This window comes from Tiliqua scincoides, chromosome 3 (genome assembly GCF_035046505.1).
Source record: "Tiliqua scincoides isolate rTilSci1 chromosome 3, rTilSci1.hap2, whole genome shotgun sequence".
In the NCBI taxonomy this organism is placed as follows: domain Eukaryota; kingdom Metazoa; phylum Chordata; class Lepidosauria; order Squamata; family Scincidae; genus Tiliqua; species Tiliqua scincoides.
In genome coordinates, this window is record NC_089823.1 from 128627359 (window position 1) to 128754911 (window position 127553).

Consider the following 127553-nt stretch of genomic DNA (forward strand, 5'->3'; position numbering starts at 1 on the left):
TTCTGTCCACAGTTCATTGTGCTTGCTTGGGCAGGAGGTCTGGTCTAGCGGGTAGAGCCTCCATTTGCCTTAAGATAACATCCGCAGGTCGCCAGTTCGAGGCCACCGGCACCGTGCGACCTTGAAGCAGCTGACAAGCTGAGCTAAGTTATTCCATCTGCTCTGAGCGTGGGAGGATGGAGGCCAGAATGTGAAACCAGATCAGAAAGAAACACCTGAAATGTTGTGGTTCTTGAAAGATAGAACCTTCTTTCAATTGTAAAAAATCCCTATGGGGATTTAAATAGCCTGCCTATGTAAACCGCCTTGAATAAAGTCTGAGGAGAAATATGACCAAGAAAGGCGGTATATAAATACCTGTATTATTATTATTATTGCTTGTCACAAAGCTTCACGCTGGGCAGCCACTTCCGCTGCATGTCATCCCAGAAGGCTCTGAGCCCAGATTTCCCAGGGGAAGTGGCTGCCCAGCATGAGGCCCTACAAAGATTGGGCATGACAAAAGGTGGCTGTGGGGCGGAATAAGACTGTGCCACTGCTACAGCCAGAACAATAATCTCAATGTGCCAGATTCAGCCCACTGCCACAGTCTTGTTTTAGAGCAAAGAAAGACATCTCTATTATCTATTTCTATCTTTATTCTTTTATAATAAGACTGGTCTCTTAGTAAAATCGTATCTGTCTCTTGTGTGAGGGGGATTTTCTGCAATACAGGTCCAACCTTGTTATACACAAATTTTTTATACACGGATTCAACTCGGCACAAATGGCCACTGCAAATGAGAAGGAATGTGCTGATCCCCAGAGAAGGGGAAAAATGCATCCCTTTAAAATCACAGTTTAAAAAAACTGCTTTTGTTACTGTTGTAGACAGAGAATTATGCAAGTGATCATTCCATTCTTCAGCTGAGTCAGGCAAAGGCAAGGGGCCCTTTGCATTTCCAACTGCTGACTGCTTCTCTACAACAGTAAGAGAAGCTATTTTTAAACCACAATTGTAAAGGGACACACTCTTTAATTTTTTAAAAATTGTTTTTATTTAACACATTTTATGGTATCAGCAGTGAGTCCCAGAATCAAACTCCTGTGAATGGTGAGATATGACCTTATTAGGAGCAAGAAACCTGGAAGTGAGTCTTTAGATTTATTAATCAATTAATTATTAATAGATTTATTTTTCCACTGTTTTTTATCCACTGATTTTTTTATCTGGAATGGAACCCCAGCGCATAACGAGACACAAGCTGTACATGGGTTTGTTATCCAATTGGGTAGCCCAATCCTGAAGCCAGCATTCCGCCGTGTGCAGCAGCCCCAAAATGGCTACCACTGCAGCCAGTAGCACCACCGAGGCCCCCAAAAGTCTCCTGGGGTAAGGGGACTTTTGCCCCCTCCCCCCGAGTAACGGCCCAGGGACCGCAATGGGTCTCCTCCATTATGTTATTATGCTGGCGCAGTCTGGAGGTGGGGCTGTATTAACCCATGGCTGAGCCCTAAGCTTTCACGTATTTTAGGCCTCCTCCTATACAATCTTTTACCCCACTACAGCTGACAGCTGTCCCTGGCACCAGAGTGCAGTATGTAACCCTATATCCATTTTGAATATTTTTGTTCTATTAGGTCATGTAGAAGTTCTACATCAATTATACAAAATGAAGTTTATAAATCAATGAATATTGAGCTACAAGTATATATACATGTACACATATTGCTACAGTGCAAAGTGCTTTAAAACAATTTCTGCCCAATGTTGCAAATTCACAACAGAGACCAAATGTGTATAACTGTGGCCTTGGCAGAAATGGGTTTAGGTACACAGGAACAATATTTAGAAATGACATCCATCTACATTACCATTTTACTGATCCTTTCCCAGCCCAAACATGTTTTAAACAAACTGGATTTGTTAGGCTGGAACAACTGGTCTAAGGTATGAAAACCAGACTGTCATAAGAACAGACTACGGGGGAGTGACCAAATTAATCACAAGATATCCCCAGATTCCTTGTGCTGCACTAGAAATGGTTTTCTTGACAAAGGAACTTCCTAACAAGCCAGGACCAACCAACATCACAACTTCTATTGGATTAATTGGTAGCAATAGTGCAATTCTGTTATCAGTGGAGCTGGTTTTAAAGGAATTTATGAATTGTGTGACTCTATTGGAACAGGGATCTAAGGGCCCAGTCCTATGCCCTCCCAGCATCAGTGCTGAGTCCTGTAAAGCATTAAAGTATGTTTGCAACACTGGGAAAGCAAGGAGAGCCAGCGCTGGGCCCACACCAGTAGGCACTGCACCCGACACGGAGGCCAATGCCAAAGAAGCGCTTGCTGTAAGGTACACCACTGGGCAGCAGTGTGGGGTTGGTGGGTGGGAAGGGAGTCAATGGAGTGCGGGGGAGTGGTAGGACCAGCGGAGGACCTGCTCTGCTAGATCCCATGCTCCTTGTCAGGCTGAGAAGTCTGACATGGAGCTCCTCCAGTCAGGGCCATATTATAAATAAGCCTGGCTAGGCTGAAGCCTAGGGGCCCTGCAGGGACTAAAGGCCCCTCTTTTATTTTGATTTTTTTTGCTGAGGCACAGTTGCCTTGTGGCTTAAGGCTCCAATGGTTAATAGATTGCATTGTTTGCACAATAATGAGTAACCAAACATTAGTTCCAAAAAGCTTTTTGCTTGACAGGAGTTAACACATTGTATTTGAAGGACTTCAGGTCTAAAATGTTCTTAATGTTTTCAATCCATCCCATGTGTTTGCATCAATAGCCAGTTCCATTTTTTTGCTTTTTCAAGTGTGTTTATGAGAAGTCTCTAGTAACATGTTTCCTGCTTGACCTACTCAAGAAATAAGAATTTCAAAGTTAGGTAGAATCTATTCTAGCAGCATTCCTATTTTTGTGTCTCTCTGGAACAGCGCTTCCCAAACGTTTTAGCAGTGTCACCCACTTTTCAAAACAACAATTTATTGCAACCTATTAGGCAAAAGAGATCTAGAAAAAAATATTGTATTTGTAAATAATAATAAATTATTAATTAATGAGAGTCCTGTGCTCCTAAACCTACTAGAGACTTTTCAGGTGCAGATGTTTACTAGACTCTCCCTAGAAATGGAGTTCAAGGACTGTTCCCCTAACCTTTACAGTCATTCCAGGGTACCCAGAAAGCTGAACTGGACAGCAAGATGTGCACTTAGGGACTTCCAGGCCCCACAAAAGACTGAAATAGGGCTCACGTATTATCTATGGCACACCAGTTAATAGAGGAAATAGGAAAATGTGCCATTTTAATCAGGGGATATGAAGATTATGAGACAGCATTCCAGGTAACAATTTTCTTCTGCAAACTTCTGCAATACTTGCAAAGTTTTTTTTTTTTGTTTCAAAACTTTTTTTTGTGACCCAATGGTGGGTTCTGACCCACATCTGGGGAAACACTGATCTCTACAACTAGGTCAAAAACTGTTTCTTTATAGTGGAAACGCCAGGTAGCGATGCAGATGCCAAGGAGGCGACTTTTACTGCCACTTCTGCCCCAGTCGCTGCTCTCACTCAGCAGGTTCCCCATCCAGAAAGGGGGGACGTCGCTCCTTTAACGTTTCTGCTCAGCGTTGCATATGCGCAAAAGGGATCAAATGTGTACAGCTGTGGGCTGGGCAAACATGAGTTAAGGCAAAACTTAACCTTGCCCTAGCATGACGTATAAGTGATGTCATTCCAGGTGTATAGAGATAGGAAAAACCTAGAGTGATAATTCCATTATCTGCCTAATTTTTTTTGGATGCTCCCCCCTCCCCAAGAGCTGCCCTTAGTAAAGCCAATGAAGACACCAAGAGTTTGAGCAGCATGTACTGTATGCCCCCCCCCCCACAAAAGGTAGCAGAAACCACGGGAGTTGAATTCACATAACATAAAGACTACTACAAACATACTAATAACTATCAGTTATTAATAGTTATTAGTTATAAATAGTGTGACATTAATGTGTAATTATGTTATTCAGTGTAAAAACTGTGATGGTGTTTTTAGGGTTTTAAAATACAATATTTTAAAGATTGACCTGCTAATGCCGACACAGTCCATCAACTGTGCCATAGAACGGGCAGTAGTAGTGATAGCTGCGATCCAGAAAGGTTCACGACACCCCTGCTGTGTAGTCCACGATTCATGTTGCAACTCAGAGGCAGCTGGACTGTGGTTTGATTGTGTGTGTGCGCGTGCGTGCGTAACACTTCATAAAATGAATTCACTCTGAATACGACTTAAGTAACCCAACAATCGTCCTGTGCCCACCTGGTCAGAAGCAAGCCCCCTTGGGTTCAATGGGGCTTACTCCCAGGTAAGTATGGATAGGATTGCAGCCTGACAGCCCAATCTTATGCATGTCTGGTCAGGAGTCATCCCATTACAGTCAATGGGGCTTCCTCCCAGGGAAGTGTGCATAGGGCTGTAGCCTCAGAGCCCATGGCTATGCATGTCTACTCAGGAGTGAGTCCCATTCTAGTCAATGGGGCTTCCTCCCAGGAGCCCATGGCTATGCCTGTCTACTCAGGAGTCGGTGCCATCACAGTCAATGGGGCTTCCTCCCAGGGAAGTGTGGACAGGGCTGCAGCCAGAGCCCACGAGCTGCTGTCTCTGTGCAGCGACGCTTCATCTCCCGGGGAGGGCGGGGCGACGTCCTGGACGTCTCGTGGTTCTCCACAGGCGGCCTCCCTTCTGAGCACGGAACGGCTCCCGGAATGTGTCGCCCCCGCAGCCGCTCAGTGCATCTGCGCGCCGAGTCTGTGCGCGGAGGAGGAGCCTCCTCCCCTCCTCCCCTCACGGGCGCGGCAGCTGCTTCGCCGCCGCTCTGCTTCCCCCGAAGCGAGTGGGTCAGCAGGGCTCGCTGAGGGGGCTGCGCTGTGTGCCGCTGGAGTTCTGAAGCGCCCCGTCTCCGCTGGACACGCGTTTCCCCTTCTGACGTGCAGCTCGTTCTCCGGGGGACAGGCTGCAGTCCAGTCCACGCTTACTTGGGAGTAAGCCCCAGTGACTGCAATGGGGCTCGAAGCAGGCACGCATAGGGTTGGGCTCTGAGGCTCCTGGCTTCGCCGCCGCCCATTATCTATGCGTGTCGCTGGAGCGCGTGGATGGCTCCTGCCTCCGCGTGTCTTCCTCTGTTCCCGATTGTGCGGACGTCTCTTCCTCTTCCTCGGCAAGCAGGCTCTCTCCAAGCAAGGAGTTGCTGTGGACCCCTAAGAATTGCAGCCACCACCTTTCCTGGCCGGCCTCACTTGGTTCCCAAGCTGGACAAAGGACTTCCCGTGGACACTGTCATGTGTGAAGTGGATCTCGTGTGCCTTCCTCAGGCGAGTCCACCTACTGTCACAGAGGAGAGATCTGAAGAACCACTTACTCCAGCTCTGTGTCCTCCCTAGGAAATGCTGATTCATCCTCACCAAAAGTGATCCACAGCAGCCTACCTGGACAGTCCTGTGGCTTCTGTGTCACCCCCACCAAAAGTGATCCACAGCAGCCTACCTGAACAGTCCTGTGTCTTCTCTGTCACCCCCACCAAAAGTGATCCACAGCAGCCTACCTGGGCAGTCCTGTGTCTTCTGTGTCACCCCCACCAAAAGTGATCCACAGCAGCCTACCTGAACAGTCCTGTGTCTTCTCTGTCACCCCCACCAAAAGTGATCCACAGCAGCCTACTTGGACAGTCCTGTGTCACCCCCACAAAAAGCGATCCAGAACAACCTACCTGGACAGGTTGGACTGCCTTCCAAAATGGGTAGGTGTAAATTAAAAGCCATTTCTGCCCAAGGTTGCATATACACAAGAATCAAATGTGTACACCTGAGGGCTGGGCAGAAATGGGTTAAATAAAACAAATAGTGTCATATAGGACAATATGCAGTGGAGCTTTCTGAGGTCTACAATCTGTAAAATGAGGCTTTGCCCGGCTTGTGACCCAGCAAGTCACACGCACCCCACCAACAAGACATGGGTAGAAGTCCAACAGGGACTTGATTAACATTCACAATCAAAACAAGGAGGCTGTGGGCTGGGCCAAAAAAGGTTTTAAAAAATTAGTTTTCCACCACTCAAATGGTTTGGCTCCCATAAAAGATATTACTCACTCTTCTGCTTTGACTTAATGTGCCAGAACTTCTTTCTACATAGGACTAATTTTGATAGACAATTCTCTTTTTGTGTCTGTTGGTTTTCAGAGGTGGACCAGAAACTGTCTCAGCTGGTGGAGGACCTGACAACTTCAGGAGAACCACAGCTGGACCCCAAGAAGATCAAAGAACTAAAGAAGATTTGCAAGTATTAAATATCTCCATTTTATTTTATTCTTTAAAATAGTAGTTCTGGTATAATAAAACTTGAGTTTCAAGTTTTCGAAACCATATTTCCGATGTAACTGTTACCTTGAAAGTCAGGAAACTGAACAGTACTCAAAAGTGAAAAGACTTTACAGCTAGAATAATACTGTCAGTACAAGCTCTTGCAGGTCTACTCAGAAATAAGGCCCATTATGTTAAGTTGGGCTTACTCCCAGGAAAGTATGCATAGGATTGCAGCCTGTATTGTGTTATGTCTTGCCAATTGATGCTGTTTGCTTTTGTACTCATTATACCCATGACTTTTCTAAAGGTCTTCAAACGAGCATATTAGTCACGTTTATCACTTGCTGATGACACAGCTAAATCAAGAGCATGCTGAGATACGTCTTTCAGCCTTTCAAGTGGTGGATGAGCTGTTCACCCGGTCACATCAGTTTAGGACTTTAATTATTTCAAACTTCCAAGAATTCCTGGAGCTCACGGTAGAAACAGACTACGAGCAGCCTCTTCCCCCACCAAGCGAAGTGGCACAAAAACTGAAAAAAGCCGCCATTAAATCTATACAAGAGTGGCATGAGAAATACGGCGAGGCTTACAAGAAGCTTTCACTAGGATATTATTACTTGAAGCAGAACAAGAAGGTACTTGAATATTTACTTCCGTTATTTGATGTCTTGTAACTTCATTTATTAATCTTGCCCTGCTTTTTAAAATAAGTACAAAGCAGCTTACAACAAATTATGAAATAAAAATATACCACAAATAAAAATAACAGCAATAAGAAACAGAAAGAATAAAAACAATTGGATAAAAACTCTGGAGATTTGGGGAAGATTACAAACCACCTTAAATAAAAATGTGTCTAAGTGGCAGCTTAAAAGGTACACATAGGGGGTACATATAGACAGACCTTCCCAAGTAGGGAGTTGTACAGTCTGGGTACTGTTATGGAAAAGGCTCCCTTCCTTGGTAGAAAATATTTCTGGAAACACTGACTGCATTCTGAGCAGGGACAGGTGTATTGGACTGCAAATGAAATGAATGTGTAACTCTTCATGAACAGGAAGACCAAAAATACATGTTTATCCATTAAACTGGTGTGCATAACTGAGAGTAATGCTGGTTTTCAAGTTCAGTATAGGCAGCCTGCACAATGAAAGATTTCTTTTTTTTATGCTGGATATTGTTTTCTGTAAGCCTGTATCTCTTTTCAGTTAAAATTTCAAAGGAGTTTTGGTTGACATGTTCAGTGTGCTCTTGCATTCTCTTAACAATCTACTATAGCATCCTTTTTCATCTCATAATTATCAAACCACCCCATCAGTTTTTTGTGTTTTTTTTGCAATTGACAAGGCACACTGCACTGTCGGTGGGGAGCTTACCTCCCTGAATGGCCCTACTAATGAATGATCCTCCCCCCCACACTCCTGCGGCACACCTGTGGATCATTCTCGGCAGAGCAATGTGCTGTGGCATACTGGTAGAAAATTACGGATCTAATATATTCCGCTATTCTTCTCTTAGGTTGATTTTCAAGATGTAAGTGCCAGAACTCTAGCGGAAAGAAAAAGAGATGAGGAGAAACAAAAACGATTGGATAGTATTTATAAAGATCGCGCCAAAAAGGCTGAGAAAGAAATGGAAGGTAAGTAGGGTCTTGTATGGTGAAATGACATCCTGAAATTGAAATAGGCCTAGTATATTGCCCCCTGAATTTCAATCTGTTGAAAAATGAGTGGGATTTATTAATAAAAAATATTTATCTAGTGCCATCAGTGTAAATCAGAGTTTCTCAATGTTTATCCCCCATTGTACCACTTCGCATGGTCTACCTTTTGGAAATATCACCATTCGCATTGGTCTACCTTTTGGAAATATCACTGGAAGTAACTGGTGAAGATGTCATCACCAGTTACTTTTGGGTTGAGAGACCAGATGCAACATGACAAACACCGGTAAGAGGCTCAGGGTGGACAGGACGGCTTTTTAGAGCACATGAAAAGCATGCTTTGGAATTCTGCTTACCAAGCCAAGCACCCTACCGTTGTTTGCCGCATCATGTTGCTGGTCTCGCTGTTGGGTGGCAAATGTCCGGTTATCCCACAAGTACCAACAGAACCCACCTCAAGTACCACCCATGGTACCCATACCACTAGTTGAGAAACATTGGTGTAGATTGTGTCTTAGAGACTTTTTTTTGGTAGAAATAGACTAGTCCCTTTCACTAAAGCTATAGTAGACTTGGGACCCAATCCTATCCAACTTTCTAACGCCAATGCAGCTATGCCAACAGCATTCTGTAGTGGGGGCAATCATGGATGCCTTTTCCAGTGCAACTTTGGAGCTACATTGCAGCTGCATCAGCATTTGAAAGTTGAATAGTATTGGACCTGTCCATTTTTACAGTATAAAAACAACAGTGGGCAAAAGAGAGAGAGAGGGGTGAGAAGGAATGATTAATATTTGAAAATGCAGTTATAAAATTTTGGGGAACTTTAAGAACAAGTTCTGCAGTATCAGAACAGTTTCTGGGTGTGTTTCTGAGAATTGCAACCTCATTCCTTCTCCCTGTGTCTGATAAAGGACCAAACATTTCAAAGAGTAAATGGATTTTCACTCCTTCAACTCAACAAGAGTTTACAGATTCTCCCTTAATGCAAGTAGATGGGCCACAATTTCAGCCAGGATATTTCTCTCTGCCTGGCTGACCTCCTATTGGAATCTCTCTTGTACCATAAGGTGCCATGTTAACTTCATGGCGCCCTACTCTGGACTATGTTGATGTGGCCGTTCTCTTCACCTCACCTAGCTTAATTGTCCTTCAAGTTCTTGGAATCACTTTCTGTTGGGATAGAAAAGGAATAACTTTTGGAATAATTGTGGTGATGGGTATGTGGGTTTTTTTGAGGAAACTGGATAATACACTCCAATATTAATAATATACCCAAATTAATTGGTGCTGTTGCAGTGGAGGTGTGGTTTCTCACCACAGGTGAAATTGCCTTGGTGTGTGTGGGTTTTGCGCATTATTCTAAAACAACTGCCATTTGACAGACATGTCCCGAGAAATCCAAGCTGTGCTGACTGAGATGGAGAACGGTTTTCGGCTTCTGATGCCAGATCCATTTGACTTCATGGTGAATGATTCTGAGGCTGTGGCTTTAAGGACAGCTGAAGCGGACAAATCTGTTTCCTGTTCATCTGTGCAGATGACAGATCAGCAGACACCTTTCCTTGAGCAGATGGACGATGAGCAACCATGTTGCAGCAAGGATCTTCCTTCCATCTCCCTCACTGCTCATACGGATAGAAGAGACTTGGATAATGAAAAAGTGGAGAAAATTGGCAGTGAAGATTGCTTAGAGTCTGAGTTAACTTCTGGTGGTGATGAGGATTATGCAAACTTTGTTCAGAGCCATGGTCTTGGCTCTCGTAAATACACGCTCAGCCTTGAAATATCCACAGGTATCATGCAAACATTAACTCTGAAGCACTACTTTAGCTGCAGATTGTATTAGAAGCAGTGAATAGACAGTTGTCACTAACGAGCTGATAAGTTTAGGATTTAGAATGTCACCAGCAAATTATAGTGTTTCAAAGAAAAACAGGTTTCCCATCTGACCACTAATTTGCAGGACAGGATATATGTCTTTGGAAAAAGTTATCTGTTGTTTTCAACCAAATGTGTACTGAGAGATAACCACGAGCATTCTTTATGCATTTTAACATCTACTCTTTCTCCCGTGCTCTCCTTCCTTTCCCCAGATTTGAGGTGTCTTGTGACAATTATGATTGCAGCCCCGGAATAACTGAATCAGAGAGAGAAAGAGTTCTTATGGAGTGGCATCTTATCTCTAAATGGATTTTAGATCAATCTTATCTAAGTAGGAGGTTACCAAATACTGCACAGGAACATTTTGTCAGTTGATGTATTTTTAGCCATATAATGAAAATTGGTTTCTTATCCTTCTTTTTCCTGATAGATGTAAGCGTACGTGAGAATGAAGACAATGCAGCCATAATAAACAATGTTATGGATGCGTATAAGCTCATAAGAAACAAATTCTTGCCATCTGTACAGTCTTGGATTCAGGTGAGGAAAAACCCTTTTTATCAAGAATAAAATCCATCTTTGCTTGTAGTCCTTGCATACCTGACTACTGATATGCTTGTGTGAGATAACTTTGCTTCCTTGGGTTGTGCCATAATTTTGGAATTCCTGAACTGGAAATTCAGGCCTCTTGTGTTTCTATGGCTGCAATCCTAACCACACTTTCTTGAGAGTAAGCCCCATTGAACAAAATAGGACTTACTTCTCAGTAGACCTGATTAGGATTGTGTCCTATATTGTACATATGATTGAATTCAAGCATACTTGTATTGATATTTTATTTGTCCTCTGAGCTTAACACTGAAAGGGATCTTCTCTGCCCTTCATTTTCATCTGTCCTAACTTTTGACCAAGTTAATCTTATTCCGGTGTTATCAGAAACTTTGCAAATCTATGTGAAGGAAGAGTCATCTGTGTGACCTAGTAAAGGTCTCCAGTCGTAGAAGTAACAGAATGACATCATCGCCTGAATTCTGGGAGCTGTGTGCTGTGTTTGTAGTGCACAGGAATGTTGCAGGATGCTGAAGATTGAGAAGCACTGCCCAGGAGTATAACAGCATATAATGAAGGGAGCAGTAGCTATGCCTAGAATGAATGCACTTCTCTGGGAAGTGATCTTTCTGAAGATCAAAATCATCTTGCCTTTCAGCCTCTGTTTTTCCTATGGCATATGAAAGGCACAGGTTGTGATGGCATGCGTTCAGATGAAATAACTAATTTTCAGTTTACATTTGTAGTTGTTTACAAGGGCTGGAATAAACGATAATCGTCTAAGACAAGCCATTGATCTGAAAAACAAATTGGAAACTGCTCTGGAGAAACATAAAGAAATGAATATTGACTATAAAGAGAAGAGAAGGAAAGTGGTGAGTTGTAATTTTCTGAAGGACATTATTGGGGAACGTTTGTTTGCATACAGGAAGTAATGTCACAGTGTTTCTCTCAGTATATCATTTCCTGGTATTGATTACATGGGAAGTGTGGTGTTCTGGAAATAAGTGGGATCGCTAAAGTATTATGCTTTCCATATCTACAGGTTTGGCACCTGCAGATTTGACTCGGTACGGGTGCAGACCTCACATCTAGAGGACTTGAAGGGTCTCCCAGACATATCCGGGAGGTGTCCTGAGGCACGGGGTGGGGGCATACTCAGCCACCCTGGGCCTTGTAAAGCCTCCTGGAGGCAGCTGGAAGGCGCTTTCCATTTTCACCAAAAACCGGAAGTGCCTTCTGGAGGCCTCCTGAGGCCTCGGGCAGCCTCTCCATATCTTGGAACACCTCCCGGGCATGACCAGAAGATGTTTCTGATTGTGTCTGGGAGGTTCTGGAGGCCCTCTCCATGGGTTTGATTATCCACGGAAATCATTGTCTGTTGGATGAGGCTGGGAATGGATCCCCCGCTGATACTGAGGGCCCATTGTAATATGATCATTGTTCCAGGCATTACTCAAGCTTAGTAGGAAAGAGAAAACAGAGGGCATGCACTATCTGCAAGGGAAATTAGAAGAGGCTTATTGACCAACCCTGCATACATACAAAGTTTGATTCTCCCTATAATCCCCCAGTTAGCATGGGTCCCAACGGGCTCTAGAGCAGGCAGGAGAGAATTTCTTAAAATAGGACTGCAAAAACTGGCAGATTCAACTGAGACATGGAAATATGATGGTGGCTTGGCTTGCAATCATAAAGGAGCAGATTTAGAAATTTGGAAAGCTAATGAGCTAATCAGCAATTCACTCCTTGCACTGGACTGACCTCACTGTACGGTAATCTTGATGTATGTTCCAATTCCTCCAAAGTCAGAGTTACTCAAAGAAAACATCCAAAGTGTTTATATATTTTTGAGGGGCTTGGTGGGTGAAATAAGGGGAACCATGCCCAGGGGAATCTGGACAGAAGAGCACTGGGTTTGTGCAGATGCAGGTTGCAACTTCCAGGTTGGGAGGCCAGACATGGCACTACATACAGTGGTGAAAGTCTCAGGGTGGCCAGGTTGGCGTTTTCATGTGCATGAAAACTGTGCGCTGGAACTCTGTGTTCTCCTCAGAACTGAGAACTGCTCCCTCGTTGCTAACGTTTCGGCGTGGACTGAAGACCTTTTTATTTCAAAAAGCTTTTAGTTGTTGATAGGCTGGCTGGCGTTCTTGCTTTTTATATGAAAATCCATGGGGTTTGTTTTGTTTTTAGCTTTTTAATCATTGTAAACTGTTTTTAACTGTTTTTCATGTTGTATTTTTAAATTGTTTGTTAGCCGCCTTGAGTGCCCGTTGGGCAAAAAGGCGGGATACTAATTAATATAATAATAATAATAATAATAATAATAATAACTGCCTGTCAAGCCTCTTACCACCATTTTTAACATAATGTTGCAATCTCACAGCTGGGCAGTGGGCATCCATGCCTCCCCTGCATGTTCCCTATGCTGCCCTTGGGAGCTGCACCATACAGATTGGGGAACACGCATGTGAAGAAAGGATGGAGACGGGGGTTATAAGCCAGATATATCTTTCCTGATTTTGCTGAGTTGGAGGATGAGGTTCAGAGCAGGATGCCTCAAGGTTAAAATTCAGTTACTTGGATGTGCTTGACCCAAAAAGGGGGAGAGGGAATTCAAAAATGGAAAGAGCTTCTGAATAGTGTTCCAAAGAACCTTGAGGAGAATGGCAGACAGGCATGGAGGGAAAACCTAGTGCAAAATCAGGAGTCTTTAGTAAATAAATTATATCCTCTAAGACAAAATAAAACAAAAGGATCCTGGGGCTGAATGGTGCAGGATGACTGTGCATCTTGTGCAAAGACAAAGACTTCATCAGGGCAGAAAAGCAAGCTATTTGCATTGGAGATGAGGATTCCTCTTTCCATCCAGAGTTCCTGGTGGAGGCAGTCCTGGTTTCCAGACTTGACCAAACTCTGGTCAAGTGGAACAGGCCCAAACCTAAAGGTCAATTCACATGCCAGCAAGGAGATTTCAGTTTACAAGTGGTTACACAGGAAGCTGCCCTATACCAAATCAGACCATTGTTCCATCAAAGCATTGTCTGCATTTCCACTCTCCAGATTTTAGATTGGTGATTCCTTGTCCTTTGTGAGGATGCTAGACCAGGGATTGAGCCTGTGACCTTTGACATGCAAAGCAGGTGCTCTGTCATTGAGCTGTGACCCTCCACTCAATAGGCAAGGTGGTCAGTTCTGACTGGAGAGCAAAACTGTGGCTCATGTTCAGTGGCAAAGGTAAAGTGTGCTCATGCCACTACCTGCAAATGTATTTAAAGTTAACAATTGAGTAAATAAAATGTTTAACAAACCAAAATGTTTTAAAGATGGAAATACGCTTTCCGTCTTAAGATATTAGCCGCATAGATTTTAGCAGAATTAAGTAAACCCACCATTTCCACAGTTCTGTGTTTCTCATGGTTGTAGCCCAGGTGTTCCCTCACTTCTTTAGAGGCTTTACTTTCTTTTGCGACCTAATGTTGTAGTACAGAGCTAAGGCAACTTTCTGGCTAATATGGACTGGTTTTTCTTGTTTTCATTGACATTTAAATTTCTCAGTTTCATTTGGTATGTGTTGAGTTTTGCATTGGCAAAAATTCTGGAATAAGAACATAAGAACAGCCCGGCTGGATCGGGCAGTAGGCCCATCTAGTCTAGCTTCCTGTATCTCACATCAGCCCATCAAATGCCCCAGAGAGCACACCAGATAACAAGAGACCTGCATCCTGGTGCCCTCCCTTGCACCTGGCATTCCGACATAGCCCATTTCTAAAATCAGGAGGGTGCACATACAAATCACGGCTTGTAACACGTAATGGATTTTTTATCCAGAAATTGGTCTAATCCCCTTTTAAAGGCATATAGGCCTGATGCCATCACCACATCCTGTGGTGAGGAGTTCCACAGACCATGCCACATGCCCACACTTAATCCAGACAACATGGTAGACGGAATGGCAAATACAGAAATTTTTTTCAGTCTCTCCCAAGCAGTTTCATTCCAAAACCCCCACCCCTTACTGCCAAGTGGGGCGGATGGTGTGGTGGTGGTAGCAGCACTGCCTTCATTGAAAAATCGTCACAGAAGGCAGTGATTCACTTCCCCCCCCACCTTTCTCAGGAATGAATCAGGATGTGTGGAGCATGCTGGGAGCAATTACAGCACATCCTGCACTTTGCTTTAACCAGTGGGACCACATGAGGAATGACTGAAGTAAGGGGCTAAGGAGTTGGATCGCTACATCCTGAGCCACTTTCATTCAGCTCTGTCTGTAGTGGGCAGAGGGGAGAGGAGGTGATGGCAGCAGACTCAAGGATAGTCAGACATCCCAAATTTGTTTGCCTCTCTCCACCATCCCCTGCTCAGCATGAGCGGCATCATTTGCATAATCTGTAGGCTGGTTACCAATTATTAGGCACATTTAAATGCTCTATATCAGTGGATATAATTATTAGGCACATTTAAATGCTCTATATCAGTATATAAGCCCCATCTTATAAAGCTTATCCTAGAGCTAGAAAACGTTCAGAAAAGGGCAAATAATGGGATCAGGGACTGCAATATTTTCCCTATAAAGAAAGGCTTAAGTGATTGGGCCACTTGGGAGGGTTAGATGTTCATAAAATGATGTATGGTGTGGAGAAAGTGGCTCTATAGGTTATCTCCCTTTCATTAACTTATACTTCATGGTTATCCACTGAAATTGGCAATTAGTCATGATGGCTATGTGGAACCTTTGTGTTCAGCAACAGTATAACTTAGGGCAGTGTTTCTCAAACTGGGTCAGAACCCACTAGGTGGGTCGCAAGCTAATTTCAGGTGGGTCCCTGTTCATTTCAATATTTTATTTTTAATATGTTAGACTTGTTGCTTCCATGGTATGTGACTGCCTTTGGGGAAATGTTACTAACCTGTACTTTTAACAAGCTACTATGTATATTCTTTTAACCATGATAGTAAATGGGACTTACTCCTGGGTAAGTGGGGTAGGATTGCAGCCTAGGATTGTCAAAAAATTTCCTGCTTGATGATGTCACTTCTGGTCATGACATCACTTCCGGTGGATCCTGACAGATTCTCATTCTAAAAAGTGAGTCCTGGTGCTAAATGTGTGAGAGTTGCCAGGTTTTTTGTTTTTTGTGTGTGTGTGGTTTTTTTTTTTGGGGCGGGGGGGGGAACAGCAGCAATGTAATATTGGTTTAGGTTATGAGATTGCTGCCATTCTGATCCAGGGTACCCCAATACAGGTTTTCAGACTTTCATCTGGGAAAATCATTGTATTTAAATTCAGGTACTCTTAACTTGAGAATAAGTATTAACACCTGTCAATTGCTGTGTTTTGAAAGTAGTTTAAAGGAGACTTTAATACTTTTTCTTCAAATCTACACTGTAGAACCACTTTTAGGAACTGGTAAAATTCTCTCATTTCCAAAACTGTAAGTTCTACTGAAATCTGATTGCCTTGTAAAATATCTTGCAGTTTCTGGTGTAAAATTTATCCAAAATGATTTCATTGGCCAGTAGAGGGAGCACATCTTGCATGTTGAGTGTTTCATTTTCCCCCAGCAGTTGAAAATATTTCTGGTTTAGCTGCTGTTTGAAGTTGAACAGACTGCACACCCTCCTGAGCTTCTCTGATAGGTCCATTTTCAGTCCAAATTGTGGCATTGATGCCTTTACAGTCAATGTTGGAAATCAGTTGCTCTGGCTTAACTGATGTAGTCTATATTTTTATGTTTTAAAAGATTTGCTTAAAGCTAAAATATGAAATACAAATGTCCTGTGGCTATCCATTCTAATGTTGAAATGATCATTCTTACCACTCAGAAGTCTATTAGTTATGCTTATCTATAATTTGTTTGTATTGCTAAAAGCACAAAAATCTGCATATGCCCTTCTTTTAAAAAGCCAAAACTCCAGGTTTTCCTTAATCTTTTGAAGGATGGTGAGGATAATCTTAGTCGCAAAATCCTTTTGGGGGAGTCCGGCAAATCAATCAATTCTCTGTATATGAACTGAGCAATAGTTCATATTCCAATTGAGGAAGGCAGATCAGTGGTATTTCAAAAAATACCAACAAAAATAGCCTTGAAGTATTTTAGCCTTTTTCCTTAAGTTTGACAAAATTGGGTCAGGCTCTCATTTCCAGGTTCTACTCCAAGTAAATATGAAGCACTGCTATCAAGGTGAGAGCTTCAGATTGTTTACCGGAGGTGGAACGTGCTCAGGTTATATAATTGACCATTCGCTGTACTATATCCAAATAAACTTTTTCTAAATATGTATAGTATCATCAGGGCCTAACCAGAAGCTGGACCCAGGACAAACCAGCCTGTATGGGCCCCCCTTAACATTCTTTTAATCAGTTCTGGCTGAACCAGACAGGTGCTGAAGTGGTGCTCAGTTTTGCATCACCACCCCTTTCTTAAAAAATGCACATGCTGCCCAGCTCCTGTATTTAAGGTTTTGAGATCTGATACAATTTCAGGGCTTTGTAGATCAGCATCTTGCACTGCACCTGGAATCGAGCAAAGTTTGCATAACATATGTCTAGTGCTGTGCTTTTCATCTACTGGGCCATGGCACATTGGTGATCCGCAAATGGTCCACAGGTGTGCCACAGGAATTTGGGGGAAGGTTATTTATTAGTAAGGCTATTTGGGAAGGTGAAACTCCCCCCCCCCCGGTGCAGTGTCAATTGTGCCTAGTCAATTGTCAAGGCACACCATCAGGTTTGTTTGTTTGTTTTTTGGTCAATTTTAGCACTTTGTCAGTGTGCTGTGGGATGAAAAAGGTTGAAAATCACTGGTCTAGTATGTTCATTGTAGCCTATATATACATATAGCTGATCAACCATGTTCTTCAGAGGGTACTTCACATACAGGCTTTTATAACAGCAACAGCAATGTAGTTGAGACTAGCTCTGTATGGGTGCTTAGTCAGTTATTTCATAAAGTTCGTAAATGAGATTTGCTAGCTCAAAGGTGATGTGCACTATAAGGTGAATAGGGAGCAATTAGACAAAACAACTTGGTATGCAAAACAGATTATCTGGGTGTAGTGTTAAGCTGTAGTGTTAAGTTCCTGTTTGCCTCCACATGTGGATCAGGATAGGGAGCTCAGGTCCTGTTCCCATGACTGAATGTGTGAAACTCTGGTAATCACTCTAGTACAGAGTGATTGTACAAAGTACAATTCTGGTCTGATAAAGTTGGGTGCAAAGCTATAAACATGAATCTTACCATAAAGAGGGAGCACATAGCAAGATTTGCAAAAAAAAAGGAACAACAAAGACCAAGATGGCAGGCTTTCATTATCTACATTTTCTGTATGGAGAGCAGTGGTGTAGTGGTAAATTTTGAGATGCAGGAGCTTGTCATGATATCTTTCCAAAGCATATCCCTAGAAAAGCCATTTTCAACCCCTGTACCATGGCACACTGGTGTGCCGTGAATGGTCTGCAGGTGTGCCGCAGGAGATTGAGAGAAGGTCATTTGTTACTTGGACCTTTTGGGGGATGTGAGCCCCCGACCAACAGCATGGTGTGCCTTGTCAATTGTCAAAAAACCAATGGTGTGCCTTGACAATTTTTAGTACCTTGTCAGTGTGCCTTGAGACAAAAAGGTTGAAAATCACTGCCCTAGAACCATGTGTTCACTAGAATTTAATCATAGGTAAATTTGTTGATGAATGTAACCTTAGTGTAAAATGTACTATGTGTTATTTCTCAGGCAACCCTCGGGAAAAACAATGGCCAAGACATTAACTTATGTCAGCCGTTTTCAAACTCTCTTGGAGAGTTTGAGCCTCTCTAAGTCATTGCGGGGGCGGACGGGAGGCAGCAGGGTTGGGGGTTAGCGACAAGCGACAGTCACTCGGGGGCTGCAGGGGCTTGGCTGTACTTACCAGAGCCTCCTGCAGCCTCCCGGGGGTGCGGGGAGCCCTGTGCATCCTTCTGCAGGGCTCCCCAAAGCTTTGAAAGCAAAAGCAGAGCGATCGCACCCTGCCTCTGCTAAACCAGAAGTGGAGCACGATCGCTCCACTTTCACTTTTGAAGCTTTGGGGACACCTCCTTGCTGCCTCCTTGCTGCCCCTGCCCCCTAAGGGGAAAGAGGCCGGGGTCCTCAGGCTGGGGCATTGCAACGTCCCAGTTTGAAAACCCCTGACTTATGTCCTTAGGCAAATTTATCACTTTGCCTTCTCTTGAACCTGGTACAACTTCTCAGCTCAGGTTCTTTGAAAAAAGTTTCAAAGGCAGCATCTGATCACTCTTGCTTATGACATTGCCATTTCTGCTATAGAAGTCTTGGAACTCTGCTCTCCCTTGACTACACCCCTGCCAGAGAGGGTACTTGCTTGCATTACACATTTTGCAGTAAAATGGCCCCAATTATGTCTTTCTAGGTTAATTTGAGATATTTGTATGTGTTAAATGCAAGAGAATGGTGCAATTCAGTTGTGTATTGGAACTGTGAAGGAAAAAGGGTTGGTTGTCAGACTCTAATATCTTAATAAGACGCTATAACCCTCAGATATCATACAATCATTTGTGAAGGTTCTGCCACTCACCCTACCCTCTTACAATGGTAGTATATTGGACAATTTCTGTAAAATGTGTGAGAGCACCCTCGGAGTTTCTTAGTAGAACAACAGGGTACAAATGACTAATAATCTGGATTTATATCTGCTCTCAGAATATAGAGGTTTTCAGTTCCCACAATAGTGTTCACTTTAGAAAATGTATATAAAATGTTTTCTAGATGGTACATGACACTAGTAAAACTAGTAAAAATGAATCAGAACATATCAAAAGATGGTTGGAAGTGTAAATGTGAAGAAGGGACTTTTTATCATATGTGGTGGACATGTAAAAAAATGCAAGTATATTGGAAAATGGTAAGGAATCTAATACAAGAGATTGTTGGATTTAAGATACTGCTGAAACCAGAGTTATTTTTGCTTAGTATTACCTTAGATATTATAGATAAAGAAAATGATGTGTATTTAATTATTATGATATTGTTGTAGATGTCTAAGATAGGGCATTTAGATGAATATATTCTGTACATGATATATTATATAGGATATATGATAGATAAATGATATTAAGAGGCTAACTAGAAGAGGAACAAGATTAGAAGATATGTATTGATTGATTAGATATATTGACATATGATTGCCTGCACCCTCCAACGGTGTGTTTTTGTGTTGTGTATTGAGTTTGTATTTGTTATGTGTTTGTTTATATTTGTTTGTTTTTATTTTGGAAAATAATTTAAAAAATAGTGTTCACTTTAGTTCAAAGAGAGAGAAAATCTAACTGTTTACAGATTTGTTAATTCATAAATGTAAATGACATAAAAGGCAGAAAATAGACAAAGTTGTAAAAATTGCTGTTCCAGTAAGGTACTTTTGTTTTGCTTCATATTGTCAGTCATTTTAAAAGTGTGTTTATACTTGATTAATGAAGTGCATGCTTTGGTTACACAAATTATTCCTTACCTTCATTTAAGATGACTTGACTATATTTTACGTCATGGCTGAATTCAAAATGCATTCACATAAAGTTGCCCATATAAATTGGTTCCACTGTGGTAAGAATTAATTCCTTGGCCAAAAATCCTCTCTCCTCTAGGAAAAAATATTTAGCTGGCTGTGAGTAGATGCACATGAAATATTGGTATGGTGGAATAATTTGCAAGATCTTCCAGTGAGGGTATTAGCATATAAATAGCAGATGCAATGACGACCATCACAGCTGAGTACATTTAATTTTTAGTTTATAAGATAGAATGGGTTTTTAAATGCATAGTCATCAAGCCTGCTGAAAGACAAATGAAGTTTAGAGTTCACTTGTCTGAGGATGCCTTACATCATGTTAAAGGAAGAGAAACCAAGCCTGCCACACAAACACACCTGAAGGAAAAGGGTTTCTTGGCAAGAGAGAAGAGGATGAAAACTAACTGGGAACAAGGAATTTGGCTGCAAATTTTAATTACTCCAGATTCATTTGAGGTGTGGGTTTTCGATGTTCTCTCTCTGCTCCTCTACAGCCTTACAATATAAGCAGGCTGATCCAATGTTGTTGCTATGCTTTGTCAGCGTGCTTCTAGCACAGCATAGTTGGGTTCCAATATGCCCTCTTGAACCAAGTCAAAAGTGCAGTCACAGTAGTAGGAAGTAAAACTACACTGATCGAAATGTTGCTTATTACAAGTGCATCCATATTGTCTGTTGTGAAGAATTTTATATAGTGCTTTTCAACAACAAAAAAAAAGTTCACCAAAATGGTTTGTAGAGAAAATCAAATAACTAAATGGTTCCTTGTCCTGAAAGGCTCAGTCAAAGATGCAAAAGAAACACCAGCAAACAGCCAGTAGAAAGACACTGTACTGGGGTGGAAAGGGGCAGTTACTTTCCCCCTGATAAATAGAAGAGGAGCACCATTTGAAAAAGTGCTTATTTTCCCAGTTAGCAGGGACAAATTTCATGGGAAGTACTGATCAACATGTGGGCAGTGGTAGGAATGCCATGATGGTATCATGGAACCCAGTTCACACCCTCTTCCACACAGAACACACTAGCAGGCTGCTGGCAGAGTCCATAACACTTCCCCTGTAACTGGTATCCATAAACCAATGGTTTGGAGACTTGCACAGTGAGCCCATGGGCTGCAGCTACCCTAGAAAAGAGATCAATTCCTGCTAGAGGAGTTCAATCCCACCCCTACTATTGGTGGTATTTTTAAAATTGAAAGACAAGTGAAGCTAGTGTTGGTGTTTCTACAAGGAGAGCTATTTTTTGAGAGAGAAACCACAAAGATGAAAGAGAATAGACACTACAGCACAAAATCATTGGAAGTTGTCCTGTGAACTCCCTGGGAGCTCAGTATGGCAGAGAAATACAGGGGACATGTAAGATGTGACATATTGACATCTTGGGAATTTTGGAGGATTCACCCATTTCTTCCCAGTCCACAGGTATACACATTTGATCCCTGTTGTGTATATGCAAAGTTGAGCAGAAATGATTTAAGAAAACAGGTTTGTGGCCTAAAAAAGAACCAGAGATGGGTTGACAGAAATCAGTAGGAAGAGTGGTTGTCTTTAGATTGTGCCTACTTGAAAAGTGCTGCTGCTTTTTTTACTATTTAAATGTCTTTGTATATTAAGTGTGGGCCCACTGTAAAAATGATTAAGCAGTGTGCCATAATTTTGTTCACAGAATAACATGGTGAGTGAAGCTAGTGCAATCCCTGCATTAGTCTCTTGAATCATCTTCATTTTGGCTAGGAGTTTTAGCTCGCTTTCTTTCCTCGTTCAGACCTGAGTAGTCAGATTGTAAACAGAAATAGGAGCCCTTTAGGCTCATCCTGTGATGTGTGTCTTAACCAGCTGTTTACCAGATTGGAGTCCCACTGTGGTCTGTGTGTTCCAGCTGACATGTGGACTGGAGCAGGACCATGCCTCCTGCCCCAGCCTCACCTCCGCATTTTTGGAAGAATGTAAGAAAGAGCCCTGCATATATATACTGTACATATGATTGAGAATCCTGGCCAGGTTTCATGGTAGCACATGAGATGTTATGAATGCATGGCTTTCTTATGACCTGCTGGGTGTACGGGCTTAGAGCCAGTTGGTGCAAGAGTCAAGAGGGCTGTATTCTTTTCCAAGTCTCTTTTGCCCACTCCCCCCATTTTATGAGAGAGGGGATGAAATATATGCCAGCAATTTGAAGTAGTTTTGGTGTGGTTGTTTCAGAGAAAAGAACTTCAGGATAAACATGAAGCTACATGCTGGTATTCCCTTGGCTGCCGAAGAGGAGAAGTTTTGCTCCTTAATCTGGAAATTTTATTAACCCAGGACGTTTCCATAGTTGGTTTTGTTAAAACAAAGGAGAGAGAAATGTGTTTGTTTTAGTAAAGTACTATCTAGAGATCCTGTAGCTAGAGCAGTAATTTTTACTACTTAATGTATTTGCTTTGGCCTCCAGGTAGTTCAGGAGTCTATATCTAGGGTGCCCAAACCCCAGCCCTGGGGCCACTTGCCGCCCTTGAGGCCCCTCAATGCGGCCCTCAGGGAGCCTCCAGTCTCCAGTGAGCCTCTGGCCCCCCGGAGATTTGTTGGAGCCCGCACTGGCCCGATGCAACCGCTTTCAGTGTGAGGGCAACTGTTTGACCTTTCGCATGGGCTGTGGGATGAGGGCTTCCTCCACTGCTTGCTGTTTCACATCTGTGATGCAGTAGCAGCAACAAAGGAAATGCCAGCCTTGCTTTGTGCAAGGCCTTTTATAGGCCTTGAGCTATTTCAAGACCTACATTCATTCATATAAGTTCATCTTTAATATATTCATTTATGTAAATTTATTCAAATTTAAATGTAAATTAATTCTTTTTTTCCCCAGCCCCCCGACACAGTGTCAGAGAGGTGATGTGGCCCTCCTGCTAAAAACTTTGGACACCCCTGGTCTCTATCATTTAAGGCTAAAGATATTGTTTCCGTAAACTGAAGTTCTTGTTTCTGGGATGGTACAAAGACCAGGATTTTAAGTAGCATGCCCAAGAATTAGAATGCCTTATCCTGACTCTGGCAGTTAGGGCATACTGATTTATTTGCAGATTTTTTTTTTTTTTTGTAGAAACTTAGAAATGCAAGTGACTAAATTTAGTAGTAGATGAGCTTCATCTGAATGATCATTTATGTTGGTTTATGTTTTATACATCTGCAAACAGATAATTCAAAGTGACTCATTTGCCTGGCTCCGGTCATGGTTAAAAAGGTTGTATACAAGCTGGGAATGCACATTTGGATGCACCTCCTGTTGAAAACAATGCTGTGCAGATCAGTGGCACTGAGAATCAGAAGCACATTTTGGTGTGCTGTTGCATGCACATCAGACCCATGGCCATGTTTCCTGGTTCAGCAGGTGATACACACCTGAGGCTTGATTATGCATGTGGATCTCCTTAGCTGGATGGACCATGTGTTAAATGACACGTGTTTCTGCAAATGGACTTTGTAGCATTTGAAGCAGCCGTTGCTGAGGATTTAATCACATTCAACGCTGATTGGATTTCAAATTGTGCACTGAACCCAGATGCTGCAGGAGTGCAAAAACTTAGCTGAGTGAAATAGCAACTTATAAGAGTTATAAGAAAGACCATGTTATCAGAATATGTAGGTTTTAATGGGAAAGGGACCTAATACTACAAAGGAGAATAAGTATGTTTTTTTCAACTCAGTTTCAATAAGTAGCTGTTCAGTGGTACTTCCCACTGCATGCCCTTTATAAGCAATTATCTTTGCTTACAAATGAAGAAAAATATGTCTTGTTTAAATGATAGAGAAACAAGCCTTTTTATATCTGGGACCTGAGGGCTTAATTCCTCATTATTAGCTAAGCAGTTAAATATTTTTACAGGAAATAGGAATTTAATAATAAAAAAAATCCTCCATGAATCCAAGGGTGCAGGCAATAAGCATAATATTTTATGAAAATGACCCCCATATTTAAAATCTGGCATTATATGTTATGCATTGTAGCACCAAGTCCACATCTACCTTTTAGAAAATTAAAACACATAAATTCAGTTTAGTGTTTGATATGCACTGCACTAGCTGAAAGCTATAATGGCCCTAAAACCTTGGGTTGCTTTTCACCTTTCATAAATTCCTGGGTAGATTCTATACAAAAAATAATTTTCAGCTCCGTGGCTCATTGTTATTCAAACGTGATTGATTGTCGTCATTTACTCAGTGAGAAAGTTAAGTGCTCCTGTCATTTCCAAAGAGTATAATTGGGACGTTTCACAGGTCAGTGCTAGTGACAGGTTTCCCTTTTGATTAGTGTTGGACTGATAACAAAAATTACAGTTTCATATGATTAATGCTTCCTATAGCGCCTAAATGCACAGCTCATGGATTGTGCCTAAACAAAGTGAATTTGCATCTTATTATTTCTCTTCTCAACACCGCTTTGTAAGAATCTTAAAGTTTGAGACCCTGCAAGTGTACAGGAATGTTGGCACTCAGCTTTTTTTCTATACCAGGAACATGGCTTTGAGGCCTCTTAAACATATTGCCTTCTAAACTCTAGTTGTGTATCCATTCATAGCCAATATAAAATAAAATCTAGTAAACTTAAGACCCTTTAAAATGACATTTAACTTGTTCAGGTTTGCTTTCAGATTGCCGCCTATGGCTTCTGCCATATTCCGTCTACGGATTATAGTGAATGCAAATAAAATTTAGAGTGTGTTGAAATTTTTTACCATATGTCCTACATTTTGCCTCACATAACTTCCTTGTTAGTGATCACTAGTAAGACAATATTTCAATATTGTATTTTTGATTGGAAAAGAATTTTCTGAATTTATGCAAATACTAGCTTTTGCTTTTCCTATAACAGAATTAATTAATTCTGTCTTGTTCAGAATCTATCACCACTCAACTAAAATGCTTCATGAATACTTAGAACTGAGGGTTTTGACACCTGCCCTTTATGTAATTGGGCAAATAAGGAAAAACTCTGTCATGTATGGTAAGGTGTCATTGTCAGATAAAATTGAATGCTTTTATATAACCCCCCCTCGTTTGTATAGACTTCTGAATCCAAGTTCCATCCCCATCCAGTAATATATTTTCAATTTTAAAAGTCACTTCTGTGTTGTTGAAAGAAGTTGTGTGAAAAAAGGCAGTGGCTTCTGGATAAGAGAATTTGTTCTTGCGAGTGGAGCTAAAGTTTTGTTACTTAGAACAACCAAGAAAGGCATAGGATTCAAGGGGGATTTTCCATGTTGATCACTTTCTTGATCATCATTTCCTTACTATGCTTATTCCATCTTGATGGTTGCAGTACTATGCATTTGTAACCTTTGGGGAGCATGTTTAAAATACGCTTCAAGTTTTAGTATATCTTGGATGTAGAATCTCCATTCAGGCATATGGTTAGATTCATGAATTTAATGGCAAGGATTCTGCTGCAGTGGAAAATGGCATCTCACTCCCATAATTCTGTACAGTTATTGCAAATGTTTGCCTGAGCATTTAGAAGCATGCTATTGTACTTAGAGAAGTGTACTTCTCTAACTGCAAAAAAGGGGTTCTTGCCTATTACTTTTTTTTAAGGTTCTTGCCAGCTTCAGTGAGTAGTGGGCATGTGCAGTAAAATGGCTTAAAAAAAGTCTGCCTTATTAATTTTTAGAAACATTAATTCTAGAGACATAGAGACATTAGTATTTTAGAAAATGCCAGAATTGGGCATCTGCACTAAACGATACTATGAGGTCGTTGCAGAATTGTTTACTTGTAGGGGGTTTGAATTTAGCAATGCTGAAAGACTTTGCAGTTCACAGAGTGAAAATTAATGGATATAAAGTACACTGGTTCCCCAAATTATGGATGGCTGTTTCACCACTTTCACAGAGGTGCAGTACGTCCTTTGGTGGTGCTTTGTCACAGTCGCTATAGTACTGGGCTGGCAAGAACTGCATGTTTTGACTTAAGTAGAGACCTGTGGAACCAACGTTGGGCTGAAATGGCTTAAGCAGGGGACTTGGTGTCTAGCAATCTGTTAACCTTTTAATGTGCAGTTTTTCAATCCTCTTTATCCATTAAGAGTGTACTGCTTCTCCCTGTTGTTCATGCCCTGATAATTTTCAGTGATTTTTGTCATTAAAAGGTATAATCAGGAACACTGAAGGGAAAGATTACTTGCAATTCTTTTTCCCAGACTGCTGTTATATGATAAATTACAGTAAAATCCCAAAATGTCAAATAGGCATTTCAGGATTGTTCATGCCATGCCATTCATTGCAGAAACCCTGGGAATTTTACCATGTACTTGACAAAATCTGAACTGGAAGTAAAGGTGTCGTGTAAGTGGGAGGAAGGATTTCACTCTGTTTCAGATACTGAGGAAGGTGGTGCAGTTAATACGTAATTGAAAATATTGTTTTAACCAAGTTTTCGTTTAAATGTATTTTCTTTAAATATGGTGTCAGAGCTAAAGTTAAAGAAAAAATATAGTGGTAGATTTTCAGTGACTTAGGGCCGAGTCCTATCCAACTTTCCAGTGCCAATGCAGTTGTGTCAATGGGGCATCCTGCAGTGGGGGGCCAGTCACAGAAGTTTTCTCAAAGTAAGAGAACATTTGTTCCTTTACCTTAGGGCTGCACTGTGGCTGCATCAGTGCTGGAAAATTGGATAGGATTGGACCCTAAGGCTGCAATCCTATGCACACATACATGGGAATAAATTTCATTTAATATTGTGGAACTTACTTCTGAATACAGGATTGCACTGTAAATATAATAATAGAGCATTTTATAATAGGAGCGCTTCTTTAAGGGGGGGGTTCACTTACATACTATCTGCTGGATTATTTCACATTTCATCAAAAAGTTCACAAAACAGTTCACAGAAGATGATTCCCTGCCCCAAATAGCTCACAGTCTAAGTAGAAATGCAGGGAAGTTTATCAGCAATTAGCCACTGGAGGATGCTGTACTGGAGTCGCTGAATAGGAATAGTTGCTCTTCTGCTGTGAAATATAAGGCAGCTACCACTTTACAGTTAGTCGGGGCTATTTTTAATGTGTCTCTCATTTGACTTTTCTTTATAGGTGAAAGCTTTAGATGATGATGACGACGACGACGACGATGATGAGTTTGTAGAAGTGCCTGACAAGGAGGGCTATGAACCCTACATTCCAGACCACCTTCGTAAGGAGTACGGTGAGTTTGCCCAGCTGTGAAAAGCTTCATCCCCGCATGTTACTGCTGCAGTAAAGCAAACAAACAGCGATTATGAGGTAATAAAGTGATCAGTGGGGTGGGTAATCTTTCTGACTGCTGGGAGGAAATCATTACATAGGTAGAGGAGCAAGACTGGCTTTAGAAAAACAAATATTCTTTCAGAGGCAGCCTGAGTCAGGGGGTCCCTTTATTCGCTCATATTCCACGTTAGCTTTGATTCAAGAGCAAGCTCTGCGCATGAGAGCGTATCCGTTCTCTGGGTGTGTGCATGCACACTAGAAAGAAAAATAAATGATTATTAAGGTGCATTGTACAGGATTGATCTCAGTGGTTTCCTGCTGCCAATGATCACCTGATCTGAAAGGATAGAATTTGTATTTGTTACAAATGGTGTGCTTTACTACAAAGGGCTGATAAACCACACTCTGTGCTCAGAACATCTGCCCAAATCAAAGGGAATCATAACAAAGGTTGAGCAGCTCCTATTTGAGAAGAGAAATATTCCCATGGCTTTCATTCAAACATATTACTCTGCATTTTTAAATCCAAATGGTGTGGGGAGCATTTTGTTGAGTTTACCCCCAGTTCTTGTTAAGTGTCTTGCTTAATGATCCAGTCAAAAACATTTAAAAACATTCCGCCACAAGGGTTTGTTTGCTTCACACTTCAGAACACCATGGGACTTGCTGAAACGGTGTCCTGTGAAACCAAATATTTTTGTTCAAGTAGCTGGTTTTTCAGAGGTGTAACATTACTGCAGAAAAACCTGACTGTAGAATTTCATGTAAGTGACAGTGCTTGTTGCACAGAAACTTCTACTGTTCGTCAATGAGAGAGATGTCCAGAGAGAGAGATGACCAGAAGAAACCTTCGTTTTTAACTACTTCATCCTGCATACACCATCTGTCTTTTCTGAATGTGCATGGAGGAGTGCACTAACATTGGCATCATGTCTGGCCAGGGTTATGTGATTTAAGAAGATCTCTGTATATTTCAGTTCTCCAAAGCCACGGAGTTATCTTAAACATCCACCACCACCCCAACCATGAAACATGAGTCAAAATAAATTCTTGGCCCTCATGCATTTCTCCAAATCCCAACTGGAATGGCATTTTTGTAAAGATGTTCACATTCATTAATGAGCTTTAAAATTCTATACAGTCTGTTCTTTAGCTATCTAAAATTAACTACTGTTTACCTAAACCAAATAACCTGTTTTCGTTCTGTATACCTACACTTCTGTGAAAAGCAATTTAGTGAGATGAGTGGTAGTTTACTTTTTGTTACTGTTGCTAAAAAAAAAAAAAGCTCCAACACAGGTTAAATGTACCCCTTGATGGGCTGTGTTTTATCCAAGTATTATCTAGAGAGTGTGTGTACTGCTGTTCCCCATAGCATCTTGATCTTTAGGTTCTCCCAGAACAGCTTTAGGACGCAATCCTAAGTGTGCCTTGGGCCGCTGCTGCAGCCTCCTGGAGGTGTGGGGAGCCCTGTGTGACCGTCCGCAGTGCTTCCCAGCCTTTAGAAAGTGAAAGCAGAGCGATTGCACCCTGCCTCCGCAAAACTGGAAGTGGAGCACGATTGCTCCACTTTCACTTTTTCAAGGCTGGGGAGTCCTGCGGAGGGTCGTGCAGGGCTCCCCATACCCCCAGGAGGCTGCTGCAGGGACTGATAAGTAAATGCCAGTCCCTGCAGCCCCCTTAGCAACGCGATTCTGTGGATTGCGTTGCCGCCTTCCCCCGCCCCTTAAGGGGAAAGAGTCCAGGGCCCTCTGGCTGATACCCTAATTTGAGAAGCCTTGCTTTAGGGGGGTGATCTTTGGCTTCAGGATAGCGCAAAGGAAGAGAAAACTTTCCCCACTTTCCCCTCTTCTTGTGTCATGGTCCTAACTGGGTCTGTGCTCCTGTCACCCCCCCTCGCAGAACTTTTTAGCAGATCAGAGATGCTTCCACTAGGGAGCATACCTCTGTTGCCTGTATTTGCATGCACATCTGGTTTGGCCTCTCAAACTCTGCAGATATCTCTCTCTGTTACTTTAAAAATATTTTTTGTACTTCATATTTAAAATTTCATTAACTACATAAAGTTTTAAAACATCATCTGTATATCTGTATTTAAAATATCTGCCGGGGGGGGGGGTTTGTATACAAACATGAGAGGTTCACACCCTCTTCCACCTTGGGGTCATTCTGCCATTTGGGCAGGATGCCCTGTTTGGGAACAGCCTAGCCTTAGAGCTTAAGGCAGGGGCTAAAGAGGGGGTTTCATCACCCATACTCCTCTTCTGCCCAATCAGGGAAGGTCACAACCCCCAGGAGGGGAGACAAATTACTTTGTCTTTTTCCTTCAGCTGCTAGCCCCTGACTACCTCATCATGACCACCTCCTTTTGATATGCTTCTCTCTGCTTGCAGGGCCTTATCTTTTCCTGTTCCTTCCTTTCTCCCTGTCTTCCCCCAACTCTCCTACTTCCTCATTCATTCTCTCTGCATCCCCAGCCCCCTCATGTTTATGTTGTGAGAGGGAAAGAGCACTTCCACCTTCTCAAGGTAGGGACAGGTTGGCTTGGCTCACCTTAAGCAGCTACTGGGGGCTAGCAGGGAAGATCTCTCGAGTAGAAGCTCCATTCGCATTCCTGGCCCAGCTGTCCTACTGAGCACAAGCAGTTGGTGGAGAGAGCTGGATGTTGGGCGAGTAGCTCAGTTGCATGGAGCCCGCATGTGATTGCTTTTGTTCATGCAGAGCTCAGAGGGCAAACCGCACCAGTGAGTCCAATATTAGACCTCTTCCATTGGTTTGGCTTTTAACCAATTGATTTGGTTAATTGCTTTCACAGAAATAAGTGTTTACATTGTGAGAGGTCATTCCTTTATTTGAGAAGATTCTGAAGAAAAGGGGAATATTTCTCTTACTTGGGAGAAATTACAGTATAGTGTGCACAAGTTCATTTGAGCAGTGAGTGGCTGTCTGTTATCTCTAAAACTGAGAATATAGAACATGCAGTAACACAGCAGAGCCCAAAATGAACATGTTCAAAATCCTTTAGTGTTGTGGAAGGTGGAGATTTAAAACTTGTGTTGAGACTGATTTTAACTGATCACTGTCTGATTTAGTCCTTGTTCAGAGAAAAACACCTGTATTTTGTGTTGAAAGGAAAACTGTGCTTGTTTTGGATTCAACTAAAATGAAAGATTGACCTTATTTTCCCCTATCAAATTTGATACAGGTAAGAGAGCCAACATTGCAGTGCATTATAGCAGACCCTTGGAGAGTCCAAAATCATTATCCTCAGCCCCACTTATTAATCGAGAGAAATTCTAAGATGTGATTAAAGCTTTCATTGATTGATGACACCAATTAATCAATTAAAACTTGCAGTCCTAATTTAACAATGATGTTTGGAGCTTTCCACTCTGTGTCATCTTCACTTTCATGCTCATAAGAATGAGCTTTGTTCAAGATTCTGACTTACTCCTAACAGGGAATACAGTGAAGCTGGACAGCCTTATTTTTAATTAATTTTTGTACTACTGTTGCTTTTGAATGGAACCAAACCTCTTCATAAATCAGTAGAATGAATTTTTCCACAGTGATATTTTTTCTCTCCTATGCTTCGTTTGTGGCAATTAGTATTTAAGAGAGGTGGAATTAGAGACATCACAGTCCATATTTAGTAGAGTTATGAAATATAGATTTCTTTTTTAAAAAAATTAGCACATTCTGAGGTATTTCACATTGAATGTATCCTGTGATGTAAAGCAAAGTGTATTTAAAGAAGTTTTTTGAAATATTAGGATAACTTCTGCTCTTAGTTTGCAGGATTGTGAGTTAGGAAGAAATATGGAGCCTTCATCAGACATAGTCCTGATTTATAGCAATATAGAATCCATTTCCCGACTAATTTGTGTGTACCTTCTTAGGAACCAAAATTATTTTAAAATAGAAGTATTCCTAGCATTTTTAAAAAATAACACCTTTTATATTGTGGATCATCTGGTTTTATAATTATAATTAGATCAGCTTGGAAGTCTAATGAAAACTACAGCCCACAAATCATTGGCCACTAGAGCAGTGGTTCTCACACATTTAGCACCGGGACCCACCTTTATAGAATGAGAATCTGTCAGCACCCACCAGAAGTGATGTCATGGCTGGAAGTGACATCATCAAGCAGGAAAATTTTTAACAATCGTAGGCTGCAGTCCTACCCACGTTTACCCAGGAATCAGTACCATTTACTATCATTGTTAAAAGAATATACACAATAGCTTGTTAAAAGTATAGTTCTGTAGCATTTCCCCAGATGCAGTCACATACAATGGTAGCATCAAGTCTAGTATATTAAAAATAAAATATTGAAATGAATGGGGACCCACCTGAAATTGGCTCGTGACCCACCTAGTGGGTCCCGACCCACAGTTTGAGAAACACTGCATTATGCAATACGTATTGAATGAAGTGTGTATCATTTTAGGGTTCCTTCTGAGTCTATCAAGTCCCCACAGGTGCTAGGATCCAGAAGATCCCATTCTATATCTCTCTTGGTGGTTTTGTACTCCTTTATGTAGAACAACCAGAATTCTACAAAGTATTCTGTTACAAAGTTATGAACATTTATGGCTCTATTGACCAAACAACACAAACATTTGCTTTGCCTCTCACAGAGAAGCACTATTGTTACCAGTCCTAACTTTTGGAACTTCCAGATACCTGCAGCCCAATCCATATACCTATTTACCTGAATGTTGTCTCACTTCATTCAATAGGACTTTCAAATAATTCAGTATAGGATAGGAGTATCCTTGCATGTCTACAGAGAGAGCCAAGCAGATACCTTTTGCACTACAGAGTTACCATATACAGTATAAGGGCTGTAAGATCAAAGATTTTGGATTATGCTTCTAGGTTTGTATGAAAAATCTACATAGTTGCAAATGAAAGCTGGGTAGCCCAATCCTGAGCTGTCGGCACTGGAACTGCAGCTGTGCCAAAATGGTTGCCATGGCATCTTGCACACAACAGGACAGCTGCAGGTGGCTCCTTGGGAGAAGAGGACTTTTGTCCCCACCCCCCAGGTAAGGCAAGCAGCGCCGCAATGGAGCGCCGCAATGCAGCCCTTGTGGTGGCCCAGAATTGAGAGCCTCCGTGTTGGACCAGCGGCCCAACATGGAGGCTCTGGATGCGTTCCTCCAGTCCTGCCTCCCTCCCGCCCCACTCCTTCGCCCAGCACGTCTCCTCCCCACCCTCTCCCTATCCTGGAATACCTCCTCCCCCTGTGACAATCAAGACCCTCCCTTAAGGGCCATGTAATCCATTTATTGCCTTTAGGGTAATCAAGTGGCCATAAACCCATATAACCACCTAGCACCCCTCAGGTCTTTCCAATTCCAGTTATCAGTTGCTCTATAACCATAGAGCTTCCAATCTTGGTAGCCAGGCCAAATTTGGGGAACCCTCCCCTTGACCTCAGACCAGGCTCCTAGTACTGGGTCTCCAGATTCCACCCAGTCACACTGGATTAACTCCCACAACCAGTCCCCTTTGCTTCACCAGTCCCAATAATCCAGTCAGTTGTAATAAATAGGATTTATTGAATATAGATTTAAAGAATAGTTATACAGACAGCACTGCATCAGTCAAAGGTTTTAGAATTTAGGATAGAGCATACCAATATAATACAACACTCAGCACTAATAAAACAATAAAGAGATAAAGGGCAGGAGGTCTGGTCTAGAGGGTAGAGCCTTCGTTTGCCTGAAGATAACATCCGCAGGTCACCAGTTCAAGGCCACCGGCACCATGAATGGTGAGACCTTGAAGCAGCTGACAAGCTGAGCCGAGTTATTCCACCTGCTCTTCGGTGTGAGTGAAGAAGCGTCTTGGCTGCCCTCCATGTGAGAGATGAAGGAGCTGCTTGTCAGCTTGCGTGGGAGGAAACTGGAGGCCAGAATGTGATACCAGATCAGAAAGATCCATCTGAAATGTTGTGGTTCTTGAAAGATAGAACCTTTCTTTGATTGTAAAAATCCCTATGGGGATTTAGAACAACCTGCCTTTGTAAACTGCCTTGAATAAAGTCTGAGGAGAAATCTGACGACCAAGAAAGGCAGTATATAAATACTTGTATTATTATGATTATGATTATGATTACTCCTAGCTATCACTCACCAAAGCCTTAGATTTCCAAAGTCCAGTCTGACCCATCCTTGCTGCAGTCAAGTTGGGTCCCTCTTGCCAGAATGGTCAAAGCTCAGGCCCCCTTAACCAGAGGCAAAGCTAGAACAAAGAAAAGCTCTTTTCCCTCACCTTTATAAGTCTCCTGACCCATCACCAATCAGAACACAGGCCTTCTTACTCATGGTGGAATCCCCCCTCCCAGCCTGAGAAGTTCACAGCTGTACCTTGTTGTTAATCAAGTTGGCCTTGAAGCCCACTTGGTAGTTGGTACGGTATGGGAAGGCCCTATGAAGCGGCCACCTCCACAGTTTTCTCAGACCTAGTATGCACTAATTAGAAGTTGGTTAAAGCTGGGGACTTGCACTCAGGCCTAGCAGCATGGCTACAAGCAGAAATTTTCCTTGTTCAGATGTTACCTGGTCCTCAATATTCATTTTCCTGTCACACCCCCCACACCCCATCTACCACTCCACCACCCTGCAGTTCGGGCAACTGTGGAGCAGTGGCAGTCCACCAGCACTGGACCGGTGTCTGGGGCTGCAGGTGTGCCTTATGGCACATTTGTGACACTCAGCACAGGCGGTGGACTGGTGCTAAGAGCTCAGGATTGAGCTCTTAATTGGTTATAGCAACAGTTTAATGGGCAGGAGGTCTGGTCTAGAGGGTAGAGCCTCCATCTGCCTGAAGATAACATCCACAAGGTCGCCAGTTCGAGGCCACCGGCACTGTGCGACCTTGGAGCAGCTGACAAGCTGAAGCCGAGCAATTCCATCTGCTCTGAGCGTGGGAGGATGGAGGCCAGAATGTGAAGCCAGATCGGAATGAAACACCTTGAATGTAGTGGTTCTTGAAAGAAAGAACCTTCTTTGAAATTGTAAAAATCCCTATTTAATAAGGGATTTAATAAAGCCTGCCTATGTAAACCGCCTTGAATAAAGTCTTGAATAAAGACCAAGAAAGGCGGTATATAAATACCTGTTGTTGTTGTTGTTGTTGTTGTTGTTATTATTATTAATGGACAAACGTATTCAGGAAAATATATGGATTTCAAAATGAGAAATTTGATCTAAATCAATGACTTAAATTGGTCATCTTTCCATGTTGATTCAGTTCCACCCAAACTGTCTAGATGGCTCCTGTCTAGATGGCTGATCTGTTCATTTATCTTTATTTTTCTGTTAATGGCTTTTAATTTGTGTTGTAATCAACCCTGTATCAAATGAAAACTCAATATGATGTATCCTGTATGCTAACAAGTTTTGTAATCTAGGAAGAGGGGCACTTGCTTTATTTGCCTAACAGTTGTATGAGTGCTAGAAATATGACAAGCAAGACGAACTGCCATTTTAGGATCACATGTGCTCATTATGTAACTGATACATTTTACCTGGTATATATACATTCCAAAGCAGAGATGTAATATTAAAGTATGTAATATTTTTCATTACAATTTGGGGGGGGCCCTATGAGGCAAACTGGATGTCCTTTCTATGTTGCTTTCATTAAAATATAGGTCCACAAGATGAAGAGGTCAGAAAAAGATAACTAGTTTTAATCTGAACATAAAGATGAGACTGAGATAAGGAATAATGGTAGCAGTAAAGTAACTGGCTAAAATTGAGTGCTGCTGAGGAGACAAATTGGCTAGTCCTTTCATGCTGTTTTTCTGGCGGTTTGCCTTGTCCTATCTGATCTGTTCAGGACATCCCTCTTCCAATATACATTCTGATTAAAAGCAATTAAACATTTGTTTTTTTGGCTTCAAAATTAATATGGTATTTAATTATAACACTAGATTATGAAGCTTTCTATTAGTGTTTTTATAAAACACGTGAATAGTTTTCAGTTGGTCCCAACCGTTCTGCAGCTGAACAAACACTAAAACTCAACCACTGTTGGAATGGCTTTTATTTTGATTGGTAAAATATCTACTATGTAATCACTGAAATGTACAACTTCAGGAACTCTTCCATTTTTAAGAAACTGTTTTTGTTCTGAATTATACCTTTGGGTTGCAAGTATTTGTCTGAGGTTAAAAGTTGCATAAACAGTTTTTAATGTCTTAATTACAAAAGTACATTCCAACTGCAAATTAAAGCAAGAAATTAGTTTTAGGATAGCTGTATTGGGAGGGAAATAAAGTCAATTTGAGTTTCCACTGCAAGATGAAATGTAAATTTGTAAAAGAATTTAGGTGATTAGGCAACTGAAGTGTGAAGACATAACCCATTAAGGGTGTCATGCCAAATTAACATTACCAGGCTTTTTAATGACCTCTCATTTGTATAATCCTTATTTACACTTGCACCTGATCTCTATAGAACTGCTGCCATTTTGCAGTATCATGTTGTCAGTCTAAGTGCTGTCTGCTTTTGAAGAGAGAATATCTGTTCTCTTTTCATAACAGAAGATATTCTGTCTTTTTCTAGAAAAGGGCCACAAAAATAGATATGATGAGTAATTTCACCAGTGAAGTTGTGCTTTCAGCCCCTGCATTGTGAAAGTAAAGCTTGCTGCCTGTGTTACCGTTAGATTCAGAAAGCTCTGGAATGGAACTGGAGGCAGAAAATCCCTCTGTCACTGTGTCACTAACACAATGGACACTTTGTCCCAGTCTCTCCCTCTGTGCAAAATCTAATTAATATTGAAGATGATAGCCCCCTCCTCTTCTGCCCCCCCCCCAATAAGTATGAACTTGGATTCCTCTCCCTCCCCCATCCTGGATAATTATTATTAATTTTAAAAATTTATATCCCGCCTTTCCTGTGCTGAAGCAAATGCCTAAGGTAGCTTACAAAGTTCCATAATAAAATGTCTGTTTGTTAATATGTTTTTACCTTGTTTTAAATTGTCTTTAATGTGTGTTTTTAATTATTGTTGTAAGCAGCCTTGGGTCCCTTTGAGGAGAAAGGGATAAATTACTTGATAAATAAAGTAAATAATAATAATAAATTATTATAACCCCTGCTAATTGGGCAAGAGGCACTTTTTCAAATGGCTGCTCCTTTTTTTAGCAGGGGGAGAGTAACTGGCCCATCTCACCCCAGCAGTGTCTGTTCTAGTGGCTGTCTGCTGGTATTCCTTGGCATCTTTTTAGATTGTGAGCCCTTTTGGGACAGGGAGCCATTTAGTTATTTGATTTTTCTCTGTAAACCGCTTTGTGAACTTTTAGTTAAAAAGCGGTATATAAATACTGTTGATGATGATGATGATGATGATGATAATAATAATAATAAAAAATACAGTGTATTACAACAGTAAGTAAAATAATGTACACATGCACACACAGAGTAGAGCCATGAGGAGGAGTAACTATCTGGTTCAGAAAGAAGCAACCGAGCACAGCGTTATTACAGAGGGTCGTCAACCCATCACCCAAACACAAAACAAAACGGACTTGTTTTGAGTCTTTGCCAAAAAGCCACAAGGGAGGGGATAGTCCTTAATTCCCCTGGAAGGGAATTCCATAGTTGTGGCACCACTACAGAGAAGTCTCCATACCACCACACCACCATCCTTCTAACTTGGGGCAGAGGCAGCACTTGAAGGCGAGCTCCCTCAGGTGACTTTAAGGGGGCTGGCTGGGATGTATTATTAAGACTATTTATATACCACTTTTCAACAAAAGTAGTTCACAAAGTGATTTACATAGTAAAATAAATCAATAAATGGTTAATTCATTTTATGATTCAATTATAATGACAGGATGGGTAGAACATTGTGTGAAAGGGAAGCAGTCTAGTGCCTAAGGCATGGCAGGCAAAGCAGAGGGGAAGAGTTGGGTGGAAGCACTAGCAGAAGCAGAGCTCATGTAAATGATCATGTAAATGTAAGTTATTGCTGCCTGATTTTTATGTATTTTACATATTTTCTTTCCTTATTTTCTCTCTTTTACATATTTTCTTTACATATTTGCAAGCCCCTGATGCTACATCCCACATTGCTTCTGGTTAGTTCCCCAGCCCCCAGGAGTGTCTTTTTGGAGATGCAGGGGGAAGGGGGTCAGGAAAGCTCCTTTGTGCAAACCTCATTGGGCTCTTGCAAGTTAGGTTGTAGTTCATATTTATAATAATATCTTAGGACTGTCGAACTCTAGTCATGCCACTAGTGCCACATGGCCACTGAGGCTTTGGTTTCTTGATGAGCAGCTGCCTGTGCAATATTGCAGACTGCTATTACTTTGAAGGAAGTGTAGACAGCGGTTTGTGAAGAGGAATGGCAGTTGAGTTGGGTTTATTTGAAGAAGGAAAAGTGGTGGGAGTTCACTCTACTGCGGAGCAGCTTCTTGAAACTGTTAAAAAAACATTTAACATATACATTTTGGATTAGCAAAGGCTTGTGCAACAGGCTATGTGCATCATTCTTCCAAAGTTTTTGTTCATATTATTTATAGTCTAGTTCTCTCTCTCTCTCTCTCTCTCTCTCTCTCTCTGTGACTTTTTTTCCCCTTTTCAATTAAATGTATACAAATGCTGACTGCTTTTGATTCTCTTAAATCCAAATGGCTGATGAAACCTGTTCTGCTTCTTTCTCTGAATTTTCATTGAGGAGCTTTTATCTCCCCCTAATCCCACCATTTCTGTCAGGACATAATCTCTTTCTCAAATTTACATTTTAATTACAAGGCCAGCTGAACTAGCTAAAATCAATAATGTCAGCATTCAGCAGCCTAACTTTCAGCTGAAACCCCAGCCTCTCTATTTCCTACTATTGATTTATCTCTTTAACGCTGTCTACTTTATTGCTTCAGGCAAATAGGTGCCATTTGGTCAATTTAAACAAAAAAACATGGGATTTGGGCACTTTAAAAAAATTTTCTTTCTAAAAGCCAAGTATTGAAACAAATCTGAACGAAGATATTGCAGCGATTATCCTGGTGGGGAAAGTCAGCCAATAATCTAGAGTCATAGTTTAGATTGCCCAAGAGAAACAATGATATGAAGGAGAAATAAGTAAAATTGAAATTTTGGATGGCTAAAACTAGTATTTTCTGCAAACTGGGCCAGAACTTGGCCTCAGTTGATCATTCCATTTCTAAAGTGTGCTCTACGAATTGCCAACTCTTATCCTTCAGAGACTTCAGGTTGACAAACTTACCACATAAGGACTAATCATGGCTTGTCATGATGGAGACAAAGACAACTGAGTGATTGGCTCACGTACTCTCTCCTATTTTGTATGTGTGAGAGGAGGTAATTGAAAGTGACTGCTTTCATATTTTAATTCACCATAGTTCCCCATTTGGTCTAAGCTTAGAGAATTTTGGTGGTTAACAGATCAGTATTGGAAACCATAGTTTGATGATTTATGATGAGTATATGCAACCGTGATATGAGAGCAAATGTATGTTTACCTTTGCTGTTCTTTTTGCAGGTCTGGAGCCTGCATCACCTCCAGAAACTTTAGCAGTAGGAAGAACAGGAAAGACAGCAGTTGTGAGCTCTCGGAACCAAAATAAAAGAAATGAAGAAGAACTTGATCCAACCTGTGCAGCTGCAACATGGAAAATTATTCAAGACAAACTACCCCGGTTGAAATCTCCAGATACCAGGTTATGATTTATATAGGTTTTATAAAAAATAACATATATTTGCGTATTAGATTCTGAGCACTTCATTGAAGCAATAATGGGATAAAAATGGGTTGTAATAATTGTGGAGCAATCACAGTCTTGTTTCTGTCCTTGAAAGAAAAGAACTTTTAAAAAATGTAAGTATTTGGAAGTTTTGGATAGGAATAGAAACAGCAATTTTTTGAAAACCAAAGTTACTGTTCAGTGGTAACCCCTGGGGGCTGGGGGATAAGAATAGGCCCTCAGTTTGGCTGTACTCAGTTTGTTGTAAGAAGCAACTAAACAGCCACCGGGTAGATGGGACTCGTCAGCCTGGGAAGGCAGCTCATCTGAGAGAAGGAAAACTCTGATCCCAAACCTCTACTGCCTTATGGCTATATCCAGTTATGGAAAAAGCTTCAGGAGTCAACCTCGAGGCAAAATCTGGAGCCGGAGTCCCTGAGGCAGTTCATGGCTGAACACAGTCACGCTCTGGCAACTCCTGCAACGCCGCTGGAACCAACCGTATTGGCTTCTGCCTTTCCATTGGACCATTTCAGCAACGTGGAGAGGGGGGATTTGCTGCATGGGTAACAGTCTATCCTCAATATCTACTCTACCCAGGCTTCGCGCACTGGAGAGGACACTCTGTTCCAGAATCACCATTCAGAGCGCAATACCATAGTCTTCCAAGACTGAAGGATGCCAACAAGGTGTTCAGTGTTGCTAAGCGCGTTTGTGAATTCTGATGAAAACACATAATTTTCCCAAAGCTTTACGTATTCAACAATTTGGAATTTTTGAAATTGAAAGTCTTCAGATGTAAAGTTTAATGAACATTTTTTGAACAGTAATGTTCTATAAGGATTCCGTGGTTTTGGATTCTCTGAACAGCCTGTTACTCTGAATTCTGGTGCCTTCTCTTCTTGGGGAGATTATCTGAATTCAGACTCTTTTTTTCTTGTGTAGATCAGCTGCTATTTGTATGAAAATAGCAAACTTTTCAATCTGTAAATATAACTGACAGTGCAGACTATAGCTAAAATATTTTTTTACTGGTACTACTACAATATATGTGATTGCGCACAGTTGTATATTCACACACACCTGTGCAAATGTGAAAGCTGAGGATACAAAAATATATACATAGATGTATAAATCTCAAAGACTGCATTGTTTGTAATATGTGATGTGAGCACTCTTAATTAGTTTCAACAGAGAATGGTTAGAAAGAGGAGGAAGTATTACAGTGAAAGGGGTTGAATGAGTCCATTTCACCTAGCACAACCCAACATCGTAAGCCATGTCAGACAAGAGAGAGATACTGACATTGTATCCTAAGTATGTCCCAGAAGTGTGTGTACATCTCTGCCTATATCATCCTGTGCAGCAAGTCTACTTCTCTTTTTCTTTTTTACTCCTGTTTAAGTAATTGAGTCTTTCCTGTGAAAGCTGAATTCAGACTCCTTGAGTTTCACTGCCACCATACCTGGAACCATTTATTCACTTCAAGCCTTTGAAAGCCTGTGAGATCACAAAGCAAGATTAATTGCTGCTGTTGTGGAGATCTATGCAAGTTTATCCTAGACTTTCCAATTCCTTTTCAGTTTTACACCAGCAAGCTCAAATCTCTTTTACCAGTAGCGCAAAGAGCCGAAAACAACTAGAAAACTGCGGGTAGGCTTGAGTGTTTTGATGATAGATCTAAAATATTAACTTTTGAAAGCTTGGAATGTTTTGGGAGTTAAAAGGAAACAATAATTGGCTTTTAGGAAATAGAAGAATACAATTTTAATTGCCTACTTGGGCATTACAGGTGTGCGCGACTTTGTGACCTTATGCCGGGATCACATAATCCACGACCATGCGACCAGGGGGCACACACCTCCACCCTCCCCTCCAGAGGGTTGTCTGAACCTCCCAGAGGCAGCACACATCAGTGCGCTGCCTATGCAAGGCTCAGACTGAGGGAAATCTTGTCTCTCTCGCAATTTCTGGTTTTCTCCATTAAACCGGAAGTTGTGTGAGAGACGCGATTTCCCTCAGTCTGAGCATGGTGCCTCTGGGAAGCTCAGACTACCCTCCAGAAGGGAGGGGAGCAGAGCATCCCTTTGGAGGGACCGGATTGCCTCAAGCCCCGCTTGATGACAGGGATCACGGTCCTGATCCCTGTCGTTAAGTGGCACACGACTGTACTGTTATTTGAGATTCAGATTACCTAACTGTTGGTTAGGGGTAGAAAGATGATTACTGTACTTAGGGTTGCATAGTCCATGTATGATTCATTTTTTTCTCCAGCTTATCTGCAGTGCCACTCAAAACAGTTGGCTTTCACTCTGCCACTCAGAGTGATTGGTAAACTTGTAAAGACAAATTTTAAGACTGCTTCCTCTGTACTTTTCTGCAGTCTCTTCAGTTGTTCTTTGCCATACCTGCATGTGGCAGCTTTTCTGTAGCAAGCCCTTTAAGCTCACAGCCATGTATAGTGGGCCTGAGAACCCCTGCAGATAAGGAAAACTGCAGGCATTTAAATCTGCAGTTTTTACCCTCCCACCCCGAACCTGGGAGGACCTGCAGTTTTTACCCTCCCACCCCGAACCTGGAGCTGAGCTCTGGTGGGGTCCAGAGGGTCTTCTGAGGCCCACAGAGGCAGCACCAACCACCTGCTGCCTCTGCTGGTCTCAGAATAGTGGTTTTGGTAAAAAAAAAACCTGCTACTTCTGGTTTCCCTTGGGAAACCAGAAGTGATGTTTTTATGCCTTATAAGGCATTCTGAGGCCAAGGGAGGGCTTCTGTGCATAACAGGGGTAGACCTGTCTGGAGCTATGAAGTTGAGGCTTCTTCTGGGATTCTTTTGGGGCAGAGCAAAGGACGAACAAAGGCTGCGCTCCCAGATCACTTCTGACCTTTTGGCCAGCCAGTCAATGACAAATTTATATCTACATTGTGGTTCTCGTTGTATTGCATCCTGTCCTTGAGCATTCTTTCCAAAGGAACCAGGAAGGTTGCTGAAAAATGTATACTGTATGTGACTTTGCCGTTCCTTGTTTGTAGTACACAATTTATCTTAAAATGATGAAGCTGACATGGTAAAAGTTACAGAAATACCTCTGATAATGTAACCCTCGTCATTCTGGGTTGATTGGCAGCTAGTGTAGCAAATGAGAGCAGTGAGTTCTAGTCAGTTCAGTTTTATAGTCAATGTCCTATAGTCAATGTCCTATAGCCCTGTTTCATACCACACTCTGCTTTCTAGAAATGGGTACTCTGTGTTATTGGAAGTATTACTGTACAATAAGTCTATGATATTATGATATTGGCAACCTTTAGTCTCGAAAGACTATGGTATCGCGTTCTGAAAGGTGGTTCTGGCACAGCGTCTAGTGTGGCTGAAAAGGCCAATCTGGGAGTGACAATCCCTTCCACACCAGGAGCAAGTGCAGTCTGTCCCTGGTCTGTCTCCCTGGCTATGGGCCTTCCTTCTTTGCCTCTTTGCCTCAGACTGTTGGCCAAGTGTCTCTTCAAACTGGGAAAGGCCATGCTGCACAGCCTGCCTCCAAGCAGGCCACTCAGAGGCCAGGGTTTTCCACTTGTTGAGGTCCATTCCTAAGGCCTTCAGATCCTTCTTGCAGATGTATCGCAGCTGTGGTCTACCTGTAGGGCGCTTTCCTTGCACGAGTTCTCCATAGAGGAGATCCTTTGGGATCCGGCCATCATCCATTCTCACGACATGACCAAGCCAATGCAGGCATCTCTGTTTCAGCAGTGCATACATGCTAGGGATTCCAGCACGTTCCAGGACTGTGTTGTTAGGAACTTTGTCCTGCCAGGTGATGCCGAGAATGCGCCGGAGGCAGCGCATGTGGAAAGCGTTCAGTTTCCTCTCCTGTTGTGAGCGGAGAGTCCATGACTCGCTGCAGTACAGAAGTGTACTCAGGACGCAAGCTCTGTAGACCTGGATCTTGGTATGTTCCGTCAGCTTCTTGTTGGACCAGACTCTCTTTGTGAGTCTGGAAAACGTGGTAGCTGCTTTACCGACGCGTTTGTTTAGCTCGGTATCGAAAGAAAGAGTGTCGGAGATCGTTGAGCCAAGGTACACAAAGTCATGGACAACCTAATCCCAATGGCATCCCAATGGCAATCGTCCATTAGGCCCACCCCTGCTCCCTCTCTCTCTGCAATCCTCCATTAGCCCCATCCCTGCTTCCACAATCTTCCTTTCTGCCCCTCCACAATAAGTCTGGTGTAATGCAAATAGCTATTGAAAGTTTGTTGCTTTTCCTGATAGTGCAGTTGGCACATACTGTTCTTTAAATTATGTTTATCTTGGACATTTAGGAATGCTGAACCAGAAACTTCAGGAGAATCCAACAGTAAACAGGAAGAGAAAGCTAAAGCTCCTGTGGTACCTTTTGGGTTAGACCTTTTCTACTGGGGACAAGAGCAACCAACTTCTGGCAAGATTCTTAAGTAAATATATCTCAATTTGTCTTCTAAAATATTGATTTTTTTCTTTGTTTTCAGTTTTGTGAAAGTTCTCAGAAATGCTAGCATGTATGTATATTACACTAAGAAGCAAATAATTTTGCTTTTCAAAATGAAGTAGGAAACAAATGACATGTTGGTGAGATGAAAGGTGACTACCATTTTATATACACTGAACTGAATATTATGGAACAGACTTATTTCTGCATAAGTGGAGAGGATGTGTGTACAGGGGGCCTGGTTCCTTTTCAGAGTGATTGCTTGTTGATTGTGATGAAATATATCTGTGATTTTAATTTTAAAGGACAACGTCACCTAGGATCAGAGCACATTCAGGTAAAGCAAAAACTAGAGATCTGTTGCCACATCATGATTTTTTTGATAGATGCTTTGTGACTGACCGTGTTCTACAACCCGTGTACTGTGCTCACATGGGGGAAATTGGTTATGTGTGCAGAGAGCAACTGCATTGGCTCATGGCATGACTCAAACAAATATAGGTGCAGCAATGTACAGGTGGACCCTTTTTCATCTGTAGACCAACTGAGGAAAACTACCATTGTATGAGTCCATCACAGGAAAAGGAACTGCATCTGAAGAGTGCTTAGCACCTTTTAACAAACACCTCTTAGCATCCATCAAACAAATGTAGGAAACTGTCTGCCAGGTGACAGATAGCTACATGAAACAAGTGCAATAAGCAACTGGCCATTTAGAATGTAGTTTGGGGCTCATAATGGAACTTATGTTGACCAGACTTGCAACAAGATAACTCTTTGTTGCAAAGTGTACCACCAAAAGTAGAATGTAACAGAATCATCTTCATCTGTCTCTGATAACTCATGAAGGAAATCAGCAAACAACTCCTAAAAGGAATTACAATTGAACAAATGTTTCTTCTTGTAGAGGCCAGTTTTGCTTCTAATTGAGTTGAAACTTGAGGCAGGGCCTTGAGGCATTTTGACTGCCATATTGACCAAATTTGGCAGCTTGCTGCAGCACAACATTAACAGCCATGATGGTTAATGGCTGAGAGTTCAAGTTATGGCCTGAATCGCTCCATGTATCTGGTCTATGTTCTCAAAGCAACTGAAACCCATTACAGTAATAACAAATGATTAGTTTTCCAAGCAGTAATGATTCACAGAGTAAATGTAAGAGGGGGTTCATCTCTGGCAAGCTAGCAAGGGAACTTGTGGAATCTATACTTTCATCTTTGGCCTATTACAACATAAACTACCTGATGCATGTAGCTTTGTGCAAGAATAAGAACCAGTAAACAGTGAGGGTGGGGTGTGGGACTATATTCTGAGGTGATAGTTGTTCCATCTGTTTTCAGGCTTGCCTATAAAACAGTGAATGCTATTCTAAAACTTTAGGACAGAAGTTAGAAGAACTTTAGGCTATGTTACAAGAATTAATGGATTCTGAAATGCTGGTTGCCACACATTTCATAAATATATTGTACACCAGTAAAATTGGAGCTGTATCCATGACAGGAACAGAGAGCTTAAAATTAGTTCCATACTTTTTGTGAGGTTTTGTCCTTTGCTTCCTGCCATGAATACCATTACACAGAAAATAAACTGATTAAGTGTGATGAGCCATTAAAATGTTCCTGGAGTATTATGAGCTAGCAAAGCAGGATATATCACAAATAAGCGAACAAAACAAGCATATTTTGAGGACTGATTCACTGACCACTTCAAGGGGCTTGGGCCTACTGACACCAGGGGTCACAAAGCATTGAATTTCCTATGCATGTGCCTTCTTAGCTTGATTCATTGTAAAGCTATGTATCCTGTACCGAGGTAGAAGGGGAACAAGTGTACACCAGCTAGCTCTGCTCCCTTGTCAGTCTGCTCCTTCACCTGCACCTTCTGTTCTTCTCCAGCTTGAGCACTTGTTTGAAGAGGGGCAGTATTGAACGTGGGAGCAATTACCCCACGCAAGTGTTCTGTGTTCCCAGGTTCAACACAGCACATCTCAGAGCTGGGGAGATCAGGTGCTGTGACTAAGAGGCATCTTGGAATACACAAGAAGCTTGCTAGCACACTCATATTCCTCCTCTGCCTGGCTAAAGTATACCCAGTTTTAGAGTGACTGAGGACCCAGTCATTTCCAGTTTTCCAGTGCCAGTGCAGCCATGCCAGTGGGTCACACACTTCATCCTGTGGTAGAGAGACAGTCACAGAGGGCTCCTCAAGGAAAGCCCTTACATTTGTTCCCTTACCTTGAGGCTGCATTACGGCAGCACCAGTGCTGGAATGTTGGATAGGTTTGTGCCCTGAACAGGACCACAGTTGAATTAGCTGTATTGTGTTCTTTCCCTTTTGCAGTACAGGTGTGCATTGCTTGGCAAAGTTCCAACCAACAATGGACCGCATATGTGACAGTTTATTGTTGGTTTATTGTACAGTAGCTGTCCAGTAATTGAAACTTTCTGTTGGTAGTGTTGTCATTAGGAGGCTCCAGAAGCCTCTTCCAGGTCATGCTGGGCCTCTACGCTACAGGCCTCAGAATAGCCTGCATAAGCCTCTGGAAGCTACTTCCAGTTTTTGGAAAACTACTTCCAGTTTGCTTCTGAAAATTGGATAAAGCTTCCGGATACTTCTGGGGCCTGTGGAGATCCAGCACAACCCAGAAGAGGCCTCTGGGACCTTCAAATGACAACACCACCAACATGAACATATGTTTTTCGCATAACAATGAAATTGCTTAATGACCAGGTTTGGAGAATGTATCTATTTCATTAAGCTATGCATACCTGTATTTCTAAAACTGTTTAGAGCATAGTGGTAAGCTGTCACAGTGGATGTATGGGTTATGCTGTTAATAACCCATTTTAGAAAGAGCTGTTGGGGCAAGCTGCCTTGTATCTGATTTTACCAAAGAAAGAGAAAACTAAAAAAAGAATAATTTAAATAAAATAAACTGGGTTGACTAAAATAAAGGTGTAGCCTGGGATTATCAAGGTTTGTTAACTTTTTCAGGAAAAATAGTCTTAAACCACCAGGGGGCATAAGAACTTGGCAGCCCGGTTATTCAAGACTGCCTCAGTCGCAAACATTTAAATCAACTGTATGCTCTCCTTTGCTGTTCTCTTATTTAAGAAACAAACAAATGCACCTCAATGTGTGCATACTGTGAATCAGTTTCAGTAAATAACAGCTTTCCTTGTAATTTTGAAAAATTCACTTTCATCCATAGGAACTACTTGCTTTAGACATGGGCTGCATTTCTGTTTGGAGGCACCAAAGAGCTTGTTTATACAATTCAGAGGTTGTCATCTCATGTTTGCTATCCCAGGGCCGTTTATTCTGAGATAACAACCTCTGTCAGCAAGAACAAGGAATTCCAATGTGTTTCAGCTTGCAGCCTCTTACCAGCTGTGAGCTGATCAGGGCATGCAGCAGAACTGTGGGGCGTAGCTTTTTTGAAGTCTGCCAGATCAGTGTATGTGGGGGATCTCAGAATGATCTCATTCCCCATGTGAAAATACTGTTTTTATGCACAGAGAAAAATGGGTGCTAGCATTCAGTCTTCCTCCCTTGTATGCTAGTTTTCTTTGTTCAGGAAGTGTATGTTTGGAGAACATTAAAATATGGGATCTTTAACGTGTAAAGCAGTGGTTATCCTGTAGGTAGAATTTATGTGTATTGACACTCAGATGACAGAATACAGCGTATAGCTAATGGAATGTATTCTGTTTTTCTAGATTTTCTTCTCAGCATCGCTTCTGGGCACCTAATGAAATGGAGGAAGAAGTGGAAAACAAAGAAATTGCGGGCATGTTGAAAAGCAGATACATCACATTTGCTGGAAAGTTTGAACCGGTGACACACAAATGTCGGGCGCCAATGCCTAATGGTGGACTGTGTGAGCGGCAGGATAGATATAAGGTATATAGATATAGATATAAGGTATAAGATATAAGGAAGATACTTAATGACATGTCCAATTTGTAAGTTAAGATCTCAGTCTTAAATGACTTAATAGTATGACCTCGGTGGATCAGCGGAACCTGAGTTAAAATTGCCACTAGCTTTGAAGTTTACTGGGTGGCCGAGGTCAAGCATAATCTGCTCAGCAGAGCTATTGCCATCTAGGTAAAATACAATAATCCAGTATGTGCTGTCCTGAGCTCCTTGGAGAAAGAGCAGGATGCAAATATGAGAAATAAGGGAGAAACCTTTCCTATTCAGGGCATTGTTGGAGCCACTTTGATTACCACTTTTTCAGCAACAACAAAAAAGTTCACAAACCTGTTTATGTAGCTAAATAAAGTAGTTCCTTGGGATTGGGCCCCCCCCCTTCCCGCAGATATTGAAATCCACAGATGCTGAAGCCTAGCACTGCAATCACTTACCTGAAGGTTGTTCTGGGTCCTCCAGAGGTTGCACTGGCCCATGGCCCCACTCCATGGGCCTCAGAACGTTTTGTGGATGTGACTTCTGGCTCATGCCTGCAGCTTCTGGTTCACATCTGGGAGGTGTTCTGAGGCCCAAGGAGGCCTGTGAAGTGGATTGTGGGCTTCCTTGGACCACAGAACACCTGCTGGATGTGAACTGGAAGTCGTATCCCGGAGCTGTTCTGAGGCCCAAGGAGGCATGGGCAAGCATCCACAGATAAGGAAGGTCCACTGTCAATGGTTCTTTGTCTCAAAAGGCTTCATAGTCTAAATATGGAAAATATGCTATGCTAGACAAACAGGGGCAGTTGTTCTCTCTTGCTAGATATAAGAAGAGCACCACTTTAAAAATTGCCTCTTTATCCAGCTAGCAACCATCTAGCTGAGTCTTCTGTCTACCTCTTGAAAGCTTCCCAAGACACCTGTTAAGCTGTTATGGGAGATAAGCCTCTGCTATACAGGGGTACACTGCCTCTAAATATGGAGGTTTTATCTTTACCAGTCATAGCTATATAGCCATTAATAACCTATCCTTGTTCAGAAGCAATGTATCTTTGATAGCCACCATATGACAGAAGCAAATAGCAGGAAATGGCCATTATCAGCTTCCTAGAAGCCAAAAATATTTTGTGTCATGTCAATGTATCTTGAGGTGATGTGGAAGACCATTTTGGAAGACCATTTTGTTTCTCTTTGAAAGAACTGAACTGCAATTGCCCATGAAGAGGAATTTTAATACTCAAAATGTTTTGGGCAGTAAAATATCTTTCTGATGTCTCTTCCCTTTGTTGCTTTCTGACACCAAGAAAATGCCCAAATGATGTTTGTCAGTTTTGCCCACGGCCACCCAGTGAACCCGCAAACATTCAGGGATTTGAATTCAAATCTCTCAAGGGAACTCTCCACTTTTCAAAGATGCCGGATCTCCAGAAAACCTTTTCATTGCAGCTATCATTTCTTTTGAGGTGTTCTATGTATGGGAAACTGAAGGAGGGTGAAAAAGCTGAAAACACAATAATAATATTTGGGATATGTGGAATTTGAACTATACTTTGTTACAGTAAACCTTTTACGGAATAAGATTTTCAAATCTGAAAATGTGGCTCAGATGATAGCAGAATAACAGCCCAATCCTACGCATGTCTACTCAGAAGTAAGTCCCAGTAGAGTCAATGGGGCTTATTCCCAGGAAAGTGTGGATAGGATTGGGCTGTAAGGTTCTCTGCACTGAATAGCTGATTGTGAACACCTTACTAGTTAGTCAAATCTCACAAACCGATATGGATCAATCAGCACAGCATATATCCTAAATAAATGTACTTATGACTTTTCAGGTCTACTTGCAAGTCATAAAAGATATTCCCAGTGAGGCCTAGGTTATTGATAAAAATGTTTAAAAGGATAATTTGGATAATTTTCTTTTAAAAAATGCAAATGTCATTGTTCCATCCTGCAGTGCCCATTTCATGGAAAAATAATCCCTCGGGATGAATCTGGGAATCCTGTAAATCAAGAGGACAGAGACAGGGAAGCGAAGAAGCAGTTTGAGAAAATGGAAGAGCAGCCAGGTTTGTATGTTGTGTTAACTAGAAGTATGTTCTTAACCAGGGGTGTCAAACATTTTATACCGAGGGCCGAGTGGCATTCATGATGCCTGCTGAGGGCCGGAATGATGTCATTAGGCAGGAAGTGATGTCTTTAAACAACTCATAACCAAAAATAAGCACTTTTTCTCACTTAGGAATTCATTAACTACAAATGACAGAAGAGAAAACATGCAAATCTTTATCATATTTCAAGATATGGGAGAGCCCAATTTTTGTGGGGCTGCCCTTTTAGCAGTAACACTTCAGCCCTGCTTAGCAGCTGAGAGCCTGAGGACCGGGTAAAAAGCTTCCGCGGGCCGCATCCAGCCCCCAGGCCTTATGTTTGACACCCCTGTTCTTAACTGTGTCTGAGATGCTGATGAAGTAACCTTTTGAAGGTGGCTATAACTACTGAAAGACAAATTCAATAAATGGATATAGTTAAAAAGTATTAGTTTATAAATTGAAACATGATTTATTTTAGCTGGAAACTTGGAAGAAAATGTTCACAGTGAAAGAGAAGACAAACTATCCTTTCTAATACTTTGCGGCAAGTTCCTGTTTTGAAAGAACTGACAAAAAATGCTTTCTGCAAATGAAGAGCAGTGTTTTGTGTGTTGCAGTGAACCATTGTTAAGGGATTTGTTTGCTTAAAGTTAATATTGTGTGTGTGTGTATACACACACATATATATATGATTCACCCACTCCTAACCAAGCAACCAAAGTCCTACCTTTATGATCTTATACATACTGCACATAACCTGTTGGATCAACAAATAAGCTGCAGGATATATTGTAGTTCTAGGAACCACTGAGAAATATAGGTATAGCCTTCTAGTTTTGATAACTGCAAAATATCTTTGCTTTGAATGTTGTATTGTTTTTAAAATATCCCCAGTTTCAGAAAGTGAAAGTGTCCCTTTCCTGGACATTGGGTACCCTGAAATTTTAGTGCAGTATGTTCTGATCATTACCAAATTTATATCATTTGATTGTCCAAAGGAACTAAGGGCACAATACAAAGAGTGCCCTAGGCCGGTGCAAGTTCCCTGCGCCAACCTTCCGGATTCGCAAAAGTGCCAGGCAAGTTGGGAGGCTGGCACAGGGGACTTGCGCCAACCTCTGGAGGTCAAATGTGGCCCCAGCAGGGCCAGCGGAGGGTAAGTATGTGAGAGTGGTGGGCCACCAGTATGGAGGGTTTGGGGAGGGTGGGAGGTGTTGTGGGGTGTTCTGGAGTGGGGGAAGGGAAGGCAGCAAGTGGGTGCATGGGTGGATAGGGCCCAGGAGGGGGGTGAACCAGGATCCTGCACTTAGGCTGGATCCTCCCAGGCAGCCTGGCCTAGTGCTGGTCTGCTCAGCTCTGCGCCACCTCTTTAGGTGGCACAGATCCGAGTAGCCCCATTCAAGCTGCTGCCATGTTACCCAGGGGAAGGTGAGTTGATCCCCTTGTCCCGGGTTGCGCCACAGCCAGCTTCAATTCTGCACTGCATAGTAACTGTTGATTGTAACTGTAACATAGTAACTGTCTCCATTGGCTTACACCAAAGTAATGTTTTAATTGAGGAGGTCAATGTTATTTAGAGTGTGATGTCTTCTCTGGAAGAGACACCATGCTGAGGTGAAGCCAGCTACTTTCCCCTACTATAAACATAAGAGGACACTCTTTGCCCAGTTTGCCCTGAAGTTTGCACTTCAGGTGTATTGAAGTGTGTTTTGCATGTTTTGCCTTTTTACAAATAGCATGTCAGAACTTTCATGGAGACTGAAAATTGAGGGGGTGGGGCCCCTTGGGGAAAAAAAATGTTGGGAGCCCAACTCATACAGCCTATAGGAAGTATATATGTACTTTTTGCAGGCCAAGTTGGGGAGTACTTGCTTGTTAAACTTTGATCTGCAGTATGGTTGGATAGCCTCCAGTTAGTTGCATAATTGTTTTGGGGAACTTGGGTGAAATCAGACCTTGAATCCATAATGTGAGTTTTCCTCTAACACTGTTCCATGCAAACTTCTCAATGAAATCTTAGGAAGGCGCTGCAGGTAGCTCGGTCACAGCACACATTACAATCAACAGTGAATATCAAGGGATGAACCTGAGAAGAAGAGCCAAAATAATTTCCTCCAGGCTTATTATTACTATTTAAAAGATGATGATGATGGTTATGATGATTTATATACCATCTTTTACCCCTTGGGGAGTGAGTAGGTCAAAGACAGGCATAGTCTTTCATTCTCCCCTTTGATATGATCTGGGACCTCACTTGTACCTTTAAGTTTTCATACAAAAGTGACTGAATGGAAAAGCAATTGAGCACCAGAGCATAATGATGATGATGAAGTCTGGCTTTTTGTTTGTTGGCACTTTGCTAGGATGTAATATTTTTAAATGGAGTGTCCACAGAGTAGAGCTCCAGGCTCTCCTGAAATGACGAATCATGAGGGATTAGGATGACCTGCTAATCTGCAGTGTTCATCCGTTTACAATAGTTCACACAGAGGAGCAAATTAAGTGCCTATTTTTTGTGTCAGCCCTGAAGAATATCTGGTTTTCCAACCCTTGGTGACTTGTTAACAAACAGGTATCAGGACAAGGTAGTGAAGGCAGCCGCTGGCCAGTCAGATGTGAAATAGTATCTCTTTACTAACTACAGTATTGATTCCACCCTACCCTTGCAAACTGTGTAATTTTCTTTTCCCTGCTGCTAAACCAGTAACAATGTATGAAGAGCTTTAGGGGCCCATCAGTGCTCAAAAAGGCTGCTCTTCCCTGGCATGCTATCGATTTTTCTCAAAGGCTTTTAAATTGCTCCTTCATTTTACTCAAATGCTCATTTCATCTCTACTGAACACCAGCATTTTTTCGTTGTGTTTAAACAATTGCTCCATTCACTGGGCTCCTAAACTGTGACGCCTTCTTATTTACTGCGAGATAAACTGTTTAGACAGTTTTTGTTAATCTTGGATTAATCGTTCCTGTATCTGAATTGTTCTGCTCTGTATTCCTTTACTTACAAAAAAAAAGTCTGAAGCCCTCTGATCCATCTAGTGCGTGTCTGTTTTATTTTGCCCTTCTATGCCTCTTCCCTTGAATTCCTTCAAATCTCTATTTTCCTCCCACTTGTTGTCTCTGCAGAATTTTAATCTTGCTCTTATTGCCATAAATGAAACTAATAGGCTGGTTCTATACTGCCTTTTAGAGGTTCATTAATACCCGACTGTCTCTTCAGTGTGGAATAGCTTGAATCTGCACTCCTGTAAAAGCTGAGGCTATTTTTCCATTATAGTCTATGACTGTTAAAGGAATATCCACAGCATATGCATAAATATTAATTCTAATTGCATCATTGTTTGATATCAACATGCACATTTTGCACAAAATATAGATTTTAAGAAGCTGTCTAGCAGAGTCATTTTGTGAGGTTTTTGTCTGACCCCTTAGATGCATTAGCTTTCAGTACTTTGTGAAGCTACTGAACCATACTGTCTTCTAAGGCAGGAGTGCCCAAACCCCGGCCCTGGGGCCACATGCGGCCCTCAAGCCCTCTCAATACGGCCCTCAGGGAGCCCCCAGTCTCCAATGAGCCTCTGGCCCTCCGGAGATTTGTTGGAGCCTGCACTGGCCTGACGCAACTGCTCTCAGCGTAAGGGTGACTGTTTGACCTCTTGCGTGAGCTTTGGGATGAGGGCTTCCTCCACTGCTTGCTATTTCATGTCTGTGATGCAGTAGCAGAAGCAAAAGAAAGACTGGCCTTGCTTTGTGCAAGGCCTTTTATAGGCCTTGAGTTATTGCAAGACCTTCATGCATTCATATAAGTTCATCTTTAATATATTTATTTATGTAAAGTTTACATAAATAAATATATTAAATGTGGCCCTCCTGCCAAAAACTTTGGACACCCTTGATCTAGGTAATGGATTGTGAGCTTTACCTCAAAGGTGGTGAGCTCCCCTTGAAAGAACAGGTTCACAACTTGGATGTGCATCTCAACCTGGCCTTGTGCCTGGCTGCCCAGTTGTTGACTCTGGCCCAGAGTACTTTCAACTAGCTTAGACTGGTCCTTTCCTGGGTCAAACAGACTTAACCATGACTTGGTTACATCCCAACTAGACTACTATAAAGCTCTATGTGGGGGTGCCCTTGAAGACCATTCAGAAACTTCGGCTTATGCAGAGTGCTGCTCCACAACTGCTAACTGACACCAAGTGGATAGAAAATATCACACTTGTGGTTTCACCTTCTCTGGTATGTTTCTGAGTGCAATTCAAGGGTTTCGTTTTAACCTGGAAAGCTCTAAATAGCTTGGGACCAGAATGCTTGAAGGACTACTTCCTCTCATTTGAAAACTGCATATCCTCTAAGATCTTAAAGGAGGGTCCTTTTACTTGTGCTGCTGCCAACAAAAGTTAATCTGGTGGCAAAATGTGAAAGAGATTTCTCTGTTATGGTGCCCAGGAGTGTGGATTGGCACCCACACTACTTCTGTTTCAACACTGGCTGAAAACCCTTTTGTTTCATTTGGCCTGCCCCTCTTAACTTCGGTGCTTGTTTGTATTTCTGTTTTCTTCTGTCTGATCTGTTCTGGTAAAACAGATTTTTTACAATTGTATTTTTGATGATTTTATTATTTTCAACTTTTGTTAGCAACCTGCTTTGGGCACTTAATGGGAGGGAAAAGCATGAGATAAAAAATATATTAACAGCAGACTTGGGTGGATGCATTTTGCATTAGAAACAAAACAGAACAACCCAAAAATGAGATAGTGATTTCTATAAAGTCGAAGGATTCCCTTGGTGTCCAGAAGTACATATGACTGTAAGCTGAGAAAAAGCAAAAGAACATCCCCCCCCCCACAAAAGGCATAACTAGTGTAGACTGGACATACTCATTGTCCCCCAGGAACCATGGAATGTTAAAGATTTCCTTTGGATAAAACAGCAGTACAGTTCATACACAGTTCATAGTGTGGTAGACGGGAGAGGGAATTGGCCTGTATAATAATCCTAATAATAAGATTATTAACAGCTCCTAATCGTAGGGTTGGGTAGGTGCAGTGTTTTGTTGCAGATCCCACATCTAGATTTCAACTATAGTGTACAATAGATGTACATTCACTTGTTGTTCTGAGTACCTTTTTGAGATTCACTTCCACTTTCTGAGACTCACAACACCAACCAATGCTTTTGGCAGTGTTGAACTAATTTATTATGAGTATTCTTTGTATAGAAATAAAAATTAAACCTTTTTATAAAATACTGGGCAGCGACAAAAGAAGCAATTAGACCCTCTTATTAAACTGGCTCTTAACTGAACTTCACATTTTGAACCAGAATCACAGTGCAAACCCATACATGTTTACTCAGAAGTAAGTTCCACTATGGTCTCTGGATAGAAGTGTGAATTTTCTGTGATAACGCAATAAAAACACATAACTCTGCACTTCTAAATTTGTAAAGGAAAATAAAAACCACAAAACCGTGAAAAAATAATGGGCTAGACTGGGGGGGGTGCATGGGTAATGACTGTGGCTGCATCTGCTGACACTACCATCTATATCACCTTCCTACTATGCTTTTAAAGCAATTATAATTAATAATAATTATTTATTAAAATGCACCCTTGGAATAAAAAACACACAACACCTTTCTGCACTTTTCCTCCTTGGGCAAAATACGAAATCTGTGAAAAAATGAAAACATTTAAGAACACCTCTATCTATGGGTCATTATTCCAGGTAGGTGTGTGTAGGATTGCAGCCTCAGGGCCCAATCCTATCCAGCTTTTCAGCACTGGTGCAGCTGTGCCAACAGTGCATGTGCTGCATTCTGTGCTGGGAGGGCAGTTACAGAGGTCTCCTCAAGGTAAGGGAACATTTGGTCCGTTACTTTGGGGCTGTATTGTGGTTGCACTGGTGCTGGAAAGGTGGATAAGATTGGACCCTCAGTCATCCTTTTTCTAATGTGATTTGTTGCAATGCTGAAAACTCAGATTGTTCAAACATGCTGAAACAAACCTTGTTATGGTCTGGTCTTCATTTTTTAATTTAGCGCTGACATTCTGAAAATGTGAAGTTGTCAGGAATTGGCTATAAAGCAGTTGCTGGATTTTAACTCTTGGTTGGAATTGTCTCTTTGTCAGAGTGGCAAGATCCAGATTTCATGAGAGAAATTGAAGCAGCCACTGGGGTTGACCTTGGCTCTGCTCGGTACAGTGGAAAAGGGAAAGGAGGAAAAGGCAAGCGGAAGAATAAGAAATTTCCCAATCTGACAGACCTGAAGCAGCAGACAAACACTTCTCGCTCCCGGCTTGAAAAGAAAATTTTTGATAAGTAAGCGTCTTCTTTGCTATGCCTGCACTATATCACTCTTATTAATTTAGTTTGGCTGCATTCCCTCATGATTGTTGTTTGTTTTTTTTTAACATAAACATAAAATGCCAAATTATGTGCCCTTTTTTCCTTTGGTAGAACGAATTCTCTATACAAGCCTGAACTCTGCACCGGTTTAAGTGTAAAGCTGTAGTGAAATTTTGCACAAGTTGGAGTTTCATGTACAATTGTGGAATTTGTTTGCGACTTGCGACTTGTGAGTCAGGGCCATTGACTTGAAAATGAGTCATGACTAAAATAGACTCGAGTCCCAACTTGTTTTTGTATGTGCTTGTGACTGTTTTGTGCTCGCTTACTTTTTTTTTTGCCGTGCCTAACTTGTGCCACAATTCATTTCTCATAATAGCTCACTCAAGCCAAAAAGGACTTTACAATTGACTCAGGACGAGCCACAATAGCTGCCCGTTACGACTTGTGAGTCGACTCAAGTCAGGGGTCAGAGACTTGCAACTTGGCTAGCAACTCAGCAGTGATGCATAACAAAACATAATGAAAGCAAAAAACCCTTTGCAAAAAAATCCCTGCAAAAAGCTAATGAGTGTCCCTTGACAATTTTATCAGCTTTGTCAGTGTGCTGTGAATGAAACTCACTTGTGTTTTTATTCATGAATCATATTTTGATAATACCATGCTAAAAATGGGCTCGGGGGGGGGCAATCAACCTTGCCTGCCAGCTTTCTGGTTTGCCAAGTTACCTTTCTCTCCCTCTCAGTTTTGTTTCCTTTTTAGGGATCTCTGATTTTCTGTCTTTTCCGTCTTTCTCTGTTAATACTGTGTTTCTCATCACTTCTGCACCCCTTTTCTCTTTCTTAATCTTGTGCTTCATGCCACAATCTCTCCTCTTTCACCTTCCGTTTATCTAAGGTTGCCTTCAGGTATTTGCTGCTAGTTCAGGCTTCCCCCCCATATAGATGTTTCTTGTAGTCACTTTTGGCTCTCCTCTCCTACCCCCCTGAAAATAGTTTTTTAACCTGTGAAACAGCTCCAACAGTCCTTTCAGCAACCCTAGCAGATGGTTAAACTGGAAAACATACCTTTCTCGTTTTAGAAGTTGATGGGGAAAATGGAGCTGAAGGTTTTATTTTGTAATTTGGGGAGTTGAGGGAAGAATGCCTCTAGTTTTTCAGTCATTGTTATGGTTACGTTGGTGCTCTAAGCTGTCTTTACTCAGAAGATGGCAAAGGACAGTATTTTGCTAAGTGCAGTCACGTAAATGTAGTCGTGAGCTCACAAACAGGAATTTTAGAACATTCTCAAAAATGGCTTCTCTTCCCTAATTTGCCCATATACCTGTCACAGACTTATATTATGAGCATTTAAATAGGCTATGCTGGGTAGTTAAGTATTAATGTCAAACACACTGTATTCATAGTCTAACATTATCCCTCTAACCCCAAAGTCACCATAATCTTTAGTACTATTCAGCAGTATCCCCTTATGCCCTGCCTAGATTTCTGCACTATTCTAACAATATGTTACAGGTGAACTGGATCATGTTGGGGTGGTTATTATTATGAATATGTATGTACAGTTTTTCAGCAACAACAAAAACTCACTGGATGCCAGTAACAGTGTTGCACACATCTGATATGCACTGATGATGCAATTTTTGAAATTACATCACATCAGGTGTATTATGTGAAGCATGAGATTCACACTTATCAATAACAGCTTTAATTTAGAAGATATTGGCAGTACCTAAGAACAGAAACTTGTTGGTGATGTTCATATTGCATGCATTAATTATATTCCTCCTCCTCGTCCTCACTTGTGATTAGATGTTATCATTCTCTGTGCTGCTGTTACATATTTCACAGTGTTGCAGGGTGATAGTAAAGAAATGAGATGGTGAACATTTGTTTTTAATTCTAGAGAAATGCAGGTATGTCCACACCTGATCAGCATTGTCCCTTTTGGGAAGCATTATTTCTACCAGAAAAAGTTGTTGCAAGGGGTGGGCTGCCAGTGATATGGCAGAGGGTAACGTTTAACATACTTGCTGGGTTGCTGAGACTAGAAGAGAGAGGTAACCTTTTATGCCATTCTGAACTCCTTGGAGAGAAAAGTTTCTGTTAATAATAGTTTGTGTACATTTTTCTCACTGTGTAAAGCAGATCATGCAGTGGAACACATTGACTGCATAAAACACTTTTGTGTAAGTACTTTGTTTAAAGCACAGAGAGAATGGAATATCAAACTATAAGGATATTCAGAATAATTTGACAGGTTCACCTTTTTAATTAGCTTTTATACAACACTTCTATCAGGCTAACAGATTCTATCCACTATTATTCTCTGGCTTGTCAGCTAATAGCTTTGCTGCTGTTTGATTGCTTATATTGTGTGAAAGACCTGTTGCTCTAGATTGCAGGAATTTATGTTTATCAAAGAGCTTTTGCTGTGGGGGGATGGGACAGGACTCTGATCCAGGCAGGTATTGAACCACTGTGAAAAACGGACCATACATAGGGAGCGACTGCATCCTCAGCTCTTGAGTGCTAAGCAGTTAGAAATTTAATATAAGAATAGGCAGAAAGCCAGTCTGAGGGCCCAATCCTATCCAACTTTCTAGCTCTGGTTCAGCTGTGGTAACAGGGCGTGCACTGCATCCTGCGCTGGGGGGGCAGTCAGGGAGACCTCCTGAAGGTAAGAGAATGTTTGTTCCCTTACCTTGGGGCTGCACTGCAACTGCCCAGTGCCAGAAAGTTAGATAGGATTGGGCCCTGTGAGTGTAACATTCTTGTGCAGACAACTCATATTTCATAGCTGTCACTTATTATGTAAGCTAGTTGCAGGTTTCTTTCTCATCTCCGCCTAGCTCTCTGTTTAGGTTTGAGAATATACATGTTGAAATCTAGAACCTTTTGTGGCATGCTCACAGGAGCTGCAGACACTTTTGAGTTACCTTCAGCAAAGATGTGCTCTATACCTATGCCAATGCTGAGGGGTAGAGTAAACCTAATAAATATGTTTATTTAACATAAGTAAACATAAGATAAACATAAATTCCAACTGCCACTCAATGGCTATGTCAAGCCAGTCGCCTTGTGGCACCCATAATGAGTAGACCAGTGTTTAACCCATTTCTGCCCAGCCCACAAGTGTAGACATTTGATCCCTGTGGCGTCTGTTCAACATTGGACAGAAACGGCTTAATGTGATCTTAGCACTATTAAATTGAAGCAAAACATCTTCTGTTTCTAACAAAAATGTTAGTGCTGGAATATTATATAACCTCAAAGGCCTGAATGAGCTACTCTGAGGGATGTTCGTTGTTTAAAAATTGTGTTCCACTCCTTGTCTTGATGTAATGGTGGTTATAAGTAATGAAAACTCACATTGGTTTTCTTCTCCTGGCAGAACAGCACATTGTCCATGACAATCTTGTATTATCTGGTCTTATTTTGAGGAGTCAATAAGCCATAAAGTTCTAATAAGCAGAATTTCACATCAGCTTTAGAAAATAAATTTTAAAAGTTGTTTTTAGTTTACTGTGCTTCGTGCTAATGATTTTGAATGTGTGTTAGTGCCAGGCGTGGGAATCCAATCTGTCATATTTTAATAGGTTTCAGAGTTTGCAGTACTAAACAAGATGATAACCTTGGCTTTATATAACAGCCCCAAATTACTTGAAATGTACAGGTGATAAACCCAGGCCCTAGTCTGCCAATAAAGTTAAGTGAAATTGCACACAGATCATCAGAGTGGGATCTCATTTCATTTACAGTATCTCACAAGCCAGTGGTGCTAATGTAAAACCTACATGACATGAAAGTGCCAAGGCCATTGTGCAGTGCTAAAGACTCACTTTTCTCCTGCCAATTAAATAACATTCCCGCTCCAAAACCATGACCACATAGTAGCTTTTTTTTTTATAGTAGTGCTCCTGTAGACTCTGCAGCTAGAGTTTTGCTTAAAGGGGCACTCTTCTTAATCTGTTAATAAGATTATCTGTTGTAAATGCTTCATTTAAAAGTAGCATTTAAGAAGTCTTCTCTCTGGCTTCAAACATAAAATGGCTTAGAGAATAAAATCACTGGAGTTAGGAAAATAAAATGTGCCTATAGCCATCATCCTCGTGGCATTTGGGGGATATGACAAAGGCCGACTAGATACGCGTAGAATATGTCTCTGAATAACTTTTTGCAGAGGAACAGTTGTGAGAGAAGGGCATTGTCGTCATCTCCTGCTTGCAGGCTTTCTGGAGATATCCGATTGGTCACTATTGGATATCGTGGGACTTACTTCTGAGTCAGCATGCATAGGATTGTGTTGTATACTGTATTACTGTGGTGTCTTTGACATTTAAAAGTATAAATACCATGTTTAAATTCATCCTGTATCTGAAATGAAACCCAAAGATGCTGAAACTTAAGGTACCTGAATATATGTTAGGTTTTGCTAGTGGGGAAAATGCTAGTTGGGGGAGGGGGAGGAATGAAATAAAGTTGAAAGCAGAAGCTTATCGACATTGTAGTAAATAAGATGTTATGATCTGAGATTAGAAACTGAGCTGTACATTTTCATATCATGTAGAAATAGGAAACTCATTTTTAGGAAATGCTTAGAAAACGAAATCCCTATAATGCACTGGTTCCCAAACTGCGCCATACAGTCTCTTCTTCCTGACTTGCTGGGCCAAGATTGCACAAGACATCAAGGTCATACAGCACCCCTGTGAGTGTGAAGGGCGCTGTGGCCGCTGTGAGTTTGGGAACCATTGCTATAATGTATTAAAGGGGTAGCAAAAATGTGGATATTCTGTTATCATAGCTGCTAATATTGATTATCTGGTATCTTCAGTGTTGTTGTTCATATGTAGTTATTAACATAGTAACTTGTAGGTAAACAAAATTAGCCATCCTTAGCATCCCGCTCTGTGCCAGTAAAGAATACATCCTTGCAAATGCTCAACTCAGATGTAATTCTCTAATTAGAATCAGTGTCTGAAAGGTTCAGTTTGATTTTGAACTTTCACTTTTAGCTTCATGGACTTCCAGTCATGGCAGGTTTGCATGAACTGAAACAAGTTGCTTAATAGTGTTCATATGTACCTTAGTTCCTTGGTTGCATGTGTATTTTTAGACATGGACAGTACAATTCTAACTTGCACTGAAACAGGCTGGCCAGCACAGGTGAGGAGGTGACTGTGGCACAACTCAGAGTAAAGGAATGTTTATCCCCTTTATTTATTTATTTAGAATGTTTATCTGCACACCAGCCACCCCACGAAATCACTGGCACAAATCCAAGCAGCCCAGTGTGACACCAGCCTGGCTGGAAGGGGGGTTAGGATCCAGCCTAAGTTGCAGAGGGCGGTCCCACCCCGGTCCACCCACCAACCTGGCATATTAAATATTTTACTCAACGTACTTGAAGAAAATATTTCAGAGGTTTTGCAACATTTGCATTTCAAACCTTAATAGAATTGTTTTCCACTAAATTTGTCTAGGGCAATGGTTCCCAAGCTTTTAGTATCGGGACCCACCTTAAAAAAAAAAAAAAAGTTTCACTTTACCAGCCATTCAAGCCTCTGTGGCTATAATGGTAATGGACAGCAGTGCTCCTCCCAAATAGCAGGTTATTTAACCCTTGGTGCAGATCGTCTAATCTACTCTGTCAATTTCACAAACCACCAGAAATTGGGTAGTGATCCCACTAGTGAGCCACAAATCGGGAAAAACTGGTCTGGGGTGTTTTTCTAGGTCTCTTTTGTGCTAACACAGAAGCAGCCATACGGGAGGATGTATACTTCTCATTTTCTTTGCATGGGGATCAGGTTTGTGTGGGGAAAGTAGTCTAGCCTCTTATTTAAGCAGCTCTTGGCAGTTGTCGTTTTTGTGGTAGTTTTTTCTCCGAAAAGTTGTTTCTGAAATAGATGCGTAATATATGCTTACAGATATGTAAGAGGCGATAAATGCCAGGGCAGATGTGCCGAAAGCACCACGGCAGCCATTGACAGGCTTTTTGTATACATCAAGGTTCCTAGTTCACCTGGTTTTAAAAAAATGTTTTGAAATTCATGATTTTTCAGCTGTAGTTTGTTTTAAATTGCTGTGGCTAACTCTGTTTTAATGTTCAAACACTTTTCAGGTTGCAAAGTTCAGAGCAATAACTGACTACAAAAGACCATATAAACATTGCCCTCTAGAGTTCGTGTTCCTTATTTGTCAGGCAATGTTTAAAATTTCACCTAAGTAATTGTCTACAATGGATGTGGCTATAAAGGGTGGGGAGTGCATGATCATGATGCTGAAAGACTTCCATTTGTTTGTTTCTGCTAATGAGCCAACTGCTGGATTAAAACTGTTTATTGCTGTATCTAATTTAGTTAACATACCAAATTTGTTCTGCTTCATCATCAGTGCAGCATTTGAGGCTTGATTAGCAATTAATCATGCCCCACTTCATTATTTTTGTTAATGTATTCATAAATGTTGCCCACATTTGCATGAAATCAGTTTAGCTCTCTTCCTGCTTTCATCCTGCTTTCATTTTGCTTTTTCTTACAGAACAGCAGTGAAACGGGTGGTGAAAGAAATGAATCGAATGGACCAAAGGAAACATGAGAAGTTTGCAAACCAGTTTAACTATGCATTGAATTGATCATAATAAATGACTAGATAAGGAACATTTAACAAGGCTGCAACTTATAGACTAAATTATATTGAAATACTTTAGATCGATTATTTAATAATGAACAGATTTTTAGAAATGAATTGTGTTCAAAACTGTATGTAACAAATCAATTATTTGGACTTTTATATTACACAAGTTTTGTATGTATTCTGATGACAACACTTCGGAATTCCTACTTTTCAAATGCATTGTATGTCTTCTGTCTAATGAATTTTGTAAGTAAAAATGTGCTTTGATTTGAGAGTGGTGTTAACTTGTTTTGTCATCTCATCAACAGTACATGCTAGAGAAAGCTGCAAAACACAGCACTGTAAATTTAGAACTTTGCTATGTCAAATGGCTTCTGTTCTGACCATTGGAACTGTTATACATGAATTGTTTGAAACAGTTGTTTCATGACCAAGTTTTATGTTGGAAGAGATACTAGCAGGTATCAGCATCTGTCAAAAACTGTGCCAATTAATTATATTCACTTTACTATAAGAAAAAAGGAAATATTGAGAGCTATTTTTCTTTCTTAAAGTAAAATACCAAAAGAAATCAACTAGTGAAAATGCAGGTTCGGAAGAAAGATAAGAATAATGTAAAGCAGCATTGGTGATGCTCAGTGAGGTGGAGAGGCCCAAGGTTACTCAGGAAGCTTCATGGCTAAGAGGAGATTTAAACCTGGATTTTCCAGGTCTTAAGTCCAACACCAGAACCATCATTCTGGTCTCAGACTCAAATGGGCAGAGTGCAAAAACCAGGGTTTGGTCTGTACCTTTAAATGCCTCCTAGCAAATCACTGGGAATTCTCCAATAGCTTGTTGGAGAACTTCAAACCCAGTGGAGGTATTACATAGTTGCATTCATTGAACAAAAGTAGTTCTCAGATGGTAGAGCAGAAATAACTTTTTGATCACACTGCCCCTGTTCACCTGATGTCTGTAACAGCCGCACACTGTTCAAAGCAGCTGAATTCGGGGTCCCTTCAGGAAGAAAGGCAGGATATAAATAAATGCATACATAAATTCATGCCCCAGGTATCTGAGCTGAAGCTGCTGAAGTTACTGCTTTGTCAGGTTGAAATAATTGGGCAGACACTATGTTTCTTGGCTGTGCAAATTGTGACCTGCTATACTACAGGTGAACTGAAATATTAGCTTCATATTTAATTGTCTGATCAATCCCTGCCTTTTGACTGTGTCACTTAAACAAGAACAGGATTAAAGTGTGTCTGAGACTTCACTAAACAGCTATCAGCTGGTAATGACTTCAAGTCCCAGCTGAACCAAGTAATGTTCACACCAGTGAAAACACAGCTGAAAGTCTCTGGATCTCATTACTAATCCCTTTGAGCTCATCGGTCCTTCAGTCATCATCAGCCCTTCACCTGTTATTGCTACAAAAGCTCAAGGGGGGGGGGGCAGAGTATCTTGCTTCACAAGCATGTGCAGGTAAGGAAATGGGCTTCTTTTCTAAACTCTTTGACTGTGTTTAAACACAGAGCTGCTGTTCCATATAGCAAATGTTTTACCCAAAGTACACTTGTGTAAGGCTTTTCAGTGTTGTTATTCCACCTGTTTTTAATTAACTTTTAATCTTACACAAATTCACATAATTACTCCTTCTCCAACAAGCCTTTCAACCCATATGTGAATTGTGGAGGAGAGCTCTTGTAAGCATTCATGTTCACTTTGTGCCTTGGCTTAATAGAATGCATACATTGAAACCAATCTGTGTCAAACATTTGCTCTTTAAGATTTGTACTCTGTCCACTTTGTCATCGGTTTTCCCAAAAAGCTATTCTCCATAGTTCTCTATTCTCTTATAATTCTCCATAGTTCTCTATTCTTTTTTATAACCACTCCTTTAAAACTTGCTACCGCTGGATCTCACCCGTGCATGCCCACTTGCATCTCAGCAGCTGTCACTAAGTTTCATAGCAACTCCTGATGTTCAGTGTAAATAACCTGACAAAATCACAATCACTGGTAATGGGATCATAAATCCTAACACCAAACTGATTGAATATGTAACTTCCTTCTGAAAGAGCTTGACCTCTGAGCACTGCCACCAGGCATGTTTGAAGTCTGCCTGAACATCGGCACATCAACATTATCACTTTTATTTCCATTGAATTTTCTTACTTCAGGTGCTGTCATTGGGACTGTTGTATGTCTCAGGGGTAGCCAGACTTGCCACATATGATAAATTTCAGATGTTTGAGAGCTGCCAGAGAAATGTTTGAGAGCTGCAATATTTAAGAAGTATTTGAATTCTTAAATGTATCTACTCAGCGTGAACATTAAACTTATGATTTAATCCAGTGCACTCTCAGTTTATACCTGGTAAACTATTATAATGCTTGAAAATTTTGTATTTACCTTTTATATTGCTGTGCAAAAAGAAGCTCAGCCAACATATTTCTGAGAGCCGCACATCACATGTCAAAAAGCCACATGTGACTTGCAAGCTGCAGTTTGGCCACCTCGATATAGCTTATAGTAGTTTTCTCCAACATTCATACATTATCAACAGGTTAATTTGTTCACTTTTTAAAAAATTAGTTTACTGAATTTGTCAGCTCAGGGCCCAATCCTATCCAACTTTCCAGCACCGATGCACCCTGAATGCAGCCCCGAGGTAAGGGAACAAATGTTCCCATACCTTGAGGAGGCCTCTGGGACTGCCTCCCCATCACAGGAAGTAGTGCATACTCCATTCACACAGCAGCACCAGCACTGGAAAATTGGATAGGATTGGGCCCTCATTTGTCTTCATAATTCCCATTTGCTTTGGTTTCCATATGTTTTCAATGGGAGAGTCAGCTGCTCTTCTGCCAAGTCTTATCTAGAGTATTTTCTTCCAGTTGACATGAAATATTTAGGTATTCTAATACCTATTGAAGGAATCAGAACTGCCAAATCTCAGACATGCTTGTCTCTGAATATAGTATGAGTAAAAGGTTCCTTTTTAGAGGCAATGAATGAAAAAAGGCACTCAGATACAACCTAAAGACCATTTGAAACTAATTGTATAAGGAAATAAAGAGTGGCAAAAGTGGGTTGATGCAGCCCTGTGCGACAGGCTTTGACAGCAAACTTGAAATGGCAGTGGAATAAGTAGCTGGTGGAGTGTGCCTATTTGGTATGGTGAAGTGAGCAGGGTGCAGGAATGGCCAGCAAATAAACCATGGAGAGAAAGGCACGTTGGCTGACATTTGGCCCCTTGCCCCATAGATGCAGAGGCTGAGAGAAAGGTGGCAGATTTTGATGATAAGGCAAGGCTACTGAAGCTAGCCTAGCAAAGGAGGGCAAGGAAGACTTTGGGAGGAGAGGAAGGTATCTGGCAGGCATTTTCCTGGGTGAGATGGTCCTTTGAGACCAATAGTGTGGGCAGCACTCACTCAAATGCAGTGTGGGGGGATTCCAAAAGTGGCAGGTGCATGTTAAGGAAAGTGCCTTTCAAGCCACAGGTGGAGGTGTCAGCCTTGAAATGGTGTCATGCTGTTCCTCACCATTAAATGCACCAGTTGATTGAGCATACTGGTTAGTGGGAGGGAGAGTAGCTCCTGGGCTACAAGATCAAGCTCAGCCAGTGGGGAAAATCTTCACAGGGTCAGCTGGATGATTCATCACTACATCCTCCATGCTAGTCTCTCCATATCTGACAGCAATTCACTGATTACCAATCTGATGGTAGGTGCTTCTATAGGCTGCCCTTTGGTGGTTTAGCTGGGCATGAGTCTTGTGGGAATGGTGCTGCTGTCTGGTCTTCCCTCACTAGCTTCTTCCAGTCAGCAAGGGGCTTGGTCTGAAGTGCCACATTCCCCTTCAGCATTGGGTCTCACACACAGTGGCTGGCAAGATACTCCCCCTGTCTGTGTGAGAAATTGCACCCATGGCTGTATTTGCTTTTGCAGCCTCCAGTCCAGGGGTCACCTCAGCACCCTTGTTGAAAGCCTTCTGCTGCTGGCTAAGATAGTGCTGCATGTTCATTAAGAAATTAATGAGGGGGTGTGCGAACTGTCCAAGGCCTGTGGTGGTATTAGTGATGTCCTTAAAAGGCTGCTGAACCACCATCAGCTACAAGTGAGTGAGCTGCTATTCCCTGCTCAATGTGTTGGCCACTCTAACTTCACCTGTCACTGTTGCCTCTTAAAGGGCCCCATTCCACCCCACCAGTCTCAAGGGTACAGTTCCATCTGGGTCTCCATGTTTCAGATGTTTTTCCAGCACCTCCACATTTGCCTGCTGCTCCTACAGCAGCTGACCTCTGCAGTGTCCACCTCAATCAGTTCACTACCACTGCTGTCAAAGGCCTGCTGTCACAGGCCTTTTGTTGCCTCCCAAAAGGCCTCAGGCCTCATTCACTAGCTGGTGAAGGTGATGAGCAATGCAGAGGATGCCCACCAAGCCACCATTCTCTACATCTTTTTTCCATATTGCTGCCACTCACTGTCACTATGTTGTCTCTGGTACCACCTCATTTCCCACCTAGCCCCTCCTCCGCCACCTATTGGATGCCCTTCAATATGTTTTCCGATGTGTGAGTCTCATTCTGAGCAACTGCAGTATCCTCAGTCCAAGAAGAAATGGCACTGAAAACAGCATTTATAACTTTTGCTTTTAGGCAGGGGCAGCAACTGCTCCTGAGCTTGCTTGGAGGAAAAGTTTTACTGGGCACCAGGGACTCCATACGCCTGAGAAAGCGACACTCATGTCCGGGGGTCTTTCACTAAATTAGAAGTGCCTTTCAGAAGGCTCCAGCAGGCCTTGAGGCACGGGGAGGCTGAAAGCAACCTCCCTGTGACCACCCCCCCTGCATGCCCCCCCTGTGACTTCTGGTCACACCTGGGAGATCCTCTGAGGGTCAATCTTCGCTGAGACAAATCTGCAGATCACAAACCCATGGATGACAAGGACCAACCTGTATTTTATTCTTGATAATATGATGCAAAGACTTTATAGTGCAGCTGAGCCGAGGGAAAGCCTGCTATGGGTGAACACCAGCTATTAACTGAGAGTAAGCTATTTGCAATGTATCTGTACTATCTACTAAAAGAGGAACAGTCACATGTCTATCAGTACTATAGAACATATGGCATCTTATTTTTTTAATAAGACAAATATCTTACAGTGAGCACTTGTTCACTTGTCTTGAAAGAATTTATTTTAGATTTGACTTAATAATGAAATTTTGGGCAAAATCCTAACCAGGTCTTCAAATATCTTACAGTGAGCACTTCTCCAGCTTGTCTTGAAAGAAATTATTTTAGATTTGACTTAATAATGAAATTTTGGGCAAAATCCTAACCAGGTCTACTCAGACGTAAGTCCTATTTTGTTCAATGTACTCTCAGAAAAGTTCGGTTAGGATTGCAGCCTTTGTCTTTTTTGTAAATATGCTTATCCGTTATTTTTCTTGTAACTTTTACAATGGAACACACCTCGTATGTCTCTAACTGTTCCTCACTTCTTGTCAGATTTCATGTAGGTAATAAATAAATAAATAAAATTCCATGAAGTAAATTATTTCAGTATAAAACATTTTTTCTTTACGTTCTCTGTCTTACGTTCTTCATAATGTCATTTTTAATAACTTTAGATATTTTCTTCCATTTTAACAAGAGCTTCTTCTCAAGTAAATACGGTGTATTCGTTCTGAATAAGTTTAAATGATGGTAGCAAATACTCAGACTGCTCATCCTTGCCAAATTCCCTCCTTTGTGCAGCTCTTGGAAGCTGCTCTCAATGGGCATTACTCATTCCTCAGAATATCTATGCACATAGACCAGTAACATTTTTAGTTAGTGGGCCTGAGGAAGGGAGAGGAGAGCTGAGTCTTGATTTTTAAAATGCAAGATTTCTGCAATTCCGTCTATAGGGAGTGCTGTCTTCTCCCTTCTTCCCGCTTTTTGTGCCAAGTTCATTTACATGCTGGCTACTTTCTTTACTTCTTGGAGGGACTGATTACTGTAATATACAGTTACTGTTTTCATGAGTGCCTGAACTTTGGTTTTACGAATGGATCCTTGAAGAATTGCCTTGAAGAATTCTGGCAATTTGCAGTGCCATTATAATTTTAAGTATGTTTGTCCAGAACGAGATTAAAGTGGTTAGTAGTTTTCTATATTACAAAGTTTAAATGGATAGTTTTCGGCCAGTTTGATTTTTCCTTACACCATCTGATGGGCCCCACATGTTTAAAATTTGTTTAATGACATACACACTATCCCTTCTTGGGAGAGTTTGGGATGCTTTCTTTAGTTGCATGTGTGGGAGCAATTTGTCCAACCTTCCTTGGTGTGCACAGATAAACCCTTTTAATGCAGGTTCATCAGTGACCCTGGAACAGGGGTGCCCAAACCCCGGCCCGGGGGCCACTTGTGGCCCTCGGGGACTCCCAATCTAGCCTGCGGGGAGCCCCCAGTCTCCAATGAGCCTCTGGCCCTCTGGAGACTTGTTGGAGCCCATGCTGGCCTGATGCAACTGCTCTCAGCATGTGGGTGACAGTTCAACCTCTTGCGCAAGCTGTGGGATGAGGGCTCCCTCCACTGCTTGCAGTTTCATGTCTGTGATGCAGCAGCGGCAGCAAAGACTAGCCTTGCTTTGTGCAAGGCCTTTTATAGGCCTTGAGCTATTGCAAGACCTTCATTCATTCATATAAGTTCCATCTCTAATATATTTATTTATGTAAATTTATCTAAATTTATTCAAATTTGAAATGTAAATTGATTTTTTCCCCCAGCCCCTAACACAGTTTCAGAGAGATGATGTGGCCCTCCTGCCAAAAAGTTTGGACACCCCTGCCCTATAACATAGAGTGGCTTAGGTGAACCTTCCCCCTGCATATACAATTATGGAATTTGAGAATTCTTCCAGAAGGGAGACGAGGACTGATGGGTATATTATGTGGAGCCAGCTTGGAGATCAGAATAACATCTGAACCACGAGCAGATAATGAACAGTTTCTCAATTTCTTCTGCTTTAACTATATGCAAGTTTTAACAGACTGTCTCCCCAGAATAACTTTTTGGACTGAAGCAGGAGTCCTGGCATTTTGAAGGGCAGTTTTCAGAAGAACTAGAAGTTGGCTATTTTAAAAAGACAATTTGAAGTGACTGAAGTATGCAGTTACGAGTATTTGTGGACAGTTTTTTACAAAGGAGCAATGCCGGTACTGCTTTTAAAGTATTTCTATCTGAATTTTGATGGGTTCCCCCTTCTTTTTTTCATTTGTTCAAAACTTTTAAAAAAGAGAGTTTTCCGATGAGTTTTGTAAAGGGTTCATTGTAATGGATGTTGACAGAGCTTTAGGATTTTCTAATTCTTTGTGTTCTGTTGCTCATTTTATGATACCAGGGTATATGTTCGCATGTAAATGATAATATGTATTTATTATGTATCTTATATTTTGACTGCTTTCATAGATGAGTTTTTTTCTTGATCAAGATCCTGTTGAAACATATTCAGAACCTACTAGTCCTTTTAGGTGTGTACTTCAATTGTATTTGACAGTTTGATTTTGGTCAGTGGAGGATCTCCCCAGCCCCATGTCCCAGGCAAAGATCTGTGATGTTGCCTCCCCCCGTGGGATGTTGCCTCCCCCCTGTACACAAATCTACCCCCCCCCCACTTACCTGACACTTACGGAGCCTCATGCGACCTCACGTAGACTGCATCAGAGAAGCTTCCTGAGATTTCCCCGATGCTTTAAACTGCACTTCGGGGAAAAATGGAAGTACAGTTTCCGACCCTGTCGGGAGCCTCAGAGGGGCTTCCGCGGGGTCCTGAAGGCTTGCACCCAGGGCACTTGCCCCATTGTCTACAATGGGAGGACCACCACTGATTTTGGTTGTTTAACCCTCTCCATCTTTTGTTCTATTCCAACTCTTTAAATCAACTGACAGAAACCTCTTTCAGCCAGCCAGGGAACAAGAAAAGGAGCCACTTCATGCGCGAACTCCAGCTGCAGTCATTCTGAGTCAGTGTGGAGCCCCTCAGCAGTGTGAAGCCTGGGACAATTGCCTCCTTAGCTATGCCACTGCTCTTAAGCCAGCTACCTGGGAACCCACAGGGACACCACTTAGGAAGAAGGAAATTGCCCCAGGGTTTCAGACATGTAATTACTCCCCAGGATCACAAATATCTTTGGTTATTATGAGGTAGAACTGTTGCCATCCCAGGAACATGCAGAGGCCACTAGACAGGTGTCAGCCAGGTCCTGCTCAAGTGGGCCAGTCTGGGGAGAAGTGAGAAGCTGCAGCCCACTACATGACTTTATCAGGAACTGAAGTGAGGCAGGCCAGGTTCCAAGTGCTGTAGTAATCATTCAATATCATTCGGTGCCATTATTGTCTCTGAGAGCTTTCCAGGTACAGAAATCAAGTTAACAGGTCTGCAATTTCCTGGACTATTTGAAGCTTCTGAGGCTACACCAATTTTGTGTGTTAGACCATGAGTCTGAATTAGGCGGCAATCCTATCCACACTCACCTGGGAATAATAATAATAATAATAATAATAATAATAATAATAATAATACAGGTATTTCAATACCGCCTTTCTTGGTCCTCAGATTTCTCCTCGTACTTTATTCAAGGCGGTTTACATAGGCAGACTAATTAAATCCCAGTAGGGATTTTTACAATTTGAAAGAAGGTTCTATCTTTCAAGAAACCACAACTTTCAGACGTTTCTTTCTGATCTGGTCGCAACATTCTGGCTTCCATCCTCCCACGCTTAGAGCAGATGGAATAACTCGGGGTTGTCAGGGCTCGGCCCCCCATTGAACATAATGGGACTTACTTCTGAGTAGACATGCTTAGGATTGGGCTCTCAGTTGTGTAATCAAATAAAGCTGATTTGGAATGTAGTTAATTAATCTGTGGGTGCCACCATGAAATTGGTGAGGGGAGATTTTAATGGATGATGCTGAGATTTAAAAACACATAAGTTAATTTGGAAAGTCTGTTTTGGTTCTCAGAAAAAGGAACAAAAAAGAAAATATTGCAGGTGGCCTTTCCCTTTCACTATGAATAGTGGTTACTTTGGATTAAATTGTGAGATTTCAGTTCCTTCAGAACTGCAATGGAAGCACACGAATTTTAACCAAATTAAGTGTTAAAAGGCAAATGATAGATCAGCTGGAATTCCTCTTCAGTGGGCTGGTGGCCCTAGTTATATCTGAGATCAGTATCCTTGGGTACATTTGAGCCTGCTAACTTGAATTATCTTCAGACTACTCCAACTTCAGCAACTTCCTTATCTTGTGACCTGCATCTTCTCCTCTCCTTGTTTGTATCAGTGTCTCACCCCACCTTTTCTCGAATGCTATGTAGACATTTGAGAAGCAGAATTACACAAACTTGCTCACCTCCTGCATTTGTACATCTTGGGGCAGGGCAAGGAGGGGCTATTTTAAGAGGCTTACTGGGAATCTTGTACTCATATCCTGAGGGCCAGTGGGGAAAAGGAAGGCACTGCCTAGACCTGCATTCACCCTGTGGGCAGTTGCAGGACCCAAGGAGCCCTTATACTGCTTAGTCTAACTGCCCCCCCTTTTAAAAAATCCATCCAAGAATATAAAATTGCAACTGCTCAATATTATTCGAGCCTCCCTGTATTGAAATACTCTGGATGGTGGCCTGGCAGCTCCTATGCTGAAGCTTTGCTTTGACTGGATTCTGCCCTTGCTGGATAGAACCAAGGGTGTTCTCCAGATGATGATGTTCCTCCCTTTTCATTGTATTAAAAAATTCCCCTCTATCTCCCAATTCAATAAGCTTCCAATGCTATGGTGAAGAGATTTGTATGGAGGGAATATGCACTTGAAGGGAGGGTTGGAGGTTCCTTGGGAGGACTCAGGGGCTGGATACCACTCCCCTGTTTTTGCACAAGGATACAACTGCACCTTTGCTTCCATGTTTGGAACCCAGGAGACAGCTTTAGATCCTGTCTTGGAGAAGATTTACATGGATTTCGAATAGCTAAGCTCTCTCTCTCTCTTTCAAAATTTGGTCTCAACTTTCTGCGTTCAGCAATAAGTAGTGGGCTGCATGTTGGACCATGAATCATGAACAAATACCTGCATGGTCTGAGCTAAACAGCATGCTCTCCACTTGGATCCCATTTCTTTTCGTGCGCAAGGGGCATGGGGAGCTTTTTTTTGCAGCAAGGCAGAGCAATGTGCTTTTTAATCTGCTTTTCTTTAAACTATAGTGTTTTCAAAGTGTAAAAGTCATATTGGAGTTCCTCTTGGCATGTGTCCCCGTCCCGTCCCCCCACAATGCTCTGGACATTGTGTCAGTTTAGGCATTGAGGGAAGAAAAACATGGAGCAGCAGCCACGAAGAGGAACTCTGACACTATGTTATGCTTTGAAAATAAGGGGGGAAGGGGGAATTCCACTGCTTGTGATCACTGCTAATGCCCTTCGTTATGAAAACAAATGTAGGAGCAAAAATAGGGGGCTTCTTAATGAAACAAAGGTGAATTGTAATGAATTTATGACAAAACAAACAGGGACAATGAAAATGAATGACACACCAAACCCCTCCCCCATTCCTGCAGTCATCCGAATGTTCAATTCTGAGTTTTTGGGATGGGCCTGTTCTCTAGCTGGATTTGGCATTAATTACTAGTTGGGCCCCACCCAGGGGCCTAGGACATCGTAATATATTTGCGAATAATGTGTGCGAAACCAAGCAGGGTAGCTTTTTGAATCTGACTGATAGTAATTTTGTCAATGCTCAGATGTTTTTGATGTAATTCAATCATTTTGGGGTCTGCACCTAATGTGCCAATCACCACTGGGATGACCAATGCTGGTATGTGCCATAATCTTTGAATTTCAATTTTTAGATCCTGATATCTACTGATTTTTTCATGTTCTTTTTCATCAACCCTACAATTGCCAGGTATTGCTATGCTGATGATGGCAACTTTATTTTTTTCTATTACTGTCATAGCTGGTATATTATGCACTAAAACTTTATCAGTTTGAAAAATCCACAAGATCTTCACTTTCTCATTTTCTATCACCTTTTCTGGTTTATGCTCTAATCAATTATTAACTGTTTTGATGTTGTAGTTTCTGCATAAATTCCATTTGAGCCACTGAATTATGTCTAAATTTATAATCTGTATATAATAATATAATAAGTCCATGCAATATTCTTGCAGGAACTATTTGATCAATAGTTTCTTCAGTTTCTTTGCACAAACTGCATTATTATTATTATTATTATTATTATTATTATTATTATTATTATTATTATTATATAATTTTAGATTGTAAAATACTTGCAATTTTCCTTTTCAACATTATTATAAACTTCCCCAAGCTGTACTTCTTTTTCTGTTTTGCTTTTCAAATTTGGTCCTGACATATTCAAGCTGTCCAATGTCTTTAGTAAGCAACATGCTCCTTGTAACAATTAGCTTTGAGTATTTGAGCATTCAGATTATTTGTGTACCATTGTAATGTATGGTCCAGTTTGCAATTGCATTTGTGGTGTGGCATAAGGCATAAGCCATATCCTTGTAGATATTACTTGGAAGCCCTACAAGGGTCAATGGCAAAATGTGACTAGGTTTGCAGACTCCATTGATTAATCAGGTGTGTGTGTGTGTGTGTGTGTGTGTGTGTGTGTGTCCTTTTTAATGGGACAGGGCAAATTTTAATTGGTGGCACTGAAAGTTAAGGACATGACTGAGGGATTTTTGACTATTGGTATTTAACTCTGATTTTCTTTCTAATTTAATTCCAATTCTCAGTTTTACTTGATAACATAATAAATGTCTTGCAGATAACTCACTGTTTATTGTTAGAAGGAAAGAGTTGTTAGAAGGAAAAAGGAAATTTTTTAAAAAATATTAACTTACAGTTTAGCAGAACAAATGCAATTGTTATCTCACACTGTTGGAAAAAAGGCACGTGTCCTTACAGTCCAAATTTATTTCCTTTTAACCGATTCATGGAAAGGCAGGCGAATGTTTAGTTATCTGGCTGGCAGCCATAGTTTGAAAGAAAGAAGAGAGAACTTTGCAACCTGGTTATGCCTCAGTGGCTCTTGAGGACAAACGTGTGAAGGGCCTCTTCTGATGTTCCCTTAGCAGTGTGGGCTCCGTTGCATTGCAAATCCTCGTAGGAGAGCTGCAGGTCTCCAAGATCTGTCCATCTAAATTGGCCTCCTCTTGCTGGGTCGCAGGGGCTGCCACGGTTTTCCTCCGCGAGAATGAGCTACTACCAGTTGGGCTGCTACTCGCTACTACTTACTACTTGAGGAATCTCTTTGAGACTCAGAAAGAAGGGGAAAGGACAAAAGGAGAGCGAGGACATTTTAGGGGTTCCCGAGCGCCTGTCCTGGGACTGGGCTGGATGACACAGGAAGCTGCAGTGCTCGCTGCCCGCCCCGTCGGCCGCGCCTCCTCCTCCTTGCCTGAGCGCCTGGGCTCGCAGCGGCACCCTCTCTCTGGGGCTCCTCCTAGCGGCCACCTGGCGCATTGCTACCCGGGGTCCCCGTTCCATTCCAACTTGTCCGCTGGACTCTCGCAGCACCCGCAGCGCCTCCTCGTCGTCCTCACTGTATTTGCATTTGCTTCCCATCCGTCGGCGGCGCCTGCGGGAAGCGGTAATTCCTCTGTCAGAAGCGATCCCTTCCTGGCTCTTCAAGTGCCAGCTTGTCAAAAGTGCTCCGCGGAGGAAGCCAACGAGAGGGAAGCGCTAATGGGATGAGCTGAGAAGGGGTCCCAGGCTGGACGGCGCCTCCCTGCAGCGGCGTAGCCGGAGGGGGCGCAAAGCACCACGTTTTGCAGGGAGCCCCACCGCACCGTGCAAGGGGCCTCTTTGGAGCCATTCATGCATACGCCTCTGTTTTGCTCCCCCCACCTGGAATGGCTCCGAGGGGAAGGGCCCCTTGCACGCCGAGGTGAGCCTCCCTGCAAAACGTAGTGCTTCACACCCCCTCTAGCTACGCCACTGCCTCCGCGTCCCCATCTGGGACCGGCTTCAGGGCGGCCCTCAAGCCCTCTGGGGTGCCTGCCCTCCTCTCCTCGTCGCCCACCCCCTTCCAGGTCTCCCCCCCCCCCATCCTGCTCTTACTCTTCCTCCCGTTCCCAGCAGCGCAGGACTCCGACGGGCCGCTGAGGTCAGGGCGAGGCAGGGGAGTTGAAGGGGGGGACGAGAAGAGGTCTCTTTCTTTCCTCCAGCGATGGGGAGGGGAAGTACCCCTTCGCCTGGCCCTGCGTACCGAATGCGTGCCACTACTGCACTCCAGAGAAAAGGTTCAGACGTGGTGCACAGACACGTGTTTCTGGCGCCAGCCTCTCTGAAAGGCGCGGGGGCGCCCTGCAGAGGCACTTTCGCAGGAGAACTGCCCGCCCCCGTTCTGAATGGGTGCAGGAGCTCCTGCGGGGGGGACCCGACGGGGACAGGCTGGGAATCGCGGCGGGAAGAGGAGAGTATGTCCCACTTGCAGTCATGACGTGCAAAGGGGGTTTGTCCCCTTCCCCCTCCGAAAAAGGCGGGTCGCCCTCGTCACTATTCTCCATCCCTTCGTTTGCTTTGAATTTACACGGATCACTGCCGAGGAGAAAGGAGAGGAATCCAGAGATCTCCCAAATGATGATTTTGGGAAGGACCCCCCCCCCAATAGTGCCTTGGAAATTGGGTACGTATATTACCACGTTCCTAATAATAATGGTAGTGGTGGTAAAATTTGAATAAAGCCCGGCCAGTTCTACGCTTTCTTGGAAAGGGACCAGAAAGCTCAGCAAACGATCCCTTAAGCTTGAGAAGCGAAGATCACTGCCGAATTCCCGCAGAACCGAGCAGCGGGTGGTGGATCTCCTGCCAAAGCGGCCGTGCCACCGGTGGCGATGCTGCCCGGACAGCGGGCTCCTGGGCACTTTGACTCCGGAGGAAGTGCCCTCGAGCCCCATGGGTTTCACTCCCCGTTCAGGACTGGGGTTGAGGAGGTTGAACAGGGCAATCGGCACCGGGAAAACGGGCAGGCCAGCCCCGTCAGAGTACGGACCTAGCTAGCTCTGAGATCGGTGGGGCTTCCAGCCAGTCCTGAGCATGGCTATTTGCAGAGGCGTTTGTTGCCCGTGAGCAAGAGAGGATTACAGCCTAAAAGCCCAGCCCTATGCCGGTCTACGCAGAAGTAAGTCCCATTAGACTAGAGTCAAGGGGCCTTACTCCCAGGAAAGTGTGGATAGGATTGGGCTGTAAGAGTCCAATCCTTTGTCTATGCAGAAGGGGGCTTACTCTCTGGTAAGTGTGGATAGGATTGCAGCTTATGTCTTACTGAACACAATGGGCTTACCTCTGGGTAAGACAAATAACACACCGTTCGAAACACCTCTGGCTATTTGGAAGTCAGGCAGCGATCCTGTCCATATTGACCTGGGAGTCATCCCCGTTGGCTACAATGGGATTTACTTCTGAGTAGACATGCCTAGAATCGGGTTCTAAACCTCGTTGGGACTAGCTCTAAGGGCAGTGTGTAGGAGGATAGACTTTTGAGAACTGCTGGATTGGGGCTGGATCGTGCCCTTTGCCTCCCTGGCCGACCGAGCAGAGGCGCCTTCAGGCTGGAAGGTTACAAAGCCAAGAACGAAGCGTGGACTTGGGTTTCTTTATTGATGTCCGTTTCCAGCAGGGTGGAAAGCGTCTCTTTCGGACCAACGTTTACTGCGCATTTACTCCGCACTTTATACACAAATTATAAAGTGAAAATTTTCCCAACAGCCAGAAATATTTACACTGGGGTTTAAAAAAGTTCGCATCTCTTTCCTTTGAACTGCATTCAGAACAGACGCTCCCCCACCCCTGGAGTTTTCGTCTGGAAAAGTCTCCCCCCCCCCCCATTAAAAAAAACAAAACACCAAACCAAACACCGAGGTGTGTAAAAATCGTGGCATCAGGACAGCCAAGAGCAGCGAGGGGGGAGGCGTTTTCTTTCACCCTGAGAGTCAACTGGGAGGTGGGCGTCGGACCAGAGGCAACCCCAGGTCCTGGGGACAGGGGTACGGGGAGGGGAGACGACGATGCTGCACAGTCACTCTATTTACAGGGGGGGGGGCGAGGCTTCCTCTACCTTCCTCTGCCCAGCGGGGGTTTGGTCAAGTGATGCTGAGACTGGCATCGCCTCCTGCAGAGTTGTGGCCCCCTTAGTTGCAAATGGGGGGCAACCCCGCAAATGGGGGGGGCAACCCCTTGGCATGCTGCAATCCGCCTCTGTGAGCCAGGCTGCTCGACGGGGCCCAAGTCCTGCTGCAGTCTCACCTCCGAGACACCGCCGACCCACTGCGCTCTGCCCACTCCGGGACAGTTCACCCCTCGGTCCGGCTCGGGAGCGGACCAAGCTGCCCAGGACGCTCAGCAGCAGCAGACGGGAGCCGAGGGGGCGCCCTGCCAACGCTGCAGTCCAGGGAGTCCCTTGGGGGCCGCCCCGCCTGGAGCGCCTGGCCGTCGGGGCTGGGCTGGGCAGTCCCTGCGGGCCGGCCTCAGAGGTGCGGCGTGTAGAAGGCGGGCGCGCTGTAGGTCTGCGAGCCCAGTACGAAGGGCGAGAGGACTGCGGCGGGACTGGGCAGGAAGGGCAGCTGGGCGGCGCACACCAGGCCGCCAGTGGGGTGGCTATAGGCGGCGGGGGGGCCGTGCATGCCCAGGCCGTGGCCGCCCATGGGCGGCGAGTGGCTGAGCGGGCTGAGCCCCCCGGGCAGCCCCGTCGAGCCGCCGCCGCCCCCCAAGCCGCCCCCGCCCCCGCCGGTGGGCGCACTGGTGTCTGCGCCCGGGTTCTGCTTCTTCCACTTGGTGCGCCGGTTCTGGAACCAGATCTTGACCTGCGTCTCGGTGAGGCTCAGCGACAGCGCCAGGTTGAGCCGCTCGCACACGGACAGGTAGCGCGTCGCCTTGAACTTGTTCTCCAGCGCCACCAGCTGCTCGTAGGTGAAGGCCGTCCGCGCCCGTCGGGGCTTGCCCGACTTCGAGTCCGAGCCCGGCCGCTTCCTCTTCGCCTTGCCCGACGGCGCCGCCTGCTGCGGCTGCGGCTGCGGAGAAGGGAGCCCGGGGCCGCCTCCCGGCTGCGGCTGCTGAGCGGGCACCTGCTGCGGAGGCCCCTGCTGCGGAGGCTCCCTTTCCTCCGGGTGGAGGGCCTCGACGGCGCCCCCTCCGCCGCCACCGCCACCGCCCCCTCCGCCGTCGCTGCTGCTGCCGCTGCTCTCCTCGCTGCACAGCTCCTCTTCTTCCTCCTCCTCCTCCTCTTCCTCGGGCGCTTCGCTCTCCGCGCAGGGGCTCCGCCGGTGGCTGCCGTCCAGGTCTTCCTCTTCGGGACGGTACAACTCGCTGGCCTCTGCGCACACAAAGCAGAGAGGTTAGTTTGGGGGGACTCGTCTCAGGCTCTCCTTCACCCGCGAAACCCCCGGAGCACCACCCCCTGCCTCGCCTTCTCAGTCCTCCAGGACTCGCACGTGGGGTGGGGGGGCACCTTCACACCATCAGGCACCAAACTTGGCAAGGGAACAAGTTCAGTACCTGACCCAGGCTGATCAGCAGTCACACTCTGGCACGGGTCAGAGACTTTCCCCGGGAGCATCTCTACCCCAGTGTGGGAGAATCCACTTTGGCCGCCTTGAGAGCAGGCTTTCCTGTTCGTAGAAGCGGGAGCCCCGCTATGATGACATCCCTGCGAGGCCTTTCTCGGGAGTACACGCGAGTTGCGGAATGCACGTGTGCACTCCCGCAAAAACACGGGGCGGCTCTTTGGCGGCTGCCAGGTTGTGGGACCCGGAGCCGAAGTGCGCCTTCTTTGGGGGCGCACTCCGCCCCACACCAGGACCTTCCTTTCCAGGCAGCCCCCCCCCCACTTCGGGACCCCTCCTGGGACCTGGAAGTGGGACGAGAGAAGCGGGAGCAGAGACGGAGAAAGGCGGACGGAGGAGAGACGAGGCTGCGGAGCAGATTGGACAGGAAAAGCCTCCTGACTGCCAAGGGCCGGCCCTGGGTAGCGCTTCCCAGAAAGGCTGGGGGGGGGGGGGAGAGAGCTTGGAAAGCAGAAACCTGAGCGCTGCGGCGGCCTCTTGACCTGCAGGGATTGTCGTGCCTGAAGGTGGGTGGCCTGCTGACTCCCTGGGGGAGGCAGGGCTCTGGCGAGCCATCGGAAGCTTTGCTGGGGGGGGGCAAGGAAAACAACGTGTGAATTTGCGCGCGTGTTTATTTATCCGTGTTTTAACCTCCACTGGGCCGAGATCCGAAAAACGGGGGCCAAGGCTCGACGGGGGGGGGGGGAGGCTCTATTTTTTTACCACCACGTTTTCTCTCTGACCTGCATGTCAGACCAGCAAATGACATTCCGCTCCGAGACCGTGCTCGCAAACCCAGCCACACTTTCCTGGGAGTAAGCCCATTAACCACAAGGAGATTTACTTCTGAGTAGGCATGCAGAGGCCTTGACACTGTCCTCGACAAAATGCAGTCGAGGAATCCAGCCGGGCTCTCCTTCTCCCTGGCCCGGGTCTTTGGCGAAGTCTCGGGCTAAAAGTGCCTTCTGGGCTCGCCACGCGGGCACCGGCAGAAGCGTCTCCCCCCCCCCCAATCCGTCTGGCCTGGGAAAGAAGTTGCAATGACGGCCCAGAACGCGCAGGGACTGCTGGAGAACTTGTTGCTGCCCTGGAGCTGCAGGAAGGCCGGGCTAAGTCAGCAGGACTCCGCCGATCAGGACTAAACGACTCAGGAGGATAAGTTGATCTCGAGGCCAGCACCCAGAAGCTGAGCTAGGAGGATATTTGGGCTGCAATCCTGGGAATAAGCCCCATTGACTATGATGAGACTTATTTCTAAGTAGACATGCACAGGCTTGGGCTCTGAGCCTACAGTCCTATCCACACTTTCCTGGGAGTAAGCCCCATTGACTACCGTGGATCTTACTTCTGAGTAGACATGCCTAAGGCTTGGGCTCTCAGGCTGAGCTTTGGTTGTTCCCTGGAAGAACCATTTCTTCCCCATCTTCCGATCGATTCCCACGGAGTAGGCGTATTTCATTCAATCCATTTCAAGTAGCCTAAGAATCAGGGAGCTGCCGCTTCATTTGGGGTGGGGTTCTCTGTGTTGACTCAGGGCACAATCCTAATCAACTTTCCAGCCCCGAGGTAAGGAAACAAACATTCCCTTACCTTGAGGAGGCCTCCAGGAAGGATGCAGCACATACCCCGTTGGCACAGCTGTGTCAGGGCGGGAAAGCTGTTTAGGATTAGGGCCTCCGGGAACAGCGGAGATCTTCTCTGCAAGGAGAAAGCTGAAATGCTCTTGAGGGAGTCGGCAAGGTGGGGAGGGGCAAAAGGTGCCCCCCCAAGCAGGCTTTCTCTGGTTTGAGAAGTTCAGCCTCCCCCCCAACTAACTGGGAAGTTCGCGCTCTGAAATGATGCAGACAAGCCCCAATCCCAGCTTGGCTGGTGGGGTGGAAAAGGAACCGAACGGGATCGTTTTTCAGGCCATCTTTCGGGCCTCCAAACAGAGACGGATTTCGCCACCGAGCTCCGATTGTGTCCCTATTTTCCATCTAAACAGAGAGCTGACTGTCCAGACAAACGAACCAGCGTCTTGCGAACTCAGGGCCTAATCCTGCTCAACTTTTCAGCCCATGCGGATGGGTTAGCGCTGTGGTGGGAGGGTAGTGTTGGAGGCCTCCGCTAGGTAAGGGAACGTTTGTTGCCTCGCTTCGGGGCTGCACTGCAGCTGCAGCGGCGCTGGAAAGTTGGAGAGGATCGGGCCCTCAGCCAGATGAGTTGAAATGTTGCCTCTTATTTGGTCCTTGCCAGAAACACACACATGCAATCAAAACAAGAGCCGCAACCTCACAAGGGACCCTTTCGAGATCAGTGGCAGGGAATGACCCTGAACCCGTCTTTCCCGGAATTTAGAAGCCGAAACGGTCCACTCGGGAAAGGCGGAGAGAAACCAGGCAACGCGCGGAAAGGGAGATTCGGATCTCCTCTGCGGGACATACTAGTTGGCAGGAGGGTCTTGCCGGGCCTGAAGTCTCCCGGGAATGGGCGCCATCCCGCTGGAAGTCTCCCCCCACCCCTAATTGAAAAGAATTCATCTCCGCTGGGCGTTCGCGATTCTCTCTGCGGGATTGTGCCCTCGGGTTTCCAGGAACGTGGGAATGAGGCCCACATGCAACCAAAACGGGTCTCTTCCTCCCTTCCTGGTTCCCACCGGATTCACAGCCCAATCTAAGAAGTAAGTCCCATTAGAGTCAATGGGGTTTACCCCCAGGTAAGTGGGGATAAGATTGGGCTGTCAATCTCCCCAGCTACACCACCACCACCACACACACACTCCGGGGCCCTGGTTCGAAGCGCGAGGACGGTCTCCGGAGCCGAACCACCCCAAGCCCCGGAGCTTTGGAACGGGCCGTTTTCCCACCGAGGCTGCCTTAGCCAGGAGCGCCTTTCCACTTTCCCTTCGGGGGGGGGGGGCTGTGCCCAGGGATGCCAGAGGCTTCTGGGAGGAAGAGAAGGAAACCTGGAGTCCCCTTCAGCCAGACCCCCCCCCCGGGGCCAGGAGAAGGGCCCAGTCTTGGCCAGGGCAGAAGGCAGCAGGGGGCCTTTGCCCTCCGCGAGGCCGAGCCAGAGTCGCCTTTCTCTGCCTGGCAAGCGGCACCGACGCTGGAGCTCCCACGGCCCAGTTGCGACGGCTCCGCGTTTTTTGCACCGGGACAGCGGCAGTGTCTCGAAGTTACTCGGCGCTCAGACGGGGCTCGGGGGTCGTGTGAAGGGTAGGTGCTGGGGAGGGCCGAGAAAAGAGGGGGTCCACGACAGTTCGCCCCTCGACTGCTGCCTGGCAGAGCCGTCGAGTCTCCAAGCGCCCGATCCCCTCGTTGGAAAGTTCCTGGGCAACTCTGCGTCCCTCCTCGCCCCCCAGCCCTTCTGGTGGGCCAACCTGCCCTCTTCCTCTCCGGCTACTGCCCCGGACCGTGGGGCTGTGCTCATGATCCGTCCAGCAGTGGGTTGGGGGGGGAAGGGAAGGGAGCCGAAGCAATCTGGCGCGCGGGTCGAACGCCGGCCCCGGTCGATAGGCAGCCCTAATAAGTGTAATAGGTTTTAATCGAGTAATTATCCGAATTTTGACCCTATAATTTAGATGTTAGGCGCGAGTTGGCCAGGTGCTTGAAAGAGATATGCACAATTCGATAATAGGATATCGACCCGCCGGGTCCCACACGCCACTCCGGGGCGATCCCCCCCATTACGCGGCCTCTTTACGCTGCTAAGCACATTTGGCTCTCCGTGGAATCGAAGGGATTTAATTGTTTTTCCAGAGATAACCAGCATTTTGTCACAATTAGTCTGATTTGTCTTAAAGAAGCCCAGAAAATGGGATCTGTCGCCGGGAGCCAGAAGTGGCAGAGATTTGGGGGGGGGGGGTGAAAAACAGGCGAGCGAGAAGAACCTCCCCAAGCCTTTGGCACGGGAAAGGCGAAGGGACGATGGGGGGACACCCACCCTTGAAGGCAAGGACCCCCATTGGACCAGCTGGAGGGCCTCGGTGGGCACTCCAGCTCTGGCAAAGGGCCCGGGAGCTTTTTGGACGGGCTCAGCCTATGGGACTCAGGGGAACCCCCTCTGCCAGGACGCGGAAGCGGGCACGCCGCCTGCCTGGCTCCGTCCGAGCCCTTGGAAGGGCGCACAGGCCGGCCTGGGCTTCGGAGCGCGCCAGGAAGCCGTGCCCTTCCAGTGCCGGGGCCTGGTCTGGCTGTCCACCACACATCCCCAGCAGTGGAAAGGAGCTGTCGGTGGGCTTCCCCTCGCCAGCCGGTTCGCTTCTCTCCTTTCCTGCCCGACAGCCCGATCCCATGCTTGTTTACTCAGAAGTAAGTCTGGTCGTAGTCAATGAGGCTTACTCCCAGGTAGGCGTGCACCGGATTGCAGCCTCAGCGCCTGGAGGGCGACTGCCCCGCCGCGCCGCTGCCCCGTGCGCAACTTCGGGCAACTGTCCCGGAGAGCCCGCAAGGCGCCCAGCTCCGGCTCTCACTGGCCCCTGCAGGGCCTGGCCTTGCTCGGAGGCCTCCTCACCGGGAGGCTGGTGTGTGTGTGTGTGTGGGGGGGCTCCCTGGGCACCGAGTCTCCCCCCACCGAGAAAGGCGCGCCAGTGGAGGTGCTTAGACGGGACCCCCCATGCAGGCGCAGCCGCCCCTGCGGAACAGCTGCCCGGGGCGGCGGCCAGCGGGAGTACTTACTGCGCAGGTCCCCGGCGGGCTTCCTGCGGCTCTGGATCTCCTCCTGCAGAGCCCTGGGGCCGGCGGCGTCCGCCTCTTGCAGCTTCTCGTCGGCCACCAGCGTGTACTCCCCGCCGGCGGCGGCTTTGTAGAGCAGGGCGCACTGCCGGCGGCTCTTGCTGTTGAACTTGTTCGGGTCCAGGATGTCCAGCACCGAGAAGGACGTGGTCCGGTGCACCGCCGGCGGCAAGGCGGCGCCCGCCCCCTCGGGCCCGGGGCTGTTGTCGGCGTGCTCGACCCCCGGCCGCTCCCTGCTCAGCGGGCACGAGTACACGGGCGGCAGGTCGCTGCCCGGCGCCAGGCGCTGCTCCCCGTGGCTCTCCATGCTGCGGCTCTCGCGCTCCCCGGGGAAGCGCTCCGGAGGGCTCGCTGCCGACACCTCCGCCGCTGCTGCTGCCGGAATAGAGACGTCACCCACCTGAGCCTTGTCTGGGCTCCTCACGTCCGTGACTCCTCGCCGAGCAGCCCCCACCCTCCCCCAGCCTCCCCCTCCTCCCACCGGCAAACTTCTCATGGAAACACCCCCTTCGGCGGAGAGCGGCGCTGGGCAGGCACTGGCGAGAGGGCGAGCTGCCAGGCGGCCCCCAGGCTCTGCCCGAAAGGCCCCCCGCCGCCCCCCGCCTCCTGGGGCAGCATAGGCTTGCCCCCCCTTCCAGCCCAAACCTATGCCTGTCTACTCAGAAGTAATTCCCATTATATAAAATGGGGCTTACTCCCAGAAAGTGTGGATAGGATTGCAGCCCCTGAGCCCAATCCTATACGTCTACTCAGAAGTAAGTCCCATTATAGTCAATGGGGCTTGCTCCCAGGAAAGTGTGGATAGGCTTGCAGCCCCAGAGCCCAAGCCTATGCATAGCTACTCAGAAGTAGGTCCCATTATATTCAATGGGGCTTACTCCCAGGAAAATGTGGATAGGACTGCAGCCTATTAATTGGCTACCAATTAATCCCTTGCCCGGAATGGCCCGCAGTCTCCGCCCCGAAGGAGACCCCCAGAAGCGCGTGTGGGGGGAGAGTGAAGGGTAGTCGGGCTGCCGGAGATCTGCTCAGCTGTCAGCTCTGTCCCAGCGCCCCCCCAGCTCATCTGGCAAGCATCTAAATAGCCTAATTTGGAAAGGTGGGAGGGGAAGGAGGCGCCGGCTTTGAAATCCGTGCGGGATCCGGAGCCACGCCGCGTTCCGGCTCCTCTCTGGGCCCCCTCGAGGAGGGGATCCCACTCCAAAGATGCCGAAAGAAGGCAGGACAGACTGGGGCGCCGAACTCACCGAACCCGGTTGGATGGGGACATTCACATTTTCACGCGGGGGGGGGGGAAGTCCGGGAAAATGACTCCTGAGCAAGTGAGTGTGAGCCCAATCTTCTGCCTGTCTACTCAGGAGTAAGTCCCATTTTAGTAAATGGAGCTTACTCCCAGGAAAGTGTAGCCTCAGAGCCCAAGTCTATTCATGTCTACTCAAAAGTAAGTCCCATTATAGTCAATGGAACTTACTCCCATGAAAGTGTGACTAGGTTTGCAGCCTTAGAGCCCAATCCTCTACCTGTCTTTTCAGAAGTAAGTCCTGTTATAGTCAATGGAGCTTCCTCCCAGGATAGTGTAAATAGGATTGCAGTCCAAGAGCTCAATCCTATGCCTGCCTTCTCAGAAGTAAATCCCAATGTGGTCAATGGGGTTTACTCCCAGGAAAGTGTGAATAGGATTGCAGCCTGGATTGGAAGGGGGACGAGCCACCCCGCTGTAGACGGAAGCAGCAGCTTTGGGCCGCTTCACCCAGTGAGAGAAGCAGGGGAGCGCTCTGGACTGGGTCCCGGGGGTTGAACTGGAGAGGAATCCCGACCCCTCCTCCCTGAGTACCGGTTCAGAGTTTCTCACTGCCGTGGTCTGGAAGGAGGGCCGGAGCGTCGAGGCAGCAGCGACTAAGAAGAAATTACAGAAGAGGAATTTCTATGTCATCGAAATCAACCTCGAAACAGGACCTTCCCATAGCCAAGAAAGCCCAGGTGATCTCCATGCCCCCCTCATCTGCTGCTGTGCTGACATTAATTCTGCTCTCGTTTGGGGGGGGGGGCGAGCCCAGCCCAGGCTCTGCTCTGAGCCACCTGCCCGGAGAAGGGTCGGGAGCAGAAAGGGAATCGAGGGGAAAAAAGAAACTTCGCCCCTCTTCCCCCCTCCCCAGCCCGCCTTGGAGGCCAGTGACACATACAAGGGCAGGTCCTTGGCAATTACCGCGCGCAATGATCCTTTGGAAAGCAGAAATTAAAACGGGGAAGGAATAATGGGCGAAGCAATCAGCTGTAATTTTGGTCGGGCTCGGACATGATTAGCCCATCAGCAGGCCGGGCCCAAGGGAGTCCCTGCAGCCAGCGCAGCCGCCCGGGGAGCCCGGCCGGAGGCTCCCTCTCCCGCTTCCCCTGCACACCAGAGCCCCTTTCGACGGTTTTCCGCTGGAGACCAGCCAGCCAGCCAGCAGACCTCTCTCTCTCTCTCTCTCTCTGTGGGTCTGATCGTGATGTTGATCACCTCCCTGGTGGGGGGACGGGGCCACGAGCTCGGAAGTGACCCACTCTGCTCTTCCCAGGCGCCCCTCCCTGCCGCCCCATCCTGAATGCTCTCCCAGAGCCCAAGTCTAGGCAGGTCTACTCAGAAGTAAGCCCCATTGACTTCAATGGGACTTACAGCCCAATCCTACGCATGTCTACTCAGAAGTAAGCCCCACTGACTTTAATGGGATTTACAGCCCAATCCTATGGATGAGTTGTCAGAAGTAACTCCCATTATAGTCAATAGGGCTTACTCCCGGGTAAGGGTGTATAGGATTGCAGCCCCGTTCCTCCCTACCCCAAAATCCCTTCACCACCTCCACACCCACAGAAGTGGGGATGTTCTTTCTGAAAAAGAGACACTTGATCAGATCCCCCCCTCATCACTGCCTTTCCGGGGTGTGCTAGCAAAGGGAGAGGGGAATGGCCCCTTCCTAGGTTTATTCCTCAGGGTGACCAGATGTCATAATAATAACCCCAAAAGAGGACAAGGCATCCCAAGATGTAGGACACCCAAGAAAAATGTAGGACATGACGAAATAAACGCTACAAACACTCCTATAGTGATTTCATGGGGTTAATTTAAACACCACATTACTTACTAAATTTAAAACAGTATTACATGTAATTTATTAATTACAAGAAGGCCATGTGCTGCCTGCTCACTGGGAAAAGGAAGTTCTTTTCCAGGACACCAGGCTAAAAAGAGGACACGTCCTGGAAAAAGAGGAGGTCTGGTCACCCTGGTCTCCCTCATGGTCCTTGGTGGCCAAGGACCCCATCCAAGAAGAGCCCTGGGACTCTCTTGCAGCGACAGAGGGAGAATTAATGCGTGCCAAGTCTCCGAGAAGGAAGGCGAAGGACCTTCCTGGGCAGGGCAGAAGCAAATGGTGCTCCTTGCAGGTCCCAGGATTGGGTGCTTCTGCCCAGAGGCGGCCCCTGCCCTGCTAGGTCCCTGGGGGGTCCGCGGGTGGTAGCGCCCCTTCTCAGCAGTTGGGAGCGGGAGGCAGGAGCCGGCCGCGCCTTCGGAAGCCCTTTCCTGGCTCCTAATCACAATTGATTGTCAATTAGAGGCTCATTTGCACAATCTCCATCCATCTGCCATCTCCACTTATCTGTTCTCGGGCACGTCGTTGGCGCGGGTGGTGGCAGCCAGGCAAGAGTCTCTCGCTTTCGCGGCGGGCCTGGCTGCGGCCACCTTGGGCCAACCCTGGCTGGCTGGCTGGTAGGGCAGCAGTCGGGAGGCGGGCTTCCGTCCAGAGCAGCCCAAATTTCGACGGCACCTCCTACCTCGCCAGCGGGCTTCTCTCCCCTCCGGGTTTTCTCTTTGAATTCGTGGCATCTCCCCACGTGCGAACTCAGAACCCAATCCTAGGCGTGTCTACTCAGAAGTAAGTCCCATTAGAGTCAGTGGGGCTTACTCCCAGGAAAGTGTGGAGAGGATTGTAGCTTTAGGCTTCAATCCCATGCACTCTTACTTGGGAGTAAGTCCCATTGAACTCAGTGGGGCTTACTTCCGAGTAGACAGGATTGTGCTCTTAGACAGCAGAGGATCTTCAGCCAGCAGGGCCAAGGTTTTAACCCCCCCCCCCACCCACGGCAGTCACACCTGATTTCCGTAGTCCTGCCGGTCGTCCCCCCCTCCCCCGCTAGGGCAGAAAAGGTCACCCACATTTGTGGGTCAGGTCCCTTGGCGAGACAGTCTCCCTCAGGTAGGCCCTCAGGGTTTTCTTTAGTGTGAGTGGCCCCTTGGCCACCTTCAAGCAAGAAGAACCTCCGCAGAATGGCCCCAACGGGGAAGCTCTGGGCTGCCTCTTGCTTCAGTTCCAACTGGCCTTCAAGCGAGCCGGTCAGACGGGGCAAGACAGGCAGGACCTGACTGGAGTTGTTGGCTTTCCCCTCTGCGGAGACTTTCAAAAGTCTTGACCGACAGGGGTCTCTAAGGACGCCAGATCACGTGGCACTGGCCCTCCCCTCCGGACTTGATCTTGCTGTGCCCGCCTCCCAAGAGAACTCTTGGCAGCACCTCCAGGAAGGGCCAAATGACTCCTCCAACCAGGCACCGCAGACGTAGGCTGCAATCCTATGCATGCTTTCCTGGGAGTCAGCCCCATGGAACTCAATGGGACTTACTTCTGAGTAGACACGCCTAGAGTTGGGCTGGTAGCCTGGCATCCATCAGGCGTGGCATCTGGGGGTGCCCCAAAGCCTGGCCAGCGAGACCACCTTTTTCCTCCCCTGTCCCTGCCCCCCCCCCCACCCGGAGGGCTCCATAGGCTCCCGGTCTGGCCCGGGAGTTCTCGTCCCAAACTTCATTTTTAATTAGATCTTCCCCAGTCCAGTCAACAAATGAACCGTCCCTTCTCGTCCATTCATCATCGCCCTGCAGCCGCGCAGGCAGATCTCAGGGTAATTAAGGACATTTATCGTGGTGGTAAAACAGTTTAGCAGCCCTTGTTATATTGGGAAGGTCACTTTGATGGATTTACATGGGGTGGGGGGGAGAATTGGGGAGGGGGGCCGAGGAGGTCCTCCTCCCCATCCTCCACCTCCCAGCCGCGCGCATTGATCGGAGACGTGCGCCGAGAGCAAAGAAAGGTCACCGCTGCCAGAGGAGAAGGAGCTCTCGCAGGCTCCGGGTCGGCGGGCAGAAGCTCCAGCGCCGCGTTTTGTATGGCGCCTTGCTCGCCTGCAGGTTTCTGGTGGGATGGGATACATGGGGGGGGCGGGGCGGAGGGAGCTTTTCAGCTCCCCCATCTGATCAGAAGCGAGCAGGCTTTAATTAATTAATTAATTGAAATGAATTAAGATTTAAATTAAAATTTAATTCCTTAAATAAAATGTCCTCCCAGAATAGGCAGCCCATCCTAGTTATTATTATTATTATCTGCTTCTGTGATCAGAGTCGTGGCTCATATTGTGATCCTGCTACCACCGAATGAATGAATGGATGGATGGATGGAATGAATGAATGAATCACGGTGGTCGTTTTGTCCCCGCAGAGCACGGGACGGCTCCCGTAGACCAGGTCTTCCTTGTCCTTTCATCTTCTCGACCACAGACCCTTGCCACTGGTCTGTAGGACTGCAGCCTCAACAGCGAACTTTGGGGCTCTTCCGGGTCTCTGTAATCCCGCTGTGGTCACCCCATCCCACCCCCCATGGGTGTGTTGTTCTTGCTATGACTTGTTTTACAGATTGGACATTTTAGTCTGGCATTGGTAAGTTTGAGGGGTATGGGAAAGGCGGGAAATAAATAAATAAATAAATAAATAAATAAATAAATAAATAAATAGCTCCAAAGCTCGGAAGGCGTACCCAGATTCCAGATGTGATGACCGCACCTTGAGGGATTCCATCTGGAAGAGAAGGATTCTATGAGCTGCTCGTAGAACGATTCTTGTAATGAACTCATTTGTACTCTGCTACGGAGCTTTGTAAGCCGCTTTGGGCATTCGTCCCGGCATGGGAAAGGCGGGAAATAAATAAATAAATAAATAAATAAATAAATAAATAAATGGATGGATGGATGGATGGATGGCTGGATGGATGGATGGACGGACGGACGTGATGGATAGATGCGTTTCCTCGCCTCAGGTCCTCGAAAAGAGGCAGCAGCTCAGGCAGAGGATGTTTTCTTACCCAGCCAAATTCCCCTCGCCTTTCCAACCGGAAAGCCCCCCTTGGGCAGGGGGACAGGGTCAGCAGCAGAGCAAGTGAGAGGACTGCCTGCTGCCCAGGTTCACCAGGCTTTGAGGCTGGGGGAATGCTGTCCTAGGGCCCAATCCTCTCCAACTTTCCAGCACCGATGCAGCCTACGTAAGGAACCAAACGTTCCCTTCCCTCGAGGAGGCCTCCACGCCTGCCTCCACCATCACACCGTACAGCATGCACGCTGTTGGCAGGGCCGCATCAGCACTGGAGAGTTGGCTGGAATTGGGCCCCTAGACCTTTCTGCTGACCCATCCCCCCCCCCAAACACTTTCTCGTCGGAAACGCGTGGGGCACTTAGTTGGACAAGGAAACCTTCTCCCCACTTGTCGGGGCTCTGCTTTCTACGCTTGCTTGCGAGGCTGGTCTCGCAGCAAGCACCGAGTCAGGACCACCTGTCAGTGGGCAACTCACCTGCTCAGTTCAGACGGGCGGAAAGCGCCACTTGCTCGGTGTGCTTCCCAGAGAAGACCAAGAGCCCAATCCTATGCATGTCAACTCCGAAGTAAGGCCCATGATAGTCAATGAGGTTTACTCCCAGGAAAGTGTGGATAGGATTGTAGCCCAAGTCCCTTTCGAAAAGAATTAAGGGAGAAGACCAAGTCCCTTTTGAAAAAGCAGCACCAGCAACTCAGGGCGCCGTAATAGTTTATTAATTATGAACAGTATTTATATACCGCTTTCAACAAAAGTTCACAAAGCGGTTTACAGTGAAAACCAAACAACTGCTGGCTCCCTGTCCTAAAAGGGCTCACAATCTAAAAAGATGCCAAAGAACACCAGCAGACAGCCACTAGAAAAGACACTGCTGGGGTGAGGCGGGCCAGTTACTCCACAGTGGATTGCAAAGTTTTCTGGTGTACCTTGTGGGAGTGGCTTTTGAATCTCAGACCTGGATGGATCCCCGAGACCTTCCGGGGATTGAAACGGTGTCCAGTTTCTTGCAATCATATTTACCTGATTTGCTCTCCTTGAAGCCTCTCCTCCCTGCCCCCAAATAACATGGTGGGCAGAAAATGTAAGGTGTTTGACAACGGGGTTGTTTATTTTACTCAGGAGTAGACCCATTGTGTTCAGTAAGACTTTATAATCAATCGTATCTTACTCACCGGAAACAAACACCTCTAGTAATGAGCTATTTTCTACTCCTATTTTTCTACTCCTTTTTCTACTACTATTTTCTTCTCTCTCTCTCTCTGGACCCAGTTGTACTGTGGCCTTAGCCACTGCTCCCAAGTCCTAGCACACACATCCTTGATAAAAATTACAAATGATTTAAAATGTTAAGCAAGCTAAAGTCACCGGCATTAATTCTCCCCCAGAATTCTCCCCCCTCCGTGGGGGTGGGGCAGGGAAGGGATGGAGATTAGGGAGCCGATCTTGCCCTCTATCAATACAATGTCAGCTCCTCATCGGAGAAGATTTAAAAGCCCAGGGGATTTCCAGGTTAGGCTAGTAATGAGCTTAATTGAGGTTAATGCTTCCTGCACAGCTCCTTGATTATTAAATTAATATTATCACACGCATGAATCATAATTAGAAGTTTAAATAATGCTCTGGGGGAATCCTCGGAGGATCTATTAAAACAGGGGGCGTTTGCCCCCATTTCTCACGGATTTCCTGACCAGGCATTGGGGAAAGGGCCTGCGGAGTGGAGGTGGTCTATGCGGGAACCCTCCCCCCACCCCCGGGCCTGAGACTTGCTGCTCGTAAGCTTAGCTTCGCTCGCCTCACCTTGGTGCTCCCCTCGGACCGGAATCAACCTGGATTCCGATTAAACGCCTCCCCTTCTCCGCTTATCCGAACGCGCATCTGACCTCGCCAGTCCCCGGAGCTTAAACAGGCTCTCAGGAAACGGGCTTGTGGTGGTCACGGACGCCGCTGGAAGAGCTTCATCGACGGCAGGAGTAGGCTCGCCCCCCAAAGGATCCGCTCATAAGTCACCTGGGGCAAAGCGGATCCCCCTGATCTCGGGCTGCCGCTCTCAAAAGCAGTCCCTACAACCCTCTGGCAACGGGGGCGGCACCCCCACCCCCGAAAAGCCTTGCCAGCCAGCACAGAGAATTCCCCTCCCTTTCCCCAGGCAGAAGCAAGAGAGGAAGGACCCACACAGTGGATCCTGTGGCTCCCCATATGTTTATCCAGCTGCCTCCCTCTGCAGTGGTGTGTGTGTGTGTGTGTGTGTGGGGGGGGTCCTTCTTTTTGTCAGTGCATAAGAACACCGGAGGTGAATTCGAGGCCCCTTCCCTGTGACTGGAATTGCTGGACGCCACCCTGCCTTGCCCCCTCTTCCTTCACAATGACCTGAAGGCTCAACGTCAGGGCCAACCCGCCCCCCCCACTGCCCCCGCCCTGGGCTGCCTTTTCTTCCCCAAAGCCCCAGAGCCTCAAGGACCAGAAACCCAAGTCCCCTGCCCTGTGGTTGGAATTGCTGGACGACACCATATCTTGCCCCCCTCCCCCCCAATGGCTCAACATTAGAGTCACCCCCCCTCCGTTCTTTTCTTCCCCCCCAGAGCCTCAAGGACCAGAGCAGCCCCGCAGCCCGCAGCAGAGAGAAGGCAGCCCTCTCGATTCCTTGGGGAGGTGTCGCGCCGACGGGCCGGTGCGCCTGGAAGGAGCAGCTGGTCGGGGCTGGAGGGAGCGGACAAGCTGCTGGCTTGGAAGAGACCTCGCCGGCTTGTGCTCCAAAGAAAACGGGACACGGCTGCAGAAGAAGAGGAGCAGCGTGACAAGCACAAATCTGAAGCCCCCTTTGCCCTCTTGGGTGTGCGTGTGTGTGTGTGTGTGTGTGTGTGTGTGTGTGTGTGTGAGCGAGAGAGAGAGAGAGAAATCAGATGGGCTTCCAGCCCCAGCCCTCTCTTTTCTCCTGCCCTCTCTATTTATTTTCTCCTCGGTGGCTGCAACATATTGAAGGGGGAGAGAGAAAGGAAACATTCAGATCAACCGGGAGCTTTGCCGAGGGTTTAACGATTTCAAATGAGCTCTGACTCCGGTGAAAATCTGACAATTACCCATCAGGATGGCGGATGATGGCTAAAATTACTCGGAATCAATATTCTCACCGGGTGTCCCGGCCTGATAAGAGACACCAAGACAATGTTGACTATTAAAGTCGACAGCTTGAGATATGACACTATTAGTTATGCTATTTTTAATAATCTATAATATTTGGGCTATAATTAATTAATTATACGGGTCAGATAATATCTGGGGCTGGAATTAGGTCTGAAAGGTCTATTAAGGTTGGTAATGAGAAAGGAGAAATCTAATCTAAGGACGAGGAGCCGTGAAGGAACAAATAGACAACCGGCTTCAGATAGACAGAGCGAGCGGGCGGGGGGGGCAAGCAGACCCCAGAGCGAACAGTTGTCGTTGTCTCTCTCTCCCCCCGCCCCAGCTGACTTGCCTGTGCTGGTTGTCCAGGGAAGAGGATTTTCTGCACACACACAGTCCCCCCCACACACATACCTCTCCCTTAGCCACATGGATCTTGATCATTAAGGTTGCTATCCTACCTACTCTTACTTAGGAGTAAGCCCCATTGTTGATAATGGAACTTACTTCTGAGTAGACAGGCATAGGACTGGGCTCTTTATAAACCCGACTGAGGCTGCAAGCCTATCCATGCTTACCTAGGACAAAGCCCCATTGGCTGTGCTGGTAATTAATTCTGAGTAGACATGCATAGGATTGGGCTCTAATTCGGCATAACCCGGATCTTGATCTGGTATAAAATGTATGAAAACATCCTCCTGCCAAAAAGGTTGCTTAACACACACAACGAGGAGAACATTCACATACTCGCCTATTGCCAGTCCAATCCTATCCACGCTTTCTTGGGAGTAAGCCCCTTTGACTCTAATGGGACGTACTTCTGAGTAGACATGCATAGGATTGGGCTGCGCATCTCTCTCTCTCTCTCTCTCTCTCTCTCTCTCTCAGACACCACCTAACCAGATCCGTATACCTGCATTGCAAAGACCAGGAACCTGAAAAGCCCAGTAGCCTCTTTGAGGGGGTCTTTGATTTGTTGGTTGGTTTAGAAAGCTGGCGTGTTTGCGTCCGCGCCCTCGAAGACCCTGTGCCAGGATCCTCTTGGCCCGGCTGCGAATCTAGCCCTCCTTCGAATGACTCCATCCACAGTACTTCTCCTTGGATGCTCCCACACCCACAAAACACACACACTGACACCGGATTGCTTTAAAAGCATCTTGATGAAGAGGGATCTGAAGGCCACTTGCTTTCCTTTGGAAAGCTCAGAACTCTGCCCAGAGAAGGATGCCATTGCCTACCGGAGAGAGATCCCCACGTGCAGATGCAGATGGCATCCATGGGCACCAGCTGGCTGGTGTGTCCATTGCTCTCAGGGTAACCAGATGTCCCTTTTTCCCAGGACTTGTTCTCTTTCTTAGCCTGGAAAAGAATTTAAATGTCCTCCTTTTCCCTGCAAGCAGGCTGTGCAGAACCTTCTTGGAATTAATAAATTACATAATAATTATATTACCAGTAATATAGTTTTAAATTTAATAATTGGTAATATAGTGTTTGAATTAACCACATGAAATCAATACACGAGTGTTTTTAGCTTTGATGTCATCATATCCTACATTTTTATGGGCTGCCCTACATTTTGGGGTACCTGGTCCTCTTTTAAGTTATAACATCTAGTTATACATCAATGCTGTTTGTCACAGATTCAGAAAGCCACTTGGGAAGGGCAAGATTTGACTGCTGATCTTATTCTTTATTAACTCCAGACCAAAGAAAGTGAAGGTGTGGAACAGTGAACTAGAGCAGTGGTTCTCAAATTTTTTAGCACCAGAACCCTCTTTATGGAATGATAATCTGTCAGGGTTCATGGGAAGTGGATCTGGAATGTGATGTCATGGTCAGAAGTGACATCATCAAGCAGAAAATTTTATTAACACCCCCCAAATGACACAATCAAATCAAAGTAATTAAGTAAAGTTTACAATGTTTAAAAATTTATTTAAAAGAAGAACCTAATCCCCCCCCCCCAGCAGTTGCTGTTCAATTTTTTTAAAAATCCCCAAACATCCCAGAGGCTGCAATCCTGTTACCAGGGAGTAAGCCCCATTGACTATCATTGTTGAAAGCATATTCTTAGAAGCCTGTTAAAAGTGAGGATCAGTAACATTTCCCCAAATGCAGTCACATATCTTGGGTAGCATCAAGTCTAACATTAAAAAATAGAATACACATTGAAATGAAATGAACACATTGAGCCAACTGAAATTGGCTTGCGACGCACAGTTTGAGAAATGCTGTACTAGAGAGATTTACAGCCCAATTCTATGCATGTCTACTCAGAAGTAAGTTCCATTATAGTCAATCATGCTTACTCCCAGGTAAATGTGGATAGGATTGCAACCTCACTTGGGAGTTTTAAAAATTAGCCTAGATAAACAGCATACTTAGGACTATTCATAGTTATTTAGCTATTATTCTCTAGCCTAGATCAGTCTTGGGCTCTTTTAACAAACATATCTGTTATTATTCATCCAAATCCCTACATATGGAACACACAACAAGAATATATATCAGAAAAAAAACTGTCCTTCTGCAAAAACCAGCACACTTAGCCTATACAACCGTTTGAATAGCTAGATGTTTTCTCATCATAATTTCTGTTCTTTTTAATTTTCTTAATTTTCATTGTTAATTTTCACCTGGATTGGCTAGTGATGGGAGTTTGTCAGCTACTTTTGTAAATTGAGATATCTGGTGAGCAGAACAAGTGCTGTGTGGCTCAAAGCTTTGTGAAGAGGGAAATTAAATCCTTGGATGCATATGGGACCAAGGGTGGAGACAGGGTTATGCCCTGATATGTGTGTCTTTACTAAAAATTATCTCCCCTCAGTGGCTCACTCAGTGTTCCCCAGGCCATTTCACTTAACATCATCATCCTCTCTGTTGTCCTTTTAATAGTTTTGAAGTAAAGCACCACTACTGTATTAAATGTGTGATTGTGACACAGTGTTTGGCTATACATCCTGACGCACACCCCTGATAATGTGTACTGAATATGATTGGCCAGTACAGATCAGCTGACACAGTGTTACTGGTAGCAGAAACTGTGGTGGTAGCAGGGACTGTGATGACAATGACACCTGTTGTGTGGCAGAGCTGGATATGCAAGACAATCAGTGTGCAATAGCTCCCAATCTCCCTGTGAAATGTCCTGAGAAAAGGGAAGCCCAGGATGTGAAAGAAGGACTGAAAAAGGAATGCAACCACGGTGATTTATTTAATTTATGGTATTTTTATCCTGTCTTGCTCCCACATCAAAGGGGACTCAAGGCAGCTAACAAGAAAATCAATACAGTTAAAGCAATTAAACCATTAAAACAATTAAAACATTAAAAACTTTAAAACACCTCTAGGATCATGACAAAAATCATTAAAAAGTGCCAGCCCTCAGTGTCAATTAAAAGGGCTTGAGGCCCCACCAAAAAGTCTCCAGGGAGGGTTCTTAATTCCAGGGGAAGGGAATTTCATAAACGGGGCACCACCACTGAGAAGGCCCTATTCCTAGCTGCTACCCCCCTCACACTCTATTGATGGCAACACAGTTCAACACACATTCTTAGAAAAGTGGATTCAAGTAGGAAGGAAAGTCAAAGTTCAGCCTGCATCCAATCCATGGATGCAATGCTTCCACCTCATCTTCTGTACAAGCCTTTAAAAAATACATTCTGGAATACACGAATATTGGAGGGTGACGGATTCCCCCCACCATATGCACATATATTTGTCCTCTCTCCATGAGATTGGGAAGCCGACAAAAACGTTTGCACTCAGGCTTGTTGCACACATGGAACAACCAGGCAAAACATACTGTGGTGATATTGCCCTGCTCTGCACGTGTTCATTGAACGCACATAGAAGCAGCCCAAATGTCTGAAGAGGATTACAGTTACAAACACTGTTCAAACACAACACTTTTCTCCCCTGTCTCACATGTACATGAACACTGTGTAGTGACCGGTATTCTACAGTGATTGGGGCATCTACTTGTATGTGGACCACTACGCAGCCAACTTTAACAGCACACAAGTAGGAAACTAGGCTTCTGAACTGCCATGTAACTTACAGCAAGGATTTACACAGTGATGAAATGGGCCACAGCCCATGACAGAAACTGCTTTGGTATACAGATACCCCATGCAGGGCAACAGAAGAAAAATGTAAGGGAGGTCCAATTGTACTCATGTTTACCATGTGAACTTTCTACCTACTAAGAAGCTTTTTGCCTGTTTTAATAGACTCAGAGATGTCTTTGTCCAATTACTAAAAGTGTGCATCATATCAAGCAACATATCTTTCTCTACTCCCCTCCTATTTTTGTTTCACATCTCACCTGAAGAAGAGTTATGTTGAACTCAATAGCTTGCTTGGTACTTTTTTCTTTTCTTTTTTTATTGTTCTTAAGCCACTTCTGCCCACCATTGCATATACGCAACAGGGATCAAATGTGGGCTGGGCAGAAATGGGTTAATAGAGGTATTGAATATGAACAATTCCATAATTTAAGACATCGTTCAGTGTTTCGGCATCATAAAGACTGAAGGCCCAATCCTTTGCATAGGGGCTGGAAGGTTGGATAGGATTGGACCCTGAAAATATTATTCATTGTAAAATCAAGGAGATTTGTTATATCATAATGAAATTGGGCAGGAAGAATCTATCTGGCAAGGCTGCAATCCTATTCACTTTTACCTGGGAGTAAGCCCCATTGACTATAATGGGAATTATCTACTACTGCTAAGTAGATATGTATAGGATTGGGCTCTAAGAGAATCTGCCTGGTAAATGGTATAATCTGGTTATAGCCCAGTAACATCTGATGAAGAATGACCAGGTTATGAGGTGCATGAAGGGTGACCTGTAAGGAAACCCAATATGTGAGACAGCAGAATACGGTTAATGCTGGCATGATGCAGCTGTTAAGGTATACTCGGTGACTTACAGTTCTCCTGCTTTTTGATTTGATAAACATGTTAACTGTCCTCTTAAAGTAGAGTTTACAGTTTTTTTGACCCTAGAATCATGCTGCCATAGTATGAATTTTCTAATGGACCACCACATCTGCCTGAACATTTATATGACAACATGTAATTCACAGTGTTTACTCTGTTTGCAAAATTTGCAAAACATTTCGAAGTTTAGCATATCCAAACATAGACTAAATAAAAAATACTCGATTTAGGGCCCAATGCTATCCAACTTTCCAGCACTGGTGCAGCCATAATGCAGCCATAATTGGTGCACTGGTGCACCCATAATGCATAATGGGAACAAACATTCCCATACCTTGAGGAGGCCTCTGTGACTGCCTCTCCAACACAAATGGTTGGCAACCTTCAGTCTCGAAAGACTATGGTGTAAGCCTACAGCACCCAATATTCCCAGGCGGTCTCCCATCCAAGTACTAACCAGGCCTAACCCTGCTTAGCTTCCAAGATCAGACAAGATTGGGCATGTTCAGGGTAACAAGAAGCAGTGCATACCCCATGGGCATTGCAGCAACGGCACTGGAAAATTGGATAGGATTGGGTCCTTAATTATCATATTAGACATGGCAATGTTTTGAAACCAGTGTGTGTTTACCTAACTCTCTCCCAGACACTTTGCTGCTCACCTGATAAGTCACTGAGTCTCAACACAAGGTTTGAAAGGAAGGCTCCAGCATGAAATTGCTGGACTAGAACTTGTCGAGAAGTCTGATTCTGTTCAATTTAGACTTAAACAAGACTGTATGTTTTACAGAAAGACCTTTTGGAGAATCAGGAGCTCCCTGGTTCAAATTATGGACATGCTAGGCAACTGAGATTGAAAAATGGCAGATCCCAGGAACTTTCTGGGCCTCCTCCTTTGGCTCCTGGTCCCCCTTTTTGACCCCGGGCCTGCGTACAATTAATCCCCTGCACTCCCCTCTCATGGGTCCTGAACTACTATAGTGGAGTTGAATGGTGTGTGTGTGTATGTGCATCTAATTATATGGACTCTAGTCCACAAAAGCCTAAAAGTCGTCATCTTTAAGACCACAAGATTCTTTGTTTCAGAAGTATGATGCCAATCTATAATAGCTGAATTAACACCATATTCGAACCATGTACTGAACCCTTAAGGGAAGTAGGTTGGCCATTTTACACAGTAATATGTTTTGAATGGGCACCTCTTTCCAATTAATAATAAAAAAGTATTTTAACAATTCGTGTGTACAAAAGAGGGAATCCAGATTTCTAGCATTAGAGACATATGCCTATATACCTTTACTTAACTGATTCCATTATGTTTTCCCCACTGGGATACAAAACACAATCCAATTAACTGACATAGGTTCATTTTCTGTGCAAGATCATCCACCTAGTGGTCATCAATACTAATTTTTTTTTTAAGCCATTGGCTGCTCATCTATTGGATGAGGCAGGGTCACATCACCTTGCAATCCAAAAATCCTATAGCAAAGTGGTAATGATATGAAATCAATGCAAATATCTGAGGTGACACTTTTTGCAGAAAGATTTCTGACGGGGGAGGCATCTGGGTACCCCATGACAAATGTGCTGCAAAATATTTCTCTATTTGCCTCAGTGTGATGAAAGAATGAACTATGACCAGATCTAAGTTGCAGACAATACATTTCAATGTCCACTTTGGTATGAGCCATCTCCATCCAGACTCACAACTACAAACCCAAATGAAACAAAATGTTCAGATGCATTGCCTCCTGAGAACTAAAGGAGAACCAACCTGCTTCAGTGACAAGCATCTCCACTTTTCAGTGAAAGCTTAAATGCCCTGTTATTTGTTTCAATTCAATACATTGAACATTTCCTATCTTGAACTGAGGTTGAAGGACATGGTGAGGGAGCCAAATAATTAAAAGAGGCACACTTAAAAAACTTGCATGGATTGAAAAGTTAAAAACCTGTTGCTCTATTTAAGAAATCAGAGCATCGGGCATTTAAATCATGGCTGAAAATAAAAGAGCATAAACCATGCTGGCTAGTCCACTTTGGCCATTGGTAAGCCAAGATACAAGATGGTGCAACCCCTCTCTGCCTCTTTCTCTAGATCAGCAATTTTCAACCTTTTTCATCTCACTGCACACTGACAAGATGCTAAAATTTTCAGGGCACACCATCTGTTTTTTGACAATTGACACAGCACACTGCACTGCTGGTGGGGGGCTCACATCCCCCCCAATGGCCCTACTAATAAGTGGCCCTCCCCCAAACTCCCATGGCACACCTGCTGACCAATCATGGCACAGCAAATGTGCAATGGCACAGTGGTTGAAAATAGTGGCTGTAGATGCACTGCTTCTCCCGCTCCATCCTCCTGCATTCGACTTCAGTGCACTCTTTCTTCAGCTTGCCAGTCTTGTCCTTTAAAAAAACAACAACAACCTTCTGTTCCCACCTGGTAATACTGCCCTTTCCTAGCCATCTAACTAGATGTACTCAGAGATCACCAGGACCAGCTTGCTGTATGTTTGTGACTCTTCAGGTTGGGAGGGAAGCTGTTGCAGGTAAAGGAAGGAGTGATGGAAGGGGGTTCAGAAATTCTGTTTGGTGGGCTTGCCCTATCAGTGAAGCAGATACAGGCCAAAGCTTTGTCTGTTTGTGTGCAACAATAATAGATAAGTAAAACTGTGGAACAATTGGCAACCAGAATTAGTGTGTGTATTATTCTGCCAGTGGATCTGTCCTTTACTCAAGCAGGCTCTATGGGAACATTTCGATAATTAGTGGAGACTCATCATGATTATCCTTGCCCAGGCAACATGAGTCTTGCGCCAGGGGGAAGTTGCTGCTTGTCATCATTAGCTGGGTTTGTCTTGTTCTCCCAACTGCTGAGTGCAAAAGCGAAGCTTGGAGTCCCTCATTTTTCAGTGCCGGAAATCCCGTTGCTACCACTACTTAATTCATAAAACCACCTGCCATCTTTTGCCGTAAAACCACAAGAACAAGAGTTTAATAAAATTGGTTATTCTGCTCTCACATAAATAACATCTTCATTTGACGAGGCAAGAGGGAGGTGAATAATAAAGTCAGGTTTCGTAAACAGCTCTTTTACTGTTACTGGAAATAAAATAAAGGTAAGGGAGACTTGGCCATTTTTTATTGTAGCTGTGAATTCACTTTGCTTATTTAAATGTGTCACATTAGCAGAAAAATACAGGCATGTTCAAACTGTGCACATTTCAGCGACTGTCTCCATTTGTCATTTTAAACAGCCTTTTCTGCTTCAGGTATATGGCTGGTGTGATGGTATGATGAAGGTGTAATCCTCAGCTCTTCATGGGCAAACGATGCGCTGGGCACGGATCTCCTCCCATGCAGCACCAGACAGATCGCTGCCACTGTCATCTTTGACAACCCTGGCCATCTATTGAGAAGGATGGATTGGATTCAGTCACTCCTGAACAGGAAACATCAGTGCTTTCCAAATTGACAGCACTCAAATGCTGGATGAAGGGAGAGTAAGGAGACCTGCCTGTTTGGCACTCTTTTCCATGATGAAGATCTGATCTGAAAGAGGAAGCCTGCTTCCACATGCACATCGCCTCGTGAATGGGTCCCAGGGGATATCTGGTGTAGTCCAGACTTGGAGCCATGAGATGTTCTACACCAGGGAAGCCCTGCTTCAAATCTCACTCTGTCAAGAACTTGCTTGATGCCCTTAGGCCAACCGCTCTTCTCTCAGCCTCTGTTTCTTTTCATTATAAAGGGCTAATAACATCCGCCCATCTTTCAGAGTTGTCAAGTATTACTGAAGTTATGTATGTGATGGACTTCAAAACTCAAAAGCACCATATAAATACTAAGCCTTATGATTATTAACAGGATCTTCCATTTGCTGTGGCTAAACACCATACAGTTGCTTGAACCAAATCAGTAACTCCATGTTGATTTGACTAAAGGCCCAGGCAATGGACACAGAATGATCTGCAGGCTGCAGCGTGTGATGGCTGCCAAGAGTCACGGCCATGGAATTGTGGGTCCTCATGGGAGACATCATGTCTGAGAGCCATGTGCCACATCAATCTGGAGAATCTCCCAGCCTGTGTTGAAAACCCTGGATTTCCCCCATTTTTGCCTCTCTTCCCCTATATTGCAATCCTTCTTACCCTCAGAGGGTCCTGCATTGCTTCGGCATCCTAAACAAAGCTGTTGAGACATCCTGTAGCAGCAACATTGCCCAGGGAATTCAGTGCCACATGGCAGAGCAGACAGATCAGTTTGTTTCCATCGTCTGCGTCCAGCTAAGACAGGGGTGTCAAACTAGTTTCATACAGAGGGCCAAATAGCATTCATGATGCCTGCTGAGGGATGGAAGTGATGTCATTAGGCAAGAGTGATGACATTAAACTGGTCATAACAAAAAATAAGCACTTTTTCTCACTTAGGAACTCATTAGATGTGAATGACAGAAGAGAAAATACACAAATCTTGATAATCTTTCAAGATATGGGAGAGCCCAATTTTCATGTGGGCTGCCCTTTCAGCAGTAGCACCTCAGCACTGCTCAGCAGCTGAGAGCCTCAGGGCCAGATAAAAAGCTTCTGCATCTGCCCCCCCCCCCGGCCTTATGTTTGACATCTCTGAGCTAAGACAATGGAATCTGGGCAGCCCTTCAGCTGGATCTGGACACCTGACCAGGTCAAGGGGCAGGTAAGTATGTCCATGTGGTTATACAGTACACAATCCAACTGAATGGACCCATGACAACACTGACCTTAAGTTTATTATTATTATTATTATTATTTTTAGGATCACACACAAGGATACTTGGAGTTGTTGCTTATTAAGGGCCCAATCCTATCCAACTTTCCAGCTCCGGTGTAGCTGCAATGCAGCCCCGAGAGAAGGGAACAAATGCTCCCATACCTTGAGGAGGCCTCTGTGACTACCTCCCCACCACAGGATGCAGTGCACCCCGCATTGGCACAGCTACACTGGCACTGGATAGGACTGGGCCCTAAGTCACTGGAGAACAACTGCCATGTAGCAAAAGAGGCCTGCCCACTCATCCTGCTGCATTCCAGGACCCTGGAAGAATATGAGTGACTGGAATAGAGACAACATTCAGTTAGCTGTGTCTTTGCTAACCTTTGCTAAAACCCCTCCCCTTCAGTCCTGTTTGTCTTTGAAATGTGACTTGCTTGGATTCTTTGCATCCCCCTCCCTGTTGCTTTGTTCCTTCAGCCTTTTATGAAATCCTTGCCCTAAGGGGCTTCCAATCTCAATATTGACACAAGGAAAACAACAGAAGGAGAGGAAAATAAAGGTAAGCAGGGGAAGAATACACAAATGTTTCCCTTACATGCATACTTGAACTTAGTTAGGACAGGGTGCCAGGATGCAAGCTTTATACCAAAGGTTTCATGGGAAAGGTGAGATTTGAAGGAAGTAAGATAGAAGGTGTATTTAGGTGGTCCAGGAGACAATTCCAAGCTTAAGGGACAGCAAAGGGGAAAGGGAAGCATTGCCAGAAAGAGAGCAGAAGATCTTTAGATGGCTGATGTAAATGAGTTGGAGGAATGAAGGTCATGGGCAGGAGTGTAGAGGGGGCAGGGCAAGGTCACAGAGGGTTATGAAGCTAAGCCAAAGGAGCTTTTGCTTGTGGATTCAAGTATACATAGGAAGGCATTTGAGTAGGGATATGACATGGTTGGGAGGCAAGGGAGGCGAATAGCAGAGTGCTGCATAGAAGTGAGAAGACTGAGATGAACCAATGAAAGATCAACAGGAGAAGGTTTTGGGATGCAAGTGGAGAGAGGTGTGTTCAAGGGGAGGGGCAGGGAGGAGTGCAGTGCTGGGACTTTTACAGCAGAAGCCGCGACATCATCAGCAGGAGTGCTCAGGTGCTGCCACTGGAATTTTGTCAAAGGACTTGAGCTGGTGAACGCTGGCAGGCTTGCTCCTAAACTTAGTGTGCAATCCTAACCAACTTTCCAGCATTGAGATAAGGGCAACACAGCTCTGAGGTAAGGGAACAAACATTCTCTTATCTTGAGGAGGCCTCCATGACTGGCCACCACCATGCAGCACATGCCCCACAGGCACAGCTGTGTCAGAGCTGGAAAGTTGGTTACGATTTGGGCCTTGGTATTATAAAAAGTATTCTGGGCTGTCCTTGGGTGTAGCTAGATGATGGATAGGGTAGGGGCTGCAGATGGATAGGAAGGTAGATGACCAGAAGGGGAGAAAGCTTAGGCTTCCCTGGGGAAGGAATGGTACCTTTTTTTATGTCATTTTGGGTGCAATCCTAACCCACTTTCCAGCACCAGCATAAGGGCAAGGAAACTGAGGTAAGGGAACAAACATTCCCTTACTTTGAGGAGGGCTCAGTGAATACCACCTGTAATGGAAATGGACAAGATCCCTCAAAGAGATAGGGTGTGGTGCCCCTTGCTATGGTAGGGAAGCAGGGGCCTTAACACCAGGGCCTTAGATTGCAGTGAGTGGGCTGCACAGCTGCAGCCACATGAAGGCAACAGGCCCTCAGGGATAAAAGCAGCACCTGCCGGAATGAAAAGAGGTGTGTGTGTAGTAGGAGGAGGAAAGCTTGGAGGGAGGGATGAACTGAACTGTTGGCTTAATGGACTGAGGAACTAATGGCTGATGAACTAACTGATTAAAGGATAGATGGGTGAATGGACTTTGGAGACTGGAGTGTGGCTATCACACCCAAGACCTGCTGAAGACCAAGGTGTTGCTGAGGTGAATGGGGAAGCTGCTGACAGGAGAGAGGAGGGACCTCTGCAGGTTGGACAGGTGAGCTACCCTGGTGGTGAGGTCTAGCAGTGCTTTCTGCAGAAATTAGGGCTATTTTGAATGAAGAGGGGAACTAACTAGCTTAAAGTGGGCATGAGTTCTCTAAGTGAACATTGGACCAGGAATCTGGGAAAACACCATCCAATTGCAGGATGAAGCACACGTCCCGTTGGCACAGCAATGCAAGTGCTGGAAAGTTGGTTAGGATTTGGGCCTTCATTAAATAAAGGACTCCCAAAGAGACAGGCTGTAGAATCACATTTCCCTCAATGCATCCTGGTAGGTTTGTTTTAAAATAGTATTGGGGGGGGGGGGCTGAAAAAGGATTTGGAACCATGGCAGGGTAGGAAGGATTTTAGGATGTTGTCCATGCTGTGGTTCTGCGGCAGATCACGCCATTCCCCATGCTAGTGTTGGCAGCTTTTTCCCTTTTTAAAAGAGCACATGGGGATACAGTTGGGAGCAGACAGAGGCAGGCGCTAAGCCTCAAAACTGCTCCTACCCCCACTATGGTTCTGTTCCCTTTCATGTCCCATGTTCCCCTTCATCCCTGTAGCTGTTTGTTTATTTATTTTAAATAAAAACCAATCCACTGGTCCACATTACATTTTTAGTATAACTACTTAGAATTTGGTCCTAAGAGTTATTAGAAATCATGGATATTTTTACTCTAACTTTCAATATTTACACACTTGTTTTAAACTATTATAATCCTCTCCTAGAGCTTGGAAGGCAATATACGTCATTTAAAGATGCAACTCACTATGTTTCAAAATGTAAATGGCAGGAAGAAAACTTTCTAACAAAGAAATTTTAAGTTTTGTGTGTGTGTGGTATAGTCTTAGTTGGGGCATGGCTCGGGGGTGGGGAAGTTCCTGCTTTTTCAAATTTGCCGCTACACAATCAGGCCAGAAATTACTGTACCAGGATGTGAATTACAGTTTTAGCTGAGGGGGCAGCAAGAAAGGACTGTATTCTTGCAACATTGTTAAGTGAGCAGTGACATGATTTGGCAAGAACTGCAGTCTCATAGCAGTTGAGGCACCCATTTATTTTAGCATATGTTTGGGGACTGCAGTCCATTTCATTGGATGTATTTCCATCAGATGATTTGGCAAAAGCCTACCTGAAGGGCAAAAAGGAGAATGAAGAGTCAAGCGATAATGCCAAGGCTTCAAGCCTATACAACTAGGTGGATGAAATGGACAGGGGTGATAGTGATATTTCAGGATGGTATTTCTCAGTGGCTCAGTGTGGCCTGCCTTTGAACATGATGTAGCCTTAACACTAGGGTGAAAAGTCAATTGTGCATGCTGTTTACTTAAAGACTCCATTTTGGTAAGGAGTCATTTGGCACATGCTATACTCTCCAAGACACTATTCACTCTTTATTACTCTGCAGGGATGTGTTCAAATAACTCAGCTCTAATTGTGAGTTGAGCTGCGAGTCATTGTCCCTGTGACTTTGTTTGTAAGTCATAGTATGTGGCCTATATCTTTTGAGTCATGAGTCTGAGTCATTTTTGTTTCTAGAGGGGGGGCCCTATTTCTGTGGATCCTGTATCTGCAGATTCAATTATCCATGGATCAGGTCAGTGGCCCCTCTGTGCATGCCCCCCTGGAGACAAGGGGAGTGGAGCTTGGGTCCAGAGAGTGGGGGGGGGGAGGTGTTCACTTGTATCTGTGGTTTCACTTAACCGCAGGTTTCAGGAATGGAATCCCCATAGACATGGGGGCAAGCCTGCATACGTAAAAGATCCCCCTCCCTCTGTGCCCTGGCTTCCCCTGTCTTCTGGTCCCTCTCACAGCCTCATGCAGCAAAAAAACCTAACAAAATTCCTTAAACATTCCTTCTCCCCTCAACCCCCCAGCCCCCACCTCCTGGAACCAACCGACCCCTTCACCATGTCTGCTGTGGTCCTTCAAAATGCCTACTTCCAGATTGCCCATGTGGTCTTCTGGCGCGATGTGGAAGTAGCTAAAAAAATAAGCAAGAACACGCACACAAAAAAGATAGGGAAGTCATTTTGAGTCTGTAGTCACTTTTCAAGTCACTGCCCACAAGTCGAGTTCAAGTCAGTGATGGCTGTGACTCAAGTTGACTTGAGTGCTTGGGGGCAGTGACTTAAGTGCATCTCAAGTCAAGTCAACCCAAGACAAGTGCCCATCTCTGTTTTTCTGTGCATCATGATAACAAACAAGTTACAATCTAGGGGATGTTTTATCATGAAACTACCATTGCAATCCCTCTCTGAATTGGAAGTGCATACTGCTCTTGGCCAAATCTCTGGTGTGTATGTGAAAATATAGGTTGAATGGGTGGGGAGAAATTGATGCATATTCAGTGGCACTGGCATTTTGCCCTCCCCCCCCCATTAGAAGAGAAGAAGACCCATTCCGGATCAGACCAAGGAGCCATCTAATTCAGCACCATACTGTATGTCTAGTGGTGGCCACCAGCCCATCATCTTTGGTGAACTCCAAACAGGTCATGAAGACAACAACCCAGCCCCACCATTCTCAACCCCTCCCCCAGGAATTGGTATTCAGAAGCATATTGTCTCTGAGCCTGGAGGTTCTATTTAGCTATCTGTCCAACTCACATCTACCCCCAAGCAAGTGGGTGGTTTGGTGAACCTCATAAAGGCAACTTTTCCCAAATTGCAAGCAAAGACTTCCTGGCATGATACAAATTTTTCTTTGTATTCTCTCTTTTCTGTTATTTCGTAAGCCGAGTTGGGCCTCTGTATGAGGAGAAAGTGGAATAAAAATACAGAAAGTAAATAATGAGTGCGCACCCGATTTAGCTTCTGTGTACTGTAAGCACACCCTACTCATGAAAACCTCAGCTTTATGAAGTTGTATTCATTGGGCATAACCCAGCAGGAAGTTCTCCTTGGTTAGTTCCTGTGCTCTTGTGCAGCTCCTGCTCAATTCAGTGAGGCTTGCGCAGGAGAACGTCCCCACGGGACTGAGGTCATCTTGTGAGTGCTGAAGACCTGCAATAATTATTAGTGCATGAACATGAGAAATGCACATATTGCATTTGAGTGGGATTAGGAAGTCATAATACTTCTGCAGCCTGCAGTTCTAGAGCCCACGGTATTGATATTCTATACTTCTTACACTTAAATGTTTATACCTTAACAGATATATTCCCAGCAGAAAAGGCTGCCTGTTATAATAGCAAGCAATCTGTACTGAACCCAAGCATCAACTGATTACTAGGGTTGCCTGAATTACTGTGTGCTATTACAGTATTTTAGGAACCTGTAATATCCACCATTACTTTCCCATGCGAGAGTCTTTAGACTGACTTGCTGTTGCCATTTCCTCTTCTTTGGCAAATAAATATTGCAGTGTATCCAATACAATCAGCAGAGTGTAACCAGAACGTATGAGTTTTAGCACAGATAATTAAAGCTCGGTGTTCTCCACTGTAACAATTACGAGTACTCGCGAAAACAATGACAAGGTCAACTTGTGAATGAAGGCATCAATCAGGGATTACGGCGCCTTAATAAAATAGTAACTGAACACTTTGGAGAGGAAGTGACAGCTGACAACAGATTGCTTCTTGTGACATATGTTTCCTTAACAACATAAATGTGGCACAATAGCACATTTAGTATGTTTAATTAAGGACAATTTTTCCCATTTGACCAGCTTCTGGAAACTTGTGACTGAATCCTTATCCTTGGAATGATCAGGGCCACATGGATTTTTTCTGCCTGAATTTTGGGTGGAGGTATGTCTCTAGAATAGAACCTTTGTGTTGAAGAGAATATCAAACAGCATCTCTGAGGTCCTCATAAGTTAATTACTCTAAGGGCGCAATCCTAACTGCACCTTATGCCGGCCCAAGTCCTTTGGGCCGGCATAGGAGGGTTGCAAACATGCCGTAAAGCATGTTTGTGCCTCAGTGGGAGGAAGCTGCACTGGCGCATTGCTGCCGCTTGTGTTGGTGTGCCCATGCCAACTCAAGCAGCAAAGGTAGGCATGGGGGGATGGGGAGGAGGCGGGAGGGGGCATTTCTGGGCAGGGAGAGGGCAGGCGATGGGCAGCCCCGGGGGTGGGGCTGGAACCCGGCAGTTATGCCGGATCCCAACCTCCGTCTCCGCAGAGAACGGAGCAGCTTCAAGCCGCTCCGCTGTCCTTGGACTTGCGCTACCTCCAGAGGTGGCGCAGGTCCGAGGAGACCCATTGGGGCCAGCAGCCCTTATCCAGGGGTAAGGGGAAAAGTTTCCCCTTGCCTCTGGCTGAGCCGCTGCTGGCCAGAAACCTGTGTTGGATGCAGCGCAAGCCTCCTGGCTTGCCTGCTCCACTGCGGGTTTGGATTGTGCCCTAAATTAATGAAATGGGCAGCTGAAACCCAAGCTGCGCAGGTGCAGCCAGGTCTCATGGCCTGCACTACATCCTATGCAGCTTAGGAGGTAGCTGGAGGTCATCTTGGATATTTTTCCACTTACCCCAGGTAAAGCCTCAGTCATCCCTGCAGGGCTTTTTGGATCTGCATCAGCTGAGAAACCAATATAGGGCTGTCCAGGCCGGATACAGGAATTAGGATGCACTATGCCCTACCAATCTCACCCCCCCCCCCCGGGGTCCAATCCTTCTCCTGTTCTGCCCTCCCTAAGTCAAAAATGCTTCCTCTTTGCCTCCAACCTGTGCCCCCCTCTCCCAGCCCCCCACACCACCCAGTGTGAAATTACCTGCGCAGGCTGGCACACATCTTTTTGCTGGCACTACTTGCTCCAGTGTAGGTGAAATGTGCTTTACCGCTCACTTGTGACACTTGGATGTAGGGAGGCCTGCGCCAACTCATCACAAGATCAGGATTGCACTGTTATTTAACGTTAAATAATTTAATTAATTGCCCTACTTATGTTGTAATCTTCCACTTTCAGTTAGAAACCTGCCAATCACTTAAGTGATTTTAAATGACCATTGAAAACCTTCTCCAGCAGCAAGCTGATGGAGAGGCAGGTTATATGCATTTAAAACACACCGTTAACATAAATAATCTGTCAAATACCAAAGTTCCAAAGTGGAACTGTGCTCCTTCTTAGCACAGGGAGAGGCTGAAATAGACACACACTTCGGGCACAATCCTAACCCCTTATGTCAGTGCTTTCCAGCACTGACATAAGGGCAATGCAGCCTCAAGGTAAGGGAACAAACATTCCCTTACTTTGATGAGGCCCCCGTGAGTACCACCCAACTGCAGGAAGCTGCACATGTCCCATTGGCACCACTATGCCAGTGCTGGAAAGCACTGACATAAGGGGTTAGGATTGCGCCCTTTCTGTTTGAATGCAAAGGGAAGGGATGGGCCTTGACTCACCCTCTTGTAAATAGGTCATTTACCTATGGCGCTTGCCTGCCACTAGGCTCAGAGACAAGGCCCCCCCCCCCCGCCATGCACTGCAGTCATTGCAAGGTACACTTATTCAAGATACACAAGTGTATAAGATACACTTATTCAAGCGGAGGCTCTTCTTTTAAAACAAACAAATAAATGAGTAGGGCTGCCATCTAATTAAAGCCATATAAAACTGCAGTGCTATACGGACTTACCTGGCAGTGAATCGGGTCTATTGAAATAAATGGGACTTCTGAGTAGGCATGCCCAGAATTGTACTGTTTGTCAATGCACTTTCTCCAATGGATTCATTCATTCATTCATTAAATCTGAATGAATTTCAGATAAAATCTGTTATAAGTAACAGTTTTAAAGAAACAGAGCATGCTTCTTCTTCTTCTTCTTCTTCTTCTTCTTTTTTTGGAGCACACACACATGTATGTATGGAGGAGGCATTCTTCTTTTCTGACCAGGGAAGTGAATGCCTCTTTTAAAATGGTGCTTGCCTGCCCCTAGGTGGCAGGCATCACCCCTAGGTGATGTCTGGACATTTCTTTGGAGACTTTTGGCCCAATCCTATCTTACAGTTGCGCTGCTGAAATGAGCATTCCGGCAGCATAACACACTTTCCAGCTGCTGCAAACACAACATGCCAAATATGGACAGGCTACCACTGGAATGGCATGGCAGCCGATTGATGATGCCTGCCACTGCAGGTAAGACTGCGTAGGGGCAGTAGAATGAGGCATGGCTGCATCGGTGCTGGAAAGTTGGATTGGACTGGGCTGTTAATCTTGCTTTTTAAAATTTGACTGATTTGATGTGCCTTTGAATTGAAGCTCTAGACTTCAATGATATGATATGATATGACTTCAATTATATGATATGATCTTTAGCTGTAAAGTGAGTTTAATTTATTGTATCTGATGTTCGTGTTTAAAATTTGATGACGGAAATTGAAAATTGATTAAGATTTACATATTTGTGATACGTTAATAAAACATTGTTTAAAAATTAAGATGGCACTTGTCACCTGCAGTTTTTATAAGCCCATGTGTTAAAACAAGACAGTTGAAATCTGACCAATTAATCCTTATAGGTCAATCAAACTGTTTTAATTGATTAGTCTATTTGATGTTAATCAAATGTTGCAGCCCCTTAAATGTTGCAGCCCCTCATACAAGGGGTAAAAAAATGACACCCTCTCTCTTTGCTAGTCATCACCCCCTTTTTTATCAGAGTTCCTTTCTTCAAAAGTAGGAAAGGGGAAGAGGCTGCCATCAGACCACCGCCTTTCAGATTACGGGATAATCCTGTGAGAGATGAGCACTTTAAAATCCCACCCATTGCAATGACGATGTAAGCACAGGTTCAAAACTCTCCTGTTGAGCCCATGGATCACAGAACTGTTTAACTTTCACCAAACTATGTCCTATGCTTAGATGTGTTGGTTTCTGGTGAGTGAGGTTGGCCAAAGCCTTAATGAACACGATGGGTTTACTTCTGAGAAAAGTAAATAACACCATTTTCATACACTTCTAGCAAGAATTTTGCTTGCTTTTAATTGCTTTTTAGCAATATAATCAAACATTTCAAAGAGCTGGCAAATTTCCTTACAATTTCCTTAATCGTAAGTGACCTCTGCAATGTGTTAAATTGTTCCTTCTAAGAAAGCCAACAAGTGCTTACCAAGGCTTTGGGACCAATTTGTTAACCTCCAGTTGTCAAATTGAGCTGCAACAAGGAATTTTTTCCCCTCTTGTTTTGTATGTAGTACAAGCTATGGTCTAGGCCAGGGGTGTGAAACATAAGGCCTGCAAGCTTGATACAGCCCCTGGAAGCTCTTTATCCAGCCCCTATGATAAAGAAACAGAAAACTACTGCCCTAAAGCTGGGCACCTGGAACGTTAGGACAATGACACCTGGCTTCTCTGATGACCTGCAAGAAATAGACGACGCACGCAAAACAGCTGTCATCGACATGGAGCTGAGCAGACTGCAGATGGACATCGTCGCCCTTCAAGAGACTAGGCTGCCAGATTCTGGATCTGTCAAGGAGAGAAATTTCTCATTTTTCTGGCAGGGAAAACCACCAAACGAAACCAGGGAACATGGCGTTGGCTTTGCGGTCAGAAATACCCTGCTGAAATCCATCATCCCACCTACTGTGGGAAGTGAAAGAATTTTGTCCCTGCAGCTCCAGTCATCAGCAGGACCTGTCACTCTCATCAGTGCTTATGCACCGACTCTGTCGTCTCCAGCAGAAGCCAAAGACAAATTCTATGATGACCTGGCCACCACTGTCAAGAAAATCCCTGTAAAAGAGCCATTGTTCATCCTCGGCGATTTCAATGCTAGAGTTGGTGCTGATAACAGTTCGTGGCCCACTTGCTTAGGTCAGTTTGGCACTGGGAGGATGAATGAAAATGGCCAACGCCTGCTAGAGTTTTGCTGTCATCACGGTCTCTGTGTCAGCAACACGTTCTTCAACACAAAGCCCCAACATAGAGTCTCTTGGAGACATCCAAGATCAAAGCACTGTCACCAGCTCGACCTGATCCTCACCAGACGCTCCAGCCTTCCCAGCATCAAGATCACACACAGTTATCATGGTGCTGCCTGCGACACTGACCACTCCCTGGCGTGCAGCAGAGTGAAACTGCAAACAAAGCGACTGTATCACACGAAAAAGGAAGGAAGACCTCGCATTGATACCAGCAAGACCCGGGATCAGAGAAAAGTGGAGGAATTTGCACAAGCGCTTGAGGAATCTCTTCCAGTCCCGGCCAACGCAAACGCATCCAACAGATGGGAACATTTCAAGAATACCGTTTACAACACCGCCTTGTCCATATTCGGCAAGAAGACCAACAAGGCGGCAGACTGGTTTGAAGCCCACTCTGAGGAGTTGACACCAGTCATTGAGGAAAAGAGGAGAGCTCAAGCAGCATACAAGGCCTGTCCCAGTGAGCGCAACCTGCAGGTCCTCCGAACTGCTCGCAGCAAAGTCCAACAGACTGCCAGGAGATGTGCTAACAACTACTGGCTCCAGCTCTGTTCCGAGATACAGATAGCAGCTGACACGGGCAACATCAAGGGGATGTATGATGGTATCAAGCAGGCCCTAGGTCCAACACAGAGGAAAATTGCCCCTCTGAAGTCTGCCACAGGCGAGGTCATCCAGGATCGGGCGCAGCAGATGGAACGCTGGGTGCAGCACTACTCTGAGCTATATTCCAGAGAAAATGTAGTCACTGAAGAAGCACTGAACAACATTGAGTGCCTGCCTGTGCTGGAAGAGCTTGACAGTGAACCAACCCTAGAAGAACTTCACGTGGCCCTGGACTCCCTTGCCTTTGGCAAGGCACCTGGAAAAGACAGCATCCCTGCTGAAGTCCTAAAATGCTGCAAAGAGATCATCGTCACTGAGCTGCATGAAATCCTCTGTCTCTGCTGGAGAGAAGGTGGAGTACCTCAAGACATGAGGGATGCAAACATCACGCTGTACAAGAACAAAGGCGACAGGGGTGACTGCAACAACTACCGCGGCATCTCTCTCCTTAGCGTTGTAGGAAAGCTGTTTGCCCGAGTTGTACTAAAGAGGCTCCAGGTACTTGCAGAGAGCGTCTATCCAGAATCGCAGTGTGGATTCCGAGCCAACAGGTCCACCACTGATATGGTATTCTCCCTTAGACAACTGCAGGAGAAATGCAGGGAACGACAGCCACTCTTTATAGCCTTCATAGATCTCACAAAGGCTTTCGACCTGGTCAGCAGAGATGGCCTCTTCAAGATTCTCCCCAAGATTGGATGTCCACCCAGGCTCCTCAGCATCATCAGATCTTTCCACAAGGACATGAAGGGCACTGTTGTCTTCGATGGCTCCACATCAGACCCTTTTGACATCCGAAGCGGAGTGAAGCAGGGCTGTGTTCTTGCACCAACCTTGTTTGGGATTTTCTTCGCTGTCCTGCTGAAGCAGGCCTTTGGAACTGCAACAGAAGGCATCTATCTCCGGACCAGATCAGACGGAAAGCTCTTCAACCTCTCCAGACTGAGAGCAAAATCCAAAGTCCAGTTGAAATGTCTGCGTGACTTCCTCTTTGCCGACGATGCAGCTGTCACTACCCACTCTGCCAAAGATCTCCAGCAGCTCATGGATCGTTTTAGCAAGGCCTGCCAAGATTTTGGACTGACAATCAGCCTTAAGAAAACACAGTTCATGGTTCAGGATGTGGACTCACCTCCCTGCATTACAATCTCTGAGCATGAACTGGAGGTTGTCCATGACTTTGTGTACCTTGGCTCAACGATCTCCGACACTCTTTCTCTCGATACCGAGCTAAACAAGCGCATCGGTAAAGCAGCTACCACGTTTTCCAGACTCACAAAGAGAGTCTGGTCCAACAAGAAGCTGACGGAACATACCAAGATCCAGGTCTACAGAGCTTGCGTCCTGAGTACACTTCTGTACTGCAGCGAGTCATGGACTCTTCGCTCACAACAGGAGAGGAAACTGAGCGCTTTCCACATGCGCTGCCTCCGATGCATCCTCGGCATCACCTGGCAGGACAAAGTTCCAAACAACACAGTCCTGGAACATGCTGGAATCCCTAGCATGTATTCACTGCTGAAACAGAGACGCCTGCGTTGGCTTGGTCATGTCGTGAGAATGGATGATGGCTGGATCCCAAAGGATCTCCTCTATGGAGAACTCGTGCAAGGAAAGCGCCCTACGGGTAGACCACAGCTGCGATACAAGGACATCTGCAAGAGGGATCTGAAGGCCTTAGGGATGGACCTCAACAAGTGGGAAACCCTGGCCTCTGAGTGGCCCGCTTGGAGGCAGGCTGTGCAGCATGGCATTTCCCAGTTTGAAGAGACACTTTGCCAACAGTCTGAGGCAAAGAGGCAAAGAAGGAAGGCCCATAGCCAGGGAGACAGACCAGGGACAGACTGCACTTGCTCCCGGTGTGGAAGGGATTGTCACTCCCGGATTGGCCTTTTCAGCCACACTAGACGCTGTGCCAGAACCACCTTTCAGAGTGCGATACCATAGTCTTTCGAGACTGAAGGTTGCCAATACATGATAGTTGGGCTCTCCCAGCACCATCAGCTGCTGAGCTATGAAGTGACACCTCAGCAGATGCGGCACAGCTGAAAGGGCAGTCTGTGTGATAATTGGGCCCTCCCACATGATCAAGGGTTGTGCAATTTTTCTTCTGTCACTGGTGGGCAATAAATTCCTGAGTGAGAACAAAGTGCTTATTTCTGGCCACCATCTACTTAATGAGGTCAATTTCTGCTTGATGACATCACTTCTGGCCCTTAGCAGGCACTATGAATGCTACTTGGTCTGCTGTCTGAAGCAAGTTTGACATCCCTGGTCTAGACCTTCTGACTGCTTTTTTCCCTGCAAGCTGTCATCTATCTCAGGGGTGCCCAAACCCCGGCCCTGGGGCCACATGCGGCCCTTGAGGCTTCCCAATGTGGCCCTCAGGGAGCCCCCAGTCTCCTATGAGCCTCTGGACCTCTGGAGATTTGTTGGAGCCTGCACTGGTCCGACACAACTGCTCTCAGCGTGAGAGTGACTGTTTGACCTCTCGTGTGAGCTGTGGGATGAGGGCTCCCTCCACTGCTTGCTGTTTCATGTCTGTGATGCAGCAGAGGCAGCAAAGGAAAGGCCAGCCTTGCTTTGTGCAAGGCCTTTTATAGGCCTTGAGCTACTGCAAGACCTTCATTCATTCATATAAGTTCATCTTTAATATATTCATTTATGCAAACGTATGCAAATTTATTCAAATTTTAAATGTAAATTAATTGTTTTTTTTTCCCCTGGCCCCCCGACACAGTGTCAGAGAGATGATGTGGCCCTCCAGCCAAAAACTTTGGACACCCCTGATCTATCATATTTAGAAATGTTGATGTTATCAAGGTAAATCTACTTTTTAAATACTAAAGTTAAAAATTTTATAGCAACATCATTGTTAGAGACATCTTGCAGTCCACACTGCCCTCTCAAGATGTATGGTGAAGAATTTTACACAGCCTCTGTTGTGAACCTATCAAAAGGCTGTCATGTCAATCCAGAAGACAGTTGTTGGCAATGGTCAGGAAAGACTAACCATTGCAATTTTGTGCTTGCATTCTGTGTTGTCTTTTTCCATTGCCAAGAGTTATACCCACACAGCAGGCATTCAGCCTGATTTTGCTCCTTCTGCTTCCTCAATGTCTTTAGCTCCAATTGGCATTTCATAAATGCTGTGGATGTGACGGGATAATCTCAGGTTGCTGCTCTCCCATTTAGTAGTGAGTTTCATCACGGCCACAGCAACAGCAGAAAAAAGCTTGGCAAGACCCTGAAGAGAGAATGAGTGAACACAAGATCAGCTCCAGGTTTTGCAGGGGTTTCCAGCAAGGCACAACTTGTCCCCACCTACTTGGCATGTGCCTGGGGGGTGGGAGAGAAGATATGGGAGGCACAATTCTTCCAGGAACCTCACCCTCTCCATTTCTACTGCCTAGCAGGGTTGGCCTATCCAGGCCAACTAAAGCTGTTGCCTCAGGCTGCAGATTGGCAGGAGACACCTGCTTCTGCCCACCTGCTTGCTTCCACTGAGCTTCCTCCCTTTTCTCCTTGGGTTGCGAAAGGAAGAGGGGAACAATACAAAAGAGTGGTGAAGAGGAGAATGATGGGCTAGAGTGGCAAAGAATAAGAGGGTGGCACATCAACACATAAGGAAGTCAGCATTTGGCACACCACTTTAGGTGTCAGGAGATCTTGGACCAGCCCTGCTGCCCAGACAGAAAGAGCAGGCAGTGAGACTGTGACTGTACGGCAGGCCAGAAGTGACCATTCTTGAACAGAATTGCAAAATAAATGGCAAAATTTCATTGCACAGCCAGCCTGTTGCAAGGAACTGCTCCCAGAGCTGGTTGGTCAAGGTAGTTATCATAAGCGACGGGCAGCCCAATCCTGAGCTGCTTGCAGTGCCCAGGCTTGGCGGCTCCGTGGAGGGCTGCTGCCGGATCCTGCGCCTCCCACACTACCGCGGGAGGCACCTTTGGAGAAGGGGACGTTTGTCCCCTTCCCCCGAGTAAGGGAAGCAGCCCTGCAATGGCTGCTTCCCTTACTCGGGGGACTGCAGTGGCCCCCCTGAGCAGCCCTGTGATGGCCCAAAAGGTCGGTGCTAAAGGTGCTTGTGTAGGGCGTGCAGCCCTCCACGAGCACCTTGGATCCTGTGGAGCTCGGCTCCCTCCTACCCACCCACCCCCTGGCATGCCTACCCACTCCCCGGAACGCCTCCCTCACACCCCCTACCATGCTCCCACCTCCCATTCCACAGCCTAGTGGTCTGGGAAACTGCCAAGCTGTGGAACTCGGGCGACCGCCGCACACTAGCCCAGCGCTGACTGGCGCTGGGCTAGCTCTGGCTGGAGCCCAGCAGTTAGCCCCGCAAACGTGCCTTACAGCACAATTGTGACTGTGGTCCACAGCACAATTGTGACTGTGGTCCGCAGCACAGAGCTGTGCCGCGGACCACAGGATTGGGCTCTAAAGCACTATATAGAACAGTGATTTTCAACGTTTTTCATCTCACGACACACTGACAAGGTACTAAAATTGTCAGGGCAAACCGTCAGTTTTTAGACAATTGACACCATGCTGTTGGTGGGGGGCTCACATCCCCCAACAGCCCTACTAATAAATGATCCTCTCCCAAACTCCCATGGTGTACACCTGTCAACCATTCGTGGCACACCCGTGTGCCATGGCACAGTGGTTGAAAATGGCTGATATAGAATAACCAATCACCTTACTTTGCTAGTGTCAGTTGCACCAGATCTCATTGATATTTCGGTATCCAGAATAATTGGCTAAAACACCTGCCAGCATCCTAAATTTTGAACAATCAGGGCTGCAATACTATACACACTTACCTGAACCTGGACTAATCCCTACTTAAGCTCTGTGGGATTTATAGCTGAGTAGACATGCACAGAGAGGATTGTTCTGTAGGCTGGGGCATAGCTAATGAAAGTGTAGCCGGGTGCCGAGCGCAAAATGATGTCCTGGGATTGACGTGACTTCTGCTTCTAGGACTGAGCAGAAAGCCTCAGTGAGGCTCCTGATGCAGTCAGAAACTACACGCCTGATTTTCCAGAAATGTAGTTTAAGACCACAGGGGAACGTTCTAACATGGTTGCATGAGGTTCCGTCATGCTTTGGAGGTGGGGGGCAGCATCTTGCATGGGGCAGCTTCATGGACCTTTGAACCTTTCTCCCAGGAGCAGGGAGGGGGAAGTCTGCCACTGGCTGTGCACAGGTGCTAGTGGCTACTTTTTATAAAATTGTACATCACATACAGACCTGATGTTGGCTGAGATAATTGGTCATACCTCCAGTGAACACACAGGGTTTCTGGAACTGGCAAGACTCAAGGTGAGCATGAGGGATCTCAGCTCATTCAGCTCAAGTGTGCCATCTTTTTGTGTTTTTTACTCAATTCTAACTAGAACAGCAGGTCTTTTCACTGTCCATGGAGAACTACTACTCTGCTATCTCGGGAATTCATGATTTTTGTTAGCATTCGCTTTGTAGTAACGTTGCCAGCCTCCTGCCCACATACTTAGCACAAACTTGCTTTGCTAATCCAGAATGTGATAAAATAGTAGCAAGTATAACCCTATGAAATTAATAACAATACAAAGGAGTCAATTATTATTGTGAGGGGACGTGCAAGGCAGGTGCCAGAAGAAAAGTTTTGTATTATTAACTAATCACCGTTTTTGTAAAGTATATAGGAAACTTTCACATTAATGTCTAAAATGAAATACGTAAGATTACAAGAAATTAAATTACTTTCAACATTATTTTTTGCTGCCACCATCTCTCTCTCTCTCTCTCTCTCCCCCCTCGTTCTTTGCACGCAGCCTTTTTCTGCACATATACACATGGAACTATTGTTAATTAAGACTGTCTCCATTATAGAGCTAATTAACAATTAGCATAAACATAATTAGCTAACGCTGACATTTAACTCATTACATTGTTTAAATAATTTTCAGAAATTGCCCTTAGTGGCATTCTGTCATAGTGAAATAATGGCAGCACTTTGTCATGTAAATTAAATGACATTTGTGTTGTTTCCTCTCCAACTCATGCAGGAAACGTTTGCTTAAAGCAGCATGGAATGGAGAATTTAGGTTAATCTTTAAAACCTGCAACCAATTACAACAGACCAGTTCCAGGGTCATCTCAGATGGGCAGCCAGCTACATTCAAAGACATCACTCAGGCCATCAACAAATGCCCATCACATATATGTTCATTCAGGGATTTTTCTGTTCTCTCAAGTTTCCCCCTCTACAGTAGCTGACAATTTGATGATTTGGGGGTTCCAGAAATCTTTGTCTAATTCCTGGCTTAATGATAAACACTCTGTAGGCTTGTGCTGTCTTGTCAAACACCTTGTAATATGCTCTGAGTTTTAGATCTGCAGGACCTAGGTTGTCGTCATGAGGGAGTGAGTGAGAACAGGGCTCCAGAACTACTCCTACACCAAGAGCAGAGACATCATCAGCAGGAATGTTCAACTGCTGCCTTTGAAACTTTTTTTGAAAAGGATCTTTGCCAAGAAGAAGCATCAGGCTCAGCTGGAAGTAAACTGAGAAATTTGCCTAGGGTTAATGGTCAAGACCAGTGGTTTCCAAACCTACCTGGGTCATGATGCCCCTGAGCTGCTTCTTCCTGGCTAAGCTGGGTGCCATCATCTTGGATCTCATGAAATCTCATTGGATCCAAGGTGATGGTGTCGGGGAAACAGGTAGGAGGGACCACTGGGGGCATACCGCAGCGCCCCTGTATGTGTTCCATGACTCCTTAAGGCATCTTGACGCACACTTTGGGAACCCCAGGTCTAGACCATTTCCTTTCCCAAGGGCAGCCTGAAAGAACTCATGTTATATTAAGGCTATACCCCTATGCAAATATACCTGGGAGTAACTCCTACTCTGGGACTTATTTCTGAACAAACATGCCTAGACTGGCACTCTAACATACTTTTTATACTTATCTGAGATTTTTTAAAATTCTATTTTAGAATGTTTATATATTTGTTTTGAATGTTACAACCATCCCCAAGAACTGGCTATGACATTTGCTTGATTTTTAACAGCACAATCCTACGCATGTCTTCTCAGAAGTAAGTCCAATTGTGTTTGTTAGGGTTTGCTTCCAGGAAAGTGTGTAGAGGAATGTAGCCTAAATGAAGTACAGTAAGTTTCAAAGTAGGAATAAGTGGCAGGAGAAGATAACACACTAATGAAGCAATTTAATTCTTTTTCTGTAGTTGCAGTGGGGCATGGCTAAGGGAGTGTGGCTCTTGAGGATGATGTGATGAGCTCCTGTAATTTAAGATTTATGACTACCTCACTGCACAAGGCAAGACATTTGTGTTTCTTTTTTTGAACTCCAATACATACCCCCTGTTCCAGAACCCCTCACAGTTAAATGAAACCATGGATACAAGGGAACGTCCCCCCCCCATCCTTTGGAGGCAAGGGGAACTGAGCTCTCCTCGCCTCCAGAGGGTCTTCTGAGCCCAGCAGATGACTCTCATGTCCACCCATGGCCTCTGCTGGGCTCAGAATTATGGTTACAGACCCAAAAACTAATCGGTTTTTCAAGGGGGCAGGCACAGGGGACACTTTCAGGGGGTCCTGCAACCCAATCCTCAGATAAGGGAAACCATGGATAGGGGATCTGCGAATATGGGGCCACCCTGTATATATATATAAAAAGGAAGAAAAGTAAGCACAAAAGTATTGTCCAGTGCAGTGATGTAGTTGTAAATTTTGAAGTATAGGAGGCAATCGTGACATCTCCTAGAGCAGACGTTCCTAGCCGGGGAAGCCTGTTTCTGTTCCCTTAAGGAGCGGGGTGATTGTGAAGACAGCAATGCATTTGCCATGATCATGCTTCTGCCAGGAACAAAAGAGTTTTTGTTTTTTTAACTTACCCCAGGTCCTCTGGAGGGTACAGGGAACCTGTGGATCATTCTGCATCGCTCCCCAAGCCTCAAAACAGCTAAAAATATTGACTATAGCCTACTTCTGGTTTAATGATGACAAACCAGAAGTGGGTCATGATTGCTATTTTTAGCTTTTGTGAGGCTTGGGGAGCCCTGCAGAGGCATCCTCAGATTCCCCACGCCCTCCAGAGGGCTGGTGCTGCCAGGTGTAAGTTTAATTAAAAAAAAAAACCCTTTGTCCCAAACAATTGCATTGCTGCCTTTGCCCCTTCCTTGCAAGCACTTACAGCAGTTTCCAAACTCCTGGAGAGTTTGAGAACCACTGCCCTAGAGCCTCAGTGCTCACGTGTGAGGTGGGGGCACTCCCAATCCATCAGTGGATTGCCAGCCATTTGCTGGAGCAGATAAGGCAGTGGCCAGGGTGGGGAGGGAATGAAATGGGGCTTGGAGAGGGTGTGATGGGGTGGTGAGTCTGCAGGAGGGGGTGGATCTGGTGGCAACAGTGCACATCAGGTCCTATCCTCCTTTTCAGTAACCTCCTCACCCTCTTTCTCTCCTCCTCACCCGTGGTTTTGAGGTGCAGGTTTGAGGAGACCTATTGCATGTCTGGAGACTTACAGAGGTGTATGGGGATTTAATGCTTATGTTTCATTCTGCTAGTCACCTAGTGAGGAAGAACAAAGAACATTTCAACTGACTCCATTTCCATTGCTCTGCTCTCTACCTTGTTGCAAAGAGATCTTGCTTCTTCTCTGACTTCCTGGCACACTGCCTCCTTTCCATCTTCGACATGCTCAGATAGCCTTTTCCTCTGAACCATTTCTTCTTCAACATAAAATCTTCATAATGAGATGGAAAGTTTATACACTATAGCACTTCAAAGTATTCAAGTATTACCTTATAAGATGGTTCAGCATTCGTACTCCCATATTATCAATTGTTTTGCAATGGGGTGAGGCCAGGCCGAGAGACTTTTGACTGGATTTCATCACCAAGGATCCATGCAGGAATGGACCAGGAGCAAGCATTTGATAGAAGACTTTCTGCAGTTGGAGCCTGGAAGAAATCAAGGAATGAGCAGATGAGAATACTATCGGCACAATCCTATGCATGTTGTCTCAGAAGTAAGTCCCATTGAATTCAATGGCGCATAATTCCAAGTAAGTCTGCATAGGACAGCTGTCTAAGGCACGGAGTAAGCTTGTTTTTGAATTACTTTATCAGCTACTTTACCAGAAAGACTCATGGAAGAGATTTCATGTTTTTGTGTCTGATTGCAGAAAATCAAAGGAAAATTGAAGTACACGCATAGCTTGTAGCCAGCAGGAGGCAATCATTCTATCCTTTACAGCACATAAGTACTTTGCTTCCCATCTCTGGTGTTGGATTTACCCCAAAATGTTCAAGAACATCATATTACCAAGTGAACATGGAGGAGCTGATCCTCAAACTGTGCTGATTCACAGCAGTGCCAGAGGTGGAATGCTAATGTTAGAAAAAAGACTTTGCTGGGCATCAGGTTTCTCCTTCACAGATGCCTTTGAACATGTATGCATATCAGCTTGAAAGTCACTTCAGTGTAGTGCAGTCATATGCTACAGGGGGCATGTGTATGACTCATGTGGTCAGCTGTACAAATGGTATCACAAGAGTCACCTTTGACTCTAAGAGGGATGCTCTTCATCATGTCAGTGAGATGGAAGCTGCTTATCTATGGTTTCATCCCATGATGCCACTATAATGGGATGTACTACACAGGTTGAGCCTATTGCCGAGGACTTCCCATTTTTGCAGTACATTGCCCATGATCCCAGTTGGGTGACAACTACGCAGGGAAAGACCAGGCAATCGGTTTTGCTCCTATGGTGTCAGATCTTTAAATGTTATAGTAGTAGCATGGCGTGAAGCAATGTATAAGAATCTCACGTGCTATGGCTGTAACATAGAAAAGAAATTCCTCTTGAAGAAGTGCCAACTGCATGGGAAAGTCTCATGCAGTCAATCCCACTCAAGTGGGTGGGTCTAATAATGTCCAAGTGGGACATATGGCTACATGCACACAGGAACCACTACAAACTGAAGTAGTTTCCACCAGTGGGTGGGCATTTGTCAGGGTAGGAGACTCCCAGGAGATGGCAGGCTGACCAAAGAGAGTTGCTCCTAATGGTTTGTGGACACACAGTCCTTTCTGCTTCCCATGTTCCCTTTACTGGGCCAGCAGCTGAATGGGGGGAAAACATCTTGGTAGAGTGTATCCACTGCCACAGTCTCAGGTTACAGAGTCCAGGCAAAGCAGGGCTACCTGGGAAACATCCCCCTTACAGGAAAGCATTGAACCTGAGGGATTCTTATTAAAAATCAATCCCACAGGAGAGTCTGCAGGGTGAAAAGATGTGATAATCCACTGAATTACCTGTGAATATGGACCAAGCAGACCAAGGGTCAAAATGGAACTTGTTTATTAAATGTTTAAACAAAAAAGGAATTAAACCAAATTAAAACAGAAAAGTGGGTAACAAAATTACAGTAGGTAATAAAATTACAGAAAAATGCTTGGTAGGAAAGCATATGGAAAAGGATTTCACCCAAATGATGCAATAACTATTAATGACCAGCAGATGGAGCTGCTGCTCGATTGCATGTGTGTTACATGCCTTAAATGGAGGTGTAAGCAAATGGAATGATGGCAAACCACGAAAATAACAAAGCACCTACAAATCTAGCTAGATGGTCCCTAGCTTAACCTACTTACATTGCAAGAGGAATCCTGAGTCCTTTTTCTTGGGCTCCCAATTTCTCATTGGGTGCTCCCAATGGAGGGGTCACTCAGGCAATTGGTAGTGAGTGAGCTCCCCTTCCTTTGAGCTTTAGAATTTGTAACTTGGCTGTAAATTGTAACTTGGCTTTAATGATGTCATCAGTTTACCTGACTGGAGGAGTGGAAACTACCATCTCACCCCGTCCCATACCTTGGACCAAGATAGGCAGGTTTTTTAACCACTTGTTAAGCACATGCCAATCTCAGCAGAGGGCTAGCCATCTTAGACAGGAAGAAATAGACATTCCTTTCTCTTTTTGTGATCTCTTTCTTTCTGAATGCAATCCTATAACACTTTTCTGGGGAGTAAGGGCCCAATCCTATCCAAGTTTCCAGCACAGATGCAGCTGTGCCACTGGGGTGTTTGCTGCATCCTGTGATGTGGATAATCACTGAGGCCTCGTTAAGGCACCACGGGGCTGCATCGTGGATGCATCAGCGCTGGAAAGTTGGATAGGATTATGCCCTTAGCCTCACTGAATGCAGTGGGACTTACTTCTGAGTAGACATGCATAGGCTTGCTCTGTCTAGTAATGACGTTTCACACAGACAAAGAGCAAAGGCTGCTTGCAATGTTTATGTCAGCAGCTTCGAGGCTGCTGAGTGGCACAGAAGCTTCCAGAGAGATAAAAGGGTCCAAAACCCAGAGTAATAAGTAAAAATTAGGGGAAATGCAGAGAGAACAGCAGGGAGTTCATCACAACATGGGAAATTTCTTATATATTGGAGCATGTAAGGTTTGCAGCCAGCTTGGACCATGTTATGCTTGACACTACAAGACCGTACGAAACAAGGGTGGTTAACTCCAGGCAAAAGATCTGAAACCTTAGCGGCAAAAGGAACAAGGGCGTCTATTTACATTCAATACAGTGATGCAGTTCAGTGTTAAGATGCTTTATACAGAGTAATGGTGTCTACAGGCATGGCCAGTGTGAAAAGAAACAGGACAAATCAATAGCTAAGGACAGGGAAATTGATGAATTGCTACCCTACTCAGAAGTGGTTGACTCATTCACAGCCTTGAAGTCATGTATGCATATTTGAGGGAGTTCCTTCTCCTGTGGCATATCTGCACAGGCAATTACCTCCTATATGATGGAAGTAACGCCCCAGAAGTGCCTGACCCAAAAGTAATTGCTTCCAGGTTTATAATGTGATTGGAGTGGTTGTGAGCTGGACAGAGCAGACAACTGTCACGATTTTTTCACCAAAAAAAAGTAAAAGTGATTGGCTGCTCAGAGGGTCTCGCAACTGCTCTGAGTGCCAATGGGGGGGGGGGTGTAGGAGAAGACTCCTTGACACTGCAGTACCCTTTCCTGTCCCCAACATAGTGGGTGGGCTGGCTCTGGATCCACTGTTGGGAATGCAGGTTGGCATCCTTTCAAGGTGTGGTATCCAGGGTAATGTAGCCCTGTCTCTCCTTAGCTACAACACTGGCTTCTAGTGACACAGAATGTGCATGATGTCTGGCTATTGCCAGGCAAAACAAACTGGAACAGCAGAACAGATGATAAATTGCATGGGATAACTGGAAAGAGATAGTATTTCATGTAAAATGCCACTATTTCCCGGTCCCAGCATGGTACAAGTGAGAAAAGTAGTAATTATCACCCGTGATCATGTGGCATGAAAGCCTTTGCTGTGAATCAAATAGCAAGTGTCAGTGATAAAAGGGCACTGATCATCTGGGCTGGCGTTTTTAATGAGATGTAATTTTAATAGTTTTGAGTGATCCTGGGGTCTGTCCTGTTTTAGTGTTTGAATCACTTTATGTTTAATGTTTTCAATACTGTTTTAATTTAATTAGTATCAGTTTTTATTCTGTCAGCTGCCTTGAGTGCCCTTGAGTGTGGGAGAAAGCCGGGAAATAAATAAATAAATAAACAATGACTTCCTCAGAATCTCAGTGGTAAAATTGTATTTTAGTTTTTGTCCAGATCAGGAATCCTGTTGCGACTTTCTCAGTTCCTGAGATGAAAGCAGTCTGGACGGGAATCCAATTTTAAAAAATGCTCTTGTTACATTACGGCATGAAAAGGCCAATATCTGACAGACAAAAATAAAACTGGCCCACTCTTTGCTTTTTTTGATCATGTTTTGATTCACCCATTTGACACCTTGTCTCCTTGGAAGGATGATTGCAAGCTCAAACTGTGTGTGGCAAGGTTTGCTTTGCATAAATATTGCATGTAAGTGTGACCAAAGCATCAGGAATTTGATCCTCACGGTATGATACGGCCAGAGTGCAAGGGCAGTAAGTTTGGAAACTGTTATTGCAGAATCAATTTCTATTTGAGAAACAGTGTTACAAATTCTCTTTCAGGCTACAATATATGGCAAAACCAGATTCGTAACACATACATGAAAGTGTAATAAGGTTGGGAGTTGAGGGTTGGAACAGTAATGGCCTGGAACTGCTAGGCTTGGATCTGGGAATGTAGCAAGTGCACTGGCACCAGGCACGTGACATGAGAAGGGGCAATCATGCTTGCATTGAATTCAGAAGTGCATGTTGTCTGCTATTGTATATACAGAAAAAGAGCTCTTGCACTGCATTCCCAACTGTAGCCACATTTTAAGTATGATAAAGTAGTTCTTTCTCATTCAGCCTTTATTTTCTGATCTCTTCTTCCTCTTCTCTGTTTTTGTACCCATTGCCTGTTCTTGACTGTAAGATAGGGCCCTGGTTATTTTTGCCTACATATCTCTGTAACAGCCCAATCCTGACTTGTGCTGGAACAGGCGTGCAGATTGGTCAGCACAAGGTAGGTGCCGGCTGGAGCACAACTTCCAGTAAGGAAGTATTTTTCCTCTTACTCCATGTCACATCACAGCCACTCCTATGGGGCTACTCAGATCTGTGCCAGTGAAATTGCTGGTGCAAATTTGAGCAGTCCAGTGTAATGCCAGGCTGGCCAGGATGGGGGGTTAAGATTCAGCCTGAAGTGCTGTGGCCAGTCCTGCCCCCTCGCCCCCCCCAGGCCTGTTCTTTGGAGCTTCTTTTGCATTTTAAAAATGTAAAAGTGAAATTGTTAAGCACAGCTAAAGGAAAACCAGTCTGGACAGCTGCATTATGTTAAAAACATGCCTTAGCCTTAATCCTGGCCTGGTGTTGCAAAACTAGCTCCAATGGCATGTGGGCTGAGGTTGCCCATGCAAACAGCTAGAAGCCCTGTTCAAGTGTTAGCAGCTCATCCAGCCTGTCCCAGAACAGGTAAGGTGGCTGCAGGGGCAGTTCAGGGCAGGACGTGGGCCAAACCAGGTGTAGTTTGGGGCTGAGTTTGGTAGCAGCAGCACATGCCAGGATCCTATCTCCCTATTCCCAGCCTGATACAACCCCTGACTGCACTTGGACTTACACCACCTAAATAGCTGGTGCATGTCTGAGGAGACCTATTGGCTGCCAGGCAGCCTATGGGGAGGTAAGTAAAAAAAATTGTTACTAACTTCTCCTGGACCATCTGCTCACATACACCCTTCCATAGCATGCAGCAGTGCATGCTATGGGCTAGCAGGGACAGGATTGGGCTTCCTGATATCTTTTTTGCAATAGAACAGGGGTGTCCAAACTTTTTGGCAGGAGGGCACATCAACTCTC

At 44.9% G+C, this 127553-nt stretch overlaps 2 protein-coding genes across 2 annotated transcripts; one reads left to right on the plus strand and one right to left on the minus strand.

Moving 5' to 3' along the window:
- Nucleotides 1-4811: 4811 nt before the first annotated feature.
- Nucleotides 4812-64629, plus strand: UVSSA (UV stimulated scaffold protein A). The gene is made up of 14 exons (XM_066622407.1): nt 4812-5765; nt 6205-6304; nt 6635-6965; nt 7849-7969; nt 9379-9789; nt 10308-10417; nt 11173-11301; nt 27050-27161; nt 38732-38909; nt 43248-43379; nt 47113-47296; nt 49262-49373; nt 55528-55717; nt 62290-64629. Exons 1-14 carry the CDS (start codon nt 5762-5764, stop codon nt 62381-62383), a joined length of 2208 nt encoding a protein of 735 aa, XP_066478504.1. The 5' UTR covers nt 4812-5761; the 3' UTR covers nt 62384-64629.
- Nucleotides 64630-77911: 13282 nt separating this feature from the next.
- NKX1-1 (NK1 homeobox 1) lies at nt 77912-84196 on the minus strand. The gene is made up of 3 exons (XM_066621369.1): nt 83644-84196; nt 80576-80683; nt 77912-78756 (listed from the first exon to the last, which is right to left on the minus strand). The coding sequence occupies exons 1-3, from the start codon at nt 84194-84196 to the stop codon at nt 77912-77914; spliced, it is 1506 nt and encodes a 501-aa protein (XP_066477466.1).
- Nucleotides 84197-127553: the final 43357 nt, after the last annotated feature.

Coding starts and splice junctions, on each gene's coding strand:
- UVSSA (XM_066622407.1), top strand. Junction 9,790..10,307: donor CAGCCTTGAAATATCCACAG/GTATCATGCAAA, acceptor TTTTCCTGATAG/ATGTAAGCGTACGTGAGAAT. Junction 38,910..43,247: donor TTGAAATCTCCAGATACCAG/GTTATGATTTAT, acceptor TTGGACATTTAG/GAATGCTGAACCAGAAACTT.
- NKX1-1 (XM_066621369.1), bottom strand. CDS start 84,196: ATGAGAAGTTTGCCGGTGGGAGGAGGGGGAGGCTGGGGGAGGGTGGGG. Junction 80,684..83,643: donor GCCCGCCGGGGACCTGCGCA/GTAAGTACTCCC, acceptor TTCTCCTTGCAG/AGAAGATCTCCGCTGTTCCC. Junction 78,757..80,575: donor TTCCTGGAGGCCTCCTCAAG/GTAAGGGAATGT, acceptor TTGTGTGCGCAG/AGGCCAGCGAGTTGTACCGT.